The sequence below is a fragment of the Hyperolius riggenbachi genome, chromosome 4, assembly GCF_040937935.1.
Source record: "Hyperolius riggenbachi isolate aHypRig1 chromosome 4, aHypRig1.pri, whole genome shotgun sequence".
NCBI classification, from domain to species: Eukaryota; Metazoa; Chordata; class Amphibia; order Anura; family Hyperoliidae; genus Hyperolius; species Hyperolius riggenbachi.
This window is the reverse complement of record NC_090649.1, coordinates 120,881,604-121,025,782: the sequence shown is the minus strand read 5'-3', so window position 1 is coordinate 121,025,782 and position 144,179 is coordinate 120,881,604. Positions and strand designations below refer to the sequence as shown.

Here is a 144,179-nt window from a genome sequence, read left to right as displayed (position 1 = left end):
ATCTCCTCTATTGGGAACATACAGAGGATCCCTATCATCGTCATCATCGTAATCATCCTGCCCAGCTTCGCTTGCCTCAGACAAATCCAAACATGCACCATCAGTAGGTCCTTCATCCTCCTTACACGTTACATCCATAGTGTTGCCGGGTAACTCAAATATATGAGCTAGTGAAAATTCATCTGGCTGTAACAACAATGGCTGTGCATCAGTGATTTCAACACTAAATAATTCTTGCGAAGTGTCAAATGCAGCGGAAGTGGTGCTAGTAGTAGCGCTGGTGGCTGAGCAAGATGAGGTGTTCTGTGTCGCTAAATACTCAACCACGTCCTGACAATCTTGGGAGGTGATGGGACGTGCCTTCTTCCGAGCACTGTACTGTGGGCCAGGTCCACACGAAATTACATTTACACGACCTCGCGCAGACCTGCCGGGTGGCCTTCCTCTGGCTCTGGCACTACCTCTTCCTCTACCTGTTTTGTCCATATCGGGTATGCACGGAGTGGTATATCACACTGCGTGCACTCACGTAGGTAGGTGGGTTCACTTAACTGCACAGGTATGCGCACTGATGCGGTGGGTTCACTGAACAGAACAGGTATACAGTGGCGGGTTCACAGAACAGGTATGCAGTGGCAGGTTCACTGAACACAACAGGTATGCAGTGGCGGGTTCACTGAACAGGTATACAGTGGCGGGTTCACTGAACAGAACAGGTATGCAGTGGCGGGTTCACTAAACAGAACAGGTATACAGTGGCGGGTTCACTAAACAGAACAGGTATACAGTGGCGGGTTCACAGAACAGGTATGCAGTGGCAGGTTCACTGAACACAACAGGTATGCAGTGGCGGGTTCACTGAACAGGTATACAGTGGCGGGTCCACTGAACAGAACAGGTATGCAGTGGCGGGTTCACTGAACAGGTATACAGTGGCGGGTCCACTGAACAGAACAGGTATGCAGTGGCGGGTTCACTAAACAGAACAGGTATACAGTGGCGGGTTCACTAAACAGAACAGGTATACAGTGGCGGGTTCACAGAACAGGTATGCAGTGGCAGGTTCACTGAACACAACAGGTATGCAGTGGTGGGTTCACAGAACAGGTATGCAGTGGTGGGTTCACAGCACAGGTATGCAGTGGTGGGTTCAATGAACAGGTATACAGTGGCGGGTCCACTGAACAGAACAGGTATGCAGTGGCAGGTTCACTGAACAGGTATGCAGTGGTGGGTTCACAGAACAGGTATGCAGTGGTAGGTTCACAGAACAGGTATGCAGTGGTGGGTTCACAGCACAGGTATGCAGTGGTGGGTTCAATGAACAGGTATACAGTGGCGGGTCCACTGAACAGAACAGGTATGCAGTGGCAGGTTCACTGAACAGGTATGCAGTGGTGGGTTCACAGCACAGGTATGCAGTGGTGGGTTCACTGAACAGGTATGCAGTGGTGGGTTCACAGCACAGGTATGCAGTGGTGGGTTCACAGCACAGGTATGCAGTGGTGGGTTCACAGAACAGGTATGCAGCCAGACAGGAACAAGTTAAGCCTAGCTAATCTTTCCCTGAGAGACAGTCTGCAGCAGCTCGCCCTACTCTCACTAACGCAGGCAGCACACGAGTGACCGTAATGGCCGCCGCTGCCTGCCTTATATAAGGGGGGGTGGGGCTCCAGGGGCTAGTGTAGCCTAATTGGCTACACTGGGCCTGCTGACTGTGATGTAGAGGGTCAAAGTTGACCCTCCATGTGCATTATGGGGCGAACCGAACTTCCGCAAAGGTTCGCCTGCGGGACGCGAACGCGAACCACTGAAGTTCGCATGGAACCGTTCGCAGACGAACCGTTCGGCCCAACTCTAAACTTAGCATGCCTAAACTTATCACAACTAAACTTATCACACCTAAACTCATCATGCCTGAACTGGCTTTTCACCAGCGTGGTGCAATCGTTATCACGCCTAAAGTCTCTAACTGGGTTAGCACCGCTTTGTGAATCGAGCCCCATGTCTTTAAATGTACACAGCTTACTGCATTGTCTGTTCACTTGGTGCCTCAAAAAAAGGAGTCTGTATCACCTCGAAACCTTTATTTTCTGGAATTGATTGTTTTTTTTTATTGCATTATGAACCTACCATTACAAAATACTGTACTCGAATACCTTCATCACTGGAAGAAATGAAAGCAGTGGTTGCTGTCACTATTCTCCATTTTCCCACTCATAGCTCCCAACTGTCCCTCTTTCGGAGGGACAGTCCCTTTTTGGGAGCCCTTTCCCTCTGTCCCTCTTTCCCCCTCATTCGTCCCTCTTTCAGGACTTTGTCCCGCTTTCTATATAAATATATATATTTCTATACTAAAAAAATGTGTTTGATTGACTCTAAACTTTATTTCCATCCTTTAAATTCATATATTACTAATTTTAAAATGTTACTACGAAGGAAAATGAACCAGGATAGAAAGGACCTGTGTGGTTTGAATCATAAAACAACATATTTTTCTTAGGACATCTTTATGGTATGCGCGACTAGGGTGTGGTGGGGGCGTGATCAGGGGTGTGGCTTAAGTGTCCCTTTTTCTCATCTCAAAAAGTTGGGAGGTATGCACTCTGTGTTTCGGTAACAGCAGGAGAGTGTGGAGCTGTCTCTGTTTTGTTACAAGCTGTTCTGTGCAGTGAAGGCATTACAATCAACAAGTCAGCATAATACCACATTCAGCGTCTCCACATCGCTTTATAATGTGCATGTTTATTATACTGCCTCTGCTCCCTCTGAATTCATCCATTAGGGCCCGTTTCCACTTGTGCGGCGCGATTGAGACGGGAAAATCGCGGCAACGAATCCGCATGCGGTTGCGGTTTCGTTGCCGTTTCTATGCGGATTTTCACGTGGAATCGCTCGCGGTTTGTGCAACGCGATTTTAACCATGTCAATGCCAGCAAGCATTGACATGTGTTTTTAAGCGGAAACGCATGCGGAATCGCCGGGAAAACCGCAAGACTAAAATACTTCCTACTTAGTTGCATCGCGTGCGGGTGTGCGGCATGCAAATTCTGCGGAGTCTACCGATTTTTTCTGCACAGAAAAACGCTCAGAAATCCTGACAAGTGGAAACAGTCCCATCCACTTGTATTGTCTATGCGAATCTGCATGCGGGAAACGCATGCAGATTCGCTCTAGTGGAAACAGGCCCTTAAGGTGGCCACTAACGGTCCAATTTCTAGCGAAAAATCGTTCGAGCGATCAGAAATTCTGATCGGATGAAAAATCGTTCACTACACCATCAACTAACCAATCATTGCTTCCTATCTATCACGACCGCCAAGAAAATCCAAATTTTCGTTCGACGAAAATTCATTCGGGCGACATTTTTTTCACTCGTCCATAATCGATTGTGTCCACCAATGGAGATTATTTACAACCAATCCGATCAGAATTTCTGATCGCTCGAACGATTTTTCGCTAGAAATTGGACCGTTAGTGGCCAGCTTTAGTCTGCCACAGTTTGGTTGAACGTCCAAGAAACATTAACCACTTCACCCCAAAGGGTTTTTACCCTAACGGACAAGAGCAATTTTCACCTGTCAGTAGCTCATCCCTTAAATTTGCCACTAACGTTATCACTACTCATCGCAACAAAATGTTCTATACATCGTTTTTTTCGCACCAATTAGGCTTTCTGAGGGAGAACTGTATGGCAACAGAGGCAGGGCAGTATATGCAGACCCGGCCTCTGTGTGCTAATAGGATTATTAAAACCCACCTCGGGTTCTCTTTAAATATAAAATAAAACTGTGGAATATCTTAAAAAGTCATTTTTAGGAGAAGAAGAAGGGTATATACAATTGTTTATTTCATTAGTTTATTTTTACCTCAGGTATCCTTTAATACTGAGGGCTCCTCTGGCCAGGGCTGTGGAGTCGTTACAAAAATCATCCCACTCCAACTCCTCAGTTTATGGATCCTCATACTCCAGGTATCCAAAAATTGCTCCAACTCCTCGAATCCACAGCCCAGCGTCTGGCTACCTAATACTAACTGGCACCTGTAGCGAGCTACACCAGGCAAGGGAAGTAAAGGAAGACTGACAGCTGGGCTAGCCAGCACACTTGCAGTAATTGCAGTACAGTTCGGTGGGGGTTTGTAGGTTCATGGAGGGAAAAATCTGGGGTAGCTGGACATCTGTGCCTATAGGCTCCTGTGTAGAAAATCCAGGACTACCAAGAGGTTAAGCCTTCAAGAAAATGAGATGTATGATAAGACAGTATGCTTTTTATGCATAAATACTGCTTCACCCTGCAGTGTCAGTACCCTTTCCTCTGTGTGCATTGCAAACAATGCATGTACAAGTGCACATCAAGTTGGTACCAGATCTGTTCTTGGCCTCTCCTACCATTCCTAATTGGTGATGATAATGTAAATAATCCCGCATTTTGTACAACCTTGATCACTTGTACAAATATTGACTAACTTAAGTGTCAGTCATTTACTCACTTGTTATTCATTTGGCACATGCGCCAAGTGTGAGGTTCCAACAAAGGTTCTGTTCTCTGATATGTTTGTGCATGAAGGTGTATTATTTCACCTAAGCTGTCTACGTCTGAAAATGTACTGTAATATCTTAAGACAAACACTGTAAAAAAAACAAGATCTATAAATGAACTAAAGTCATGACACAAGTAGAAAATTATCGCTGCTTCCAGTGGGTCAAATTAGGCAATTGCTGTGAGAATCCGCTCAGCTGCCTGCGCAGGCAGGCAGCCTTTTGACCATTGTTTAGGTTTGCATGCTGCAGGACTCTGGAACAGAGACCTGTCTTTCCATTGCAAGTTCTGGTCTGTTCTCTTGCTGGGGAATTTGCATACATTCGTTATGCAAATCCCCTACCTGCCTTCTTTGATGACTGGCACTATAAGAGCTTTATGTTTCCCAGAAGGTTTGGCTGGTCATTTCCCTTCCATGGTCTGTTCCTGATGGACACTGCTGGAGTGTCAGCCGTTGCTATCTAGTATAGTTAATTCCTGGGGGTTGCTTTAGGCTCCCCTTCTAGCCCAGTCAGGTTGTATTATCTGTTTGTTTGTTCTGTTGCCATTGTCCTGTCCCAACGGTGGTCGACAGGAAATGGTTCTGATCTCTGTTCTTGGAGTATAGCTGGTGCAGCGGTTGCTACCAGCTATCTCTTCTGTTCTGTCTCCTGGGATCGCGCTAGCTACTTTTCGCTAGCGCTGGGGATCCTTCTGTTCTGTCTTCTGGGATCGCGCTAGCCACTTTTCGCTAGCGCTGGGGATCCTTCTGTTCTGTCTCCTGGGATCGCGCTAGCTACTTTTCGCTAGCGCTGGGGATCCTTCTGTTCTGTCTTTTGGGATCGCGCTAGCCACTTTTCGCTAGCGCTGGGGATCCTTCTGTTCTGCTACTCTGTACCTGGATCACGCTAGCCACTTTTCGCTAGTGCTGTGGATCCTATCTCTCGCTTGTCCCTGTTTTCGTGTGTCTGTCTTGTCTGCTACGCTTGCTGGAGGCTCGGTGAGGTAACCGTTAAGCAAGCGTTCGCGTCCTCTGTTTCATGTTTGTCTGTTAATGGTTAGTTAGCGTGCTTGTCTCTATTGTGCTTATCACGTGGAGACCGCGCATAACCGCGTGCACTGTTGCGAATGAGTGCGGTGTTCGCGGTTAGCTAGCGTTTGTTATTTTCCGTATCTCCTTATTGTATTATTTGCTGTGCCTTTGCTACCCTCGTGCCCTGTTTTGCTCAGTCTTGTGTCTCTGTCTGCAATCGCCATTCTTGCGATTGCATTCCCACTTCGTTTCCGCCATTGTGCGTTCACCGTCGCTGGGTGGCGACTAGTTTGGTGGACACACATTGGTTCTGTCCCTTTGCTCTGTTTCTTGTGAGCTATCCAGCCCTGCCTGATCGTACCTTGTCCTGGATCTGTACAATTCCCGTCTGGCATCTGTGGCTGTGCAGCGACTGTGTTCACCTGCACTCCACAGCGCCATCTGCCGGAGGGAATTGCCCTCTGCGGGTGCATAGCACCTAGCCTGGGTGTCCTCAAATATACGCTTGTGGAGGAGATCCGCTGCGTCAGAGCACGTCTGGTGCGCTGACCGCGAATACGATTCCACAATCGTTACAATTGCCCAGTGCCCCATTTTCCTTGCCACAAATCAGGGACTGTGCAGGTCACAAGTAGAAAATGAAAGGGGCCCCAAATTTTGCCCAGGGACACATTTTCTCTAAAACCACCCCTGGCTGCAGTATACTTCACACCTTATGTAAATTAAATCCAAAAATGCAATAGAGTAAACTCACTTATCTGACACAGGCAGGGATTAGCTGATACCGGACAACTGTACTTTCTGGTTGCTTGAGAGTACATATAGTAGGAGCCTTGAGCAGCAGTGGGCAGTCAAACTGCCCTATGAGCAAAGTGAGCTCAGTCATCCCTTCCTGTCCTCACCTGAAAGTGTGGCAGCCCCTATGACAACTTTTTTTTCAAAGTGACCCCCTCAGACAGAGACCCCCTCCCTCGTTATGCAGAGCAGTGTGCAGCAGAGCAGACACATACCTCCCAACTTTTTGAGATAAAAAAGAGGGACACTTTAAGACACACCTCTAACCACGCCCCCACCACCCCTCACTATGCATACCACAAAGAATTCAGAATCAAAAGATGTAGTTTTATCATTCAAGCCACACTGATCCGTTATATAATTAATAGTTTTACTTCATTTAAACATTTGAAAATTGAAGAAAGATATCAATTTAATTGATAGAAATAAAGTTTAGAGTCTATAGAAAAATATATAATAGCAGAGATCTGTTCATCACTCTTGAAAGAGGGACAAATAAGGAAGGAAGTGGTACAGACGGATTTTACTCCCAAAGAGGGTCTGTCCCTCCAAAAGAGGGACAGTTGGGAGCTGTGTAGAAATACCACAGTACTGGGTGCTGTCCACTCCTTTCCGTACAGCTGCCAGCTGGGGGGACCTACACAATATTAAAGGACAACCGAGGTGAAATTTGAGATAGACATGTGTATGTACAGTCCCAAGCACACAAATACCTAGACTGTGTTCCTTTTTTCTTTCTCTGCCTGGAAGAATTAAAAATCAGGTATGCAAGTGGCAGTTTCTGTCTGGGTCGGGACCGGGTCGGACTGGGTCAGACTATAGCATAACCCTCGCTGATTAGTAATTACAGCCATAAAATACTTTCCTGTCAGTAAATGGCTTCTGAGAGCAGGAAAGAGATAAGAATTGTCAATATTTTATAGATTTGAGCTCTGGGATACTTCTATAAAGGTGTCATTGAGCAGAGACAATGAAACAGTAAAAACTTAAAAATAAGAGTTTCAAATATAAAATAAAAGTGTGGGATATCCAAAAAAAGTCATTTTTAGGAGAAGGAGGATGGATACAATTGTTTTTCTCATCAATTTATTTTTACCTCAGATGTCCTTTCAGCAGGTGCTTTTAATGTTAGTTGATATCACAATGAAACAGAGACTGTTGTTAGCAGTTCATATTAGTGCTTACTCATGGAATCATCTTGTTTGTCCTCCCAGGAAAGTTACCACGCTTGAAAATTAAAGTCACAGCCCAGATTTCCCCTATGACATTTAAAGGCATCCTGAAACAGAGCGGAAAACTCAAAGTCTCCAAAAAAAGGAAAAAAAAGGTAACAAATACAGTTGCAGCTGGTTTGTTGAGTATTACAGCTCATAATCTTTTAGCTCCCTTGATGTCCTCCGGGTCCCTTCTGTTGTGTTTCTGCCCCCTCTGACTGATCAGCGTCTAACGCTGGTGAGTTCGGGAATTGCATGGAGGCTAATATGTCCTTGGTCGCTGTGTAACCATTCAAATTCAATTTAAGGAAAATGGCCAAAAGGACTTTAAAAGGGAAACTAAATGGCAAAGGACATAAAGTACAAGAAATGTCAAATAAAATTAGTAAAAAGCTTAAAAAAAGCCAACTAGAAATATAACCTGCAGAAAAGCAAAAACAGAGGTAAAAAATGTTGTCATTTAGCCATATCCCCTTCATTGGGATTATATAATCACAGGATAAATTGAAGGAAAAGTTTATACTATAGTTAGGTTTCTCTAAAAAAATGAATGAATGGGATACAGCAATGGTGCCTTTACACAGCATCGGAGGAAGCAAGGTAAACATAACATATTTCACAGATCTAATGCTGGGAATACACGGCTCCATTCTGAGCCATTAAGATGGCTCGACAGATAATTTCCGACAGGTCCGATCTCCCACCCGATCGTTTCCGCGCTCGATTCTGCATGGAGGACAATGGGAAAAGAGACGAGAATTGAGCGGGAGATAAAAGAATCGCCTGCAGAATCGAGTGCAGAAAACGATCGGGCGTAGAATCGAGCGGCAAAATCGAGCCGTGTATGCCCAGCATAAGACTGCTTTGTCAGGAGAGCGCCATGATCATTAGTCGTTACTGCATCTTTTCTATAGACCACTGCTTATTCCCTGATACTCCTTGAAGGACATGTGAGCAAGGATGGATTAAGATGTATTGATGAAGCCCTAGGCCAGTGATGGCTAACCTTGGCACTCCAGCTGTGGTGGAACTACAAGTCCCATGAGGCATTGCAATACTCTGATAGCTCTAAGCGCATCTCGGGGAGGGAGAGGCATGATGGGTTTTGTAGTACTGTCACAGCTGGAGTGCTAAGGTTAGCCATCACTGCCCTAGGCAATATAGTAGATTTGGGGCCCCCTTGTGATCTTTTTGGTAAGTGGAGAGAGGTCAAAGAAGGTGGCGGGTGGGCCCCTTGACACCCACTAGGCCTCAAGCATCTGCCTGTGTTGCCTGGTGGATGATCCTGCTCTACATCCAAGACAAGAAAAGCCATGTTAAATGTAGTACATACTTCTGTTTGTAATGGCAGTGTGTCCTCCATTTGTATTGGCAGTGTGTCCTCTGTTCGCCATCGTCCCTCCGCTATATACTCCGTTTGCAGCAGGCCCCGCCAGGAAAAATAGTGAGGACCTTTGACCCGGAATTAAAGTGGAATAAAACTCTGACATAACATTCAATAACAATGTGTTTTCCTGCTTTGTATTACCCATACAATTATTATATTTGCTTTTGTGCACAAGTAATATTGCCTGTTTACAAATTACAAGGTCCCAAAGTACAGTTTATCTGATCTGAAAACTGCCATTATATTTTATTAATAGATTTTAATATATAAATCAGCAGCTATCTAGTGATAACTTCTCATCTGTCTCTTCTTGTTAGCTCCAGAGCAGTTCCATTTCTGCACATGGCTGGCTGTAACTAACTGTATCAACTGAGGAATGTAAACAAAAGATAATATTATCTCCTCTTGGATGCGGATCATAAGCCAAAGGGGTTTTCCCACTGTAAAACAAATTGCTGTGTTTAACTGTTTGAATGCTGTTCTGTTGTAAAAAAAAATCTGGTAGTAGGGTTAAGGCTGTAAATAATCTTTTAGAGCAAAGAAGAAATGCTGAGCTTCAGACCACTTTAATGGCCCTCGTGCATGTTCAGTAGCCTCCTTTCACACATGAAGATGCTGCATGTCTGAAAGGAGGCTACTGCACATGCGGGAGGGCCATTCATTCCAGGTCACAGGTCCTGACTATTACTAGCCGGGTCCTGTTAATGGTGTATAGCAGAGGAACCTTTGAGAAAATGCGGTGGAGGACACAAAATGACAAAGGGGGCCATTACTAACAAAAGTATGGACTACATTTAACATAGCCTCTACACCCGCATTATACAGTATGAACAAATACAGCTTCCACTGAATATCAAGTGAATAAATATGTCCTCGGTATTCCCGGTATTCTCCTAATGAAGCAAAATTGAATCTGTGATAGTTATGGTTTTAGTGGAATATATGACACCCCAAGGCCATTGCTAAATGGTTTTAACAGAGCAGAGAAAGTTTTAATTGACTTCTTTTTTGCTGTTTATGCATGGAGTACTCTCTTGCAAGGCCTCCGGTTACCAATGTAAAATTATCATTAATACTTCATGGATTATTAAGTAGAGAGATTATTTCTTGCAAAGTCCCAGATACTTGTGTTTTTTGTTTCTACATTGAAACACATGAGTCATTCCTTGATGTTCTTACATCCAGCTACACTGCCAACTCAAATATTCTTCAGAAAGTATTTCCCAACTCTGTCGCAGAAGTTTCCAGAAATATGTGGGCTGTTTTACTTTTGCTCTTCTGTCCATTTTATCTCAAACCAGCTCAATGGGGTTTAAGTCTGGAGAAAGACCTGGTCACGCCATGTTTACAAGCTTACCATTGTGTTCTTTTTTTCCTAAGGTAGTTCTGGCACAGCTTGAACTTGTGTTTTGGGTCATCACCTTGCTGTAGGGTGAAGGCCTGACCAACTAAGTGTACACCAAAGGTTACTGCATGGTTTAGGCTCTCACTCTGTACAAGTCACTGACCTTGGATCCATCTTAACAACTCCAGACCAGGACACTTCCACTTCAGTGTTTGACAGTTTATGCACACACTGAAGAACCATCTTTTCACTTACTCAACAGCATTCAAAAATCTTGCATGATGAGCTAAAGATGTCAAATTTCAATGTATCTGTCCATAACACCTTCTTCTAGTCTTCAGCAGTCATGGGAGTGATGGATGGCCCAGGCAAGTTCTTTTTTCTTATTCTGACACCTTAGCACGAGTTTTCTTGCTGCAACTCAACCTGTCAAACCTACATCTTGAAATATTCTCTTTACAGTTAAAATTGAGACTTGCTTCCTGCGACAACTATTAGGCTGTGCTTGAAGCTCTGTTCCCATGAGCCACCGATCACGCAAGCTGTTGACTTTCAGAAACATGTCTACTGATGCTGTTGTGGCTTTAGCTTTGCCAAGACCAAGACATCTTCTTTTTAGAGGATAACTTATGTTGATGGTTCCTGTGGTTATAACAACCCCCAGGCTTATTTAGAAGACATAGGGAGACCAGGAGCCCAATCGAGCAGAATTGTGTAAGATTTGGGAAAGCATGTATACACTCACAAATGTGGGTTGCAAATCAATCAGAGGAGGCGGGAAATTAACCGTCCCTGCTCAGTTATCCAGGTCTGTAAATGGGAACTGGTCGGTCCCACTCCCTGTGTTCTTTAGGGCAATACTAAAAAAAACTATCACCTCTGAAGAGGTATGGCAAAATGAACTAAAATGGGGTGGAGGCATCCAATGCATAAAAAGATAGGTTAATAAAGCTATTGATCTTATAAACAGTGAGGTAGTATATATAATCTTACTTCTCTTGGTGAATTTGGACCAGTCTATTGAAAAATGTCTTATTGGTGCACATAAAATGGTCAAAAGACATTTTTCAATAGACTGGTCCGAATTTTTCAAGAAAGGTAGTATTACACTACCTCTCCTATCCTCATGCATTGGGTACCTCCACCCCTGTTTTAGTTTATCTTGTTGTCAGAGGTTCCTCAGTTTCTGAGTGCCTTTTGATTATAAAGAAGACTATACTCACTGATACCTTGATTTTCTACACAATTTTTCTACAGGAAAGACCTACAATTAAACACCTAATGTTATGATGGTCTGTTTTTCTACCATTGTTAACTGCCTTTTTCACACCATTTTTATAGCAGCAAGCCCATAGCCCTATACTTTTCAAATAAAGCTCATGAAGTAGATATGCTACCTGTAGAAATCGGTAGCAACAACTTTTAGTGCAGAACAGCTGTAAATGTTATACTGGGTGGGGGGAGGCTCCCCAATGTTGGTGTTAGTAAGGAACAATCTTACCTCAGTGTGGATTTTAAAGAGTACATTTATTGGACACCAATTAGTCTAGCTCCCCTCTTAGGGGTCATCCCTGCAGCCACTAGTCAGTGGTTCTAGTGCACATTTTTCAATTGGGGTGCGGCCCAAGTCCGGAAGAGGACCTTCCATAACATTTGAGTGGAGACGGATTTCTCCACAAGCTCAAAACAGTGGTTGCCTAATAGTAACCCATGTTTGTAAGTAGTATTTTTTGGAGGAATAATTTCCCTTATGTGTGAAAATACTACACTATGAGCGCTCCTGGTCTGTTTTCTCTGTCTTTTTCCGGTCAGTGGTGTTCCATCTTGATCCTGTCAGACCAGACACCCCCATACAGCTGTAAATGTTAACCCATCTCTTCCCTGTATAAGACCACAATCTGATCAAAAAATAACCCGTGACCTTCAGTTTAATTTCAGATATATAAGTTTCAATTTTACTGGCAATTACTGTAATTTAATATTTAATCCTCAATTCATTTGACTTATTTTTCAGTAATCCTTTACATTAAAGCAACAGATTACACAGAATAGTTGAAGGACACAATATAAGTCACACTATGTAACTCGCTGCAGTGATCCATGTGCCTTGGCTCGCAGTCCGATGAACTCGGTGCAAAGATGGCCATGTGTCGTAAAGAACAGCTTTTTCAGGTCTTGTCAGGTCTTAGCGCTTGGCTGTTATAGTACAAATAGCCCCCAACCCACCCCCAAAATCCTTTGCTAGGTCATTACTGATACATAAGCGTGATTAGACTGTAAGTAGAGCCGTGTTCCTCGTATTAATGTACACTGATGAACTGCATTTCATATTCTCTTGGGGAAATTAAAAACTGTTTGTTTATTCCCAAAGCCGTTAATTGCATAGTTCTAGGATAGCTCGGAGTACTTGCCTTCCTGTTAATCCCCTCTGAGTAAATGCACGGAACAGCGTGTGCGCAATGAGGGACCTTTACTTTATTAGTAAACAGCATATTGCTGGGAACAAGGGATGGACATCTGGCTGACCTTCTCTGCAACGAAAGCAAAACTCTCTTGGACAAAAATAATTGTTTCCATTGTCCTATGTAAGTAGGTTTCTTAAGGTTCCCATAGATATGTGATGGGGTTGAAAGAGAGTTCATGAACTGATTGTCCACGATGTCAAATGCAAAGAGCAAGTTGTGGCCTAGTGTAAAAGTCTAAGACCAAGTGTACATGTTTCCTCATGTGCAGATACTTTAACATTTCAAGAAATGATATGAATAATGAGCAAGTGCTAAACTCCAGGCACAGGTGTTATTTTGCCTGCTAAAGGTGGTTATTATATATAAGAACAATATTACCCCCCTGCTATGTTTTTGCATTGCTGGGCACAGAGATATGTGCTGGAACCGATTGTCAGTGATGACCCTATCCACTTGAGAGACCCCTCTTTATTATTATTATTTAGTATTTATATAGCGCCGACATCTTACGCAGCACTGTACAGAGAATATAGTCTTGTCACTAACTGTCCCTCAGAGGAGCTCACAATCTATTCCCTACCATAGTCCTATGTCTATATCGTGTAGTGTATGTAGCATAGTCTAGGGCCAATTTTAGGGGGAAGCCAATTAACTTATCTGTATGTTTTTGGGCTGTGGGAGGAAACCGGAGTACCCAGAGAAAACCCACGCAGACACGGGGAGAACATACAAACTCCTTGCAGATGTTGACCTGGCTGGGATTCGAACCAGGGACCCAGCGCTGCAAGGCGAGAGCGCTAACCACTACGCCACCGTGCTGCCCTCTTTGGTGGTTAATTGGTGGTTAATATACACAATATATGTATTTTAGCCTCCTACCCCAGATTTTGGCTTTAACGATTTCTCTTGTACCATTTGTGCATCCCACAAAATCCAGATGACAATGGATAAAGTTATGTATGGGTCAACTGAATGAAATCCCTATCTTCCTTTTCATTGCCTGGATCCTGGCAGAAGCATGTGTATGAGCTTGGACAGGACAGTGACTTTTATACAGTGGCTCTCCTCAGGACCTATTCAGTAAGGAGACTTTGGGCAGGACTCCCTACCACTACTGCCACTGAGAAAAAGGTTGTGGGCCCCATAAAATGTAGCTATGTGCCCCTTGGATTTCTAGATTGCTCCTACTCACATAACCAATTTAACTAATTATGTAATTGCTTTTTTAATACAAAATAAAGAGCTACATTTCATTTTCTCCATAGAAACGCTAAGGAATAAGAATCAACATCTCTGGAAAAAGTTCTCCATATCAATATTTTATACAATCAACAATGAATAAATGAGTGAATGTAATGATGCTTGACCGATGCAAGGATGTTCAAAATAAGACCACTACGCTGGCTGGTGATTGGTGCACCCTGGTGATCGTTACAGCTGGGACAACGCCAAAGCAAATGGGGAACTGGCATATCAACATTATAACTCTACATTAATGTCTACTGTCTACCTAATGCTAACTGGTGATGGCAAGAGAACCGAAACAATTGTGAAGGACAATTTTGTCTAATTTACACGGGTACTGCAAGTTTGTCCACCACACAACATTTTAGACAGCTATTTATAAGCTGATTCGGAATTTAAAAAGATTTACTAGATACAGGGGGGGCCAAAATTGAACACTGGGACCAAGTAGCAGGTCACCCTTTATGTTTAGTGGCCACCTCGTTTATAAAGTTGCCTGGTGTCTAATGCCTCCATCCCTCCCATATACAGTTCCCTGGTGTTGAGTGGTCTTACCTCCCTAGCCTACACAGTTCCCTGGTGTTTAGTGGTCCTCCCTCCCTATACAGTTCCCTGGTGTCTAGTGACCTCCTCCCTCCTCTATACAGTTCACTGGTGTCTAGTAGCCTCCTTCTTCACGTATACAGTTTTCTGGTATTCCATTGGTCCCCCTCCTAAACAGTTCCCTGGTGTCTAGTGGCCCCAACGCTTTACATTAAAGTCATCTAGGTATTGATTACATATTTGCGCAGTCATATGAGTGGAGGGGGTCGAGTTACCAGACATCCAACCCCATCTGTGACCCCAGGTCACATAGGAATGGTGGGGGCAAAACTCAGTCCAGCAGAACCAACCACTTTTGTTACAACGGCAGCTTGAAGATGATTACTGCTATTTCTCTACAATTTCTTCCCACACTTGAAATGCCAGAGCCCCTAATATGAACAATATAAACACTGCATGCACAGTCCCACTGTAACTCCAGTAATAAAGCAAGAATCTCCTCCAACACACAACAAATTGGTATTTCTGGATTTCATATTTTCTTATTTTCAAAATTGCATTTTTTTTCTTGTTGCAGTGCCAACCCTAAAAATAAATATTACAAATTATAAATTGATATTTTCACTTTAGCAGTCCACCATGACGTAGTTTGAAGTAAACCTGAAGCGACCTAAAAAAAAAGTCTTAGATACTCACCTATGTAGCAGGAAAGCTCTGGATCCCATAGCGCCTTCCAGCTCCTCTCTCCATGCCCTAGTTTCACTCACTTCTCTTTGTTGAAGTTATTCAACCTGCAGGCCAAATAGCTCTTTGGGACTCCTCGAGCAGGCTTTGGAAGTACTTGTGTCCCCAAGTATTTCCAAAGATGAGCAGTTCCGTGCTGCGTCACTGAACAAACTGTACATGCAAATTTTAGCTGCAGAAAGCGCTTTTCACACAAAGAAGGTAACGTGAGCACTCCTGAGCTATTATTAGATATCGTTTTACGTTTCTGGAGATGAACTTAAAAGCCTCTGTCCAGCCAAAATGTTTTTTCTCTCCTGGTTCGCTACCCCTACCTTTTAATATGAGATTTGGAAGGTAAAAATCTCTGTGACAGCAGCTGCTACTTGTAGTCATCCGTAGACAGACAGGCTCTCCTTGCTAGACTATGGAGAGCTTGCAGTCCAAACTTAACCCACCACTGTCTTGCACCAACACAGCTCCATCAACCATTGCTTTAGCTTTTTATGTGTTACTCACGAGCTACCTCACATAGGATTGCATAGTGCAATGGCGCTGCCAATACATTTTTTTGAAATATAGCAATTCAAATGTTTGCCATAGGTGTTATATTACCCAGATACGCTCCTGAATATCACAGCAGTTTTTTGATGTGTTGCAATTTCGATCACGTTTGCATTTTCTGCAGGTAATTTTTCAAGCGATTTTTTCTTAAATTACAAAATACAATAGAATTAACAACTCGTGTTGTATGCAGAAAAAAAGTGAAAGTTGTTGGAATTTTTTAACGCAATTATCCTAATTGAAAGAGTTGGTTAAAGGCAGCTCGGACCAACTTTTCTTCCCAGAAGGCAGTGCAGCAAGGTGGACCCACAATTTCTGAACTGCAGAGCACAGCGGCAGTCATATAACCACTGATGCTTTTAGCTGAATTCAGGTCATTACAGAGATTTTTAACATATAAATATTTACTGAAAAACTGGGAGGAAAAAGTAGCCAGGAGAGTAATAACAATTTTGATTACACAAGGGCTAGAAGTGATATATCTTGACTGAACTATAACTATGATTAATCACAGTCCCCCCATTTATAGAGACTGACTGTAACAAACTTATCTGGTGTGGTCTCTGGAGGCTGTTCTGATAGTGTGGAGCAGCTGGAGAAAGCTTCCTCTTCCTCTTTGGTCAATGGCATCCCCGGCTCCCCTGTAGACGTGAATCAGAATGTTCACATCCCCGGCTCCCCTGTAGATGTGGGTCGGCGTGTTGTTTCTGGCAGGACGCGTGCAGCTCAGAGCTGCCTTTTTTAGGCTGAGGAGGCGTGTCTGATGGGGTGTCAGCTGTGATGTCATCAGCTGACACCTTATTGCAGAAGGTGCTGTCAATTCTGGGGCTGGGCTTTTGCTCTGCCTCTTGGGTATTTAAGGCCAGAGTATTCACTTGCTCGTTGGCCTTGATACTAATCAGTATGCTGGTTCTTGGTCCTTATCCTAGTGAGATAGTTGTTTGAGAGCTACATTTCATATATTGCGCATCAGCCCGATATATATGTGCTCCAGTCAGTTTAGAACTGTGTAATATATATATATTGTAATTATAGTAACTATTGTATTTCTGTGTATGATCCGGCAAGTCCACCACTCTGATTAACCATCTTAGCGGTATGGACGAGCTCAGCTCGTCCATCACCGCCGATGGCTGCCGCTCAGGCCCTGCTGGGCCGATTTTGCTCAAATAAAGAGCAGCACACGCCGCGAGCAGCGGCGAAAGAGGGTCCCCCCAGCCGCCTGAGCCCTGCGCAGCCGGAACAAATAGTTCTGGCCAGCGCTAAGGGCTGGATCGGAGGCGGCTGACGTCAGGACGTCGACTGACGTCCATGACGTCACTCCGCTCGTCGCCATGGCGACAGGAGAAGCCAAACACGGAAGGCTGCTCATTGCGGCCTTCCGTGTTACTTCTGGCTGCCGGAGGCGATCGGAAGAACGCCTCCGGAGCGCCATCTAGTGGGCTTTCATGCAGCCAACTTTCAGTTGGCTGCATGAAATAGCTTTTTTTTTATTTAAAAAAAAACCTCCCGCAGCCGCCCTGGCGATCTTAATAGAACGCCAGGGTGGTTAAAGTCTCATCCCCTTGTACCTCAGTCATCTGATACCCGTTATAGACTTTGCCTCTGTCTCATCCTTGTCTGTGCCTCGTATATCTGATCCTATGTGTATGACGTCTGCCTGAATATTGACCTAGCACCTGTCTCTATCCCTTGTACTATAGTCATCTGATTACCTGTGTAACGATCTTAGCCCGTTTTTGACCTAGCTCTACATTAGTCCTCCTGTACCGCGCATTTCTGACTTTTCGTGTATGGCCCGAGCTTCGACCTGACCTTGATTTATTGTATTTTCTGTGTGTACGTTAGACCCATTATTACACTGACGTTCCCAGCACTTAGAATGCAGAATTCCCAAGCTCATTGGAATTCAGCATAGCTTTCTTTTATCAAGAACTCTGCTAAGCACTATTTATATCCAAACCATTCCAATACATAAACTATGTTCAGTTCCAGAGAAACTACAACAAACCCTGGCCTTGATGTGTCTCATGATGCCAAATCCCAAAACCAGCTTTCCAAAGACAGCCACAGTGTGAGAGAGGTGGAAGTATAGGAAGGAGAAGAGTTTCTTTAAGTGAACCCGAACTGAGTACAAATAGTTAAAATTGTGCACTGTCTATTACCCTTATTTCCAGTGTGGTGAAAGTTTTTGCAACTTTATAGGTATTAGTATCAGAAAGTGAAACCTAACCATTGACTTAAAGAGACTCCGTAACCAAAATTGCATCCTGTTTTTTTATCATCCTACAAGTTCAAAAAGCTATTCTAATGTGTTCTGGCTTACTGCAGTACTTTATACTATCACTGTCTCTGTAATAAATCAACTTATATCTCTCTTGTCAGACTTGTCAGCCTGTGTCTGGAAGGCTGCCAAGTTCTTCAGTGTTGTGGTTCTGCTATGAACTCCCCCTTCCAGGCTCCTCTCTGCACACTGCATGTGTGTTATTTAGGATTAGAGCAGCTTCTCTCTTCTCTCTTATCTTTTACAAGCTGGATAAATCGTTCTCTGAGCTGGCTGGGCTTTCACATACTGAAGAATTACAGACAAGGGCAAAGCTGTTTGCAGGAAGAAACAAGCAGCCTGTCACTTCAGTGCATGAGAACAGGGGGAAAGAAACACACAAATGATCTCTTGAGATTCAAAAGGAAGGCTGTATACAGCCTGCTTGTGTATGGATGTATTTTCTATGTGTGGACATACTGTACATCAACCTACTTCCTGTTTTGGTGGCCATTTTGTTTGTTTATTAACAAACTCTTTAAAACTGTTTTTAACCACTTTTAATGCGGCGAGGAGCGGCGAAATTGTGTCAGAGGGTAATAGGAGATGTCCCCTAACGCACTGGTATGTTTACTTTTGTGCGATTTTAATAATACAGATTCTCTTTAAAGCCATTAGACTCAGAAAATGCAACCCAACCCTATTCTCACACACAACCCTCTTCTGTCGGGCAACTAATATAACCCCTCCTGGAGGGAACTAATAATATCCCCCTCCATTGGTGGGCAACTAATAACCCCCCCCCCCCATTGGGAACTAAAAACTGTGTAAATGTATGCTGCTTTTGGAACTCCGGGGGTTGCAAATAATTACATCTGGGAATTACTGAAAGAAGCCGCGCATGCACAGTTATGCACAGTTCGTACAGCGCACGTTGCATAATCTGTTGGGTCGCAATATCTTACACCACACCAGCAGCAAGTGCTGCAAATTACACTATTAACCACTTGCCGACCGCGTCACACTAATGGGCAAGGATGCGGCAGCAGCCCCAGGACCACGTAACGCTGATCGGCGGAAGGTCCTTGGGGTGTTGTTTGCAGGAGATTGCGCCCCCCGATGCGCACGCATCCCTGCTTGGATGGCGGAGCAGACTCCCAGCAGTGATCGCTGCTAGGAGACTGTTAGACAGCGAAACCGCTGTCTAATTACCCTGTACAACGCTGCTATCTAAGGCAGCGCTGTACTGGGGACAGGCGTGTGACATGGCTGTCCCCTCCAGAGGCAGGGAAGTGATCGGCTATTAAAGGCTGAAGCCTATGACAGCCGATCACGCTGATTGGCTGGCGGGGGAGGTAGGGAGGGGGGAATAAAAGAATAACAAAAAATGGCATATTTATTTAAAAATAATAATAAAAAATATTTATAAAAAAATTAAAAAAAAACATCTGGGGGGCGATCAGACCCCACCAACAGAGAGCTCTGTTGGTGAGGAGAAAAAGGGGGAATCACTTGTGTGCTGAGTTGTGTGGCCCGGCAGCGAGGTCTTAAAGATGCAGTGGCCCAATACAGAAAAATGTCCTGGTCTTTAGGGGGGTTTAACGCAGCGGTCCTCAAGAGGTTACCAAAACCCCAGTACTCGAGTAGTGCCACTGTTGCTACGGGTACGCACATTACTAATGAGCATTGCCATTAGTAAAGCACGTTCCCATAGCAATGTTTGCGCTACTCGAGCACCGCAGGTCGCACTAATAGCGTAAGTCACGGTACTTGCTGCCAGAAATAAGGGTAATACTACTGGGCTCTTTCTGTGCACAGCAATATTACCATGATATCCTGCATCAGGCCCATTGTAACCTATTGAGAACATATTTGTGAACTTGGAATCTGCATAATTCTGAATCATACAGTGCGAAATTTCACTAGATTCAGAATTCAGCAATTCTGACTATCGCTTGGCTCTAGGTGGCCTTCTGGTGTCATGGTTCAGCGTTGGTTGATCTCCCCTTTTCCAATGCTTGTTTCTCAGTTCATATAGTCTCGCCAAAATGTATTAAAGAGGATCAAGGATGTAACATTTATTAACGTTGAACAAGGTTAATGTATAGCTCTTTTCTAGCTCTATTACAATCACCAGGTGACTGGGGCAGAAACTCACCCATAAATCATTCCTCTTCTGAAACTCTGCCCCCTTCCTTGCCAATACTGCTGTGGCCATGTACAAAAGCTCGATGGCCACCTCCACTTGCGTTACTGCAGTCTGCCCCCAGCTCTGCAGCCACGTATTAGGCCATGGCTGCCAAGCTGGGGGAAGGCCAAGGGGGTGGTCACAGAGCTTCGGACCACTTTAGAAAAAAAAATGCCACAGCGGTTTTTCCGAGGAAAGGGCAGTCTCAAAACAGTAATGATTTACATTATTGCATTATTATAAAGAGTGGTGTAGGCGCTCCCCACTGCCTATTAAGGTTTTAATGTGGCAAACTGGTGGATCGCTATACACCTTTGGGGGTATCACCTTAAGTCTAATATGCAAAAATGTGTACAACGCTCACACCTTCACCGGTGAAACAAATACTTTTGACAGACCGAATACAGTTCTTTAAGCTTAAAAAGCAGAAAAAGAAAAAAGTCCTCAAAGACTAGCTACAACAATGGTTTTCAAACACCAGTCTATTAGAACCAGTCCATTCGACTCAGTCCAGCATTTAACAGGTAATAGCTCCTAGGTTATAGCAGTAAGTTCAGAATCAGAATCAGAATCAGAAACTTTATTTCGCCAAGCACGACTGGGTCGTGCCCGGAATTGGGCTTGGCACGTACAGGGTACTGATACACAATATAGTTACAGATACAGGACATGCAGTAGGAACAGAACTTACAGAATACAGAACATTATATAACCTTTATGCAGAGGGAGACAATGTGGCATAAGTTACAATACAAAAAAACAACCGAATGGTATGCTTGAGCTGGAGCGCCGTCTATGTGCAGAGTGCTACAGTGCGTCATGGTATTGTGGGGTGGTGATGGGCATTCCCATGGAGAGAGTTCAGGAGGTTGACAGCCGAGGGAAAGAAGCTGTTCTTGTGTCTTGTGGTCCTGGTGCAGATGGATCGGAACCGAAGCATCCGGCTCGAGGGGAGCTGATTAAAGAAGCGGTAGCCTGGGTGCGAGGGATCGTTTGCGATCTTTAATGCTCTGGTGTTCAGCCTGGAGTGGTAGAGGAGGTCCAGAGTGGGAAGTGATCTCCCGATGATCCTCTCCGCAGATCTGATGACCCCCTGCAGTTTGAGCCTGTCGCTGGCGGAGGAGCTGGCGTACCAGACCAGGATGGACGAGCATAGGACGGATTCGATTGTGGCTGAGTAGAAGTTTGTCAGAAGTTTTTGGGCCACACCGAACTTTTTCAGTTGCCGGAGAAAGAAAAGTCTCTGTTGGGCTTTCCTCTGTGTTGAGGCAGTGTTGGCGTTCCACCTCAGGTTGTTGGAGATAGTTGTGCCCAATAGGCACTTATGCCCAGTAGACACACGTTATACTCTCACCAATGTTCAATGGCTGATAATATAAATATCAGCAACAGCATTCAGCAACAGCGGTATATCCCAAGGCTTGTGCTTCTTCCTACATCCAGCTCACAAACAGGAGACAAGAGGATACATAGCGTAATCTGGTGTATACAGTTGCACACAGACTCCCTCACCACCTGTGTAATCCACCGTGTTCCACCTTAACACCAAGTGTCAGCAAAACACCACTAGTGCCAATTTAGATTGCGCTCACCAGAGGGCCAGGCTGACCCAAGATAGATCAGCTAAAGCGTTTGTTTACAATATGCACTCTTCTCTGCTGCACAAGTCACGGCACCTTTAAACTTAAAACACAGCTTCCATAGCGTAACTCCGTATTTATTCAATAAAAGTAACATAAATTTACACTCACAATGTTTTCTGTATAGATGCGCATTTAATAGAAAGGACGTCCTGGCTCTCCACAGTGTAGCGCGTCTCTGCTGCTGCCGCGCCTGAGGCCATGCCCTACCTGTTTCGTCACGTATGACTCATCAGGGGCCCCATATATGCCTCATGATAATTCATCAAGTAGTCAAATGGCAGCAGATTTTCCGACAAAATGCAATTAGATTGGTGGCAGATTTCCCCACAAAATACAGTTAGATTGGCAGCAGATTTCCCAACAAAATACAATCAGATTGGCGGCAGATATCCCCACAAAATGCAATTAGATTGGCGGCAGATATACCCACAAAATGAAAATAGATTGACGGCAGATATCCCCACAAGATGCAATCAGATTGGCGGCAGATATCCCCACAAAATATATTAGATTGGCGGCAGATATCCCAACAAAATACAATCAGATTGGCGGCAGATAGCCCAACAAAATACAATCAGATTGGCAGCAGATATCCCCACAAAATGCAATTAGATTGGCGGCAGATTTCCCCACAAAATACAATTAGATTGGCAGCAGATTTCCCAACAAAATACAATCAGATTGGCGGCAGATATCCCCACAAAATGCAATTAGATTGGCGGCAGATATCCCCCACAAAATGAAAATAGATTGACGGCAGATATCCCCACAAATTGCAATCAGATTGGCGGCAGATATCCCCACAAAATGCAATTAGATTGGTGGCAGATATCCCCAAAAAATGCAACTAGATTGGCGGCAGATTTCCCTACAAAGTGCAATTAGATTGGCGGCAGATATCCCCAGAAAATGCAATCAGATTGGCGGCACATTTCCCAACAAAATACAATCAGATTGGCAGCAGACATCCCCACAAAATGCAATTAGATTGGCGGCAGATATCCCCACAAAATGCAATTATATTTGCGGCAGATCTCCCCACAAAATGCAATTAGATTGGCGGCAGATATCCCCAGAAAATTCAATTAGATTGGCAGCAGATTTCCCCACAAAATACAATGCGATTGGCAGCATATATCCCCACAAAATGCAATTAGATTGGCGGCAGATTTCCCCACAAAATGCAATTAGATTGGCGGCAGATATCCCTAGAAAATGCAATCAGATTGGCGGCAGATTTCCCTACAAAATGCAATTAGATTGGCGGCAGATATCCCCACAAAATACAATTAGATTGGCAGCAGATATCCCCACAATATACAATTAGATTGGCAGCAGATATCCCTACAAAATGCAATTAGATTGGCGGTAGATATCCCCAGAAAATGCGATTAGATTGGCAGAAGATTTCCCCACAAAATACAATTAGATTGGCGGCAGCTATCCCCACTAATTGCAATTAGATTGGCAGCAGATATCCCCAAAAAGGCAGGCCCCCAGTTAGTGGGGGCCCCAGAGCTGAGAAGGAGGGGGGCACACCGCAGGAAGGGGGGAAATTGTGCACAGAGCAGCGGGGAGGAGTACTTCCTGCGAGAGCATGATTGGTCAGTGCAGGAGACGGAGACCAGCCCAGCCCAGCGGCACGCAGCGATATCGCTCTGATGCCGGTAAGCTGTTCCCCGCTTGCTGCCGCTGGCTGGCTGCAATTTGGAGGGGGGAGTGCAGAAGAGGCTTCCCCCCCTCCCCGCTGCTCTGTGCACAATTTCCCCCCTTCCTGCACACTGACCCCTGCCCCCTCCTTCTCAGTTCTGGGGCTCCCAGGAGGCGGGGCCTACCGATGGAAACATCGGCAGTTCGGTGGGTGAGTCCGAGCCGGACTGCGGACCATCGGAACAGACATAATGTCCGCTCCTGCTGGCCGCACATGATGCGTAAGTAAGTGGGAACACAGCCTAACACAGAAAAAAAACACAACATACTCTGTAAAAACAGAAACGCAATGGAACGAAAAAGTCGCACTGCTTGTTATGCTGCCTTTGCGTTACATACAGTAAAGCATGCAGTCAATAAAAAGTAGGGTTCAGTGCCATTGTTAATGCACACGATATGTGCTCACGTACCGCATGTTTTACCTTAGGAAAATGTTGTCTGTTGCAACACATCGCACCCACCGCATGTACTCTGAACGCTCCATAGACCTACTATTGCATTGCTTTTTTCTGCGTTAAAATAGCACTATAAAGACGCACCGCAATGCCCCGCTGTGAACAGGGCCTAAGGGTTTTTTGGTTTACAATCTTAGACGTCTTTAATACAGAGGTGACATGTTCATGCCAAGCCCACAAATAACTATGATGTGTTTCTTTTTTTTTCTTTCTCTGCCTGAAAGAGTTAAACATCAGGAATGTAAGTGATCGTTTCTGTCCGGGTCAGGACTGAGTCGGGCTCAGTGACGTAAGAAATCTGGGGCACTTTTGGGTACTCAAGCCAAAAAATGGGTGTGGCCACAGACTAGAATTCGGGTGTGGTCATAGGTGGAGCCAAATTTACATGAACTTAACAGCAGTCTAAGTAGGCCTGCCCAGCAAAATGTTAGATGAAGCCCTCTCTCCGTTAATACAAAAAAATGCATGCTGGGTGTTGTGCGGTGCCATGCTGGGTACTGTGGTGCCTCTAAGGGTCATACTGGGTGCTGTGGTGCCTCTATGGTGCATGCTGGGTGTTGTGGTAACATGCTGAAAGCTGTGGAGCCTTCATAGGGAGCATGCATTGTTGGGTGTGTCCTCACTGCTCCTCACCCCCCCCCCCCCCTTCCCAGCAGAGTAGCACAGCGGGAGATACTACTCATCTCCTCCATCCACTCTTCAAGTCTGGAGAGATCATCTGTAGCTGGTGATTCTCCCCCTAGTATCCGATAACCAGACGCTAGGAGCTCTATCTTCTGATTTCTTCTCAGACACGTTCACATCACAAACGCGGACGGGCACGCACGCGGAACGCAACGCGTACGAACGCACGCCATCCGCGTTTGTGTGCGTTGCGTGGCTGATCCCATCACTGAAAAGTGAATGGGACAGCCACGCGTTTTTACAAAAAATGCGTGCAGCATGCGTTCCCGGACCGCACAGGTCCGGAACGCATGCAGTGTGAACATCAGACATTGCACTCTATGCACTGTCTGATGTCGTGCGTGTCGGCCACCTGCACACGTTTCCAAAACGAGGCTGGAAACGCATGCAGCGTGAACGGGGCCTTAAGGGAGAAGCCCAGAAGAGACGTCTGCAGAATCTGGAGACCAAGTGGCTGGAGATGAGTACTGCCACTCGTTGCCTGACTCTGCCTGGGGGACATCCTGGGCACCCCAGAATAGATCCGAGGCTTGCGCCACTGATCTTTGGGGCTAGCAATGCCCCTGTTCAAACCATCTATAGAAGTGATTATTACAAGCACAGGACCGATAAAGATATAAATACTTTGGTAGAGGAAGGGCACCTCTGGCCTGGTGCAGTCACAACCTCTGCAACCTATTGCTTCACCACTGGTCGGACTAAAGCATAAACCTAACTGATAAGGAATTAAAGCCATAAACACTTTCATAGCAGAAAATGGCCTCTGACAGCAGGAAAGAGATAAAAAGGTTCAATAATTTATAGTTCTGGCATACCTGAGTCATTGAGCAGAGACAAGGAAAAAGTAAAAACTTAAAAAGTAGATGTAAAAATAAAACTGTGGGATATCTAAAAAGTCATTTTTAGGAGGAGGATACTGTAAATACAGTCTCATCAGATTATTTTCACCTCGTGTTTCCTTTAAAGTAAACCTAAACCAAAGTGAAAAAAAAAAGTTTCACTTACCTGGGGCTTCTACCAGCTGCACTGTGCCCGCACAGGAACAAGGCAGCTGCAGAGGGCTGGTAGAAGCCCCAGGTAAGTGAAACTTTTTTTTTTCACTTCAGTTTAGGTTCACTTTAAGTGAAAGATGTAGTTTTATAAGTCAAACCACACTGGTCCTTTCTATCAGCATTAGATTTTCTTCATATTAACATTTGAAAATAAGAAATATATCAATAAAGGATATGAATAAAGTTTAGAGTCAAACTCATTTTTAGTAGAAAAAAAACATATATTTTCATGGGTAACAGGAACCGTTTCCACAGTTTAATGCAAGAACCAGAATGCTACAGTATCCTCGCGTTCACAGCTACACATGTCTGTGCACACACTGCACAGCCAGCTCTGCACAGAGGATGAGATTATTGTACAGGACACGAGCTCCCCCTATTGTCTATAGTCAGTCATTGCATTCCCCTCTTAGGACACGTGCAGCCATCTCCCTATCATGGCATGGTTTCCGTACTCTTCCAGCGTTCTCCGCGATGATTGGCTAGTCTTACTGCTAGGTGGGCGGTCTCTTTGCTGAACCTTTCGATGATAGGCCGATGCTACAGACCTCGCAGCTCTATTGGCGAGAAAAAGCACTGCCCCTGCCGGTATGGCCGATCGGCGGGCGGAGCACAGTGGCAGACCGGGTGTCAAGATGTTTTCTCTGAAGAAATGGAACGCGGTGGCGATGTGGAGCTGGGACGTGGAGTGTGACACGTGCGCCATCTGCCGGGTGCAGGTCATGGGTGAGAGCCGCTGCCCGCCGGGGGGAGGGGTCTGTGACGGGATATGGGGGAGGGACAGTGGCCATATACAGTGTATAGCCCACCACAGATAGTCAGCAGTAACTAGTGCCACATATATGGTGTAAAAGTGGGATTGTTAGTGCAGCGGGCAGGGCCTTCTCTTGGTTGCTAGTATTACACACTTATATGCTGTGCACATTTTCCTCAGCTTACTGACAATGCTGCATAATGACATGACAGTATGGTCACCTTGGCCATACATCTATTGAATTGGTGGCCAATTGTTGACCATCGGATTCGATTATTATCAAATCTGACACAAATCGAGAGCCACCAAGAGCATGTTTGATCAACCGTGCAACCAATCTCGGGTGATTGGACATGCTGGAAGACGTCAGGCATTGTGGTCGATTGGGTCTGAGGCGGTAATGGTGAGCGATATCGTGACAAGCGACAAAACCCCTGGCACTGTCCTCCCTTATGTAAAATGTAACAAATCAACCCTGCCACCCCCAGTGCAGGATACTTTACCTGTCTGTGTCTGCTGCTGTCTCCTGACTGTCCGCAATCTGAGTACACGTGGTTGCCGAAGTAATCTGGGGGGGGGGGTGTGTGTGTGTGTGTGTGATGTCACACATACATCCACGTATACGCTAGCAACCAGGTGCGGCTCGTATATGCGGATTGTGGACAGATCCAGTGACAGACACGGTTGACATTCACTGCGGTAGCGGCGGTCATGCTCTCGTAGCCAGGACCGTTCTGTGCAAATGCAGTACTTCTGGGCCTGCGCTGAATGCTTCAGGCTAAGTGAGCGGTGCAGGCCCAGTAGATGCCGTCCTGCCAAGGTCGGCATCTGCAACGGAAGGGATTCGCAGACACCAAAGCTGCTGTGAGAGACAGGCTGCCAGGGGCTGGAGGAAGCCCTAGGTAAGTAGATCTTGTTGGTTTTTTTTTTTCCTCTCGGATGTATCCTTAGGGCCCGTTCACACTTACAATCGCAGAACTGCGGGAGTGATTTTCCTGCGATTAGCGCAGAAAAATCACTGGACAATGTGGCGGTTTTGGAGCGATCACGATTAGCGTGCTGTGCACACTAATCACGATCGCTAATCGCCGGCAAACCGCTGCATGCAGCGCGGTTGCGGTTATCGCTAACCGCAACCGCGGCAGTGAGAACACTGCCACTCGCTACATTGTGTAGTGGTTTTTGCAGAACCGCTAGTGGTTTGCCGTGAGCGGGAATCGCGCGATTCCCACTCAGGTGAGAACGGGCCCTTAGTGTGGAACATGCTGAGGCACTGTACATAGGCAGCCAACGAGATCAGTTTATGGCCTCAAAGCCATGCATACAGCATCTCTGAGGGCCCGTTTCCACTTGTGCGGTGCGAATCGCCACGGTAAAAATTCGCATGCGGATGCGAATTTCGCATGCGGGTGTATGCGAATTTTCATGCGAATTTGCATGGATGACGATGTATGCAAATTTAACCATGGCAGTGCCTTTGTGCTTTTCCATTGATTCCATGCGAATTCGCATGAAAATTTGCATACCAAACCCGCATGCGAATTCCCTATTGAATACATTGTATGCGAATCGCATAGCAGTATGCAAATTCTGATGGCTCTGCCGTGCAGATTTTTTCTGCACAGAAAAACGCTCAGAAATCCTGACAAGTGGAAACAGTCCCATCCACTTGTATTGGCTATGTGAATCTGCATGCAGGAAACGCATGCAAATTTGCACAAGTGGAAACAGGCCCTGACTGACCCACAACTGCGTCCATGGATAATGGGGTTTCCATTAGTTAAAGGAAAACTTAAGTCAAAAAAAAAAATGACATTTACTCACCTGGGGCATCCCTCAGCACCCCGAAGCTGGATGGTGCCCTCGCAGCCCCGCTCCGATCGTCCTGTCCCCGCCGGCGGCTACTTCCGGTTCGGCGACAGCCGCCGACAGGCTGGGAACGCGGCTGTTTTTCCGTGTTCCCAGCCGCTGCCATCACCCTCTATGCTGCTATAGCGTATATATATATATATATACGCTATAGCAGCATAGAGGGTGATAGCAGCGGCTGGGAACGCGGAAGAACAGCCGCGTTCCCAGCCTGTCGGCGGCTGTCGCCGAACCGGAAGTAGCCGCCGGCGGGGACAGGACGATCGGAGCGGGGCTGCGAGGGCACCATCCAGCTTCGGGGTGCTGAGGGATGCCCCAGGTGAGTAAATGTCATTTTTTTTTTTTGACTTAAGTTTTCCTTTAACACTGTGCATACAGTGGGTTGCAAAAGTATTCGGCCCCCTTGAAGTTTTCCACATTTTGTCATATTACTGCCACAAACATGAATCAATTTTATTGGAATTCCACATGAAAGACCAACACAAAGTGGTGTACACATAAGAAGTGGAACGAAAATCATACATGATTCCAAACATTTTTTACAAATAAATAACTGCAAAGTGGTGTGTGCGTAATTATTCGGCCCCCTTTGATCTGAGTGCAGTCAGTTGCCTATAGACATTGCCTGATGAGTGCTAATGACTAAATAGAGTGCACCTGTGTGTAATCTAATGTCAGTACAAATACAGCTGCTCTGTGAGGGCCTCAGAGGTTGTCTAAGGCCTGGTGCACACCAAAAAACGCTAGCAGATCCGCAAAATGCTAGCAGATTTTGAAACGCTTTTTCTTCTTTTTCTGTAGCGTCAGCTGTCAGCTAGCATTTTGCGGTTTTGGGAAGCATTTTTGGTCTTGTAGATTTCATGTATTGTTACAGTAAAGCTGTTACTGAACAGCTACTGTAACAAAAACCGCCTGGCAAACCGCTCTGAAGTGCCGTTTTTCAGAGCGGTTTGCATTTTTCCTATACTTAACATTGAGGCAGAAACGCAACCGCAATCCAAAATCTGCAGCAGCCCGGGAGTATGCGTTTCTGCAAAACGCCTCCCGCTCTGGTGTGCACCAGCCCATTGAAATACATTACCCTAGTGCAGGGGTAGGGAACCTATGGCTCGGGAGCCAGATGTGGCTCTTTTGATGGTTAAATCTGGCTCAGTTAGGGGTTGATTCACTAAGCAACACTGCTCAAGCAGCGCAGCTTTAGAGTGGCAGCACAAGTAACATTTTCAAAGTAGGCATGCTACTGCCGTAGCATGCGCTACTAACTTACTTACGCTCCCCCAAAACTAATGCTTACTTTGTTTCACCATGGATTCTGTCAGGTCCAGTGACTTTGTAGGATGAGATCCCTGCACTTTGATTGGCCCAATAGGCTGCCTGTCACTTGACAGGCAGCCTATTGGGCCAAAGTACAGGGATCTTGTGCTACAAAGTGAATCAACCCCTAAGTCAGCTAGCTAATTGTACAAGCTGTTAGTTAGTATTTCTCCTGGTTGGCTCTCGGGGAAATTGCTGATGTTGCTGAAACCCAAGAGAAGCTGAAGACGTGTCTGACATTTCCACTGCCTGGAGGATCAACTGTGTATACATCACCATGGCAACAGGGACGTGAGCCCTCTGCTGCGCTCGTGCACTGTGCTAGTTTGATACATATTGTATGGCTCTCACAGAATTACATTTTAAAATATGTGGCGTTTATGGCTCTCTAAGCCAAAAAGGTTTCTGACCCCTGCCCTAGCGGCTCCGCACCCGCAAGCGGATCGCAAACCGCAGCCGAAGCGCCCTGGTGTGCACTAGGCCTTAGAGAATATTGGGAGCAACAATACTGTGAAGTCCAAAGAACACACAAGACAGGTCAGGGATCAAGTTATTGAGAAATTTAAAGCAGGGTTGGGCTACAAAAAGATTTCCAAAGCCTTGAACATCCCACGGAGCACTGTTCAAGCGATCATTCAGAAATGGAAGGAGTATGGCACAACTGTAAACCTACCAAGACAAGGTCGTCCACCTAAACTCACAGGCTGAACAAGGAGAGCGCTGATCAGAAATGCAGCCAAGAGGTCCATGGTGACTCTGGACAAGCTGCAGAGATCTACAGCTCAGGTGGGAGACTCTGTCCATAGGACAACTATTAGTCATGCACTGTACCAAGTTGGCCTTTATGGAAGAGTAGCAAGAAGAAAGGCATTGTTAACAAAAAGCATAAGAAGTTCCATTTGCAGTTTGCCACAAGCCATGTGGGGGACACAGCAACCATGTGGAAGAAGGTGCTCTGGTCAGATGAGACCAAAATGGAACTTTTTGCCCAAAATGCAAAACGCTATGTGTGGCAGAAAACTAACACTGCACATCACTCTGAACACACCATCCCCACTGTCAAATATGGTGGTGGCAGCATCATGCTCGGGGGGTGCATCTCTTCAGCAGGGACAGGGAAGCTGGTCAGAGTTGATGGGAAGATGGATGGAGCCAAATACAGGGCAAACTTGGAAGAAAACCTCTTGGAGGCTGCAAAAGACTTGAGACTGGGGCGGAGGTTCACCTTCCAGTAGGACAATGACCCTAAACCTAAAGCCAGGGCAACAATGGAATGGTTAAAAACAAAACATATCTATGTGTTAGAATAGCCCAGTCAAAGTCCAGATCTAAATCCAATCAAGAATCTGTGGCAAGATCTGAAAACTGCTGTTCACAAACGCTGTCCATCTAATCTGACTGAGCTGGAGCTTTTTTGCAAAGAAGAATGGGCAAGGATTTCAGTCTCTAGATGTGCAAAGCTGGTAGAGACATTCCCTAAAAGACTGGCAGCTGTAATTGCAGCAAAAGGTGGTTCTACAAAGTATTGACTCAGGGGGCCGAATAATTACGCACACCCCACTTTGCCGTTATTTATTTGAAAAAAATATTTGGAATCATGTATGATTTTCATTCCACTTCTTACGTGTACACCACTTTGTATTGGTCGTTCACGTGGAATTCCAATAAAATTGATGCATGTTTGTGGCAGTAATGTGACAAAATGTGGAAAACTTCAAGGGGGCCGAATACTTTTGCAACCCAATGTATTAAAGGGGGTTAAAAAGCCAAATGGTTAAAGAATGGGGAAGAAAATAAAAGCATTGATGCTTGCATGTGGCTTGCACCAGCCCTTTCAGGCCAAGAGCTCCCTCGCTGTCCCCCTCGGAGCAGTGCTTTTCGGCACTGCTAGATTTGGGCGCAGCCGGCGCCACCATAGACTACAAAGGGAACCACAACTGAGCAGCGTTCAGTGAGTAACGTTGGCACCGTCAGAAGACGGAGCTGAGGTTGCTTAAAAAACACAATAATTCGGCCTCCAGCAATCGCTGGAAGCCGAATTATATCTTTCCCCCACTATCCATGGCAGCCTGGAGGGGGAATAGTAATTAATACGGCCGGGACTTGTGCAGCAGCAGGATCAGCCATATACCGGCTGTATCCTGCGCCCAAGTCTACCGGCGCCGATTTCAGATGTATGCGTCCCCCTGGGCCACCCTAATCCTTTGCTAGCCAGCCCAGTAACTTTGTCCAGTTGCGCATGCCTGGTTGCTCCCATGGCCCGGGAATGTACTGTGCGGGAGTGGCCCCGGGAGGCGGCGAGGTAGCCCATGGCCTGAAGGGGGCTGGAGGAAACCCCATGTAAGTATCAATGCTTTTATTTTCTTTGTCTCAAGATGCACATAAAGTGTACCTGAGATCAGGACGCTTGACTTATTTATACTTACCTGGGGAAGGCCCATGAGGTGTGATTGCATACTCCCTGGCCGCTCGGTTGTCCTGGAATCTGTCCCAGTAATCTGGCCAGTGGTAGGCTTCTGCGCATGCGCGGCTCGGCCCTTCCCCTACTGCGCTCCCTGTGATGGGAGCATGGCCGGCAGCTTGGATGGGGTTGATTCCAGGGCAATGGAGAGGACGGTGAGGGAGCAGTCGCACCTCATGGGGCTAGAGGAAGCCCCAGGTAAGTATAAGTATGCCCAGTTAGTTTATTTCAGGTTCACTTCAAATAGCATCTAAACCATCTATGTGAGCCAAGTCTAAAAATAGGGCTCTAGAGTGTTGAGTAATGATGTCATGAGTCAACTGTAACATGTCTGTACAGCAGTGATGTAATTCAAAAATGCACTTGGGCAACAGTTAGTTCTACTGCAACAATCCCTGAGGTTACTGGCACTGTGTATACGTACTGACAGGTGAAATGTATTGCTACTTTCCAGTGTGAGGACAAACTAAATGGAATTTGTGTCTATTTCCAGATGCTTGCCTGCGATGCCAAGCTGAGAATAAGCAGGAGGACTGTGTAGGTATGTTACTCTATACTGTAAATGCAGCACAACCCTAAAAATGACATTTGACTTGTCCCAGCCCTATCATACAAAAACAGTAATGTATTATGTCTCAGTAAACCTAATTATGTTTTTCATAGTGGTGCCTGTTCTGAAAACAAGTCCGTTTTTTTTTTTTTTAACTTTTTAGTATCTATTTTGTGGGCAAAGCCTCCTATTTGCCACAGTTGTAGAATAGTTAAAAGTAAATCTTCAATAAGTAGTAACACGCATGCATACAAACACTTGAAATGTAACATGCTCGTCCCTCCTTCCATCTGTAAGCTGTTCCTATAGGCTGATTCTGATTGTGCTGATCCGATAGATAGACACTGTCTAATCTCTGACCCACGACTACATGCTTGCTTGTTGTAGATGTAATGCTGGGAATACACAATGCGATTTCCCGTCCGATCAACAAACGGATCAATTTTGCGAAGTTATCACCGTAAAATCGATTCCTTTATCGATCGGGAGCCGTTTAGGTATCATCACATGTTCCCAACATTAGTCACAAACAACTGAAGCTAAGGCCCCATTCACACTTGTGTTTCTGTGCCAAACGGACCGGATGTCCGGATCCGATCCGGATCTGGTCCGGTTGCATCGGGTATGTATACGGCTGCGATCCGGATCCGTTTGGTAAAAGTTATAGATAAAACTATATAATTGTTGGGGTCTGGGAGGTCAGCAGAAGGTGCACCTGTAGAATCAGGTTCCTCCGCTGTAGGCCTCACCTCCACCTCCGACATTCTGCCAAACAGCTCCAGCACGTTAGTCACTGCTGCTTCACTCCAGACATGCTTGGCCCATGTGTCCCCATCCAAAATGGCTGCTAGAATACGCATAGGAAGTGGGGTAGAACGTCAGGTGTTTGTAGCCAGTGTGTTCTGTGTTTTCCGTTTCCCATTGGTTTCGTGGGCCGGATGATCCGGACCCGAAAAATAGCGCATGTTGGAAAAGTGTCCGGAGTCCGGATCCGATCCAGCTCCGTTCTGTACGGAATGGACGCATGTGAACGTCTGCATAGACTTTGCATTGCTATGCGGAACGTACGTTCCGTTTGTACAGTATACGGTCCGGATCCGATCAGGCGAATCCGGACAGCGAACGCTAATGTGAACCAGGCCTAAAACTTTTTTTAAACATAATGTACATGCTGTTTAACTACCCGGTTACCCCTGTGATGCACCAAAAGTACCCTCCACACGTGTGTTTTTTTGCTTCATTGAGCAGTTTTTGCTTCATTTTGAGGTCCCGTATAGCTGCTGCGGAATATGGAGGTCAGGATCTTTTACTAACAGGACATACGCTTGAGCTTTGAAGCAGGGCCTTTCACTAGAGATAATCAATGAGATGCCAATATCTACTTGCATTCACATATCATGTAAATGATATGCAGCTTGAACCTAGATAGAATAACTTTCTGACAGTTTTTATTGGTCCAAGTTCAAGCTGCATAATATTTACATGAAAGTTAAATGCACAGATAAATGATTTGCATCTCATGCATGATCCCTGCCTGTCGCCCGTATAGTCTAAACATAAGCTGCGTTCTGATACATGCTGTTAGGATACATCCTCAGGCCTAAAATCCTCATTATACAAAAGAATTCTTCTCTCACACCTCAAATATGTGAAGGTAATTTTAAGGCCATAATTTAAGAATGCTGTTAAATAAGAGGGTCCGTAATATGTTAATGTTTACCATCTATGGTTCTGCGTGTGTATTTTTATTTTTCCCCTGAACAGTGTTCACAGATTACAGATTGTACAATCAAATTGTAATGTGGAGTTACAAAATTTAGTGTATGTATGCTCTGGCTGCCACATATCAGTTAAAAAAAATTAAACCCAAACCAGCCTGCCCTCTTCCAGTACAAAAGGAACCTCAGTCGATCCCTTCAGCCACTAGATGGTGCTGAGCATATAGTAAGTGTATAGAGCACTAGTTTTATCAGACTAAGGCCCAGGGCCCACTAGAGCAACTTGCAGATACATTTGCAATTTTAGGGAAATGCAACTCCAAAAGCTTGACGGCTGGTTCACACGGAAGTTTAGCTGGCATTAAAAACGGCATTTTAAAAATAAAGTTTTTAGGGATCTACGGCTGGCCCATGCAAGTGAATGGTAGCGTTTAGTAATAGCTTTTGCAGGCTTTCATGAAAGCCTGTTAGTTGATCCCAGTGTCTTGTCTCAAAAGCAACATGCAGCTGCTAGAAGGCGTTTGAAAGCCAGCAAAAGCCGCTGAAAGCCCATAAAAGCGCAGCCTTTCTCTGTACTTCCTGCAAAAGCCCAGAAAACGCAACACACGTCTGAAAGCCATTAAAAGCCTTCAAATGCCATTCAAAGCTTAGCTGGGTAAATGCTGGCATTCTTGGGGAAAAAAACAGAGCGTTTTGAACGAGACGCTGAGCAGGTCAGCAGAAGCCCATGTGAACCAGCCTTTAGATTCCACTGCAATCGTAAATGCATAACTTGCAGCATTTTCGGATCATTACCTTTGAAGGAATGTACAGATGAAATGGCATTCCCTCAAAGTGCTGTAGATATTGTTCTGAAACTCGTTACAAATCACAATCGCTAGCGATCATGATTTGTAGTGAGTCCCAACCCTAGTGGGAATGCGGTAATTAACATCTATCTGTCCTTTCTTCCTCTTGGAGATTGTGTGACATAGGGTTGCAACGGTATGAATATTCACGGTATGATAATCGTCAAAAAAATACCATGGTATCACGGTATTACACAATTATTTGGATCTGGGCCTCCCCCTTACATTAAGTGCCCCCCACCCCAGGGTAGAGCTGTAAAATGTCTCACCCTACTTTTGCAAAAGTCCTGGCGGCGTTCAATACTTCTCCCCCTCCAGGTCGCTATGGAAAGTTGTGAAAGATGTAATTCGGCTTCCAGCTATTGCTGGCAGCTGAATTAGTGTTTTTATAGTAATTCGTGCCATGTCTTTTGACAGTGCCCAGATTATTCACTATGCACCGCTACAGCCGTAATTCCTATTACAACCTATAGCAGCGCCAGCTGCAGCCAAACCTCCGGCGCTGTTTTTACAGAGCTCCAGTTCCTCACCCCCCTTGTATGGTAGCCAGGTATAGGTGCCCCCAGTATAGATAGTTAGGTATAGGTGCCCCCAGTATAAGTAGCCAAGAATAGGTGTCCCAGTAATAGGTGCCCCCAGTATAGGTAGCCAGGAATAGGTGCCCTCAGTATAGGTAGTAAGGCATAAGTGCCCCCGGTATAGGTAGCGAATAGGTGCCCCCGTATGGTAGCCAGTAATAGGTGCCTCAGTATAGGTAGCCATTAATGGGTGCCAGCAGTATAGGTAGCCAGGAATAGGTGCACCAGCAGAGGTAGCCAGGAATGGGTGCAGCCAGTATACTTAGCCAGGAATAGTTGCCCCAGTATAGATAGCCAGGAATAGGTACAGGTAGTAATAGGTACCCGCAGTATAGGTAGCCAGGAGTAGGTGTAGCCAGGAGTAGGTAAAGCCAAGGATAGGTGCAGCCAGTATAGGTAGCCAGGAATAGATGCAGCGAGTATAGGTAGCCAGGAATAGGTGCAGCCTGCATAGGTAGCTAGAAATAGGTGCAGCCTGCATAGGTAGCTAGAAATAGGTGCAGCCTGCATAGGTAGCTAGAAATAGGTGCAGCCTGCATAGGTAGCTAGAAATAGGTGCAGCCTGCATAGGTAGCTAGAAATAGGTGCAGCCTGCATAGGTAGCTAGAAATAGGTGCAGCCTGCATAGGTAGCTAGAAATAGGTGCAGCCTGCATAGGTAGCTAGAAATAGGTGCAGCCTGCATAGGTAGCTAGAAATAGGTGCAGCCTGCATAGGTAGCTAGAAATAGGTGCAGCCTGCATAGGTAGCTAGAAATAGGTGCAGCCTGCATAGGTAGCTAGAAATAGGTGCAGCCTGCATAGGTAGCTAGAAATAGGTGCAGCCTGCATAGGTAGCTAGAAATAGGTGCAGCCTGCATAGGTAGCTAGAAATAGGTGCAGCCTGCATAGGTAGCTAGAAATAGGTGCAGCCTGCATAGGTAGCTAGAAATAGGTGCAGCCTGCATAGGTAGCTAGAAATAGGTGCAGCCTGCATAGGTAGCTAGAAATAGGTGCAGCCTGCATAGGTAGCTAGAAATAGGTGCAGCCTGCATAGGTAGCTAGAAATAGGTGCAGCCTGCATAGGTAGCTAGAAATAGGTGCAGCCTGCATAGGTAGCTAGAAATAGGTGCAGCCTGCATAGGTAGCTAGAAATAGGTGCAGCCTGCATAGGTAGCTAGAAATAGGTGCAGCCTGCATAGGTAGCTAGAAATAGGTGCAGCCTGCATAGGTAGCTAAGAATAGGTGCAACCTGCACAGGTAGCCAGGAATAGGTGCAGCCTGCACAGGTAGCCAGGAATAGGTGCAGCCTGCACAGGTAGCCAGGAATAGGTGCAGCCTGCATAGGTAGCCAGGAATAGGTGCAGCCTGCATAGGTAGCCAGGAATAGGTGCAGCCTGCATAGGTAGCCAGGAATAGGTGCAGCCTGCATAGGTAGCCAGGAATAGGTGCAGCCTGCATAGGTAGCCAGGAATAGGTGCAGCTGCATAGTTAGCCAGGAATAGGTGCAGCCAGCCTTTTCCTGTGTTCCAGATGGAATGCAAGAAGAGGATGAAGGAAGAAATAATAAGTAGACACGTGATACCGGCGCTGTTTATGCGCCTGCCGCTGTGTCCCACCCCCGTCGATGCTTATGTGTGTCTCTCCACCCCCCCTCCCAAAAAAAAGTAAAACAAGATTGTGCATGGTATGATTACCATGCACAATCAAACCGCGGTATACCGCAGCAACCCTAGAACTGTGACAGCTCATAGTTGTGGTTCATTTGCTAATTAGGAACTTAAAGGATACCCGAAGTGACGTGTGACATGATGCGATAGACATGTGTATGTACAGTGCCTAGCACACAAATAACTATGCTGTGTTCCTTTTTTCTTTCTCTGCCTGAACGAGTTAAATATCAGGTATGTAAGTGGCTGACTCAGTCCTGACTCAGAGACAGGAAGTGACTACAGTGTGACCCTCACTGATCAGAAATTCCCCTTTTTACCTCTTTCTTACTCTCAGAAGCCATTTTCTGCTAGGAAAGTGTTTTATAGTTGGAATTTCTTATCAGGCGTTGCGTTGTAATTTGCGTTGCGACTTTAACATCAAGACGTAACGTCCTACTGTGAAACAGGCTTTAGGGTTCCCTTTAAAAGCTTTGTTTGCACTTTTTTACAACGTCATGTAAATTCCGGGATTATTAAGAAATTAAAACCTATGTCACCTGGTTCTAATATTAGTGACATGGTTTAAAGTGATGAGAACCAAATATATTCTCCATATACACATAGCATTAGTAGTACCAGAGCTGCTCTGCCAGGTAGCGTCTGGAAGCCTGGCTATTTCATTATGAGGCAGCCCAGACATGAGGTAAATGTGCCTTCATCACCACAGTTCTGAGCCACGCTGAGACTACCAGGCCGTGTTCTCTCTCAAGGTAAATGCCCACCAAGCCAATCACGGCCAGATGGATAGAGGATCTCCGCCGACGAACGATCGATCCCCGATCTATCTGGCGGAATCGGAAAGTGTTGTTTATGGAAATTAACAATCGTTATGTGATTGCTTCAAAACCCATGCAAGTTAATAAGGATTGTTTTGATCCTTAAAGGAAACCCGAGGTGAGAGGGATATGGAGGCTACCATATGTATTTCCTTGTAAACCATGCCAGTTGCCTGGCAGCCCTGTTAATCATTTTGCATAAGTAGTGTCTGAGTCTAAACCTTGGAACAAGCATAATGCTAATCCAGTAAAACCTGAGTCAGCTGAGTCACAGTACCTGGTCTGCATCATGCTTGTTCAGGGTCTGTGGCTAAAAGTATTATGCCGGGCATATATTGATACAATTATGCGTCGGATCGAGCCAGTGGCTCCATGCCGGCCGCGCGGATCGATCACTGCTCGTCCCCGCCGGCGCTCCTTTACAGCCACTCGATTCCCCGCTATTGTCCGCCGGCGGGGTCATCGGACCTGTCGGATATTATCAATCGAGCCATCAGCGGCTCAATTGATGACTACAAATGCCGTGTATTCCCAGCATTAGAGACATATGATCAGGGGGACTGCCTGGCAGCTGGTATTGTGTAAAAGGAAATATATATCGCAGCCTCCATATTCCTCTCACCTTGGTTTCCCTTTAATGACTTAACTTGGCATGTCGGTCCAAAAACAAACAATTCTCGTGGGTTGCAATTTTTTGTTAAACGATGTTGTGCAATATCGCAAAAAAAATCCATTCACTGTGCAAAATCGCCCACTATAATTGTTTTGTGGCTATGGTCCTTCAGCGAAGTTGGGTGGCCTAAGAGTTGTCATAGAAATCTGCTGTAATATACAGTCTGATCTGTTTCTATAAAATAGATGATTCCCTATGACTTTAAAATGTCAATTTTTATTTATTTTTATTTTTTTTTAAAGCGGAATATAACCCTGCATTTCAACTTTGCTCTAAAACATTATTTACAGTATATTATATGCAACCAGCATTTTTTTTTTTTTTTACTAGACCAGCATTGGAAGGGTTACACAGAGCTTTAAAGCTTCTGGAGATTTCTGCAGACGCATCCGAAGCTGAAATAGATACATTTTGTTTACATAAATGTATCTAAGTGTTGAATGTGACTCACTCTCTCTGACTGAGAAGGAGCTGGAGGACAGCCAAAGAGTGTGTAACATTTCTCAATAGATACATATAACTAAATAGAATGTAACAATCTAACCTTCTGCATATCTCTCCACGGAACTTTAAACCTCTGTGTTTAACACTTCCAATGCTGGTCTAGTAAAAAAAAAAAATGCTTTTTGCATATAAAATGCTGTAAATAATGTTTTAGAGCAAAGTTGAAATGCAGGGTTATATTCCGCTTTAAGTTTATAGCTTAAAGTGGAATATAACCCTGCATTTCAACTTTGCTCTAAAACATTTACAGTATATTATATGCAACCAACATTTTTTTTTTTTCTTTTACTAGACCAGTATTGGAAGGGTTACACAGGGCTTTAAAGTTCCTGGAGAGAACTGCAGAAGCATCGGAAGCTGACATAGATACATTTTGTTTACATAAATGTATCTAAGTGTTGAATGTGACTCACTCTCTCTGACTGAGGAGCTGGAGGACAGCCAAAGAGTGTGGAACATTTCTTACTTGTTACATTCTATTTAGATAAATGTATCTATCTGAACTTCTGCATATCTCTCCATCGAACTTTAAACCTCTGTGTTTAACCCTTCCAATGCTGGTCTAGTAAAAAAAAATGCTGGTTGCATATAATATGCTGTAAATAATGTTTTAGAGCAAAGTTGAAATGCAGGGTTATATTCCGCTTTAATAAACAATAAGCGCTTTGCTATGTATTACACTAGAAGCTAACTTCAGATTTTTCCATCATAACTTGGCCATCATAACCTTTTTAAATGTAAGGGAGTCTTCTAAAAGTTTGAAAATGACCCCACAATTCCAAAAGTTGCTCAATGGCCATACAAATGTGGCCATACAAGCGAAGTTGTCTTATAAATATGATGGGGCCAGTTGAAGAGGAAAGTGAGTGTTGGATTACACCAGCATTGACTCGCAATGAGCTACACACTCCTTGTTGGCAGATTCCTGCAGCCTCTAAATTCCTTTCATGGAATTTTATTGTTGCCAAATTTTCTCCTTTCCAAAATTCTAACGTCTGGATTCCTTCTGCTGCCCAATTAAAATGATAGCCTGGCAGCATTCACTACATTTATAAACCAATGAATACTTGTATTATTCTTAGAGTGGAATTTGCTGGAAAAGAAAGATACCACAATGAGTGTCTCTTCCTAGTCACAATCTTTCTGTCAGTCCAGACACTCTACAGATCAGAGTCAGGCCACAAGCTTGGGGGACAACCCTCATAAGCCTCGCTCATACTTGCAAATGCAGATGGCTGTGCAGTCGGAATGTAACGCATACGATCGCACGGAATCTGTGTTGTGCTGCGGATCCCATTTACTACAGTTATTTGAGTCCGCGTTTTGTTATCCCAAAAATGTATATAGCAGTGTGATATTGCATCGTACTGCTGCACAGTGCATGTAGTCTGAACGTTAGACAGTGCAGTCTACGCACTTCTGATGTTCTTGCTGTTGCAAACCATACGCAGTGCCAAAATGCAACCGGCTTGGCATATAGTGTGACTGAGGCCTTATTCCTTCCATGAGATGCACTGGAAAAAGATAAATTAATGTTAATCTCCACTCTGCACGAGGGTCAGGTCACAAACTTCTTGGAATCCTCTCATATTATTACTACCAGGAGATGCATTGGAAAAACATACATCAGTGTGGAGTGCCGTCTATTGCCAGTCTCCATTTATCCCCAGCCTTTTGTAAGTTTGGACACTCCACATATGCGCAGTAAAGATGGTCAAAGAAATGCAAATAATTCCGGCTTGCTGTCAAACTTGATGCAAATTGTATTAATTTGATTGGTTGAGTTCTAAGCTGCATACAATTTGAATTCAAGAATTCTCTGCATCTCCTTTTCTATGTCTAATGTTCCGCTTAACTCCTGGCAATATGCTGTTCATTCTTAAAGGGATCCTTAAGCCATCTCAACTTGTAATCGGTGGGCCACTGCGCCTGTGCAGCCCAGGCCACACGTATCTTTGCACTCGTTCCCACCTGCAGGATGCTGTTGCCGGCGGCAACGCGAGCAAGGATTTTACTATTTGGCCACAAAATGTCCTCACTCATTAGCTTCCTGCACGTGCTTTGAAACTGCAGGCGTCTCATTCATGCAGCTATCATTGACACGGGGACCTAGGACAATGTGTTCCCTTTCATTGATCTCCAGGCTAAGGGGCGGCGGCGAGAACGAGTGTGGGAATGTGCACCCGAGTGAGCGGGAGCTCTCACAGCGGCTATCGTGGCGGAGTACGTATATCTACTCCCCTGAGGCTTAGATGACGTTTTTAGGGGAGTAGATATACTGTACTATAACTATTAAGTGGTTAAGATGGATCGGCCTGTATTGATGAATAGTCAATTGTTTTCCCAGGCCCCTGAGGCACTGGTTTTTAAATATATTTTCATTGCATTCATATTTTTTTTTTTTTCTTTTAGAGTATTATTTATTTTCTTTTTGTTTTGTTTTTTTCATCACCAAATAACAGTAGGGCATTCTCAAATACAGCAACAATACCGAGACAGATGATAACAAAAGATAGCAAAATCTAAAGGTAAAGGCAAATCCTAAGAAAAATAATTTGTTCTCCTTCAGCTTCATCAGTGAGCTAATATTGCCATAACAGTTACGTTGCATTCATTGTTTTTATTTAATCGGGTCTAACCCTAATCTACCAAAGTCTAAAAGTGTATGGCAGCTTTAGAAAGGTGTACATAATGTGCAGAGTGTATATTCCTTTAGAGTGCCAGTAAGTTAATAGAATGTTACTATATCTATATGCAGTTTGCAAGATATACGGCAGGGGGATGGGGTCAAGAATCTACAGGATTATTAAGGTCTTTACCTGTAATCTCTTTGGCCTGCTAAGCGGGAATTATCACTAGTAGGTAAGTCTCTTAAAAGAGCATGCTTTGTACAGACAGTGCTATGCAAGTGCTCATCCACACACACAATACACAGAAGCTGTTTTATTTTCTCTTCTAAAACTCCCTGTTGGACTTATTCTACGTAAAGGCTACCTGTGCAGTATTGAGCAACGTCATGTAAGCAAATAGAAGTGGCCTTTTAGTACTTTCTATTCAGTTAAAACATTGTAGGTACAAGTGACATTCCACATACATTTATCTCAGAATAAAAACATCCGCCTCTAGTGGAATTTGTCTTTACATACCATTCTAGAAAATGTTTGTCTATACCCCGTGCCCATGCATTAGTACTTTACCTGTCCGCCGCTGTCTCCGCACTCTTGTTCCTAATTTGTGCCCCATGTGGACAGGTAAAGTATTAATGCACGGGCACCAGGGGTACATGTACATTTTGGGGGAATGCAGCCAGGGGTTTCTTTCGTCCACAATTATCGCATGCTGTTACCACCATGCACCTGATTGGTCCTGTAGTCCAATGTTTTCGAGCATGTCCTCTCACTACATGGGACCAAATTGGCACCAACATTGGTTGAATTGTCAATTGGGCATGCTCCCTCCTCCCCCCCCCCCCCCTTATTTTTTTAAAAAAAATGTTCCCCTCTTGTCTCCAACCCCCCTCTCCCCCATTGGATTTGATAATTATTGAATGTGATGGTCGTTGGGCCGCCAAGTCTATAGTTGTACCACCCCCCCCCCTCCCCCCCCCCAAAAAAAATTATTCTATAGGTTAATTGCATCATGCATGCATTGCCAACAGTACTGCAGATACTTACTTGTATCAGTTGCTACAGATAACTGCTACTTTACCCTCTTTCTCTGAAATTTAGACATCCCCTGATAGTAAGCCCTAGCAGATATTTTGAGCATGCTACAAATATAACTCCTATCCAAAAAAGTAAGCCCTAGTGGTAGTAAGTGGAAAAAGTATGGCAACGTGTGCTATAACTGGAGCCCATGGTTTTGCAGGTGGGACCAAGGCTTTGTCATTGGGCCAATCACTGCACTCTCTGCTACTCAGCGAGTGCAGTGATTGGCCCAATAACTGAGCCATGGTCCCATCTATGATATTATCGGCTCCAGTTGAAACACAAGTTGCCATACTTCCTTCCCATAGGCTGAAACTCAGGCACACAGTGGCATGGAGCTGGGGGAAAGAAGAGGATGCAGGATACATCAGGGACATGGGGAACACCAGGAAAACATACGGGACATGGGAGGAAAGGAAATAGAAGATGACACGGGTACAGAGGGGGACACTAAAGGTACAAAGGGGACACACAAGAGGTGGATCCAGCAGAGGAAGAGGTGGCACAATGGGGAAGGCAGGACACACAGCACTGGAACTTGTTTGTTCACAGAAATATAAGACATCCCCTGCAAATAAACTCTAGCACACCTTTTGGTGCAAAAAATAATGACACTGGCCTCAATTCACGAAGATCATGCTGGAGATAAGGCAAGAGATAACTTGCCACCACACAGGGAGAGAGTTATCTTATCTCTTCATTCCTTAAAGCGGAATATAACCCTGCATTTCAACTTTGCTCTAAAACATTATTTACAGCATATTATATGCAAAAAGCATTTTTTTTTTTTTTACTAGACCAGCATTGGAAGGGTTAAACACAGAGGTTTAAGGTTCCGGGAGAGATATGCAGAAGTTCAGATTGTTACATTCTATTTAGTTATATGTATCTATTGAGAAATGTTACACACTCTTTGGCTGTCCTCCAGCTCCTGAGAGAGTGAGTCACATTCAACACTTAGATACATTTATGTAAACAAAATGTATCTTTGTCAGCTTCGGATGCGTCTGCAGAAATCTCCAGGAACTTTAAGGCTACTTGCTCACCAAGACGTTGCGTTAGGTGCCACGTTAAGGTCGCATAACGTGCACCTAACACAACGTATGGTGCTGCAAGATAGAACGGTAGAGTGAGCCGCGTTAGGCGGCTCTATCCCTATAAGGTCTCCCAGAGTGGCGCTGATTGGCCGGCGGGACCACGTGATGCGGAGCGAGACACTCCGCATCACGTGGTCCCGCCGGCCAATCAGCTGCCGCCAGTGCAGTGAATATTAAGTAGCCATGTGCGTGGGTACTGTAGCTGGCTCTCCCCGCCTCCTCTCTGCTCCCCACTGAGCATGTGCAAACAGTCTAACGCGGCTATAGCCGCTCTAACGCCGTAGCATGCTGCACTTTCGGGAGAACGTGCAGCGTTACATGTAACGCAATGTGGGCTGTGTGAACAGCCCACTTGTGTTACATTGCTGTGCGTTGGGGGAGCGTTACAGGCGCACTAACGTGCGCCTGTAACGTCCCTGTGTGTAAGCAGCCTAAAGCTGTGTGTAACCCTTCCAATGCTGGTCTAGTAAAAAAAAAAAATGCTGGTTGCATCTAATATACTGTAAATAATGTTTTAGAGCAAAGTTGAAATGCAGGGTTATATTCCGCTTTAAGTGACCTCCTCTGTAGTTATTTTCACACGTAGTTAATTAACAGCCTGTCTATAACTTTAGAATTCTGGAGTTTTTAAGGATTGAAGAGTTAACTTAAAGACAGAAGATTTATGTTTTGGTTTGCCTGAGGTAAAATGTTTTCTGAATACTACATGCCTCATCACCATGGTGATAACTCAAGAAACGTTATTAAAGGGGAACTTCAGCCTAAACATACTGTCATTAAAGAGAATCTGTATTGTTAAAATCGCACAGAAGTAAACATACCAGTGCGTTAGGGGACATCTCCTATTCCCCTCTGTCACAATTTCGCCGCTCCCCGCCGCATTAAAAGTGGTTAAAAACAGTTTTAAAAAGTTTGTTTATAAACAAACAAAATGGCCACCAAAACAGGAAGTAGGTTGATGTACAGTATGTCCACACAGAAAATACATCCATACACAAGCAGGCTGTATACAGCATTCCTTTTGAATCTCAAGAGATCATTTGTGTGTTTCTTTACCCCCTGAGGGGGGAGTGCATAGCAGAACCACAACACTGAAGAACTTGGCAGCCTTCCAGACACAGGCTGACAAGTCTGACAAGGGAAAGATACATTGATTTATTACAGAGACTGTGATAGTACAAAGTGCTGCAGTAAGCCAGAACACATTAGAATAGCTAATTAAGAAATATTGATACCTGCGCCTTTAAGGCTTAAAATAAAGCACTTTATTTAGAGCAATAAAACAATGGTTAATATACATAAAATTGCAAACAACCTTTCGTGCACACAAGCACACAGTTCACACCGCCATTCAGCGCCCACACGTCTCCTCCAATGGCAACCCTCTGTCTGTCAATAGTGCACTATTGAATTGTTTCCAGTTTTCTCACAAACGGAATTCCGTAAAGTGTTGGACAGATGAACTTGTAGTGCTCAATCAGCGTTTATCTTGCATCTAAAATATCTTAGCACATATAAAATGATCAACCTGATCCTTCATAGATAGCAACAATAAAACTCCAAACCACATGACGCGGTTCTAAGAATGTTTCCGTATTGCACGTATAGGCTTCTAACACATAGGCAGCGTTTCTTCTGCGTCTATAGACGCCTCTCTGGATGTAGAAGAGAAAGCTTAGTCCTCTAGAATAGCAGCTTAGTCCTCTAGAATAGCAGCACTAGTCACAATGATTATAGCAACAACAGGTTCCAGACAGCAATAATTAAATGGATTCTTTCCATAATCTAACAGTTCTTGTAGTCCGCCACAATAGCAAACATGTATTGGCAAATATTATAACTCACTCATGGATCCCCTTGAAGTGTTGGGAGGCGGGCAGTGATGTTCAAAAGTCCATGTGGTCTATAGCAGGGCAGCGAGTCCCGGCCGGTGACTCTCCAAGGTGTTCGTTTGCCTACTAGACCCAAGCGTATAACGGATCTCCGGCGTGGTCTGCCGGGGATTCTGGTGACGTCACCACAGGTTAACAGCCAATCCGCTGACTAGTTTCGGTGGGTCCGCCCACCTTCCTCAGAGCTGGCTAGCATTGGGTCTCACGTCCTTAAATTCTCTGCCTCCACTCCTCCCTTCCATTACGTAACACTCCAACCTCCACATCTCCACCAATCAGTCAAAGGCAAATAGTTCAACATCGGAATTTAGACCTCTTGGAACCAGGCAATCTAGTGTATATATCCAGTGCGTTTCCGCTCTGGACATCTTTTTAATGAAGTCTCCTCCTCTCCAATCTTTAATCACTCTCTGAATGGCATAAAAGCTGAATGTTTGTAAACTGTTCCCATGGTGATCCGCAAAGTGCTTGCTTAATGGATGTTTTGTACTTTTATTCTTGATATTGTTTACATGCTCTCCAATTCTCTCTAGTAATTTCCGCTTCGTCCTCCCCACATATTGCTTACGGCAACCGCATTCAATAATATAGATCACACCAGTAGTATTACAGTCCATTTTATCAATTATATCAAATTCCTCTCCTGTAGTGCAAGATTTAAATTTTTCAATTGGTGCCATATACTTGATATTTCTGCATGGTTTGCAAAAACTACATCTTTTAAAGGATCCCTTATCTTTTGTTTTGGACCCATATTGTGGTATTGTAGGTGCAATTTTGTTCTTAATATTAGGCGCCTTCCTAAAGACAAACTTTGGTTTTTCCATCAGGATCCCATTTAGAGTTTTGTCCTGCTGTAAGATGTGCCAATATTTTTCAACTGACTTCTTAACCCATTTAGATTGCTGATTGTATTGCAATTTAATACATATGGGAGGAACTTCCACCATTTTCTCCTTTACTACCAAAAGATCCTCTCTGTTACAATTCTTTACTGTTTCCACTGTCTTGTCTAATTCACAGACATCATATTTCTTCTCAATAAATCGTTGCTTTATTACTTCTACCTGATCATTGTAATCTGAAACCTTGGGTCTAGTAGGCAAACGAACACCTTGGAGAGTCACCGGCCGGGACTCGCTGCCCTGCTATAGACCACATGGACTTTTGAACATCACTGCCCGCCTCCCAACACTTCAAGGGGATCCATGAGTGAGTTATAATATTTGCCAATACATGTTTGCTATTGTGGCGGACTACAAGAACTGTTAGATTATGGAAAGAATCCATTTAATTATTGCTGTCTGGAACCTGTTGTTGCTATAATCATTGTGACTAGTGCTGCTATTCTAGAGGACTAAGCTGCTATTCTAGAGGACTAAGCTTTCTCTTCTACATCCAGAGAGGCGTCTATAGACGCAGAAGAAACGCTGCCTATGTGTTAGAAGCCTATACGTGCAATACGGAAACATTCTTAGAACCGCGTCATGTGGTTTGGAGTTTTATTGTTGCTATCTATGAAGGATCAGGTTGATCATTTTATATGTGCTAAGATATTTTAGATGCAAGATAAACGCTGATTGAGCACTACAAGTTCATCTGTCCAACACTTTACGGAATTCCGTTTGTGAGAAAACTGGAAACAATTCAATAGTGCACTATTGACAGACAGAGGGTTGCCATTGGAGGAGACGTGTGGGCGCTGAATGGCGGTGTGAACTGTGTGCTTGTGTGCACGAAAGGTTGTTTGCAATTTTATGTATATTAACCATTGTTTTATTGCTCTAAATAAAGTGCTTTATTTTAAGCCTTAAAGGCGCAGGTATCAATATTTCTTAATTTTTTTCCCTGTGTGGGGATGAGAGTGAACCCCTCGAATACTTTGCAGCCTGTTAAAAATTATAATTAAAACCAGCGCCAGAACTTTTTTTACTCTCACATTAGAATAGCTTTTGGAACTTGTAGGATGATAAAAAACAGGATGCAATTTTTGTTACGGAGTCTCTTTAAGTTACATTAGTTATGTTAATTAGAATAGATAGGTAACATTGTTTACCCATCCTGTTTTAAAAGAACAGGCAAATGTTTGTGATTCATGGGGGCTGCCATCTTTGTCATGGGGGCAGCCATCTTTTTGGTTGAAAGGAGGTGACAGGGAGCAGGAGACACAGTTCCAACTGTCCTGTGTCCTGATAACCCCTCCCAGCTGCACACGCTAGGCTTCAAATGTCAAATTCAAAATGTAAAAAAAAAAAAAATGCACCAAAACAGCAGAACGAGAGCAACAACATCAGAAATTCCATCGTGCTTTGCACAGCATCAGGGGAAAAAAGCCTGGGCAGTTTTCTTCTGTGCAGCTAAAAATGAGGCTTGGATAAGAGAAACAAAGTTCTGATGCTGTGAAACTGTTAAAGAAACACCAGGCCTTTTCAGTGCTGCTGAGTCGATTTTTTAGTCCGGAGGTTCACTTTAAAGACAGGAGATAAGCTTAGTGAATTGAGGCCACTGTTTTCTTTTTAGGGGAAACATGTCATAGCTGAAATGTGCTCAATTGTGAGGAAACCGCAAACTAGATACAGGAGCAGAGAAGTGATTTCTGTTTAGCATGGCTGCTGAATGTTTGACAGTTGCAACTCTTTTAGAATGCTGCAGATGGAAATAGTGTTGTGTTTTGTTTTTTTTTTGTTTTTTTTTTGTTTTTTTATTATGACTGCTGAGAAGTTTGCATTCCTCTTGAATATGTCATTTGTTTGACAATCCCATTGCAGAGTGTGGCTGTGTGTAACCCCCAGAAAATCTGGTGACTCTGTACAGGAGATTATCAGGAGTCTGCTCTTCCTCCCTTAATAGGGATTATTGGTTTAAGCCTGAGAATTTTACTCTAAAGATCTGCTACTGTGACTTGTCTTTTTAAAATCCCATTTAGTTTACATTTTTAAAGGGTGCACCGTTTCCTATATACACTATTTTATTGTGTTTAGACTTTGCAGCAGCGCCTGTAAAACACGGCTGGTAATAGGTTTGACGGTCCAGTAAAATGATCATGTTTATGCACCACACACCTTACCTATTTACACTGTGCTGGAGGCTGCTGCTCTAACAGAAACATGGCTGTGCTCTCTTGCAGTGGTATGGGGAGAATGTAATCATTCCTTTCACAACTGCTGCATGTCGCTGTGGGTGAAGCAGAACAACCGCTGCCCGTTGTGCCAACAAGACTGGGTGGTGCAGAGGATAGGCAAATAGTCCCCGCCGTGTCCATGGGAGAAGACTGCCCTTGCTCAGGAGAAGAAGCTCCCTCCTATGGCTGATCTGTCTGGCTCGGACAGCAGAGTGTGTATACAGCTTTCCTGCATGTGACTGAGCGATTCCTGCCACCAGAGGTCCACATGGGTGGACTTATTATTGAAGAGTGGCTACTGTTATGCTTTCTCTCTGTTCGTTACTGAAAGAAGAGACCTCTGCATAGATAAAGTATTGTCCTGATGTATCTGCCTGCAGGTACGGACTTCACCTTCTTGTGTGTTTTGAAAAGGAATAAAGTTAATTAACGTTTGTATTGCCTCTGTGTTGTGTTGAATCATGATATTCCTGTCGCCTTGGTTACACAGTTCTGATTGATGTGAGAAACTGTCTTATGAACTATGTAAGGATGCGAACTCACTCGTGTAAGGGCTTGTTTACCATTCCAAGTGCTCCTTGCATTTTGCCGACTGACAATTTCACAGCATAAGAGTTTGTACTATAGGCTTCAAGCCATACCAAAGGCATGCAGGTATTTACATTTATATGGATGGTTAGGTCCATAAATATTTGGACAGGGACAACTTTTGTTTCTAATTTTGGGCCTGTACATTACCACAATGAATTTTAAATGAAACCAATTACAGTTAAAGTGCAGACTTTCAACCTTAAAGAGACCCTGGATCAAAACAAAGTCCCCTGGGGGGGTACTTACCTTGGGAGGGGGGAAGTCTCAGGGTCCCAATAAGGCTGACCTCGTCCCTGTAGCTGCAGGCAGTCCAGCGCTGGCTCCCCGAAGCGTCCCGCTATCCTCCTTCTACAAGCCTGACAAGGCTTGATATATTTACCTTCCTGGCTCCAGCGGGTGGCGCTGTTGCGGCTCTCAGCACGGAAATAGACTGAAGTAGCTGATTCCAGTTAGGTCCGCTCTACTGCGCAGGCTTCTTACGCCTGCACAGTAGAGTTTCCCCGACTGGAATCCGCTACTTCCGTCTATTTCCGAGACCAGAGTGGCAACCGCGCTGGAGCCGGAAAAGTAAATATTTACATGATTGCCGTTCCAGGACCCGCAGCGAGACCACCGTGGGACAGAGGAGGACAGGGGAAGCTTCGATAGGATCCAGAGCCTTTCCCCCTCCTGAGTTAAGTACCCCCCAGGGGCATATTTTTGTTTGTTTTTTATACAGATTCGCTTTAATTCAGTGGGGTCAACAAATTCGATTGCATAAAAATGTGAGGCAACTAAAGCAATCCCTTCATTTCAAGGGGCTCAAACTTAATTGGACAAATGAAATAACTGGAAATAAAATGTTCATTTCTAATACTTGGTTGAAAACCCTTTACTGCCAATGACCGCCTGTAGTCTTGAACTCATGGACATTGCCAGATGCTGGGTTTCCTCCTTTTGAATGCTCTGCCAGGCCTTCACTTCAGTTGCTGATTGTTTGTGGGCCTTTCTGTCTGAAGTTTAGTCTTCAACAAGTGAAATGCATGCTTAATTGGGTTAAGATCAGGTGACTGATTTGGCCATTCAATAATTTTCCACTTCTTTGCTTTAATAAACTCCTAGGTTGCTTTTACTGAATATTTTGGGTGATTGTCGATCTGTATCATGAAATGCTGCCCAATCAATTTGCATTTAGCTGGATTTGAGCAGACAGTATGTCTCTCAACACCTCAGGATTAATTCAGCTGCTTCTTTCCTGTGTCACTTCATCAATAAACACTAGTGTCCCAGTGCACTGGCAGCCATGCATGCCCTAGCCGTCACACTACCCCCACCGTGGTTTACAGATGATGTGGTATGCTTTCCATAATGAGCTGTTCCACGCCTTCTTCATACATTTTTCATTTTATTATTATTTAGTCTTTATATAGGGCCGATATCTTCTGCAGCGCTGTACAGAGTATATATTGTCACTCGGAGGAGCTCACCACCTAATCTCTTTTCTTGCCATCATTGTGGTAGAGGTTGATCTTCGTTTCATCTGACCAAAGAATTTTTTTCCAAAACTGTTCTGGCTTTTTATGTTCTTAAGCAAAGTCTAATCTAGCCTTCCTATTCTTGAGGCTTGGACTTCCTCTGTATTTACTTTCATGCAGTCTTTGTTAGGTTAGGATATTTATACACCTATCCCTTGGAGAGTGTTGTTCATTTGGTTTCTCTTCATAATAGAAATTACTCTGTGATCATCCAACACCATTGTCTTCTGTGGGCGTCCAGGTCTTTTTGCATTGCTGAGTTCACCAGTGCTCGCTTTCTTTCAGGAGGCATCAAACAGTAGATTTTGCCAATAATAGTAATATTGTAGCAATTTCTAGAATGGGTATCTTCTGTTTTAGCAGCTTGAAGAGAACCTGAGTTGAGAGTGATATGGAGGCAGACATATTAATTTCCTTTTGCCCACTACCAGTTGCCTGGCTGTCCTGCTGAACCTCTGCCTCTAATACTTTCAGCCATAGACGCTGAACAAGCATGCAGCACATCAGGTGTTTCTGACAATATTGTGAGATCTGACAAGATTACCTGCGTGCTTGTTTCTGGTGTAATTCAGCCACTACTGCAGCCAAATAGATCAGCAGGGTTGCCAGGCAACTGGTATTGTTTAAAGCAGAGTTCCCCAACCCTGTCCTCAAGGCCCACCAACAGTACATGTTTTGCAGGAAACCACAAACATGCACAGGTGAGGTAATTGGTGTCTCAGCAGAGCTGATTAACTACCTCTGTGGATTTCCACATAACATGCACTGTTGGTGGGCCTTGAGGACAGGGTTGGGGAACACTGATTTAAAGGAAAGAAATACGACAGCCTCCATATTACTTTCACCTCGGGTTCACTTTAAAGTGGATTTGAGATAAACTTTTACTCATTGCATAATTGTGTGCCTTTCATATGGTTGATAGGGCATTCCTCAAGCCAAATACTTTTTTTTAGTTTTGTTTTAATACTACAAACTAAACAAGCCTCGCTCACAGGTTTTTAGGGTGCCTTGGCACTCCATGTAGCAAAGGCTTATGGCAACTCAGTCTGGGCAGGAGGAGTAGGTTACTAGCCAGAGATTTTAGAGGCAGGACGGAGGAGGAGAGGGGACTGAATTTGTCACATTACACACAGGAAAACTGATAGCATCTCCAGCCCTCAGCCTGTGACAAACAGAACATGGCTGCCCTTATTGTATCACAGGAATAAATAATCATAAACTAATGAAGCTGTTTGCAGCTGGATTTGCTGTGTAAACTATCTAAACTTGATAAGATATATAGACAAGTTACTTGTTATAGTTTTTCATGTCTGATCCGCTTTAAGGATGGCTTCTTTCACCTGCACAGAGAGCTCTTTTGACCACATGTTGTTTGTTCACAGCAAAATCTTCCGCGTGCAAGCACCACAACTCAAATCAACTGCATGCCTTGTTTCTGCTTAATTGATAATGATATAATGGACTTGCCCACACCTGCCCATGAAATAGCCTTTGAGTCAATTGCCCAATTACTTTTGAGCCCCTGAAATGAAGGGATTGTGTTAAATGCTTTAGTTGCCTCACATTTTTATCTAATCGTTTTGTTTACCCCACTGCATTAAAGCTGAAAGTTTGCACTTCAGCTGCATCGGAGTTTCATTTAAAAGTCATTGTAGTAATGTACAGAGCCAAAATTAGAAAAAAAAATTGACATTTCCTGCCTGTTCAGGCACAGCTAACACTCATCAGTGATTTAGAAATTCAGAGAGACAAGTCTTTCAACAATGCAACAGCAGAGAACATGAAATTCAAATGAAAATCATATTGTTTGAATGTTATCTGCAAAAAAAACCAAAACACAGAATACAGTGATAAATGTTGATCTGTCCTATTACTGCTTTTATAAGTGTAAAACCTCGTACACATACTAGATGGAACTCCACAGAGGTGTACAGGTGTCACCAAACATTGCTAAGAGACAGTGGCATAGAAATATAGAGAATGCAGGGGTTGCGACTGCATCAGGCCCGCAAACCAAAGGGGACGCCTACTCATTGTTGTTGTTTTTTTTACTGGTGCTTTAATGGTAATAAGCACTGTACACATGTTCTTAGAGTAGTGGTAACTTTTTTCCTCACAGGTTTTTATTCAAGTATTTATATAGCGCCAACATGTTATGCAGCGATGTACAGCATATATTGTCACTAACTGTCCCTCAGAGGTGCTCACAATCTAGTCCCTACCATAGTCATATGTCTATATCATGTAGTGCATGGATCATAGTCTAGGGCCAATTTAGGGAAAAGCCAATTAACTTATCTGTATGTTTTTGGGATGTGGGGGGAAACCAGCATGCCTAGAGGAAACCCACACAGACACGGGGAGAACATACAAACTCCTTGCAGATGTTGACCTGGCTGGGACTCGAACCGGAGACCCAGCGTTGCAAGCCAAGAGCGATATCCACTACGCCACCGTGCTGCCCACATTTGGGAATCTACTTACCTGGGTCTTCCTCCATGTCCTCAATGTCCCTCGCCACAGGTCCGGTGTCCCGGGATCCCCTCCGTTCCAGATGCCGACCTCACTACGTTGGCGTCTACTGCGCCTGCGTGGTCACGCCACTTGCGATTGCACACACTTCGCATAGAGTGTTCTGCGCAGGTGCAGAAGTATTGCGGCAGCGCAGAACGCTCCACACCACGTGAGCACAGAAGGTGCAGTAGATACCGACCTGGCGAGGGCAGCTTCTGGAACGGAGAGGATCCTGGGACACTGGAGCTGTGGCGAGGGACATATTGGCTGCCAGGGGCTGGAGGAAGCCCTGGGTAACTGGATCCCATTTTTATATTTTTCCTTGCACCTGTCCTCTAATGCTTGTACACATGCATGTTTGATATCGCCCGGCGGGCATCGGTACCAGATCCCTCAGGGGTGACATGACATTGCTGTGCAGAGGCAGATTCAGCCTACAGGCTCTTGATGCATTCTGTTTCAATGTAGGGGAGGGGGCATTGGGCCGACGGAGCGGTGCAGAGGTCCATATAATGAACACAAGTGAGAGCAAAGCTATCAGTGTGTGAAGTCACACTGATATTGACGCACTGAAGTCACACGCTGAAGTCACACGCTGGTAGCTTTGCTCTCACCCATCGCGTGGCTGAGTTGATCTGCCTGGCAAATTGCTGGCAGTTTGGGCTTCGGGCGGCTGCTAAACACATGCCAGATTATCAGCACCTCAGCCAACTTTAATCTTGTTTGTATACGGCTCTTTAAGGTACATACACAAGTCTGATTTTTCCAAACGTCCGGTCGTTTGGACGTCAAATCGGGCGTGTGTACGGTCGGTCGATCAGCTGATAAGACTGGATTTGAACGATGCGCTTGGTGGATCGTTCAAATCCAGTCTTATCACCTGAACGCCCGACCGTACACACACCCGATTTGACGTCCAAACGACCAGACGTTTGGAAAAATCCGACGTGTGTACGAGCCTTTAGAGAAATGGCATGTTATGCTATGTACACACCATACAATTTTCTGTTAGATTTGCTATTAAATTTACCTGCCAGATAGATTTTTTTTTTCTCCAAACATTTTGGAAAAGATCTATTTGGCGGATAAATCTAACAGAAAATTGAATGGTGTGTACCTAGCATTAGATCTCTAAGTGGCCATGACAAATGAGTGCATTGTTCTCACACCGTCCACCAGAAGCTGCATCGTTTGTACACCATGCTGTTGACCCTTCACCACTCTCTAGAGACACACCACTTGGAGGATATACACAAAGTAAGTGTATAGGGCCTTTTGCCTATAAGCTTGATGGTTATGGGTGACACGAATAGTGCATATGTACACACCTTTAGCTCAGAATAATAGTGAGGCATTTACCTCCCATCACCCACTCTTGTGCAGTGGCGTAGATAAGAAGCCTTGGGGCCCCCAAGCATGCTATAGATAACAATTGATACAACACACCAAAACCAATCAAGGACAACCACAGTGTCAGAGGTGCAAGAAGGGCATAGAAAACTGTGTTAATGATCACTACTATTCAAAACAACTATAGAAGTAAATATTTTTAGCACAGGACCAATAAAGAACCTATACTGTGTTTGAGGGGTGGGCCCCTCTACCCCAAGGGACCCAATGCGGTCGCTACCTCTGCACCACCTATTGCTACGCCACTGCTCTTGTGTGTGTGTTTTGGGGTGGCTGGAGGTGATGGTGCTTTCACAGTGCTGTGCTCAATTCAACATAATAAGCAAGTGCAACTACCCATCAAATGATGCATGATACAAGTTCTCAGCTGCAGTGTTATCCGCCACCCAGCAACCACTAACCAATCCGCTATGTGGATACCCCCAGCATTATTCATGTACAGTAACCTAAATATTATTATTATATTTATAATGTGCTAACATATCATGCAGCGCTAGACCATAAATACATACAATGATACAACAAGGTTATACAACATAGGACATAACTATACAAGGTAAACGGGGTACAAGATGCATGATCATGCGATTATGGGCTGCTTAGGTAGGTCCAGTAATATAAGGACGAGGCAGTCATAGGAAAGGAGAACACGATGATGTAGAATACACTTGGAAAGGGAGGACCCTGCCAAAGGCTTACAATCTAAGGGCCGTTCAGACTGCACGCGTTTCCAGTCGAGTTTTGGAAACGCGTGCAGGAGGCAGACACGCACGACATCAGACAGTGTATAGAGTGCACTGTCTGATGTTCACACTGCATGCGGTCCGGGAACGCATGCTGCACGCAGATTTTGTAAAAATGCGCGGCTGTCCCATTCACTTTTCAGTGATGGGATCAGCCACGCAACGCAGACAAACGCGGATGGCGTGCGTTCGTACACATTGCGTTCCGCACGCATGGCCATCCGCATTTGTGATCTGAACGGGCCCTAATGACAGTTGACTGATGGTTGCAGGTTTCTCATCTGAATTTATCCCTGAGTGAGGAATGCTGGGGTATATTTACTAAGATTGCCAGGATTTTTATTTTCTTTTTTCCTGTGGGTGCTTGACATGACTGTAACAGCATAACGGCTCATTTTCTAACCTTTCAGCAATCTTAATCTATGTTCTGATATTACCTAAGTTTTGCCACTTTTACCAATTGTTTTTTTGTTACAAACTCTTGTGTTGGATTGCTGGATCAGTCCTGTTCTCCAGGTCTCCAGTCTATTTCCTGTTTGACCTGCATGTTTGTAGAACAGTGTTTACAGAGGCTTCTGCATTTCCAGTACAGGTGACTGATGCTTTCTATGTATTGTATTTGTGTGCTGAACCACAGCAAGATCGCTTCTAGCTGTGCCCTGTACCAACTGCAGCACCCGGATATTGTATTGCAAGAACAAATTTCACTTAACGAGAGATCAGACTCTATATATGATGAATAAAATCTCAATTTGCACCCTGACAAATAAATGTATTATACCTGTAACTCCTTTTCCTTGGACTGAAGCCTGGCACCATGGTAAACACCTTTTTTTCCCTTTACATTCATCCTGGGTAAGCATCCATCTTGAGCTCAAAAACTGCGTTTGAACCTAAAATCACACCCCAAAATTCTACCCCAATCACAGGAAAAACATAGAAAAGCAAGAAAGGTATAAGTGGCTGCCAGCCCGCCCATGGCTCATGGGTCTCTGTCTGACATATTACGCATGTGCTTGCCTACTATCCACTATAACGGAAAATTGAATACTCACCTAACGGTAATTTTCCTTTCAGGGTAAAGTGGATTTGAACTTAGAACATCCCCTGTGCTCTAAAACCTAGTTTCTCAACGTGTGGTGCGCGTACCCCAGGGGGTACTTCTGATGGTTCCATGGGGTACTTGGGCTTGAAATACTTAACCAAGAATAACAAATTTAGAGTTTTAGAAAATTATAAATCTTATTTAAACACCAAATTTAGTATTTTAGCTAATTAAAAGCAATAGTAAATGCTTGGAAATTGTTTACAACCAATTATCGTATACTACGATTAAATATATATTTGTCAAGAGGTACTTGTGATAATGTTTACTATGCTAGGGGGTACTTGGTGAGTACAAGGTTTTAAATGGGGTACATACCAATAAAATGTTGAGAAACCCTGCTCTAAAAGATACAAAACGGCATAAAAACCTTTAAACAAAAAACATTTTTTTGTTACAGCTGATGCACATCCTAAAATAAATCTGCACTGTTTCTACTTCCTGATTCATGGAGGCAGACATTGTTAACATCCTGTGCTTTCAAATGAGCTTATCTGCCATCTCTTAGTGGCAGGCAGCTGGCACAGGGGAGAGATCAAATTACAACTTGTGATTAGACACAAATGAGGGGGAATTAGACTAAACTCTCTAAATACATACAGGGTGCATTTCTCTGTATTCCTTCTGTCCTGTGCAAGAGTTCAGGCCCACTTTAAAAGTAGAATGCTGAAGTAGGGCAGTTATTGAATGCTTGCTTTGCTTCTGTCTTCATACGAGAGACATCTTTGGTGCGTATTACAGATGCGGAAGGGTCCCAGTCTTCAAATTCAAAAATGAAATACTTAGGTCAAACAAAAATGGGTAAATTCTATCTAGCATGGCAAACCGATATCTCCAGTCTGACCCCTGAAGCTTGGACAGCGATACTAGGGTACTTTGTCACCACCAATGTGGCAGCGCAAGATAGACTAGTTGCATTAAAATTCCTCCACAGAAGTTATTTATCACCAAAGAGGCTACAAAAAAATTGACCCTACTCCCTCTGGGGTGTGTGGTAGATGTTAGCAGCCCGGGGCTGATTTCTTTCATATGGTTTGGCTTTGTCCACATATTTGCCCCTACTGGCATCAAGTTCATGCAGAACTCCAGCAGATATTTGGTATCACAATCGAACTAGCTCCAGAGCAGATGCTGTTGGGCAACCTAGCTGATGACTTATTATCAACTCATAAGATGTTCTCTTTTAGATCTCTCATATCTTACGCTCTGAAATGAATAGCCATTAAATGGAAACAACTCCTCAGTCCTAAAAATAAAGATTGGACTGCATATGTTCATAAAGAACTAGTTTTCCTCCAGAAAGTTTATCTTAAGCACAAATGCTCTAAGAAATTAAGAAAAGTCTGGTCTAGCTGGATATCACACTTCCAGCTCAAATTTGATGAATGACCATTGATAGTTACATGATTCCCGAGGTCTTGTATTCTTCGTGGGGAGATGCAATCGAAACAGGACTATTGTGTACTGTATACCTTATACTGTTTTATTATATGCTTTGATGCCACTCCGAGCTCATAGACACTATATAATGCACCTGTTACTGCTGTAATTACGGTCATTTGAGTTCGATACTGGGCACAGACAAGATACTTCAACTGTTTAATTGTGTATTGTGTTGTTGTAGTGTCAACAGTTTGATTGACAAGACAGAGATGTCCCGACCGGTTCGCCGGCGAACTTCGGTGGTTCGCGTTCACCTGCCAAAGGAGGACTTCCCCGGACGTTCGATTCGCCCCATAATGCTCTATTGAGCAAAACTTTGACCCTCTACATCACAGTCAGCAGGCACATTGTTGGCAATCAGACTGCACTCACTCTTGGAGCCCCACCCCCCCTTATACAAGGCAAGGTCCTTGTGCCATTTGACTCACTCGTCTGCCTACACTAATTAGTTAAGGGACAGCTGCTACACACACACTCTACTAGGGAGAGTTTAATTAGCCTCTTGTAGGCTTATCCCTCCTCCCTTCTACCCTTCTCCCTCCTACCAGAAGGAGGAGGGTCTCATCTGCCAGGGAATTACAGTATTTCAAAAGCCAGCTTACATACCATGGCTGGGAATTGAACCCAGGTCTCAGTGTATGGTAGGTAACTAACATATCCATTATACCACCAACACTACTAGCTGAAGCTAGCCTAGCATATACCATTTATGCTCAATCCAAAAGAAAAATTAGACAAGACAAATAACATTTATATCACGCTTTTCTCCTGGCAGACTCAAAGCGCCAGAGCTGCAGCCACTAGGGCACATCTATAGGCAGTAGCAGTGTTAGGAAGACTTGCCTAAGGTCTCCTACTGAATAGGTGCTGGCTTACTGAACAGACAGAGCCGAGATTCGAACCCTGGTCTCCTGTGTCAGAGGCAGAGACCTTAACCATTACACCATCCAGCCACTGCTTAAGGATTTGTAGCCAGGCATGGCCTTGTCTTTTGTGTTCAACAGTTGTCCAAAGAGAACCCCAGCCAGGTAGATTCATCTCTCTCTCTCTCTCTCTCTCTCGTAGCGATGGTCACCGCTTTCCGCGGAATTGTATTTTTGAGCATACAGTGGCACTGTACCACCAACACTACATGCTGAAGCCAGCCTAGCATGTACCATTTATGCTCAATCCACTTATGCTCAAAAATACAATTCCGCGGAAAGCGGTGACCATCCCTACTAGAGAGAGAGAGAGAGAGAGATAAATCTACCTGGCTGGGGTTCTCTTTGGACAACTGTTGAACACAAAAGGCAAGGCCATGCCTGGCTACAAATCCTTAAGCAGTGGCTGGATGGTGTAATGGTTAAGGGCTCCGCCTCTGACACAAGAGACCAGAGTTCAAATCTCGGCTCTGTCTGTTCAGTAAGCCAGCACCTATTCAGTAGGAGACCTTAGGCAAGTCTTCCTGCTACTGCCTATAGAGCGTGCCCTAGTGGCTGCAGCTCTGGCGCTTTGAGTCTGCCAGGAGAAAAGCGCAATATAAATGTTATTTGTCTTGTCTAATTTTTCTCTTGACAACTGTTGAACACAAAAGGCAAGGCCATGCCTGGCTACAAATCCTTAAGCAGTGGCTGGATGGTATAATGGTTAAGGGCTCTGCCACAGGAGACCAGGGTTCGAATCTCGGCTGTCTGTTCAGTAAGCCAGCACCTATTCAGTAGGAGACCTTAGGCAAGTCTTTCTAACACTGCCTATAGAGTGTGCCCTAGTGGCTACAGCTCTGGCGCTTTGAGTCCGCCAGGAGAAAAGTGTGATATAAATGTTATTTGTCTTGTCTAATTTTTCTCTTGGATTGAGCATAAATGGTACATGCTAGGCTAGCTTCAGCTAGTAGTGTTGGTGGTATAATGGATATGTTAGTTACCTACCATACACTGAGACCTGGGTTCAATTCCCAGCCACGGTATGGAAGCTGGCTTTTGAAATAATATAATTCCCTGGCAGATGAGAGGGAATAGGTAGAAGGGTGGAGGGACTCTTGAAATATGTTTTATATCATTTTTCCAGCCAGTAGAAATTTTTCTAAATTTTTAAATTCGCCTCCCCATTGAAGTCTATTGCGGTTCGCGAACTTTTTTGCGAACCAAACTTTCCGCGGAGGTTCGCGAACCGAAAATCGGAGGTTCGCGACATCACTATGACACTATTGTTGTTAAAAATTAACATTTTCTCACTAAAAAGTATTCTTTAAAAAAAATTAAATTCTTAGCGCAGGAAGGAGTGGAGGCAAGACTAAAAAAAATCAACACTGGTAAGGCACCGGGTTTAGATGGTATCCATATCCAGATGCTAAGTGAATTACGTTCAGTTATTGATAAACCCCTATATCTTATACTATTTGACTCTCTTTTAAGTGAGAGAGTTCCAGTGGACTGGCATACAGCTCTTGCTAAGGACAAAAACAGTTTGGGGAAATGATAGACCTGTATGTTTATCAATGGTATGCATACTATTTGAGGGTTTCCTAAAAAAAAATGCTGCACAAGACTTGATAGCAGAGAATCTAATTTCTCAGCATCAACATGGGTTTGCTAAGAACTGGTTTTACTTGACTAATATGCTCAGCTTTTATGAGGCTATGTGAATGCTAATGTGGATATTGAGAATGCTGTAGATGTGATATACTTGGACTTTGCAAAGGCTTTCAATACTGTTCCCCATAACAGCCTAGTGCAGAAGTTGAGGATGCAATTTATGGGGAAGAATCTGTGCGCATGGATAAGAAACTGGCTAGACAAAAATCAAAGAGTTGTCGTGTTCCAAATGGGTAGCTGTTAGCAGTGGGATCCCACATCGGTCAGTCCTGGGTCAGTAATCTTCAATATATTTATTAATGACCTAATAGATTGAGTAATGCTGCTATTTTTTTTCTGGAGACTAACGATCCAGCACTCTTTAAGTTCATGCCTGCGCTCCTGCCATGGACAAGCACAGCTGCACTGCGCAGGCACACGATGCCTTGCGTCTGTGAAGTAGCACAGATAAAAAAAATGCAAAGCCTACAGGCATGAGGCACCCTGCCCAGTGCGGTTGGGCTTGTTTGCAGCGTGGTGTCGTTGACATGCACACCGCTCAACAAAGGCCTTGTCAACGAGGTTCCAGAGGTCTCAGTCTTGGATCGGTGGAGGGGAGGAGGGCGGGAAGCATCTGGAGGATCATACTAACCGAGGTAAGTACCCATTTGGGCACTTTATTTCCTTCTGGTACACTTTTAAACAGGAAGTGCAGAGCCAAGATGCTTACAATTTTAATGTAAGCCGTACTAATTTACATCTCATTGACAATCTCTATTGCTGAAGTCATCCTACATATTCATCTGGTCAAACTGGCACTGAGTGCCACATTGCTATCCTCAAATAGAATGGCTACTGGCCCACATCCAGGGTCACAGTTCAAGTTTGAGTTGCAGCCATCCAGATGATTCCACCTTGAGAAATCAGACAAGCGGGAAGGGAATGGTGCACACCAACCTTCCTGTTTAGAGTCCACATGGAGAACACAGAGGTGGCTGGAGGACCAAATCATGACAGATCAGTGTATGGCCTGCTATGCAAAGGTAAGTCAGGGTATTCTTGCTCAATTGTTTCTACCTACAGACTGTTTTTGTTGTATTATAGCCACTGAAAGTTAATCTGTATACACTCCTTAGTGGTTATACCAGATTATCAGGTTTTTTTTTTCACCTCTGGCTTCAGTAAACTATAACATACAACTATATTAAATTCATTTTGCCTGTATGGAAAATCAAAGGGCCAGATTTACTAAGGCATCTTGAGTAGGGATGGTCAATGAATTTGACCTCAGCAGGGTTTTATTGGTTTAGGCACAAGCCTCTGTGGCTCAATAGGATAAGCAGTGATCCGAGCGAGCGGCAGTGCTCGGGCAACAGCGAACAGCCACATAAACAGCGGAGGAGACTGGATCCGGGGGGTGAGCGTAGGAACGCCGACTAGTTTCACCTAAAATATCTGTGTAGATCAGGCTTTCTCAACCAGGGTTCCTTGAGTACTCTGCAGGGGTTCCTTGGCATTTTCCCCCATCGTGGGGGAAGTATAATAGAGCACACTATAACAGGGGGTACTGTAACAAGAAGCACTAAATTGGGGGCTCAGGAGACAATAGAATGAGTGACAGTGTAATAGGGGTAGTGAAATAAACAGCCACACATACTTTCAAAGACCATGCCTCCTGCAAAATAAATGCAGGGGTTCCTCGACATCAAAAAAATGTTTGCAGGGGTTCCTTGAGATCCAAAAGTTATTTGCAAGGTTCCTCCAGGGTAGAAAGGTTGAGAAAGGCTGGTGTAGATAATAATATACTGTACTGTTTGCTGGATCGTTGGTGGATCTCTACTGGAGATATATCAAGCCCTTCACTAAGGAATGACACAGGTTTTTATACTTAGCCCTTAACATATGTACTAACATCAGATTATCTTCGATCAGCCTGGTCAGTCTCTCCTTCTAACTGCTTTGGGGAGGAAGCAAGTTGTCAGAGTGGATTTAGTCCACCAATCACAGTTGTTTTTTGCAAGACATACTGTTTCCATAGCAGCACAGGTGTCTACCTGGCTGAGCCTATATGCAGTTGCTTCAAATGTTAATTGTTCCAAGGTTCTTCCTTTGGCCTTTTCTGTATTTCAAGATGCTGCCCACGACTGTGCAAAGTTCTTATACACAGGCAGTACTTCCAGACTGTATTACGCAATTCTAGTGCGGGTCAACAGACCTCTCAACATTTCTGTAGATCTTATTAAGGCAAACTTTATCTTATAATACAAGTAAGTACACTATTCTGATTTGCAGTACACCCTAAATATGTGCATGTTACGCAATCCTATAAACTCGTGACAAAAATCCACCTTGGGATAACCTTTACTGAATGCTGTGTGCCAATATATATATATTGCTTTATGTTGGTATGTATCCCTGCCCTCCCATTGATGTTTAGAAAAACAAAAGTTTGCTTTCCTAAAACAGAAAGAATTTGCGATAATTCAGGTTGGAGTGAGCTCGAGATGTCTCCCAGGCACCACTGCTGAATATATGCAAATTAACCATTGTACCCTTAGAAGCTAATTGATGTTTAGCCTAGGCTGTTTAGCTGTGTGGAATTTTCCTCCCAGAGCATTCTGAGAGACCAGGTATTATTGTCACCGGCTTTTGAACTCTCAGTAAAAAAAAAAAAAATTCTAAAGAGATGCACCTGACAGGACTAAATATGTCACCACCTGTGATAAATTTTAGAATGTAAATCAGGGTAAGGAAAGATTTTACAATAGACAAACACTAAATCATTTGTAAAGTAGTATGTAAAAATTTTTTTAAGACTTTTGTTAATTACGTGTTTTTTTTCAGTCTAGTTCCCCTTTAAATATGTAGGGATGCCCCTAAGCTTTGGATGCCTTCTTTACATTTAATGTGATAGATTTCTACTGGATGTGGCAGCGCTCCTTGATGAATGTAATCGGCAGCTATAGATAGCAAGACAAAAGCTCCTTACACCAGAGAAACCTCTTACTAGTCACTTTCCACAAATGGTACATGTAAAGGGACTTAATGAAAATCCCTCTGTGGTATTTAACGCTAACTCTTGCTGGCCTCTGGTGTCACAGTGGCTGAGAGAGACGGGAGAAGAGAGGCAGAGAGGCTGGAAGTCCTATGACCTCTATCCCTGGACAGTTTATTGCTTGTCCTGCTTAATTCTCAGCAGCAGCCATGTGTGATATGGGAGGCCTAGATAATCTTATAGCCAACACAGCTTATTTGCAGGCCAGGAAAAGCAGCGAGGGAGACCTAAGAGAATTGCAGAAGAGGCGCAAGAGTCTTTCACTGCCTCCAACAGATGTCTGCCGCAAAGAAATAAAAGACACCATTCAGCTGGACTTCCATAGCCTGTGCATCGAGCAGCCCATTGGTCGACGACTGTTCAGAGACTTCTTGACCACTGTACCAGAGTACCTGCAGGTTCAGGACTTGCTGGATGAGATAAACGATTGGGAACTAGAGGAGGGCTCCCTCAAGGACCAACTACTGCAAAACCTGTTATTCAAGAGATTCAGAGAGGATTCTGAGGACCGCCTGCCTTGTATAAGTGCAGACCTTATTAAACGGCTCCAGCAGGCACCGAGTGCTGAGGTACCAGCGTTGCTTCAACTTGCCAAGGAGGAGGCAAATGCTTACCTCGGGAAAGAGCCATTCCAGGCCTACCAAAACAGCCTCTACTATGACCGATTCCTCCAGTGGAAAGCCTTCGAGAGGCAGCCGATCACCCATAAATACTTCTATGAATTCAGGGTGCTGGGGAAAGGTGGCTTTGGAGAGGTAGGATATTGCAATATCGCTAAGCACAAGTGTAGTTAAGAGTCCTAATATAGCAGGCTTCATTTATTAGCATAAGTAGTCCTGCAAACCTGGCCTGAAGTGATTCAATTATTCTGTAATTGCAGCATTTTCTTGGCCCATTTTTTAAGCAAACCTGAAGCAAAAATAAACTTATGAGATAATAAATTGTATGAGTAGTACAGCTAAGAAATATAACATTAGTAGCAAAGAAAATATTGTTTTCTAGTACAGTAGGAGTTAATGGACAACCGAAGTGAGAGGGATATGGAGGTTGCCATGTTTATTTCCTTTTAAACAATATCAGTTGCCTGGCAGCCCTGCTGATATATTTGGCTGCAATAGTGTCTGAATCACACCAGAAACAAGCATGCAGCTAATCTTGTAAGATCTGACAATAATGTCAGAAACACCTGTTATGCTGTATGCTTGTTCAGGGTCTATGGCTAAAAACATTAGAGAGAGAGAGGATCAGCACGACTGCCAGGCAACTGGTATTGCTTAAAAGGGAATACATATGGCAGCTTCCATATCCCTCTTGCCTCAGTTTTCCTTTAAAAAAAACTTCAGTTGTTATCTATGCAAAAGATCTTCTCTCAGCTCTCTGACCTAACTTGGGTCCAAGACAGTCCTGTTTTCTAAAGCACTTAAACAGCCAAGAATCAGTAAGAGACAGCTTGAGATTAGGATTTACTGCAGGAAATGCAAAGGGTCATTATTTCTGCTTTGTTTTAAAATACAGTGGTGTTTTAAAACGGCAACTTGGACAGTATGATGCAATGTTATAAAAAAAAAAAAAAGATGTATAACTGAAAATAAAAATATTCTTTGCTACTAATGTTCTATACATTATCCATACTAAACATACAATTCATTATCTCATACGTTTTTTTCGCTTCAGGTTTGCTGTAAGCTGCATACATTTGTGTCAAATCACCATAAAATTTGCATCAACTTAGAATTATTAGCACCTCCTTGACTATCCCCGTCCCTGCCTGGGACAGTGAATGTTGAAGAAGTACTAAATTGTGTAGTGTGGCCGGCCGTTCGTGAGAAGAGTGGACTACTGCTTTAAGTCTATGCAAGTTACACCGTGATCTATGTTGTTATGTGCTGTTTATAAGCTACTGAGAATACCTTTTGTGATGGTTACCACTGCAATACTGTTGCTAAATGTGAAAAACCCAATAAAACTGAAACCAAAAGGTGAGTGAAGCCACAGTCCTGCAATTGGGGTGGTGTGCACATGCCTGCAGGGTGAAATGTTTGCGGTAAATCCCAATTGTCGTGGACTTATAACAAATAATTTTCCCAGCAGGTGTGTGCAAATACCTGCAATCAGAGGATAACCGTTTCCCTCATTTTGCAACTATCAGATACCACCCGATTGAGGGCTGCAGTCTTTTGCTACTTAATGGGAGTCAATGGAGTTGATTCACTGAAGTTTGGTAAAGTTGCTGTGTGCACTTATACCAATACTTATATCACACGCATTGCACAAATAGCAATGTACGTTACACAAGTAGCGCCAAATGTGGAGTTTGGTAAAGTTGCTTTGCGTGGGAAGCACATGGCGATTTTACTGATACTTATTCTAAGTATGTATCGCTGATTGCGCAAATACCGTAGAGCAACTTGCATTACTTAGGTGACAAAGTTGTTGCTGGCATACAGCAACAACTTTGTCACCTAAGTAATGCAAGTTGCTCTACGGTATTTGCGCAATCAGCGTTACATACTTAGAATAAGTATCAGTAAAATCGCCATGTGCTTCCCACGCAAAGCAACTTTACCAAACTCTAGTGAAACAACCCCATTATTTCATAACTGCAGGTTTGCTGGATTACTTATATTCTGCAGCCTTGGAGAACCTCAGTAAACCTAACAGTACGTGTACCAATAAGCTGCATATACAAAGGACACATCCCTTTCTCAGGCACTGGTAGCCAGGTATACAGAAGCAGGGGCGTCACTAGAGTGGAGCAGCTCCTGTGATCCCAGGGGCCCCCAGAGCTGTGGGGGGACCCAACTACTAACCTTCCCTTCCTCTGATAACTATACTAGGGACTCTACTTCAGATCAGGAGGTTTTGTAGCTACACATGTTATGCGTGTGGAGATCATGATAGCCACATCTGTTTTTTGGCCCTCATGGAGTGGGCCCCACGCCTGTGAAGGGTAAAAAGCGTAAGCATGGGAAATGGTGTGAACATGGAGGGGGGGGGGGGAGAGGGGGAACGGGGGAAGGGTCCAGAAGTTTTGGGGGGGGGGTCTTATGAATGGAGTTACGCCACTGTACAGAAGGTTGACAGTGCACAGAGCTGACAAAATGTTTGGCACACTTGGAAAATTCAATATATTGTGCAGGAAGACAGACTGGGGAAGCCTTTAGACCATCTAGAGGCTTCCACCTTCTAAGGTAAGTATCTTTTTTTTTTTTTTTACAAATAAGTTTTATTGAAAATGTTTTTCGTATACAAACATACATTACATTGATAACATCAACACCACTCCCCCCACCCTATCCCAACCTGAAATTCCCCCCCCCCCCCCCGCCCAACCTTATTTCCTCTCGCAGTCCCCAACCACACAGAATAATTTGTGAGCTTACACATCAGTGTCATAGGCAACGCCATGTTTCTTAAGGTGTTCTAACCACGGAATTCCTCTAGGGTAGGTATATCTGTTTTCCAAGCCTGATAGGCCCTATCCACTCTAGGAGTCGACGTGCCTATCAGAGTTGCATGTATCGCTAATAAAGGAGAATCTAGGTGTTTCTGTAGCAGGAGTGACTCCAAATGAACAGACTTTAAAGTAATAGGATTGGGAAATTGAGCTTGTGCCGTGTGCCGAATTTGAATGTATCTGAAGAACATTTTATTATTCAAGGCAAAATCAGATTTAAGTGGATTAAATGTCGTCAAATGTCCGTCAGTAATTATGTGCTGCAGCCACTTAATACCATATGATGCCCATAAGATGGGATCAGGGATGTTAAAGAAGTGGAGTAATCGGGGGTTACACCACAATGGGGTAAAGGGGGAGTGGACATTCGCTTGTTTATACTTCTTCTTAGCTGTTTCCCAAACCTTAATAGTAAGGATCATTGGTGAGGGGAGTATGCTTTATGGCCTCGGAATGGTAGGAGGGAAAGTCCCTCATAAGATCCCACTACTGCAGCCTCAAGAGTGGAGGCTGTATTTCTGTCATCCTGGGCAAACCACCACCTCAGGGTAACAAGAGCTGAAGCCCAAAAGTAAATTTTGAAGTTAAGAAGCGCCATACCCCCCAATGTACCAGGAAGCTGGAGGGTAGAAAGAGCTATCCATGGAATTCCTCCTGCCCAGAGAAAGGTTGTCAGTATCTTATCAATTTTTTTAAAAACAGGCATAGAGATCCATATTGGAGTATGACGGAAGACGTAATTAAATCTTGGTAAGTACAGCATTTTTATAAGATTGGCTCTTCCAATCATTGTAAGGGGTAAGGTGGCCCATGTTTGGCAATGTTTTTCTAAAGTGGTTATGATGGGAGTAATATTGGTTTTAATGTATTGGTTAAGTGGGAATTCAATTACTATACCTAAATATTTAAATTTGGTTACCCATTGTAAGGGAGTGGGTACAGCATTAGATTTTGCAGCTTGATCTATAGGGAATAAGGAGGATTTGTCCCAATTTATTTTAAGACCTGAATGGCCTCCGAAAGTATCTATTAGAGAGAGCAGATTTAGCAAAGAGCCGTTGGTGTCCCCAAGAAAAAGAAGGAGATCATTCGTGTAAAGCGCGATTTTCTCCCTGAGTCTGCCTATCTGTAGTCCCCGCACCGAGTCATCGGATCTGATCCGGGGCGCTAAGGGCTCAATGGCCAAGGAGAAGAGAAAGGGAGACAGTGGACACCCCTATCTTGTGCCCCTCTGTAATTCGAAGGAAGCAGAAGTTACGCCATTAATAAGTACTTTGGCTCTGGGAGTTGAGTAGAGTAGTTGGATCCTTCTAAGAAATTTGGGACCAATACCGAAAGATTCCAATACTGTCCCTAAGGTAAGTATCTAATTTTCTTTCCATATCATGATTACAGGTAAGCTTTAAATAATAAATACCCATTTAGAACAGTGTGAAATATTTCAGATGTGTCTACCAGCGCAAGTCACTTTGTACAGAGAATCTCTAAAGTTATGTACCCACGTTGCGATTTTTTCCCGTGACGGCAATTTTTACGTGTGACAAGCAATGCACATCTTGCGATGTGGGTACATATGTGCGATTAGGTGAACAACGCTTTACGACACCCAGTGATTACAACCGTCACAGCGGATCACATATTTAAGAACCCCAATGACTCCCACGCAAAATCGTTTGAACTCTCGTTCGTTGTGTGCCATCATGTGACGTCAAGTTTTCCTGTGGGTAGGAAGATGGATTGGAGAACGCTCGTTCGTCGGGCCGCATCGCTGAGCATTCCCCGATCCATCTAGCAGTGAGTACGGTGCTTAATATGCCATCAGAACTGATCTAAACTGTAAGCCAAATGTGTGTACTAGTGAATGACTGCAGGGATCCAAACCTATTTCTAAAATAGTACAATTTCATAAAACTTGTGTAGCGAACCAAATTTCTGAATGTTTTTGAATACAGCACTGTAATGGCATTGAATGGGAGCAAATACCTTTTGCCTTTTCATGTCTTTTGGCACCCTCAGTACATCACCTACCTATGTTATTTTAAACAACTTGTGTAAAACTAGGCATACATTCAATGTAAAATTCAAAAACATCATCAAATCCAACATAAAATATATTAAAATCTAGATCACATCCAATCATATTTTCAAATGAAATACTAATTCATCCATGTCATTCGCCAGTTAGTATCAGCAAGAGTGGGGAAGTGCAAAACTAGCATCTACTGTAGTGCAATCATTATTATTATTATTATTATTATTAATAATAATAATAATATGTTAGACAAGATTTTTGATAACCTTTTTTTAATTACATTTTCTCTAATATATACTGGTAGATTTGGTGAATAAGAGATATTCAGTTTTCAGATTACTCTGGTACTTTCTTCAAATTAGCATTTGGAGATAAGCAACATAATAATTTAAAGAGGGATAAAAACATTCACCATTATAACATCACTTTTAATTCACACAATTTTTAAATTGAATATTTATCATAACATAACATTATACGGTACATATAAATACATGTGGATTCAAGCTACTCTTGGTTTATAACATAAATAAAAATAACTCGTATTAGAAATAACAAACAATGACTCATATCCTAGGTGGTTTTTTTTTCCAAACTTGTCAATAAAATCATCAGCAAGCAAGAAAATACTTAAAATAGTTTTGAATGTACTTTTCCACCTACTTTTTGGTACTTTTTCAATTTTAAAATGATGAAAAGTTATTCTAAATAGAGATTGAAATCTCCTTAAAGAAACTTAAAAGAAAAAGTAATTCTGTTTGGCCCAATAGTCCTTATTCAATTCAGTTTTTCTCCTGATTTTTGTTTTGGGAGATAATTTTCCCTCATTTGTTTAAAATGGCATTTGAACACTGTTCAATTGAAAAAAGCACCTTATTTGGTGAAAGTATTTTTTAAACGTTTAAAGGGCATTTTATTGATAAGGTGTGAAAATATCTCCTAGGAGAAAAGAGCCAATTTCTAATGGCTCTAATAAAGTCTGTTGTCCGATATCTTAATAATAGAAATAGCTCTCTTAAAATGGTGATAATAATTACATGAAGTGCATCTAAAACTTCAAACTTAATAAACCTCATACCAATGTGATAACACTGCAATCATTATATCTGCATCCAAGGATTAATGAATTTACCATAAGTAGAATTCAGCCAAGGTCTCCAGAAATAACAGCACGATTTTATTAGGTAAACACACTTATTTATAGAGATCTCAGAATCAGGTCAACAAAAAGGGCCATCAGGGGAAGAGAAGCTTTGAGGTATGCAATGTATACACGCTGAGCAAGCATGCAATCATATCTCTGGTATGTACCTAAACCCATCCAACGGCAGTGTGGATGCTACTTTAAATGTGGCAGCAGAGCTAATCCAGATAAGAGGATGACTGTTCATTTACGGCTTTAGTCTGGTCAAGTATGCTGTCGCCAAGAGTTCAAAAATCTCCCTTCAAAAAACTCCTTGCTGCCAGAATCAAAGCACAAAGCAAGCAGCATAGGAGTTATGAATGGCAATAAGGCAGTTCATTCAAAGCCAGTTTTTGATGGAAGACATGGGGCGCTGTGTTTCTTGCTGGTAGTTTGCTCCTGTAACTCCACATGCTATGCAGGGCAAGGGTGTAACTACTGTACAAATCATAGGGTCCTATAGCAAAACTTTCATGGACTCTCATAGCCAGGATGTGCTTCTGCCGGGGTCATACAACAAAAGTGTCCACTGTGACCCATCTGAATAACAGTACGGTAACCATGTCTCCACTCGCCTTTAACAAGCATGGGCAGAACATCTGCTCTAGAGGAGTAGCCCTACTGGGAGGGAGCATAAGAAGGGGGCTGTTCTATGTATTATCAGGGCCATATCACAACAAGACACTTGAGGGCTTGTGTCCCTAGTGGCACATTGGGGGTGGGGGGCAGCCTAGCAGCCGGGTTTTATTTATTTATGGTCACCGGAGGCAGGCGAGCCGGGGGGGGTTGTCGTGTTTAGGAGCGGTGATGTCGTGGGAATCTGCTGACCAAGAGCAGCAGGCAGGCCGGTGGGTGGTATTGAGGATGCTGATGCTGGTGCAAACCCAATCCCCCCCCCCCCCCCCTGCACACACACACACACACACACACACACAAACACACTCTACAACCCATTCACCATTTCCAGGCTTCGCCGTTGCAGTAGTATATGCCGATCTGCCAGCAGAAGGGCTATAGGAAAATGGTTTCCGAAGACCGGCACTTAAAGAGACACTGAAGCGAAAAAAAAAAAATATGATATAGTGAATTGGTTGTGTACTATGAATAATTACTAGAAGATTAGCAGCAAAGAAAATATTCTCATACTTTTATTTTCAGGTATATAGTATTTTTTCTAACATTGCATCATTCTATAATATATGCAGATTACACAACACTCAGCATTCAAAATGAGTCTTTCAGAGCAGTCTGTGAAGTAATGACCTCTCCTCTAGCAGAGAAAAAGTAAACAGTTCACTTACAGTTGAGATAATAAAAGTCAGATAACAGCCCTCTCCACGACAAATGCTGGATACACACGGTGCGTTCGCGCACTCGATTTTCCCGTCGATTCGTTTATTTCCAACATGTCCGATTTGGATTTCGATGAATCGTTAGGTCGATTCGGCATACTTTGCATGGAAATAAACGAATCGACGGGAATTGACGGGAAAATCGAGTGCGCGAACGCACCGTGTGTATTCAGCATAAGACTTAGTCGGAGAGTTAATGGCTTGTTTGCATAGAGATAACAACTGGAGTTTCTTAACTCTTCCTGTACTGGAAACAATTAGACTGATGTATCTGATCTTAATGTTTTATTTCTGAGCTGTACTACACATACAAATCATAATATCATAATTTTTTTTTCGCTTCAGTGTCTCTTTAAGTCTATTTGTGTCTCAAGTGCATTGCTCCAGCAGCCATTTTCCAGTAGCCCTGCTGTGCTCGGCATAGCACGGAAGATTTGCAACCAGTCTAACATCAGATAATGCTCCCTCCTCTGATAATGCTCCCTCTATCAGAAATCAGTGAAGTAAGTTGACTCAATGTCCTCTCATTTGCTCGCTGGCCTTCGGGCTCAGTCCTCGACAACTTTATGTTCTGACTCTATGTCCACTTGGATAGTGGACACTGCACACCAGGTCCGTGGCTTCTAGCTGGAAAGTCAGCTTGCACATGCATGGCAGCACTGACAGATAGGGAGTACTATCTGACTACACCGGACTTGCTGCAATGACGATCAAAGAGCGATGCTGAAGGCTGAGGGAGGAATCTTTTGCCAGATGACTACATTATTTTTACTTTCAGGCGCCACCACTGACATCATCACTGACACCAGGGATCTTAGGAGGGATTAACTAGAAAGGGGGAGGGAGCAGAAAACAAGGGGAACACTGCCTAGTATTTTATGGCAGAAACGCTACCTCATGTGTTTTTGTGTAAAAAAAACCAATTTTTTTTGGGGGGGGGGGGGGGGGGAATTATGCCAATTGTGTGTACGGTATATTGTGGGGAACACTGACACATTATGTGTATTTTATGGGGACCGCTGCTGCATTAGGTGTATTTTGTGTGAAACGCTGCTGCATTATGTGTATTTTTCGGGGCTTTACAGAGTACATAGTCATGTCACTGACATTCCTCTGAGGAGCTCACAGTCTAATCCTGTTATAGTATAAAGTGCTACCGTATTTTTTAGTATGTATTTATATAGCACTGACATCCTCTGCAGCACTCAAAAAAGTATATAGTCATGTCACTGACTGTCTCCAGAGGAACTCGCAATCTAATACCTACCATATTCATAGTCCACTCAGCCTCCGATCCAGGAAGTGACCTGATAATGATATCTGGCTTATTTATTCTTGTACAGGAGATAAGCTATTCAAAGCATCTTATGCACATTATTTTTGGGGGTTTGGCCTGTGAAGACTGAAGCTAAGCAGTTATGTTTCCAACCGGTCTCCCTTGAGTTTCTCTATGAAGAGGGCTGTAACGGCTCTATGAAGACGGGTGTACTTTAAGCCTAGTTTGAAAGTTATCCTTGTACTCCCACAATACAGTTCAAATAACTTTAGCCATTACTCAGTAAATATAGACATTTATGGTCTAAATGGAGATTTCTACATTTATGTGGGAATGTTATAGGCCTTAATCCTGTCCAATTTGCAGATCACACACATTCCCCTCAGCACTTACTTTAACATCTGCTGTGTGGTGGGGACGTGGGTGATCAGCCTGTGCTGCTACAGGATGGGCCAGTGGGGTCTCTATATCCTTGCACTAGTTCATGAGTGGGGGTGGGCACCAACTCACATGCTGTATCTCCGCCCCATAATGGGTAAATATGCAGTGCAGCATGGTGCCGATGAAGGGACGGACTTACTTCGACACTTTGATCAGAGGGGCCTGATGCCATGGCGGACTAGATCCAGTACAGGCATCGGGGAGCACACGTGCCCACATAATATTTGTATTACGGAGTGCAGTATGGGGCAGGCGGTTATCAAAGTGTTAGACACTTTGATGTAAAAGAGCTGACTGCACCTCCAGTGGCAGCCATAATGTTTCTTGTCTGACTTTGTCCTACATCATGAGCCAGGAGAGCAATCCACTATCAGGCCAAGTCAGTGGACTGGAAAGGGTTAATCTTTTCGTTTGCTTTGCTTCCTGTAATTATTATGGGTTTCTGACTGTGTTCCAGGCTGAGAATAGGACTCGAACTGGTCCACAAGGTGAGCTGTCTTTCCTTGAAGTTACTGTACATCAATACAATTAAACTAGACTGAAAAAGTTGTTGTCCTCCGTTCCCTTTTCTAATACCTACTAATCCACTGCATGTAGCGCAGATTCCCTGCTGTGTAAGAGAGCATTTCTGCTGGTAATTACCAGGGTTAGGAGGTGATGAAATCCACATTCAGGAACAACTACAATGACCCGTCAGAGTTCAGATGAGCCGACTGACAACTAACAGATTAATGGAGTCAGAAATCCACTGAAGGGTTTAAGTTCATTCTTAAAGAGACACTGAAGCGAAAAAAAATGATTATATTATGATTTGTATGTGTAGCACAGCTAAGAAATAAAACATTAAGATCAGATACATCAGTGTAATTGTTTCCAGTACAGGAAGAGTTGAGAAACTCCAGTTGTTATCTCTATGCAAACAAGCCATTAAGCTCCCCGACTAAGTTAGTCCTGGAGAGGGCTGTTATCTGACTTTTATTATCTCAACTGTTCCTGGACTATTTACTTTTCCTCTGCTAGAGGAGAGGTCATTACTTCACAGACTGCTCTGAAAGACTCATTTTGAATGCTGAGTGTTGTGTAATCTGCACATATTATAGAATGATGCAATGTTAGAAAAAACACTATATACCTGAAAATAAAAGTATGAGAATATTTTCTTTGCTGCTAATCTTCTAGTAATTATTCATAGTACACAACCAATTCACTATATCATTTTTTTTTTCGCTTCAGTGTCTCTTTAAACAGAATCTGCTGGAGACATGCTCTGCTATGGTGGCCTCACCCACCAACGTTATATGTAGGAAATGTGTGTATGTATAAGAATATCTACTGTATATAGCTCTTTGTGAACCAGAACTAACAAGGAAACATGACATTAAAGGACAACTATCAATAACCAAGTGTTCTAAATTTACAGTGTGCAAATTATGTCTATGTAGCTGTGTAAGCATTTGCCTACTTTTCATGTTAAATATCACAGGCAGGAGCTGGAATTCATTGTGTGAAGCTTTTAGCTGCATTGGAATGATTTAGTAGCAAAGGGGAGTCAGTGCTTTGTGAGAAAAATGACAATGCAGCCAGTGCTGGTCTCTGCATCTCTCAGAAGACTACAGAGCAGCAGAAATAAACTTTAGTATCCTGTCTTGGTATCAGGCTACACATACAAAAGATAATGTTTATGCTGCAGGTGGATACATTTCAGCCTGTTGGATCTGTACATGTTCTCCTCAGACAGCCAAGCCTCAAAGCCTGAGTTTTGTCTCTCTGAATGAGACAAAAACTATAGCTGCAGTTTAAGCTACTGAGACCTGTAATCTGCAAAATATATAAAGTACTCACAGGGTTAACAGATGTAGGGAGTGGAATTCTCCCCATGATTCCCTTTTTGGTCACTTTTAGTCCTTTATGCAATCCAGGTGGTTCTGAGTCACCATGAACTGTCTGGATATCTCTTAGTACTGGTCCAATCCCTATCCCATGATATCAATCCATGCCATGCACTGATGAGGAGCAGAAAATCCAAAATGCTGTTTGCATGTTGGGTTGGTGTGGCTCTGTAAAATGTATTAGCAGAGCCAGTTCTAGACTTTTTGCTTCCTGAGGCAAACTTGTGAGAATGCTTTACATGGGAAAATTTAAATTGCAGCCATTCTTACACTGCTAATGGCAGGGTTCTCAAACTCGGCAAAATTGGGACGGAGGGGCGGAGCCACAAGCAGCCAATCAGATTTGTTTGCTTGATTTCAAAGGGAAAATTAAAACTGCTTCTAATGTCACATTATTGATGCCAAGGACCCCAAAGCTCACAAATGTGGTCATTGACTGTCTGTCAAGGTTAGAAACAATGGCCGGACCCAACAACAACCAAATACATACCTGAGCAATGCCTAGACTTCAGATAATAGTAGATAATAAAAAATGACACATTAAAATACAAAAAAAGGTTAATCTGAATAAATCATGTGTCTTCAGGAACAATGTCCTTTGAACAGATGAGACCACTGTGAAGATAGATGTTAAGTCATCAGGCAAACCACCACATTTGTTGAAAACCTTTTACACTATTATCAGCACAATTAGAGAGACACTGAAGCCGGAAAAAATTATGATATAGTGAATTGTATGTGTAGTACGGATAATTACTAGAATATTAGTAGCAAAGGAAATTTTCCAATATTTTTATTTTCAGTTATATAGTTTGTTTTATAACATTGCATCATTCTCTAATATTTGCAGTTTACACACTACTCAGCATTCTAAATGATTTTACAGAGCAGCAAACCTAAGCTGTGCTGCCTTGTTCTTTTTGTTGCATCAGAAGTGACAGTGGCCAACTTTTGGCCATTACTATATGTACATCTCACCTGAAAAAGAGGCCTTTTTGATGTTTTAAGACAGGTACTGTCCTGTCAAATAGGGACAGCTGGAATTCAGGCTACGTTCACAGTGGGATGTTATGGAGCGACGTTAGGGAGGTATTGTGACGTGGAACAACGCCCTGTGATGATAAGTCTATGCAATGCTCACAGTGCAACATTAGCGTTGTGAAATAACGTGTTGTGTTATGGTAACACACTGCTGCAGCGAGTTACTGCTAAACACATTAACAGGTACAGGGAAGCATACTTTTCATTGTCTGTATTCTTCACTGTACCTCACTGCTAAAACAGGAACACAATGCAACGCCCCACTGTGAACCTAGCCTATGACTGGCTTGCAAGGCAAGATGCCTCACTTCCCTATTCTTCATTTGTAAAATATGTTTTATTTAGTTCCAGATGTTTCTAAAGTAAGACTTTAAGTTGACATTTCAGACACATTGTTAGTTTCAAGCATTTTTCCTGTAAGTAAAATATAACACACATCAATGAGAGATGAATTACTCGCTGTTCAGTTTTGGCATAAGAGCTATCTTTCCTCTGGGAAGTTTAAGAAATATGATAAATCTGCCTTTGTCAGATGTTCAAGATGTAATGCAGAAAAAAAACAGGTTTTATGCACATGATATGGTCAAAGGATAAGGCACACGTGTGTCGGTGACAGCAGGAATAATTCAGAAGGCAATAGATGGCAGAGTTCTGTTTTCGCCTATGGCAGTTATATTAGGGGTCATAAATGGAGTGCTTTCCAAGGAGAATTATGGCCCATTCTCACGGGCTACAAATGTCGCCGCAACACGCAGCGCGCGCGTGTTGCAGCGACAGGTCGCCCGTGAGTATGCGGCATTGCACGAGCGCGCACCCTGAACCGTCGCTCGTCGTTGATGTCGGCGGGCGATTGAACCGCTCAATCACCTGGCGACAGTCGACGCCGCAACTCCGCCGGAACTGTCGCTAGTCCGCGTGAGTACGCGGACTAGCGACAGCAACAAGATAAGAAATGTATTGGGCTACCGGCGGGGGGAGGCACAACAGCGACAGCTTCCGCCGCATCAGTTGCCAGGTCCCTCCGCCGTGTGTATGCGGAGGGACCTGGCGACGAGCTGTCGCCGGCCTGTCGCGCACATGCTCACGTGTGCTGGCGACAGGCCAAAAAGTTGCCCGTGAGTATGGGCCATTACTCTCCATCTTGTTGCCTGTGCTATAAAATAATAGTAAACAGAGGGAACAGAGAGGGGTTGGGTCAATTGTATCAACAATGGTCTTGTTCTGTACAACAATATTTATGTGAAAACAAAATGTGCCAGACGTTCTATAAGATATGGTCAAAATGGCCGAATCATTTTCAATTTCCATTAAAAGACATCAATGTGACTAATTATTGGTACAGCTAAATATTGTAATCCATGGTGGGGGTGGGGTGGTAGGGAGGCAAGTGCTGGGACCTGTGCTATATACAGACATGGACAAAATCTAGTTGTCCCGAGTAAACCTGAATACCTTTGATGATTCATTGAAGCAAACCTGAAGAGAAAATATGTGAATGAGATAAAGTACTGTATCTATATTCCTTTTTTTTTTTTGCAAACCGTCAGCAGTGATAATACGCCATATCCCAACCAAAGATTTGGCTTCATCAGCACCCTCCTACTGTTGGGAAGATAGTTGCATCGTAGCTTATTTTTCTCTGTTTTAAGGATCTTTATGCCAAAAAGGAAAAAGAAAAGAAAAAAAGAAACCAATGCCATCCACACTATAAAACACTTAGAATCAAACCACATGGAAACCACTTACATTCCCCCAAATTACTCAGACTCACTTGGGACCTCTCCTACCCTTCTCTCCCCTCCTCTTGTCATGGCCATAACGCGAATACCCTCTGCTCCCCCATATCACACGCTACATCAAGGTAAAAAAAACCTGACATTAACTAGTACACTTTTCCCAAATCTGTTACACAGCAATCCACTTTGTAGTGCCGGACAACTCCTTGTCATCGCTACCCTCCAACACTCTATTACTCAGAAACGTTGACATCTCCCCCCTCTACTCCCCAATTGAAAAATGTTCCAGATTTTTCCATTTTCTGATAATAATCTTCCTACCTAAACTTACCCTCAAATCCACCAATAACCCTTGTAGAGGACCCCCTCCAATTTTTCCTGTATCCCCAATACCAAAAATTGCTGATAAGGCATCAAAGGCCACCCCTGGGGTCAAATTTAAGGAACAGAATCTCTCCACATCCTTCCAGATGCCACCCACCATCGGGCACCCCCACATCATGTGCGCAAAAAAACCAGGACCCTGTTTACAAGACCCAGGGCCTTCCCTCTCCATTGGTGAGTACCTTTTTTTTTTTTAATCCGACTTAACATTCACTTTAACTGTGTGAAACAGAATGCTTACTCAGGTTGGCCAGGGACACCCGAGGAAGAGTCTTCAGCAAGTCTCCTGCCTTCTTCCCACTATTACTGCCAGAGGCGGCCATGCTTGCATCCTGAAGGACGGAGTGACAGTCAAAACCACGTGACCAACCATTACTCCAACCTGAATAATTGTAAATACCTTCTTTTTTAAGAAAACAAATTTCCGTTTGACATAGAATTTTAGTTAGAGAGATTTTTGGTCCTTTTTAGCCCCTTACACACTCCTAGAGGTTCTGGTTCACCATGAGCTTGCTGGGAAATCTGGGACTCTCAACTAGTGTTGGTGTTCGTGTTCAAATTTAGAATAGCTGATTCAAAACAACTGAAGACTTCCGTCTACAACTGTTAGCACTGAATGAGCAGACAGAGTCAGCGGAAGTTCAGTGCCCTGCGTGTCACGTTCCATTTCATGCGACTCCAATACTTCCCTCCTTCCGTTTTGAGTTACATGTTCTCACATAGATACCTTTGGACTAGAGGATTGTGGGTCCTATGCAATTTACTTTTTCTCCTGAGTTTTCTCCTACCGAGGAGATCATTTTTCATCTTCTCTTTAAAATAACTTCAGTTACTTTGAAATTGAAAAAGCACCATGGAAAAAAAAATACTGTTGAAATTATTCTGAGTATTTTCTGTCTTGCAGGTAGCTTAAAAGGTATTTCATTGACAAAGTGTGAAAATATCACTATGGAGAAAACTCAGGAGAATAAGTTAATTGAATAAGGGCTCATTCACACCGGGGCACTTTCAGACTGCATTTTGCACTTTGCCGATTGCAAACATCCCAATAGGCCATTGCGATCATGTTTTTGCATTGCCAAGTGTGAACAGGGCCTATAAAGTTCATCTTCGAGATGTGGAGCCTCATTGTATAAAGAATAAGGACAATTTGTGAATAAAATGCCTTCTACTAGCCGCTCAGTGGTCAATAGCCTTCAAATGGAAATCCGCAGATCTGGAGTTAACATTGGTTACTCAACGTCTGGACCTAATGATGACAATGGATCGGGTATATTTTTATAGTATTGAGAATATGACAAGATTTGATCTCATTTGGGAATCCTGGAAAACATATAGGCGTCTTTAATCTCCCCTGGATATTTGTGTTTATTAGTCATAGTATGATATATAAGATTTGAATTATCTAGGACTCTTGTAACCAGATGTTATATGCAGGATTTTATTTTAGTTTTTTATTTTTATGTGTGTGTTTTTTATTTTTATGTATATGTCAGAGAGAGCAATATAATCTCATATCAAGGACTTATAGGATGGACTGATTCCTGGGATCTCAGCTGGAGGTACCTGGTGCCCCATTTCCCAGGCCGGGCGGTCCGACTATCTATACTACGCTCTTTGGAAGCTCTCTCTTTTTCTTTGCTGTTTAGTTGGAATGTTAATACCTAGTGTTTTATCTGCTCAGCTTTCAAAAGCTTTGTATATCTGCTGATCTGCTCATTAAAGCTTTTTAATACAAAAAAAAATGCCTTCTAAGCCACCAGGAAGCATGAAAATACACAGAATAATTTTGACAGTACTTTTTTACCTACTTTTGGTATTTTTTTTCAGTTACAATGTGCTGAAACCTTGTTTTAAACAGATGATTAAAAATGATCTCTTAGGTGAAAACTTAGTATAAAAGGTGAATTGCAAACATGCCATTATTGGGCCCAGTCCAATTCACTTTTTCTCCTGGGAGATAATTTTTCATCTTGTTTTTATAATAACTATACTGCATTATATGAGTGCATAGGACAAGTTCACTGGCTCATGCATGAGCTTTATTCTTCAGATATACAAGTTTCTGTCTCAATGGCCTCAATTCACTAAGCTTATCTCCTGTTTTTAATAACTTTTCTGAGGTGTTATCACCATGGTCATGAGGCATGTAGTAAACGTAACTCTTCTGTCTTTAGGTTAAGGAGAGATCACTAAAGTTAACATTTCAATCGTTAAAATAACTACAAAAGTCTAAAGTTAAAGACTGGCTGTTAATTAACTGCATGTGAAAATAACTACAGAGGAGGTCACTTATGCTGGGAATACACCATGAGAAGTTTTGGCAGATAGATGGTTCGATAGATAATTTTCGTTTTTCTGATCGATTTCTCATAGAAGTGAATGGCATTGGATCAGAAAATCGATTGGAATCGATCAGAAACTCTGCTGAAAAATCTCATCGTGTGTTCACAGCATTAAGGACAAAAATGATAAGATATATCTCTCACTGTGAAAACTTATCTCTACACCTCAATAAGGCAAGCTTCTTTTGTGAATTAAAGAACAAGCGACACCCATGCTAACCTAGAAATAAAAAACACATATATAAGTAGATAAATACTACTTCTACTTATGTACCAGATGTATTGTGCTATCCACATAATGATTCCTGTGAATTTTATAAAGGAAATGCAGAAAATCCTATTCTAGGCAATGGCCATCTTGCCAAGCTAATGCTGACATCATATTCTCCCTGACTCTTGTTTCCCCCTCCCTTCTCTTGCTCATTGTGTATTCATTAGCTGCCCTCCTCCCAGAGTCTTCAGACACTCCCACTGAGGTGTATACTAACAACTGCACTGTCTATTTTTTATTTACACATCCAATCACTGAGTCACCTCAGCTTTGCTTGTAAACACAAGTAATCAGAGTGTGTTTCTGATAAGCAGCTAGATAGGGAAATAAATGAAGAGGAGGAATATATTATAGATAAAAAGAACTCCCAGCATTCAACTCTTTGGCACTGTTTGGCACTAGGGCCAGTGCTCCTTAAGTATGTGATAACTACAAACCATAACAGCAGAAAAAGTTTTGCAAGTTTTGAATGCAGGATTAGCATCTTTATCACTTAATACACTCAGACCAATTGCTGTTGAAATTTGATTTTTATGGTGACAATACCTCTTTAACACTGAATATACCATCGATGTGTGGTGGTAAATTTTCTCTTGCCTTATTCTCTTGCATGATCTTAGTGAATTGAGGCCATTGTGTTGCTGGGTTTAGAAAAAATATTTTTGCAATGCTTCCTAGAGATCCTGCTGAGTAGAGATGACCCGAACGGTTCGCCGGCGAACAGTTCCAGGCGAACTTCTGGGGTTCGCGATCGCGAAGAACAACAAACTTTTCCAAAAGTTCGGTTCACCCCCATAGTGCATCATGAGGGTCAACCTTCACCCTCTACATCACAATCAGCAGGCACATTATAGCCAATTAGGCTACACTCCCTCCTGAAGCCCCAGTGTCACTGTGCCTGTCCGGTACCTGTCTGTGTGTGACAGGTGCACACTGTAATACCCATCGCTGCATCACTGCCTACTACCTGTTGTTCACTTCAGTGCACGCACCTACCTATGTGAGCGCACGCAGTGTCACTGTGCCTGTCTGGGTACCTGTCTATGTGTGACAGGTGTACATTGTAATACCCATCACTGCATATACCTACTACCTGTTGTTCCCTTCAGTGCAACCACCTACCTACGTGAGTGCACGCAGTGTCACTGTGCCTGTCCGGTACCTGTCTGTGTGTGACAGGTGCACATTGTAATACCCATCACTGCATATACCTACTACCTGTTGTTCACTTCAGTGCACCCACCTAACCATGTGAGCGCACGCAGTGTGATATTTAATACCACCAGACACTGTACCTGTTCACGGTACGTGTGTGTGACAGGTGCACATTTGTAATAGCCATCACTGCATATACCTACCCGTTGTGTTCAGTGCACCCACCTAACTAGTGCATACCTGTTATCTGCACCTGTGTGACGGCACATTGTATTAGTCAAATCAGTGCATACCTTTCACTTCATCCCCCCCCCCCCCCCTTCAATATTAACAAAACAGGTAGAGGCAGAGGTAGAGGCAGACCCAAAGGAAGGCCACTCGGCAGGTCTGTGCAAGGTCGTGCTGTTGTGATTTTGTGCGGCCCTGGACCAAAGTACAGTGCTCAGAAGAAGGCACGTCCCACCAACTCCCAAGATTGTCAGGACGTGGTTGACTATTTAACACAGACCACCTCATCTTCCACAGCCACCAGCACTACTACTAGCACCACATCTGTTCCATTTGAAAATTCGTAGGAGTTATTTGGTGGGGAAATCACTGATTCACAGCCATTATTGTTACAACCCGATGAAGGCGCTAAGCAAGTTACACCACCTGATATGTCTGAGTTAGGTGACACTATAGACTTAACGTGTGAGGGAGGAAGATGATGAAGTACCTGCTGTTGGTGCAGTTTTGGAGGTGTCTGATGCAAGCGAAGCTGGGCGGGATGATTATGATGATGACAATGATACAGATGCCACTTATGTTCCCAATAGAGGAGACGAACAGGGGGACAGTTCAGAGGGGGAGTCAGAGAGGAGTAGGAGGAGATGAGTTCTTGAAAGAAGCAGGTAGAGCTCATCGTCAGAAACAGCTTGTGGCAGTGTCCGGCGCCATGTATTGCCACCTATGGACAGCCAGCCAACATGCCCTTCAACGTCAGTTGCTGAGGCCACCATAGTGCCATCTCCCCAGGGGGGCTTAGTGGTTTGGAAATGTTTTAGTATGTCTGCCGTAGATCAGAGCAATGCCATCTGTTCTCTCTGCCTCCAAAAATTGAGCCGTGAAAAGGCCAACACCCACGTAGTGGACAACTGCCTTACGAAGGCACATGGAGAAAAGGCACAAACTGCAATGGGAAGAGCACCAGAGGAAAAGCAGCACACAAAAGAAAAGCCACCCTCCTTCTCCTCTTCCTCGTTCAGGTGCAGCATCTTCAGCCGCTTTCTCCCTTGCACCTTCACAGCCACCCTTCTCCACTCCGCCTCTGACCTTGAGCGGTTCCTGCTCCTCTGCCCACAGCAGCCTGGTGTCTGTGAAGGAAATCTTTGAGTGGAAGAAGCCAATTTCTGCCAGTCACCCCCTTGCCTGGCATCTGACAGCTGGCTTGGCGGAACTGTTAGCTCACCAGCTGTTACCATACTAGCTGGTGGACTCTGAGGCCTTCCGTAAATTTGTGGGCATTTGGGACACCACAGTGGAAGATGCCAGGCCGCAATTATTTCTCTTAAAAGGCAATACCCAAACTGTACCGTGAAGTTGAGAGGCAAGTGGTGTCATCTCTGGCACACAGCATTGGGTCAAGGGTCCACCTGACCATGGATGCCTGGTCTGCCAAGTGAGGGCAGGTACATTACTTACACAGCCCATTGTGTCAACCTGGTGACCGATGGCAAGCAGGGAGTACGTGGCTGTGCAGCGGACCAACTTGTGACACCTCCATGGCTTGCAGGCAGGCCAACTGCCACCTCCTCTCCTCCTGCTACAGCCTCTTCGCTGTTGTCCTCCTCCTTGGCTGAGTGGCAGTTCAACTCTACTGGTGCTGCAATCTCCTCTCCAGCTACACAGCCCAGCTCCCTAGGGCCTATGATGCATGCCAGGTACGACGTTGTCACACCATCTTAGACATGTCTTGCCTCAAAGCGGAGAGTCACACTGGAGCAGCTCTCCTGGCTGCTCTTAACAAACAAGTGGATCAGTGGCTGACCCTGCACCAGCTGGAGATCGGCAACGTGGTGTGTGACAACGGCAGCAATCTCATTTCCACTTTGAATTTGGGAAAGCTGACACATGTACCCTGCATGGCACATGTGCTGAATCTAGTCATTCAAAGACTTGTGTCAAAGTACCCAGGCTTCGAGGACGTCCTGAAGCAGGCCAGGAAGTTGTGTGGGCATTTCAGGCGGTCTTACACGGCCATGGCATGCTTTGCGGACATTCAGCAGAAAAACAAGTTGCCGGTGAGATGCATAATTTGCGATAGCCCGACTTGCTGGAATTCAACCCTCCTTATGTTCTCTCGCCTGCTAGAACAGGAGAAAGCCATCACCCAGTACCTCTACAACTACAGTAGAAGGACACAGTCTGGGGAGATGGGGATGTTCTGGCCCAACAACTGGACACTCATGCGAAATGTATGCAGACTCATGCAGCCGTTTGAGGAGGTGACCAACCTGGTGAGTCGCAGTGAAGGCACCATCAGCGACTTCATTCCATAGTCTTGGAGCGTGCCGTGTGTAGAGTGGTGGATCAAACTGTGGAGGAGCGTGAACAGGAACAATTAAAGGAGGAAGCGTTATGGGATAAATTCTCACCAGAACCAAATGTTTCCTCAACACCTGCGGCAGCACAGAGGGGGGAGGAGGAAGAGTAGTGTGGGGAAGAGGAGTCAGACATGGATGATGAGGAAGGTGTTTCTTTGGAGGAGGAGGAGGAGGCGGCAGAAGAACAACCACAGCAGACGTCGCAGGGGGCTTGTGCTGCTCAACGTTCTCCTGGTATTGTTCGTGGCTGGGTAGAGGAGGAGGACTTACCTGACGTCACTGAGGAAGAGCAAGAGGAGATGGATAGTACGTCTGGATCCAACTTTGTGCGGATGGCGCCTTTCATGCTGTCCAGCCTGTTGAGGGACCCCCGTATAAAAAAACTCAAGGGGAATGAACTGGCGCAAAGTGCCGGACCTGTTACCAACTCACCTGAAGGCAGAAAGGATGCAGCACATGCAGAACAAGCTGGCAACTATGCTTTACAATGCTTTTAAGGGTAATGTCACAGCACAACACAATAAAGTTACCACTGCCAGTAATCCTTCTCCCATGTCCCTGGCATAATCACTCATCAAAACTTGCACGGAGCGAATTTGCTAGCTTTTTAAAGTTAATGTACACAGTAACACAATTAAAAATAATTGAAAGGACCAATCAGACTTTAAAATGCTAATTGCTACACAACCGCTGGCAAATTGATTACACTTTCTAAAATCGCTCCCTAAAATGCTCATGAAATCGCTTACAAACTGCTCATACAAAACACTAGCGATTCTGATTAGCGATAGCGTTTTGTAGTGGGTTCCAGGCCTCAGTTGTGATTTCTGCCCTTTGCATCAAATCCAGAGTTTTCCCTGGGACTTTTGGCGTCTATCCCACTCCGCCATGCCCCCCTCCAGGTGTTAGACCCCTTGAAACATCTTTTCCATCACTTTTGTGGCCAGCATAAATGTTTGCAATTTTCAAAGTTCGCTTCCCCATTGAAGTCTATTTCCACCTAAAATCGGAGGTTCAAGCCATCTCTACTTACAGTGAGAATTACTCCAAAGTATGCCTTTATTTCTTGCTTAGTAACATCAGTCCAGTTCCTCAAGATGGATCTGGGTGAAGGAGGTTTCATTTATAATTTCTTGTAATGGGGCGGTGTAAAAAAAACCCTCAAAAAACCTACCGACAATTTCTGGAACATTAGCTGCAGAAAGTTGTACCCCTACATTACACACAGTAAAGGGAAAATTATGCAGCAGTCACTGGTAGGGGACAAGCTTGCCCATTTTCTGTAATCACCATCACCCTCCCCACACCCTCAGCAGCCTCCTCACTTTCAGCAGCCTCCCCACCTTCATCAGCCTCCCCCCCCCCCCCTTGATCAGCCTCATCAATATCAGTGTCATCACTGTAGCAATCATCATCATCAGTGACAGTAAAGTCACTGTCATCACCAGAATCCTGCACATCTGATCCTGTGCTGCTGTCCTCCATAAGCAGCTGTGCCACCTCTGCAAGGATGAATCTGCAAGGACGAATCTGCAAAACTTTCAGCCTTATTTCTTCTATCCTATAAGTTCCTATACCTGTTCTAATGTGGTCTGGATTACTGCAGCCTTTTCTAGTTGCACTATCTCTCTAATATATCTAATCTTCTTTTCTTTGTCAAGCTTTGTCGATGGAGGGAGGAATGGGCTGCCTCTGTTGTAATGAATACAAGTTATGCACGCCCCCTGCAGGCTCTGTGTGCTTTGTTTACTCCTCACTCTCTGCTCTCAGTTTCAGCTTGTCTGTGATGCAGTTTGTGAGGCTGAGGGGGTAGGGAGCTGCCTGTCACATGCTGAGAAACCATGAGAATCTAAGACTGGAATGCAGATAATTCACTATGTAATAAAAACTTGTAGAATACCGTAACATGATCATTAGTGTATGTGTGTGTGTGTGTGTGTGTATATATATATATATATATATATATATATATATATACACACTCACCTAAAGGATTATTAGGAACACCATATTAATACAGTGTTTATCCCCCTTCGCCTTCAGAACTGCCTTAATTCTATGTGGCACTGAAAGCATTCTTTAGAAATGTTGGCCCATATTGATAGGATAGCATCTTGCAGTTGATGGAGATTTGTGGGATGCACATCCAGAGCATGAAGCTCCCATTCCATCACATCCCAAAAATGCTCTATTGGGTTGAGATCTGGTGACTGTGGGGGCCATTTTAGTACAGTGAATTCACTGTCATGTTCAAGAAACCAATTTGAAATGATTCGAGCTTTGTGACATGGTGCATTATCCTGCTGGAAGTAGCCATCAGAGGATGGGTACATGGTGGTCATGAAGGGATGGACATGGCCAGAAACAATGCTCAGGTAGCCTGTGGCATTTAAAGGACTTCCGAGACCAAATTAAAAAAAAAGTTAAATACCTGCATCATATTTGAAGGCACGGCGGGGACCCGGTGGACCGGTACGAAGGGCGCGGACAGCGTCCTCCGTGCCTTCAAATATGATGCATTTAACTTTTTTTTTAATTTGGCCTCGGAAGTCCTTTAAACGATGCCCAATTGGCACTAAGAGGCCTAAAGTGCTCCAAGAAAACACCCCCACACCATTACACCACCACCATTACACCACCAACAACAACAAGGCATGATGGATCCATGTTCTCATTCTGTTTACGAAAAATTCTGACTCTATCGAGACTCATCAGACCAGGCAACATTTTTTCACTCTTTGACTGTCCAAATTTGGTGAACTTGTGCAAATTGTAGCCTCTTTTTCCTATTTGTAGTGGAGATGAGTGGTACCCGGTGGGGTCTTCTGCTGTTGTAGCCCATCCGCCTCAAGGTTGTGCATGTTGTGGCTTCACAAATGCTTTGCTGCATACCTCGGTTGTAACGAGTGGTTATTTCAGTCAACGTCGCTCTTCTATCAGCTTGAATCAGTCAGCCCATTCTCCTCTGACCTCTAGCATCAACAAGGCATTTTCGCCCACAGGACTGCCGCATACTGGATGTTTTTCCCTTTTCACACCATTCTTTGTAAACCCTAGAAATGGTTGTGCGTGAAAATCCCAGTAACTGAACAGATTGTGAAATACTCAGACCGGCCCGTCTGGCACCAACAACCATGCCACGCTCAAAATTTCTTAAATCACCTTTCTTTCCCATTCTGACATTCAGTTTGGAATTCAGGAGATTGTCTTGACCAGGACCGCACCCCTAAATGCATGGAAGCAACTGCCATGTGATTGGTTGATTAGATAATTGCATTAATGAGAAATTGAACAGGTGTTCTTAATAATCCTTTAGGTGAGTGTATACACAAACATCACTTCCTGGTTAGCAGCCTGATTTTTTTGTTTGTAAACACTGCCTAAAACTGGCGATTAAAAGCCAGGATCGCGGCAGAAACGGCAAAGAGGGATCCAGGAGATCACAGCGACTTGATTGGTGTGTTTTTAATTGTACAAATCGGGCAGTACAGATTCTCTTTAAGAACAGTCAGAGTATGCAGGGAATCCCGTTGAGAACGGGATTTCCTGCAGGGCTTCCCCGGTCGCCATGGCGACCGGGCGGGATGACGTCACCGACGTCGTGGACGTCGTGACGTCAGAGGGAATCCCGATCCGCCCCTTAGCGCTGCCTGGCACTGATTGGCCAGGCTGCGCAGGGGTCTGGGGCGGGGGGGGGAGGGGGGGCTCGGCGCGGCGGGTAGCGGCGAATCGGCGGCGATCGCGTACTACACGCAGCTAGCAAAGTGCTAGCTGCATGTAGGAAAAAAAAATTATGCAAATCGGCCCAGCGGGGCCTGAGAAATCCTCCTGCGCAGGTTACCCCGAACTGTGTTCGGGATAACCGGCAAGGAGGTTAAATTAATGGTGGCATATACTCCTATATACATAGAGTGCAGTGCCCAATTGCACTTGCTGTTTTGGAATGCATTGGTATGACAACACATTTTAGCTAAGCATATGTGGCCATGTTACTGACCTATAAGGGGGAGGGGGGCACCGAGAGCCCAATTTATTGTAGTAAGTACTGGTACAGGATGAAGAATTTAGAGCAAATAAGTAATACTCACAAACCAGGGTTCCCTCGAAGGCAACCACTGCAAATGCAGGTGGGGAGATTAGACCTGTCCCCACTCAGGATTAAGAAGTCGCTCTCTGTAGATCAGAAGAAAAGGGGGAAAAACACCCCTCCACCCGGGGTGGACACTAGTGCAGTATATAGCAAACAGAGGCACCAAAAGGATAACATTTGCTAAAAAAAATTAAATTGCTAAGGAGTTAGTTTTGGACTTACCTCCTTGAGCAGGCACACAAACTGTCAATTTCAAGAAAGAGATATATTTATTGACATACTCTGAAAAACAAGCATGTTACTGACCTGTATGTCACACAACTGTGCCACCCGTTTCACCTGGAACTATTTATGTACCCCATATTTACTTGTGGCCACTGACAAAGCAGTTGTAGCCATCAACCAGTCACTCCAAAACCTACTAGTCCTGTCAGTTTGTCCATGTTCTTGTGATCCCTTGCTTTCTGTAGTTTTTTTGGGGGGGAGAATAACCACTCATAGTGGTGCATTATTATGTTTTTTATTTGCTAGTTAAATACTATTATTATGTAATTTGTTTGTAAACAAGCACTTGATATTGTTTGCAGGTCTCCTTAACAATGTAATAAAACTGTGTGATATTTCTTAGTGGATTCAGATTTTTTGGGGCAGTTTATATTGCACAGTGCTTTTTTTTGTGGGTTTAGTGTTTTTTAGTACTGTTTAGGGTAAGGAGGGAGGTTCTATACATGCGAGTTATTTTGTACAATAAATCAATTCTGCATAATAACTATACTGGTGTGGATATACACTTGTGTTTCTTTTTTTTTTAGACTTGTTTAGAAAGACAGTAACCCAAATGACAATTGATATTCTGTAGGGATGGGACGAATCCACAATTTCTTCGAATCCGAATCCGGATCCGAATCTAAAAAGGTTCTCGAATATCTCGAACCTTTTGATTCCCGAATCTAACGAATCCTGCACATAAGAATTGTGCGATCCGTGGTATAGTTGCCCGCAGTATAGGTACCCAGGCATAGGTAGCGAGGTAAAGGTGCCTTCAGTATAGCTAGCTAGGTATGGGTGCCTTCAATATTGGTAGCTTTCAGTATAGGTAGCAAGGTATAGGGGCCTGCAGTATAGGTAGCAAGGTATATGGGCCTTCAGTATAGGTAGCAGGGTATATGGGCCTTCAGTATAGGTAGCAGGGTATATGGGCCTTCAGTATAGGTAGCAGGGTATATGGGCCTTCAATATAGGTAGCAAGGTATATGGGCCTTCAGTATAGGTAGCAGGGTATATGGGCCTTCAGTATAGGTAGCAGGGTTTATGTGCCTTCAGTATAGGTAGCAGGGTATATGGGCCTTCAGTATAGGTAGCAGGGTATATGGGCCTTCAATATAGGTAGCAGGGTATAGAGGCCTTTCAGTATTGGTAGGTAACTAGGTATAGGGGCCTTCAGTATAGGTAGCAGGGTATATGTGCCTTCAGTATAGGTAGGTAGCTAGGTATGGGGGCCTTCAGTATAGGTAGTAAGGTACATGTGCCTTCAGTATAGGTAGGTAGGTAGGTAAAGGGACCTTCAGTAAAGGTAGCAGGGTATAGAGCCTTAAGTATAGGTAGGTATGTAGGTAGGTAGGTAGGTATAGGGGCCTTTAGGTAGGTAGGTATAGGGGCCTTTAGGTAGGTAGGTAAAGGGACCTTCAGTATAGGTAGCAGGGTATAGGGCCTTAAGTATAGGTAGGTATGTAGGTAGGTAGGTATAGGTGCCTTTAGGTAGGTAGGTATAGGGGCCTTTAGGTAGGCAGGCCGGTATAGGTGCCTTTAGGTAGGTAGGCACGTATAGGGGGCCTTTAGGTAGGTAGGTGGGTAGGTAGGTATAGAGGCCTGTAGGTAGGTATAGTGGCCTTTAGGTAGGTAGGTATAGGGGCCTTTAGGTAGGTGGGTAGGTACGTATAGGGGGCCTTAAGGTAGGTATAGGGGCCTTTAGGTAGGTAGGTAGGTATGTATAGGGGGCCTTTTGGTAGGTATAGGGACCTGTAGGTAGGTAGGTAGGTATAGTGGTCTGTAGGTAGGCAGGTAAGTGTAGTGGCAGGTAGGTAGGTATAGTGGCCTGTAGGTAGGTAGGTAGGTATAGTGGCCTGTAGGTAGGTAGGTATAGTGTCCTGTAGGTAGGTAGCCCGCCCCCCCCCCCCCCCCCCGTGCCTCCTCCGCTCACCGCTGCATAAGTATCTACTCACCTTTCCTGTGGAGTGCAGAGCGGCAGACCACTTCGTTACTTCAAAGGGTTCCTATTTGACACAGTGTATCAGTTTCACCATTTAAGTTGAATCACTGAAATAAGTAGACTTTTGCTCAATATTGCAATTTTTCAAGGTTTCACCTGCAATCATCCCTCAAGCTAGGCCGGATTTATACTTTTTCTCCGACCCCCCCCCCCCCCCCCCCAAGCCAGTTTACTTGTGGATTCCCTGCCATGTGCACCAGTTACCGCCCCATTCCATATGCTGCCCATCTTCCATGTGTAGCATCCATGTACAGCTGCCTTTCTTTCATGCACGACTTCCTTGCGCAGCAGCAACTCTCTTCCATTTTTAGCCTCCCTTTTCCATTTGCAGCCTCCTCTTTAATATGCAGCATCTCATCTTCCATGCCCAGCCATCCCCATGGGCAGCAGCCATCCAAGGCCCGAGCCTTTGCGGCCTTTCCAGAAATTCTATACCTGTCAAGTCAGATGGAAATTGCTTTTGCTTGTATTCTTAAAATGCTGGTTTTCTGTCTGTAATTGTAATACCTCCACTTTAGACGCATTTTTACAGTTGCAGAAACTTGTACTCAAAGTATACCTGTCATGTCTCCACATATGATAAAGTAAACTCAGAACAGTGATACTTCAGGTCAGAGTAGCTATGCCACGTTACTTTAGCACTGAATAAATACAGGGAGCTTTTGAATATGCAGATATTGTTTGTTTGTCTGAGGGTGAAACTCCCAATTGATGCATTAGCTTTCTCCTTTAAAGTGTAACTCCAGTGAAAATAATGTAATAAAAAAGTGCTTAATTTTTACAATCATTATCTGTAAATGATATAGTCAGTGTTTGCTCATTGTAAAATCTTTCCTCTCTCTGATTTACATTCTGACATTTACCACATGGTGACATTTCTACTGCTGGCACGTGATGTCACTGGAAAAAAGATGCTGCTTGCTTTTTTGGCAGTTGGAAACAGCTGTTATTTCCCACAATGCAAAAAGGCTCTTACATTGTGATGTCAGTACCTCAGTGCTGTGAGGTGCTGACATCACACTGTGGGAGGGGTTTCACCACAAAATCAGCCATAAAGAGCCCTCTGATGATCCTTTTGAGAAAAGGGAAAGATTTCTCATGGGAAAGGGGGTATCAGCTACTGATTGGGATGAAGTTCAATTCTTGGTTATGGTTTCTCTTTAAAGTTATCCTTCCCATCAAGAGAGGTAGTATCATTTTGTGAGTAATCTAAAATGAGAAGTTCAGTATTTTTCTACTGCACCCCCCCCCCCCCCTCTTCCCCCATGCCATGCTATCTGTCAGCTACTAAAATAATGCCAGGCAGGCAATAGGTAGGCTCAATGTGATGATGAAAAAAAAACATGTGTGGTGTAACGATCGGTGTCAGCACACAGAGAGAATCTGATCATTGATGATCTGCAGAATCAATAATACAGATGTATACTTGATTATGGATGATCTGCAGAATCACCAATAATACAAGTATGACTAACCTCTGGACACCTAATAAAGTGTAAATGTTTGGTGTAACTGTAGGCTATCTCCCGTGAGGTGGGAGATACAGACAGCTTGGCCGAGAACCACCTGAGGGGCAGGTGGCTCTGGGAAGTGCAGGGACTATCTCCTTGAGAGAGGGAATAGTGAGAACCTGGCAACGAGGGATATCTGGATATCAGATATAGACTGTACTGCAGCCAGGGGACTCCAAGGGAAGAGGCCACTGGCTGCTAACCGGCCGGACTCTCTGAGAAGCAGGAGTCCTAGTTGCAACTGACACTTGGTGGAATAGTGTCACAGCTAGTACAGGTAGACTGAGCACTCAAGGGGTGAGTGACAGCCTGGAAGGTCGGGCAGGCCAGGTCGGCAACACACGAGCAGATCAGGTACAGAGACAGAAGGCTGATTCGGTAACCGGGTACAGGCAGGGTCTGACAACAGGTAGGCAGATATGCAGAGGTACTGAATCAGAAAGCAATAGAGAGGTCGACAGAGCAAATAGTCATAACAGAAATAGAGCAGAGTCCTAGTCTGAGGTGTGAGGTCCGTGGTCTCGACACCCAGGAACTAGTGTAAAGTATAACACAGTAATGACACAGTAATCCTAAGCTTGGGTGTGAGGTCCTTGGTCACAACACCCCGGAACTGGTCTAAAGTATAACACAGCAATGACACAGTAATCCTAAGCTTGGGTGTGAGGTCCTTGGTCACAACACCCCGGAACTGGTCTAAAGTATAACACAGCAATGACACAGTAATCCTAAGCTTGGGTGTGAGGTCCTTGGTCACAACACCCCGGAACTGGTCTAAAGTATAACACAAGCGTGATCTGGCTAAGTGTGAATTCCCAGGCCCACCTGGTTCTAACACACTGTGGGATCTGACTGAGGTCTGAGTGCTCACACGTAAGTATTCGCAACGGCAGACAACCTGAGACTGACCAGCGAGATCTATATATAGTGCAACGCTCCTCAGCGCCGCCCAGCGCCACTCAGCCAATCAACAGCTGCGCTGGGATCAGCTGATCGACCTGATCAGCTGATCCCTCTCCTACTGGCATAAAGGTCCTGCCTCCCAGCGCGCGCGCGTAGCTCTCCATCTGTGTGCACTAGAAAGCTCAGAAAAACCAGACGCACGCTGCTGTGTGGAAACCGCCGGTCTCAACGCGGAGACAGCCGCCCCGCTGCCAGACCGCGCGGCGGCATCTCCGCAATCCATTACATGTGGCATATCAGTATTACACAAGCACTGTGTTATGTAAGGCTATTAAAATTACTTAATTTTTGCTTGTGTCAAAGCTGTACTTTTTCGAAAATTGCTAGGAACCACACATAGAGAGGAAATGTCTCGATTCTAATTGCTTCAAACAGCTGTGGAGGATTGGTTAGTGTGAGCAATTGAATGAACATCTGTTTTTCCTGTCGTATTATGGATTCATGGCAAGATGGCAACTTTTTAATGGTTGCTTAATAAAACTGTATGATTGAATCTCTGGTTATCTGGTTTGTTATTGTTTGGACTTGATTTACTTTTTTTTATCCATCTTTTACAAGTCGTTAGCTTACTGCAGACATTGTAGTTAATTTGTTGGTGTTGAGCCATCTCTGTTTTTGCATTTGTGCTGTTTAACAATTCCAACAGCAGACTTTAGCTTAGTTGGAGGGTAGTCACAATATGGCCACTAAAATAGCTTTATTTTTACAATGCTTGAGCATATTTGAGAATGTTTACAAAGGAAAAAGGGTGCCACAAATCCCTAATATTAGTTTTTCTAAGGGAATATAATAATGTAGTTGGGTAACTATATTCACTGAGGCCATTTGTTTCTTCCTCAAGAACAACTGGCTGAATGTCTCTGCTGCTCCTTACCAAAAAACAGTGGGTGCCGCATGCTTCTGCTGGGCTCCAATCTGCTTTGGACCGAGCGGCGGGTGCCAGCGTTGGCAGAACTGAATCCAATGGACAGGTGAGTCAGTGTTCTGCATGCGCCGATCATCCTAGTCATAGGCTTTAAATATGTCTGATTTGCAACGTTTGCAGCACTATTGTGATACAGTTGTGGAAAAAGCAGCAGGTTGGGAGTTTGCATTTGTGGTCCAGTCTGTGTGTGCTCATGTTCCAGTGACAGTGTTAATGCATCGTTTTAATAACATAGGATGTGTTCACCATTCAAGTTTACACTCTGCTGTGTTCCAGAAAACTCGTTTTTTCCTGCAGTGTGAATGGGACCTAAAGAGCCTGTACACACTGCTGTGCTTGCGCTTTTAAAATCGCATGCGTTTTTTAATCGCAAGGTCTTTTGAAAAATCATGAAAATCGTGAAGACCTGTACACACTGGTGCGATTTTTCTATTTTCATGAAGGCTTTGCGATTTGAAAATCGCATGCGATTTTAAAAGTGCAGCGCAAGCGCAGCAGTGCGTACAGGCCCAAAAGGGCATGTGTAATACTTCACTGCTATCACTTGTGATATCAGGAATGATGTGAGGGAATCTTCCATAAGATAGATAGATAGATAGATAGATAGATAGATAGATAGATAGATAGATAGATAGATAGATAGGGATCGAAAATAGAAATGATAGATTATGTATGACATCTAATAATAATAACGCAGGATTTTTCAAAAGCTGCCCCCACCCTCTGGAACGCCCGACCACCGCCCATCAGACTTGCCCACTCCTTCAACACATTCAAGCAAGCCCTCAAAACCCATGCGTTTTTTAATCGCAAGGTCTTTTGAAAAATCATGAAAATCGTGAAGACCTGTACACACTGGTGCGATTTTTCTATTTTCATGAAGGCTTTGCGATTTGAAAATCGCATGCGATTTTAAAAGTGCAGCGCAAGCGCAGCAGTGCGTACAGGCCCAAAAGGGCATGTGTAATACTTCACTGCTATCACTTGTGATATCAGGAATGATGTGAGGGAATCTTCCATAAGATAGATAGATAGATAGATAGATAGATAGATAGATAGATAGATAAGGATCGAAAATAGAAATGATAGATTATGTATGACATCTAATAATAATAACGCAGGATTTTTCAAAAGCTGCCCCCACCCTCTGGAACGCCCGACCACCGCCCATCAGACTTGCCCACTCCTTCAACACATTCAAGCAAGCCCTCAAAACCCACCTCTTTAACCTTCTGGGGACCACGTAACGCCAATGGGTGTGACCCAGGACCACGTAACGCCAATTGTTGTCAAGTCCTGGGGTAGGGATTTGCTGAAGCCTATGACAGCCGATCACGCTTATTGGCTGGCGGGGGGGGGGGGAATAAAAAAATAATAAAAAAATGGAAATGTATTAAAAAATAATTAAATAAATATTTGTATAAAAAATAAACACTGGGGGAGTGATCAGACCCACCAACAGAGAGCTCTGTTGGTGGGGAGAAAAGGGGGGGGGGGAATCACTTGTGTGCTGAGTTGTGCGGCCCTGCAGCGAGGCCTTAAAGCATTGTAAGCTGTTGACATGGTCCTCCCTTCCTAAGTGTATACTACATGATCGGGTGCCTCATCATTGTGCTCCTTTCCTATGACCGCCTCAAACTTGCCTTACTGGGCCTACCTTACCAGCTCAAAATCATACAACCATGTATTTTGTACCCTGTTTGCCTTGTACAGCTTTGTCCTATATTGTATAACTTTGTTATGTCTGTCATACCTTATATCATTGTATGTATTTATTGTCCAGCGCTGCGTAATATGTTGGTGTTTTATAAATGCAATAAATAATAATAATCTATCAAACACTGTTATTGTATGATTGCAGGTGTGCGCAATACAAGTGAAGAACACTGGTCAAATGTACGCTTGTAAAAAACTGGACAAGAAACATCTGAAGAAAAAGAACGGAGAGAAAATGGCCTTGCTGGAGAAAGAGATCCTAGAGAAAGTTCATAGCCCTTTCATTGTCTCTTTGGCCTATGCATACGAATCCAAAAGTCACCTGTGCCTAGTGATGACCCTCATGAATGGGGGAGACCTCAAGTTTCATATCTACAATGTAGGAGAAAAAGGACTGGATATAAAGAGAGTGATATTTTACTCAGCCCAGATCTGCTGTGGCATACTGCACCTTCACTCTCTGAAGATCCTCTACCGAGACATGAAGCCAGAAAATGTTCTTCTAGATGACAACGGCAACTGCCGCCTCTCTGACCTGGGACTTGCTGTTAAAGTGAAGGATGGACAACCTGTCTCACACAGGGTAGGTAACAAGCTGTTCTCTGGCTACTGACAAACCTTCTAGGAGGAAGACTGAGCTGTTATTCTTGTATTATAAGAGCAAGTCTTAATTCCCTGGGATTTGGCCTTTGCTAAGGACCTTATGTGGCTATTTAATTTTAAAGGCAGATGGTAAGCAGATTTTGCTAATTAACCATTTCAGAACTACTTAGTGGTGAGTTTACATAATATATAAGGCATGTACATTGACATGTGTCTATTCGTCTTGGTCTATAACTCTCAATCTTACTTTTGCATGATCTGGTCAAGGTGTGAGCTGACATAATTTATAGCATTGCTGAATTTTGTCATGTTGCTATGCCTTTCTTATTTTAGATGGGGGAAGATTATCACGTTTTTGTAGCTCCTAGGAACTCTGCTCACTACACAGGACTTTGCAAGCATGCCAGTTTGAACAATTTACAAACCAGTTCAAGGCACCTATAGGAATTTCTATGGCTTTTAGCTCACACAGTATCATGTACATATAGTTGAATTGGACAGTAGCTGTTGATTCATACAGACACAGGAAGATGTGACACTTCTTAGCTTTCTTCCCAGGGGCATTGCTAGCCCCAAAGATTATTGGCACATGCCCCGGATCTGTTCTGGGGTGCCTCAGATGTCCCCAGGCAAAGTCAGCTGTGGTGTCTCAATGGCGAGCATGCTGGGAGCTGTGGTGCATCAATTGGGGGTATGCTGGGTGCTGTGCTGCTTCTATGTGGGCATACTGGGTGGCCACACCCATTTTCTGGCTGGAGTGGCCAAAAGTGCAACGGGTCTCTTGGGATCCTAGCAACGCCCCGTTTTCTTCCCAAGATATTAAAAATAACCAATCTTGCACATGCTGCCTACATCTTTGGAAAGCTACCAGTCTTTTCAACCAAAGTGTTGATTCTTTATGCACTTATAGGGCTTGATTCACAAAGCAGTGATAACTGTTATCACGGCAGTGAAAAAGTGCTTTGGGAGCACTTTAGTGCTTTGAAAAAACGTTATCGCTCGCAATATTCGCGCGTTAACCTTCGCGTTTGCACGATAACGCGAATTTATTGCGCGAACGCGGAACGTTAACGCGCAAAGAATTTACGTCATCACGCGAATGCAAATTTTTGCACGCGATAACAGTTATCACTGCTTTGTGAATCAAGCCCATACTCTGATGGTTATATGGGTAGGTCCTATGGGCAGTAATTTAACTCCATGGGAATTTAGCTGCTTAGGGATCCTTATTATCACCATCATGCTTCACTATGTACTGGCATAACTGTGGCCACCACCACTGTGTTCACAACCTCCACCTTCAGGTCCTATTAAATCTCTCGCTTATCTACTTTATCATTTTTCTTAAGTTACAGTTTACCTATCTCAATATTAATGATCATACTGATAGTCATGAGATATCAGCGACAGGTCGGTAGCATGTCGTTAGAGGCAATCATTTTGGGGATGACCAACGCAGAGTATTGGAAGCAGAGCTACCACTCACCTGTCCACCGATGTAGCTCATCCAGTTTGTCTTCTCTCCATGTCACAGTGCCCCTCCCTGTGTCTTCTCTGCCAGGGCACCTATGTCATGTGACAAACACTAGAGGCCAAATGCTAGGGGCACCATAGCATACATGCAGATGCTCTAGTGTTTGGCTCTAGCATTTGTCACATGACACAGGTACCCCAGGAGAAAAGAAACATGGAGGAGCACTGCGGAATGGAGAGAAGGCACATGTAGGAGCGCTACGGTATGGAGTGAAGACACATGGAGGAGCACTGCGGCATGGAGAGAAGACACAGTACAAGGTGCTCTAGCAGACAGGGTAGAGTCCAATCACGACATCCGAGCGGAACATATTTGATCAGGGAGACCTGGGAGCCCAGCAGGCGGCAGCAGCAGAATCACAGATGTTCAATAGATGTGTTTCTGAATCTGTGTACAGTGTGTGGGCAGCTAATTGATCCCTCTCTGATCAGATTATATCACAGAGGGATCTACTGATGGTCAATTTGGTGGCCATCTATTAGTGTATGGCCACCTTTACAATCATTAGAAGACAAAAGATAGTAAATTCTGTTTCATTGTTATTGGTATGTTTGTCGATATATATTCTAATCTTAGGTAAATCTTAGGTAGATTCAAGCACTGTTTGAGATGTCTGGGAATAGATTAGAGCATGTAAAGATTCTGTAGTAGCAATAATGAACAATTACAAGCGCAGAAATGTTATTATTGTACACACGTTTTGTAAGTTATTGGGAAATCTGTCAGTCAGTGTGATCAATCCCCTTTCCATAAAGGAAAGTATACAAGTATTTTACCACAAGTGCATCAACATTTTCCCACCGGGAGAGAGGAAATCATTAAGCTGTTACAATGTATGAATGTAATTAAAGTTCCACTTTCAGCTAGCATGTTTCCCGAGATCTGTGTAGGCAATCTTTTTATCTGTCTATAAGCTCCTTGATTGGCTGATGTAAAACAAATTACTGGTAAAGCACCTGGTAAGGAGGCCAGACGTTGGCCAATTACTGCATGAAGGACTGCTTGGCGTTGCCTAGACGTTGGCCAATTACTGCATGAAGGACTGCCTAGGCTGCAGGCATATATAGAATAATATTCAGAAGATTTTGTAGCTATCTCACATCCGCTGTGAGACTTTTGTCTGTGTGAGGTTAACCCTACACCACTGTCTTCTACGGTTTTCCTTTTTTAATTCTCATGAAACTAAAACAAATGATAGATCAGCCTTCCCTGCCTTTATACTGTCTCTTATGGGAGCTATGATAAATATCATGAGAACCCTGGTTTAGTGCGCAGGTCTCTGGCTTTAATATATGTATAGTGGAATGTAGAGAACAGTGCTAGGATTATTGTATGCAGAAAGCAATAGATCATTGTAAGATATTGAGAATGAGGTCAGAACTCATCTGTTTCCTATAAATAAATACTCTCCTCATACTGATATTCTCCCTGTTTATACAATGACAACATTTTCTCAGGCCACAGTTTTCTCAGGAGGGGCGTGACATTTTTACCTCCCTTGCCTAATGAGATAGGAAACGAGAACAGGGAACCCATGAGGAGATCTCCAAAGGAGGCCAGGGTGGCCACTTGTTCAGTTATTGAGAAAGGCAGCAAACTCAAACTAATCAAGATGAGACGACTGCTGGAATCAGGATGCAGACAGTCACAAAGCAAGTGATCATGATGCTTTCATTTGGAATGTTCACAGTGATAGATTTCGGCAGCCATTTTGAAAGAGCATGCATTGTGTTCTCATCCAATACCTATTATCAGGCTCGGCCCTTTTGGCAAGGGGATTATACAAACGCGCTATCAGGACCTCTCAGGTAAGTTCTACTGACCTGCTCTACTTATGTAGTAATAATCACAGGAAGGCAAGAGAGGACAGGATACTAATCAGCAATATAATTATAGACTGTTGGATTTCAGCCTAACCACAGCGACTGCGCTACTGTACTGTCTAATTTCTGTGACCAGAGCTATTTTTTATACATGGATGAAGGGAAGACTGGCCTAGTTATTGGATTTTTTTTAAAGAGATTTTTCATTGAACATTTTGTAAATTACAAACAGTCAATCTTTACCCACCACCCTCCAACCCAACATACCCCAAGGGCCCATCATCATAAGAATAGCACATGAAAATAATATCAAGGGAAGTTCACAGTTATATAGAAATCAGATATAAAGGTCAATCCAAGTCTACAGTGTATGATGTCAAAAACCTAAGACCATGCATCACATACAAGAATTCAGAAAATTAGAGATATAAATCTGACATCTGCACATTAGTTGCGTGAGTTCCGGTATTAGTCATGGAGAGAATCTGAAGACATAACAACAAAAGTTGTTTTGGTGATACTTTTAGCGACTAACTGTACAAGATTTCTTTACAAGCTTTCGAAACTTTAAAGAGACTATAACAAAATGTTCAGCCTTATTTCCTCTATCCTATATGTTCCTATACCTGTTCTAATGTGGTCTGTCTTATGGCAGACTTTCCTAGTTGCACAGTGGCTGTATTATCTCTGTTATATCATCTAATCTTCTTTCCTTTGTCAGCTTAGTCGGCTCAAGCAGGAATGTGCTGCTCTGCTGTGATAGGTAGAAGCTATACACATCCTCTCCACGCCACCTCCACGCTCTGTATGAGTCACAGACTGAGCTTCTCTCAGCCTATCACATGCTGGTTAGCAGCCATGTTTTCTGTTTGTAATCACTGCCTAAAACTGACAATTACAAGCCAGGATTGCAGCAGGGAGTGGCAGAAACTGTAAAGAGGGGCCCAGGAGAACATGATAAATAGAACGGTATGCTTTTTATTGTAAGAATTTTAGAGTACAGATTCTCTTTAAGTTTCTTCAGGCATGTTTCAGAACTGGATCAGAACCATAGGTGTAGTATGGTTCTGATCTAGTTCTGAAACATGCCTGAAGAAGAAACTTAAAGTTTCGAAAGCTTGCATAGAAATCTTGTACAATTAGTCATTAAAGGTATCACCTAAAGAACTTTTGTTGTTCGCATAACCTGCACATTAATATCCAAATTTGGAATCACAGAGCTTTCATCAACCACCCATGTGCCCCATACCTTGTCAAGTTTAGAAGGATGACCCCTAACCTGATAAGTAAGTTTGTAGAGCGGAATGTTCTGATTCACTACGGACACATATTCATCTATTGTGGGAACTCCTCTTAACGTCCACTTAAGTAACAATCATTTCCTGGCATAGAAGAATGCCATTCTCGTTTACCTAAGTTTATTGAAAAAGTGTTTCATAAAAGTACAAACATTCAAACTGTTTGCCAACATGGCAGCAATTTAAAGATACATATAAAACAGGGATTTTTAGGTCAGGTATGGCATGCCACAATACAATATTTGAATACATTTACCGTAGAATAATGCAATCCTACTTTGGGAGAGCGCGATCCAGCGCCAGCACAGGAAGACGGACATTTTCCGCAGATGGACTATAAAGCATTGGCAAAGGAGATGGTGGAACTTCTTCGACCTGATCTGTCCTTGATGATAACAGAAGCAATAAGGTCACACCTGACGGATTTCAAAAAGGAGGTAACAGGGATTGTGAGGAGGGTAGCGGTGACTGAACAGCGAGTGAGTGACTTAGAGGATAAAGTGAAGGAAGCTGAGGGACTGGCACAAACAACTAGCAATAAGCAGGTGATCATATTTGATAAACTGGACGATCTTGAGAACCGTTCCAGACGGAACAATTTAAGATTTATTGGTATACCGGAAAATGTAAAACCATCAGATTTGGCGGACATTTGCTCCACTACATTCCCGAAGGCACTGGGCATAGACACAGTGCTCAAAGTAGAACGGGCACATCGGGTGGGGCCACTCCGCAATGATCGGAAACTGCCTAGGCCTGTAATTGCACGCTACTTGGATTACTCCGAAAAAGCTGCCTTGATGAGAGCCTATAGAAATCAACGGAAACTGGAATACCAAGGACGAAAAATTCTTATATTCGCAGACTATTCAGCAGAAGTGAACAAGACTCGAAAAGCGTTTAATCCAGTATGCCAGCAGTTAGTAAAGAATAAGATTCGCTTTGCATTGATCTACCCAGCTACCCTGCTTGTTTATGACGCAGATGGCAGTACCTCATCATTCATCTCCGTATCAGAGGCGGAGAAACATGTCAAAGCAATACTGGACGCTAACCCTCCTCTGCTCCAAGCTCAAACTTCTGAAGAATAATGCAATTCTCATGAACAATGACTTATATTTATTGCAAGATACATCATCAATGATATCCAACATTGAAGCCTTAAAGGAGACGTCTATATGCCGCTTCATAAGTTTAGCCAAGAATTTAGTAATCAATTTCTAATAAGCTCCTACTGCAGGACAACTCCACATACAGTGTAAGAAGTCAGCACTGGGACTAGCACACTTGAAACACTCTGACCTCACATTAGGACCCAATTTAGCCAAACGAGTCTGTGTAAAATAAGTCTGGTGGAACTATTTAATTTTATGTAGTTTGTGACATGCACATATAGGACTCGGATTCCAGCCAGTCTGAATCCTCTAGGGTGCATGACATTGTTGCCATTGTAATTTGACTCTATTGTATCTACTAAATCCCACTTTTTGTAACACTATAGCATAAAACCTAGAAACCTGCTTACTTTTGTCTTTATCAAGCATCAGGAGTTCAAGCTCAGAGGGTTCAACGCGGACGCCCGAAGTGCCAAACTGGGACCTAACAGCATCCCGCAGTTGAAAATAATGAAACAAAGAATGTCTAGGCAAAGCACATTCACTCCTAAGATGCCCAAACGTTTTAAAGTTGCCTGCCACAAAAATATGATTCACATATTTAATACCATGGAAAAAACATAACCAGATGTCCTCCATTTTCAAAAATTCTGCCAAACATGGGTTGAGCCACAGTGGGACATTAACAGACACGACACCTGCCAGCTGTGGAAATAATTTAGAAGCTTTCCGATGCACTTTGGCACATACCCTTCTCTACGAGGAGCTATCCCCCTGTAGATGACATTACTCAAGGCTCCATAAGAGGTAGCTATATCTACCTCCAGGTTCATAGATGCATCACTTCTCTCAGCACTCATCCATCTATAGACAGTTATTGGATATTAAGTATACACATCTGGTATATACAGTGGAGGCTAGGACACTTGTCTGCCCTGCAGACTGTGTTGGCAATCAGGCCTCCTCACCTGGCATAAAACTTTCTCCTTAGATAGATAATGATATGGAAGAGCACTCCCCTTTCTCTAAAGTTGAAGAGTACTTTTTAAGCAGTGTTTCTGAAGTAGTTGTCCTATAGTTTATTCATTTTCTCCCAGACAACTGTGTGCTTGCCTAGAAACCCCACAGGAACTCCAGGCCTTTGTAATTATTCACTGGCTTTTCATTGGCTTACACTTGAGAGCAACTGCTTCAAAAATACAAATGCATCTTTTTTTTTTAAACAATTGACACATAAAAAAAACATATTTGACTGTCCAAATTTAAATTAGTCTAGTAATAAAAGTGCAGTTTGCATATAATGAGAGTAAATTGCTACTTGGTCAACATGATCACATTGACAACACATTCCAGCGTACACACCCTCTGGTCTATTCACTGTAGCATACTAGCGTTTCACGAGGCGCACGAGAGAGAACGGCGCCGGAGACTTGGGCGCAGGACACAGCCAGTATATGGCTAATCCTGCTGCCGCACAAGTCTGGGCCGTGTTAATTACTATTCCCCCTCCAGGCCGACATGGATGGTGGGGAATGAAATAATTCGGCTTCCAGCAATTGCTGGAAGCCGAATTATTGTTTTAAAAGCAACTTCAGATCCGTCTTCTGACGGCGCTGAAGTTACTCCCTGTGCCTGCGATAGCCGTAGTTCCTATTACGGCCTATGGTGGCGCCGGCTGCGCCCAAGTCTCCTGCGCTGCTGCGCCCAAGTGTCCAGCGCTGGATTTACCGTGTTCGTTCACGAGACACTCCCTGCTTTAAAATCCTGTCAGTCATTACAGTTTCTGAGGTTTCCTGCTGCCTTTCAGAGGACTTCATCTTCCCGCCTATGAACCCAGGACTTCAGTAATATCCTGACATAGACCAGATCAAGTGTCACTGGAATCCTCTGCGACCATAATAACTAAATAACTACTGTATATGACAGCATTGGACTCATCTTAGTAATTCTAAGTTAGAACCAAAGCTCAGGTTCATTCATTCACATCACAGGCTTCAACGCAATTGTAACCTTTTTTTTTTAACCCTGCCTAGATGACAAAGCTTGTAACTCTGGCCAGTATGAGGAGGTCTGGTACCTTTCAAAGTTGTTGGGGGTTTATGTAAGTTTCTGTAATCTGTCCAAACTGTGTGAATGCTGTTTGAATAAAACAACAATGCTGAGCAGAGCAGGTACCAGTTCCATACTTGGATGACAGTACCTGTGCACCATGAGATCATTCAAAGCTTGGTCAGCTTGATTATGTCAAAGTCCTAAGCTGATGATGGTGGTTCTGACAGGGCTAAAAGAGAAAAACATACAGTAATTAAAAAGACATGTTTCTTAAGTATATAATGTATTAGTTGTCACTTATAGATATAACCACATCTATATGTAATGTAAAATAAGTAGTATTGTTCCATGCAGGATATTTTCCAGTTGTGTTCATAGTTGTATCATTGCTACTTTTTGAAATATTAAGTATATACTCCATTAGACGCCAGCACATTATGTGGGATCAATTATCAAGCTTTTTTCAGCAGTTACGTAAGTTTTAAATGTATGACACATTTTGGCCCAAACAAGGCACAACCTTGTTTCAACCCAGCAAATTGCATTGTATTGATCCCCAGTGTTCTTGCTTTCAATAATAACCTCTTTCTGAAACACTTACTAATTGCTATGACATTACTATTCTTGGCAGCAGAACATTGTGGAGTGGCTTTTTTTGCAGAGTTCTATCCAAGTAATGGTTTGCCAAGTATCAATAAGACCTTAATTATATAAGTATTGGACTTCGCCATTGTTTGAACCCCAAGGGTTGCTATGTTCAATAGTGAATTCCTTGTTAAAAATGCCATATTAAAAGTGCCTAAATTGACAGATGCTGAGGTGACGTCATAACACAGACACAGTCAAGGTTGTCTGACTAAACACTGCAGAAATATATTTTATGGTGTGTCAATGATAGTGCCATGATAGCACAGCCCACAGTAAGCAGTCAAAGTACATATTTTACTGGTCAGATTTTTGTAAAATGAAATCACAATCACTGTTGAGATGTGTACATACGCTCGATGCCTGCACGTGGCAATTGTACCAACCTTTCATGAATTACAACCTTTCTCTGAGCCTGTGGAGATTTTTTTTCCCATCACCACTTGGGTCCAATGGGCTTCTTCCTGGGTCAGCCTTTCAATAAGTTCTTTATGGCAACAGGAGAGGAAAACAGAATCTGGGCACCAGCTAAAATCCAAACATCACCTTTATTTCATCCTCAATAAATAGACAGAAGTTGCATAGTGTATGGCCTGACAGCCTGTTTCGCAGAGAGATCTGCTTCGTCAGAGGCAAAACATATATGCGAAAACATATATGCAAAACAGGCTGTCAGGCCATACATCTATATACAAGTCCTGTCTATTTATTGAGGATGAAATAAAGGTGATGTTTGGACTTTAGCTGGTGCCTGGATTCTGTTTTCCTCTCCTGTTGCCATATTAAATCTGCTTATCTGGAGGCACAGCTTACGCACCATTTGCCCTCAAGTGGTCAGTCCAGTTATCTTGTGCCAGTCCATATCTCTCCTTTCAAAGTACTTTATGGGCCTTTGGCTGGATAATGTACTGGTTAAAGGCTCTGACACAGAAGACCTGGATTCGAATCTCGGCCCTTTCTGTTTAGTAAGCCAGCACCTACTCAGTGATGAGACCTTGGGCGAGACTCCTTAACACTGCTACTGCCTATAGAGCACGTCCTAGTGGCTGCAGCTCTGGTGCTTTGAATCCGCCGGGAGAAAAGTGTAATATAAATGTTATTTGTCTTGCCTTGTCTTTGCCAAGAGGAAGAAAAACGTTTTTTTTTTTCCAATTGGAATACAAAACTATGTGAAGGGAATAGGAGATGCCCCAAAATAGGTTATAGGAGTGATCGCATAAGCTAAATACCTCCTAAAAATAACAAATAATATAAAAACCCATAAACACTTAGTTCCCAACACATAATAACATAATCATAAATAGCATATAGTTATTTGTTTACATCATATGTGAAATTAGTATTTATTTGTTTTATGTTTCACTGTTTCACCTAATTTCTAGACATCTGATACCTAAGTAAACACACACACGCACGCACGCACACACACACGCACACACGCGCACACACACACACACACACACACACACACACACACACACACACACACACACACACACACACACACACACACACACACACACACACACACACTTAGCCTATCTATTGTTAGAGGTAAATGGCTACTGGTGATCCAACATGATCAGTCCCTACAAAAGGGAGACACCGGAGACAGAAAACTGGTCACAGCCACAAAGTTGATAATTTCTTTATCATCACATCTGACAGTCATGCGGGGCTAGCAGTTTTGGATGGTTGGGGACTGATCAGGTCACATCCACTTTTGTAAATGGTGTTTCACACTCCCTTGAAAATTGTGTACAGAAGGGTCAGAAGTTTGAAGGCTATTTTGGGTAAAGCTGATTTGGAGATTAAAGGTTTGTGGTGCCAGAATTGTTTGGGGCTATTACAAGGTGACTCTGTGATCCTCCCTGCTAAAGCAAATAAAATCAATATCAAGAGTTATTTATTATGCGTGACCAGTAGTGTTGTGTATTTTCTGAGTGTCCATGTGGACTGGTCATGCCTGTCACACCTTGACATTCAGAGAAAGTGTGTTTAAATAAGCACAGGGGCAGCAATGGTGTTTGGTTAATCCGTAGTAACGTCCGTGGTTGAAACATTCTGCTTGTACATCTATGGTATACAGCCAAAAAATTCCTATGCGCTGCCTTAGGATATAAAAAGAATTGCAAACATGGTTCACTTCTCATTATTGCTGTGTTCACAATATCGTTACATACAGTTGGTGTGAAAAACTATTTGCCCCCTTCCTGATTTCTTATTCTTTTGCATGTTTGTCACAAATGTTTCTGCTCATCAAAAACCGTTAACTATTAGTCAAAGATAACATAATTGAACACAAAATGCAGTTTTAAATGATGGTTTTTATTATTTAGTGAGAAAAAAACCCTCAAAACCTACATGGCCCTGTGTGAAAAAGAAATTGCCCCCTGAACCTAATAACTGGTTGGGCCACCCTTAGCAGCAATAACTGCAATCAAGCATTTGCAATAACTTGCAACAAGTCTTTTACAGCGCTCTGGAGGAATTTTGGCCCACTCATCTTTGCAGAATTGTTGTAATTCAGCTTTATTTGAGGGTTTTCTAGCATGAACCGCCTTTTTAAAGAGAATCTGTATTGTTAAAATCACACAAAAGTAAACATGCCAGTGCGTTAGGGGCCATCTCCTATTACCCTCTGTCACAATTTCGCCGCTCCCCGCCGCATTAAAAGTGGTTAAAAACAGTTTTAAAAAGTTTGTTTATAAACAAACAAAATGGCCACCAAAACAGGAAGTAGGTTGATGTACAGTATGTCCACACATAGAAAATACATCCATACACAAGCAGGCTGTATACAGCCTTCCTTTTGAATCTCAAGAGATCATTTGTGTGTTTCTTTCCCCCTGAATCTCTCATGCACTGCAGTTTCAGGCTGCTCTTTTCTTCCTGCAAACAGCTTTGCCCTTGTCTGTAATTCCTCACTATGTGAAAGCCCAGCCAGCTCAGAGGACGATTTATCCAGCTTGTAAAAGATAAGAGAGAAGAGAGAAGCTGCTCTAATCTAAATAATACACAGGCAGTGTGCATAGAGGGTCCTGGATGGGGGAGTTCATAGCAGAACCACAACACTGAAGAACTTGGCAGCCTTCCAGACACAGGCTGACAAGTCTGACAAGAGAGAGATAAGTTGATTTATTACAGAGACTGTGATAGTACAAAGTGCTGCAGTAAGCCAGAACACATTAGAATAGCTTTTGGAACTTGTAGGATGATAAAAAACAGGATGCAATTTTTGTTACGGAGTCTCTTTAAGGTCATGCCACAACATCTCAATAGGATTCAGGTCAGGACTTTGACTAGGCCACTCCAAAGTCTTCATTTTGTTTTTCTTCAGCCATTCAGAGGTGGATTTCCTGGTGTGTTTTGTCATTGTCCTGCTACAGTACCCAAGATCGCTTCAGCTTGAGTTGACGAACAGATGGCCGGACATTCTCCTTCAGGATTTTTTGGTACACAGTAGAATTCATGGTTCCATCTATCACAGCAATCCTTCCAGGTCCTGAAGCAGCAAAACAACCCCAGACCATCACACTACCACCACCATATTTTACTGTTGGTATGATGTTCTTTTGCTGAAATGCTGTGTTACTTCTACGCCAGATGTAACGGGACACGCACCTTCTAAAAAGTTCAACTTTTGTCTCGTCGGTCCACAAGGTGTTTTCCCAAAAGTCTTGGCAATCATTGAGATGTTTTTTTAGCAAAATTGAGACGAGCCTTAATGTTCTTTTTGCTTAAAAGTGGTTTGCGCCTTGGATATCTGCCATGCAGGCCGTTTTTGCTCAGTCTCTTTCTTATGGTGGAGTCGTGAACACTGACCTTAATTGAGGCAAGTGAGGCCTGCAGTTCTTTAGATGTTGTCCTGGGGATATTTGTGGCCTCTCGGATGAGTTTTCTCTGCGCTCTTGGGTTAATTTTGGTCGGCCGGCCACTCCTGGGAAGGTTCGTCACTGTTTCATGTTTTTGCCATTTGTGGATAATGGCTCTCACTGTGGTTCGCTGAAGTCCCAAAGCTTTAGAAATGGCTTTATAACCTTTTCCAGACTGATAGATCTCAATTACAGTACTTTTGTTCTCATTTGTTCCTGAATTTCTTTGGCTCTTGGCATGATGTCTAGCTTTTGAGGTGCTTTTGGTCTACTTCTCTGTGTCAGATAGCTCCTATTTAAGTGATTTCTTGATTGAAACAGGTGTGGCAGTAATCAGGCCTTTCGGTGACTACAGAAATTGAACTCCGGTGTGATAAACCACAGTTAAGTTATGTTTTAACAAGGGGGGCAATCACTTTTTCACACAGGGCCATGTAGATTTGGAGTTTTTTTTCTCACTAAATAATAAAAACCATCATTTAAAACTGCATTTTGTGTTCAATTATGTTATCTTTGACTAATAGCTAACGGTTTTTGATGAGCAGAAACATTTAAGTATGACAAACATGCAAAAGAATAAGAAATCAGGAAGGGGGCAAATAGTTTTTTACACCACTGTATATATCAAGAAAAGTCTGCGCTCATAATCATAAGCTAGATACAAAAAGTCTCACTGTCCTTATACAGGTTGTCCACAGACCATCCCGATCAGGATTCACACCACATGTGTCTTTTCACTCCAGAATGTATCAGCCAAAATTATCGTCATAGGCAAAAAAGAGAGACAACGCAAATATAGTGTATAACTGCATTAAACTGGGGAATCTTCCAACACCTCTCCAAAGTGTCATGTTCCGTCACCTCGCACACTACACCAACTGTGCCAGGACACCTCCCAATGTGCCCGCACTCACCAAAATACCCTCCAAAGTATCCGGAGGTGGGAATGAAAGCTTTGGGGGTTAGAGATAATCCGCAGTTCAAGATATCCACTAGAGTTCCGATATCAGCACTGTAACTAAAACATACTATAATAGTGTAAAACCAACAAGTTTAATAAATAGTAAAAGTAATGCACTCACAAGCGGTGGGTATTTCACAAGCATATATTATACAGATGCAGTCCCCGGGCGACTGTCCCGATCAAAGCCGTCTCAGACCCACGCTCTCTCGCTTGCCGCTCCGTGCGCTTCCGTATACTCTCAGTCTTGACTGCTGGTCACGTGTGCTGAAGCTCCGCCCACATCTATGGTGTTCAGGCAATAAGTTCAAGGTTTCATTTTTTTTCTCTTCTAAAGTCCAAATGGAGTCCTGGGTTTTTTTCTATCATTAGTGCAATTCAGTACCTTTATATGTCAAAAAGGTGCATTGCAAGAGGTAAGCTCACTTATAAGTGGCCACAGCCATGATAACAAAGATACTGATTGGCCGCTAAAGTCTGACCAGTCAGCACCTTTGCCATCTTCATGGTGACCAGTCAGAGGTGTGTATACCTCTGATAGACCACCATTATGACACATGGAGCTTCTTTTACAGTAGATGCTGCTGCATCAGTACAGTATATGCTATGCCTTGTCAACGGTGAGGCAGCTTCTCTCTCATGCCTCCTGTGCCTCCCCACCCCTCATGTACCAAGTACTCCAGATCACAGCTCCGAAAATGGGAAAAAAGTGCAGACCTGCACCCAGTAGACAGGCTCCTGTTCGAATCTGTCTGGAGCCATGTCCAAAAAATCACTGCGTCAGGGCCCCGCAATAGCCAGCGAAGGAGAAGCTGTAGGGCTGGTGCCCGTGTGAGGCTGAGGAGGAAGGGACTGCGATTAGCCATCCCTGCGGTCCTCCTCACAAATGTCTGCTCCCTCCCTAATAAGCTAAATGAACTGCGGCTCCTCAGCAACAAGAGAGAACTTGGCAGCAACACCCCAGTCTTCTGCTTCACGGAAACGTGGCTACAGGAAGATATCCCTGATAGCGCCCTACATCTCCCAGGTTACAGCCTCGTCCGAGCAGACTGACAGCACGCTCTCTGGTAAAAAGAAAGGAGGCGACATCTACTTCTACATCTGCTCCGCCTGGTGCTCGAACACCTCTGTACTAGCCAAGAAATGCTCCCCGGAACTTGAAATCCTTATTGACCTTGTCGTGGTGTACATCCCACCCGATGCCGACATCAAAACTGCTCTGAGTGACCTAAGCAACACTGTCATGCAGTGGGAGACATCCCTTCCAGACTCTGTTCTTCATCTTGGGCAATTCTTGTGTAAGTCAACCTTGGAAAAGAGCTCCCATGCTTCCATCAGCACATTACCTGCCCCACTAGGCACGCCAACACCCTAGATCACTGCTACACAGCCTTGAGAGACGCATACAAGGCCGTCCCGTGGGCAGCACTAGGCTTATCTTATCACTGCCTCATCCACCTAATACCCACCTACAGGAGGCGCCTGGAGACTGGTCCTAAAATCCAGCAAAGTATGGTCAGATGATGCTAAACTACAACTTCAAGCCTGCTTTGACTGCACGGACTGGAAGGCCCTGGAAGCACCAGATTTGGACAAGTGAGCAAACAACATATCCTCGTTCATCAGCTTCTGCGAGGACTATTGTATACCAATGAAGACTCACAAGCACTACCCGAACAACAAACCGTTGTTCTGTAACAAACTACGGCACCTGAGGAGGAGCAAGGAACTGGCGTACAAGGCTGGCAACCAGGAAGACTATAAGAGGGCAAGAAACACCCTAAACAGGAAACTGAGGGCCACAAAAAAAAACTATGCAGCAAAACTAGAACAGAACCTCTCCTCGAGAGACTCACGAGCCGTCTGGAAGGGGCTTAAGGCCGCCACAAACTATAAGCCCCCCTCTCAGCATGCAACTCCCAGCTTAGTGACTTCTATTGCAGATTTAAGAACCTGGCGGCACCAGCAGTGCCCCCAGAGCCTCCTGCCCACTTCTCTGACTTAGAGGTCCTGCAGCCAAGCCTACCTCCCCTGGCTGTGAACGAGGACGACATCCTGCAGCACCTGTCAAGGTTAAATATGAGGAAAGCCACAGGCCCAGACGGTGTGTCACCAGCTTGTCTGAAAACTTATGCACAGCAGCTAGCTCCTGTTCACTCTTCCATCTTCAACAAATCCATCCGGGAAGGCAAAGTTCCAGCGTGCTTCAAGAGGTCCACCATCATCCCTGTCGCCAAAAAACAGGGGGTCTCTGACCTCAACAGCTTTAGGCCGGTGGCTCTCACATCTGTCATCATGAAAACTTTTGAAAGCATGGTTCTGCCCCTCCTAAAACGCTCGACCGAGCACTGCTGGACCCCTTCCAGTTTGAGTACAGAGCGAACAGATCCACTGATGATGCCATAAACATTTTCCTGGAGCTTGTCAACGAACACCTAGATAGACCACATTCTTACGTCAGGATCCTCCTACTTGACTTCAGCTCGGCGTTTAACACCATTAGCCCCCAAATACTACAAGAGAACCTCACTGCCCTCAGGGTTCACCCCACCCTACGCCAGTGGATCACGGACTTCCTAAGCAACAGATCCCAGGCTGTCAAGCTGGACACTATTAGCTCGCAATCAGGGTCTACCAACACTGGGGCCCCTCAAGGTTGTGTTCTGTCACCATTCTTATTCTCCTTATATACCAACAATTGCAGGTCCACGACGAGCTCAGTCAAAGTCATCAAGTTTGCTGATGACACCACCATAGTTGGCTTCATCTCCGGCAATGATGAACGGGAATACCGAAACCAGGTTGACAGAATTTGCCACTGGTGCAGAGAGAACACCACAAAAACAGTAGAGATGATTGTTGATTTTAGAAGACACGCTCCCACCCCACCTCCAATCTGCATTGACGGCACTGTGGTGTAACGCGTGCCCTGAGCACGCCTCCTAGGCACCACAATCTCCAAGGACCTAACTTCGAAGACCAACACAACATCTACCGAGAAGAAAGCCCAGCAGAGGCTAATTTTCCTACGCCAACTGAAGAAGTTTGGGATGGCCCAGGAGCTTCTCACGATTTTCTACACAGTCACAATTGAATCTGTCCTCTGCTCCTCCATCCTGGTCTGGTATGCTGGCTCCTCCACCAGAGACAGACACAAACTACAGAGGGTCATAAGATCAGCTGAGAAAATCATTGGAAAACCACTACCCTCACTGGAGCAACTCTACAACTCCAGACTACGTTCCAGAGCTCTGGGGATCGTCAATGATCCATCTCACCCAGGATTCCACTTCTTCAGTCGGCTCTCCTTAAGTGGGCGATTCCGGTCCATCTACACCCGGACCACAAGACACAGGAACAGCTTTTCCCCCTCTGCTGTCAAATCTCTGAACTCTATGAACTCTCTCTCTTCATGCGCCCCATACAAGTAGCATTCGGTAGCACATGACTACACTCTGCATACGTGAGCTCGAACTCTGTGTTAATGTTAGTGTTGGGCGAACATCTAGATGTTCGGGTTCGGGCCGAACAGGCCGAACATGGCCGCGATGTTCGGGTGTTCGACCCGAACTCCGAACATAATGGAAGTCAATGGGGACCCGAACTTTTGTGGTTTGTAAAGCCCCCTTACATGCTACATACCCCAAATTTACAGGGTATGTGCACCTTGGGAGTGGGTACAAGAGGAAAAAAAAATTTAGCAAAAAGAGCTTATAGTTTTTGAGAAAATCGATTTTAAAGTTTCAAAGGGAAAACTGTCTTTTAAATGCGGGAAATGTCTGTTTTCTTTGCACAGGTAACATGTTTTTTGTCGGCATGCAGTCATAAATGTAATACATATAAGAGGTTCCAGGAAAAGGGACCGGTAACGCTAACCCAGCAGCAGCACACGTGATGGAACAGGAGGAGGCGCAGGAGGAGAAGGCCACGCTTTGTGAGACACAACAACCCAGGCCTTGCATGAGGGCAAGAAGCGTGCGGATAGCATGCTTTGTACCGCCATGCAGTCATAAATGTAATAAAGATAAGTGGTTCAATAAACAGGGACCACGCGGCAACGCTAACCCAGCAGCAGCAGACGTGATGGAACAGGAGGAGGCGCAGGAGGAGAAGGCCACGCTTTGTGAGACACAACAACCCAGGCCTTGCATGAGGGCAAGAAGCGTGCGGATAGCATGCTTTGTACCGCCATGCAGTCATAAATGTAATAAAGATAAGTGGTTCAATAAACAGGGACCACGCGGCAACGCTAACCCAGCAGCAGCAGACGTGATGGAACAGGAGGAGGCGCAGGAGGAGAAGGCCACGCTTTGTGAGACACAACAACCCAGGCCTTGCATGAGGGCAAGAAGCGTGCGGATAGCATGCTTTGTACCGCCATGCAGTCATAAATGTAATAAAGATAAGTGGTTCAATAAACAGGGACCACGCGGCAACGCTAACCCAGCAGCAGCAGACGTGATGGAACAGGAGGAGGCGCAGGAGGAGAAGGCCACGCTTTGTAAGACACAACAACCCAGGCCTTGCATGAGGGCAAGAAGCGTGCGGATATAGCAGCAATGCTTTTTGCCGCCATGCAGTCATAAATGTAATACAGATGAGAGGTTCAATAAACAGGGACCGGAAACGCTACACCATCCCAGATGTTCATTGGTCATGTTACTTGGTTGGGGTCCTGGAGTGTTGCGTAGTCATTTCCAATCCAGGATTGATTCATTTTAATTTGAGTCAGACGGTCTGCATTTTCTGTGGAGAGGCGGATACGCCGATCTGTGACGATGCCTCCGGCAGCACTGAAACAGCGTTCCGACATAACGCTGGCTGCCGGGCAAGCCAGCACCTCTATTGCGTACATTGCCAGTTCGTGCCAGGTGTCTAGCTTCGATACCCAATAGTTGAAGGGTGCAGATGGATTGTTCGACACAGCTACGTCATCTGACATGTAGTCCTTGACCATCTTCTCCAGGCGATCGGTGTTGGAGGTGGATCTGCATGCTTGCTGTTCAGTGGGCTGCTGCTGCATGGGTGTCAGAAAATTTTCCCACTCCAAGGACACTGCCGATACCGTTCCCTTTTGGGTACTAGCTGCGGCTTGCGTTGTTTGCTGCCCTCCTGGTCGTCCTGGGTTTGCGGAAGTCAGTCTGTCTGCGTACAACTGGCTAGAGGAGGGGGAGGATGTCAATCTCCTCTCTAAAGTCTCCACAAGGGCCTGCTGGTATTCTTCCATTTTGACCTGTCTGACTCTTTCTTCACGCAGTTTTGGAACATTGTGTTTGTACCGTGGATCCAGAAGGGTATAAACCCAGTAATTGGTGTTGTCCAGAATGCGCACAATGCGTGGGTCACGTTCAATGCAGTCTAGCATGAATTGAGCCATGTGTGCCAGAGTCCTACCAGAATCCTCATCATCCTCTTGTGAGCGTTGTGATAGTTGTTGTGATGCATCATAGTCGTCACCTTCCTCCTGGTCTGCTTCTGCTGACCATTCGCGTTGAATTGTGGAAGTCCAACGTGCACCGCTCTGGCCCTCGTCAGTGGTGGCATGAAATTCCTGCTCCAACTCCAGCTGTTCCTCCTCCTCTTCTTCGTCATAGCTGCTGGGGCCAGCGTTCCCTGAGGCGGATGGCCTGATGTTGGTACCATCACGCTGATCGTTTTCTCCTTCAGATTCCCCCAGTTGCATCATGACAGCTGTTTCCTTGATTTTTAACATCGACCTCTTCAGTAAACACAGCAGTGGTATGGTAATGCTGACTGAAGAGTTGTTACTGCTCACAAGCAACGTGGATTGCTCAAAATTTTGGAGGACTTGGCAGAGGTCCAACATGTTGGCCCAATCGGATCCACAGAAGCTTGGCAGCTGGCCGGATGCGCCTCGGTACTGCGCCGTCATGTACTGGACCACTGCACTCTTCTGCTCGCAAAAGCGGGCTAGCATGTGCAGCGTAGAATTCCAGCGCGTAGGGACATCACACAGCAAGCGATGGTGGGGGAGATTGAAGCGCTCCTGCATCTTGGCGAGTGCCCCCGAAGCAGTACTGGAATTTCTACAATGTTTGGCCACTCGACGCACCTTCAACAGAAGATCGGCCACGCCTGGGTATGTCCTCAGGAACCGCTGAACTACTAGGTTCATCACGTGCGCCAGGCAAGGGATGTGTGTCAGCTTAGCCAACCTTAAAGCGCGAATGAGATTACTCCCATTATCACACACAACCATGCCCGGTTTCAGGTCCAGCGGTGCCAGCCACAAATCCGTCTGTTCCTTTATTCCCCTCCAAATTTCCTCCCCTGTGTGCTGCTTATCCCCAAGGCAGATCAGCTTCAGCAACGCTTGCTGACGCATGCCAACAGCTGTGCTGCACTGCTTCCACGATCCTACTGCTGCTGGGTTAGCGTTTCCGGATGAGGTACAGCTTTGAGATGCGTTGGAGGAGAAGGAGTCAGAGAGGTAGCTGCTGCTGTTGTTATCCAGTGGGAGGGACGGCGGTGCAGCTGTTTGCGGCGTGGGCAACACCCGCGCCGTAGCAGGTGAGGAATCGCTGCCAGGCTCCACAAGGTTCACCCAGTGCGCGGTAAGGGAGATGTATCGACCCTGGCCGAACGCACTCGTCCAGGTGTCAGTGGTGAGGTGAACCTTGCAGGCAACGGCATTCTTCAAGCTTCGGGTTATTTTGCTGACCACGTGCTCATGCAACTCAGGCACTGCAGAGCGCGCAAAGTGGTAGCGGCTGGGAACCACGTAACGTGGGATGGCCACTGACATCATGCACTTGAAGCTGTTTGTCTCCACCACTCGATATGGCAGCATTTCGCAGGCCAGAAGCTTGGCTATGCTGGCTGTTACTGCCACGGCCCGGGGGTCATTTGCTGGCAATTTCCTCTTGCCCTCAAACATCTCTGACACAGACAACTGAACCGTAGCGCTGCACACGGAAGGGCTGTTGGTTGTTGTGTTTGATGAACACTGGGAGACCTCAAGAGCACTACTCCGGAAAGTGACAGTGTCAGCGTCGTCTGATGTTTGTGAATGTTGTGAACCACGCAATGGCTGGGCTACTGCTGCTGCTGAGGCGGGTCTGGTGGTGAGTCTGGTGAACCCAAGGGAGGCAGTGTTGTTGCTGGTACCCTGTCCTGACGCGTTTGCCCACAGAGTGGGATGTTTGGATAGCATGTGACGGCTCATGCTGGTGGTGGAGAGGTTGTTAATACTTTTCCCCCTGCTCAGGCGGGTCTTGCACACCTTGCAAATCGCCATGGTAACATCCTCAGTGCAGTCTTCAAAGAAAGCCCAGACTTTGGAGCACCTGCCTCCTTGCTGGCGATTTCTGTTTGCTCCTCTTTTGCCTCTCACTTGAACTTCCACGCTTGTGGTGCCTGAAATTGCGCGCCGCCTACCTTGTGGCACAAGGCGAACTCGTGCAGCAGTGGGTTCTTCAACAGACTCATCTGTGCTGTTGCTACGACGGCGATGTTCTCGTTCACAAACAAAATCTGGGTCTCTGTCCACATTGTCCATACCCTCCTCTTCCATCTCCTCAAACTCGTCATATGTCATTGTGGGGGGCCGCCGCCGTGGAGTAGAGCTCCCCACAACAACCTCTGCGCAGCACACTCCAACGTCGTCTTCCAGATCTTGTCGGCCGACCTCCTGCAATTGCAACCCCTCCTGCCCAACTTGCTCTGGGATTTGGGTTTCCGAGTCCTCCTCGGACTCGCCTTGTATTTCAGTGCGCGGTGCATTTCCCACAGTTAACGGTTGTGAATCCAGGCACAACATTTCTGGCTGTTCCTCCATTGACCTTTGAAAGGTGGAAGTTTGTTGGGCTGGGAATAGCTCCTGCGAATCCCCCATTGTGTCCTGAGGTAATTCATCGGACTGGTTATCTGGCAGTTGTGTGCGTGGTGTCGCTGCCGGTTGTGTCAGCTTTGTGCCCACTGGCTCCTTGTAACTGGCTGAGGACTCGGACCTCGTGTGTGATGTGCTGGTGCTGCTTAACCCACTGCTGGACGCTTGAGAGGTCATCCAAGTAATTATCTGGTCCTGTTCTTTTGGATTTGTGAGGGTTGTTGTCCTGGACAACATGGGCGGTATTGAGTGGGTTTTCTTGGGTGCTCCCCTGTGGCCTGTACGTGAACCGTCAGAGGAAACACCTCTTCCCTTGCCCCTCCCTCTTTCACCGGATTTCTTCCTCATTTCACTTATCCTTACAGTACACGCTGACTGGCAGCAGTACAGTGGCAGTACAGAAATGCTATACAGTACCACTATTCCCAGCAGCGACACAGAGCACAATGCTATACAGTGACGGGTGAGCGGTGTACCACTATTCCCAGCAGCGACACAGAGCACAATGCTATACAGTGGCGGGTGAGCGGTGTACTACTATTCCCAGCAGACACAGAACAGTAAACAGAATGCTATATAGTGTGGCTGAGCGAGCGGTGTACCACTATTCCCAGCAGACACAGAACAGTAAACAGAATGCTATATAGTGTGGCTGAGCGAGCGGTGTACCACTATTCCCAGCAGACACAGAACAGTAAACAGAATGCTATATAATGTGGCTGAGCGAGGTACACAGAGTGGCAGTAAACAGAATGCTATATAGTGTGGCTGAGCGAGCGGTGTACTACTATTCCCAGCAGACACAGAACAGTAAACAGAATGCTATATAGTGTGGCTGAGCGAGCGGTGTACTACTATTCCCAGCAGACACAGAACAGTAAACAGAATGCTATATAGTGTGGCTGAGCGAGCGGTGTACCACTATTCCCAGCAGACACAGAACAGTAAACAGAATGCTATATAATGTGGCTGAGCGAGGTACACAGAGTGGCAGTAAACAGAATGCTATATAGTGTGGCTGAGCGAGCGGTGTACTACTATTCCCAGCAGACACAGAACAGTAAACAGAATGCTATATAGTGTGGCTGAGCGAGCGGTGTACTACTATTCCCAGCAGACACAGAACAGTAAACAGAATGCTATATAGTGTGGCTGAGCGAGCGGTGTACTACTATTCCCAGCAGACACAGAACAGTAAACAGAATGCTATATAGTGTGGCTGAGCGAGCGGTGTACCACTATTCCCAGCAGACACAGAACAGTAAACAGAATGCTATATAATGTGGCTGAGCGAGGTACACAGAGTGGCAGTAAACAGAATGCTATATAGTGTGGCTGAGCGAGCGGTGTACTACTATTCCCAGCAGACACAGAACAGTAAACAGAATGCTATATAGTGTGGCTGAGCGAGCAGGGTACTACTATTCCCAGCAGACACAGAACAGTAAACAGAATGCTATATAGTGTGGCTGAGCGAGCGGTGTACCACTATTCCCAGCAGACACAGAACAGTAAACAGAATGCTATATAATGTGGCTGAGCGAGGTACACAGAGTGGCAGTAAACAGAATGCTATATAGTGTGGCTGAGCGAGCGGTGTACTACTATTCCCAGCAGACACAGAACAGTAAACAGAATGCTATATAGTGTGGCTGAGCGAGCGGTGTACTACTATTCCCAGCAGACACAGAACAGTAAACAGAATGCTATATAGTGTGGCTGAGCGAGCGGTGTACCACTATTCCCAGCAGACACAATACAGTAAACAGAATGCTATATAATGTGGCTGAGCGAGGTACACAGAGTGGCAGTAAACAGAATGCTATATAGTGTGGCTGAGCGAGCGGTGTACTACTATTCCCAGCAGACACAGAACAGTAAACAGAATGCTATATAGTGTGGCTGAGCGAGCGGTGTACCACTATTCCCAGCAGACACAGAACAGTAAACAGAATGCTATATAGTGTGGCTGAGCGAGCGGTGTACCACTATTCCCAGCAGACACAGAACAGTAAACAGAATGCTATATAATGTGGCTGAGCGAGGTACACAGAGTGGCAGTAAACAGAATGCTATATAGTGTGGCTGAGCGAGCGGTGTACTACTATTCCCAGCAGACACAGAACAGTAAACAGAATGCTATATAGTGTGGCTGAGCGAGCGGTGTACTACTATTCCCAGCAGACACAGAACAGTAAACAGAATGCTATATAGTGTGGCTGAGTGAGGTACACAGAGTGGCAGTAAACAGAATGCTGAGCGAGCGGTGTACTACTATTCCCAGCAGCGACACAATGACAGGGGGGACCCTGGCTAGCGTGGCTGGAGCGCGAACTACCCTGCCTGCCTACCCAAAGCTAAACCCACAGACAAATGGCGGAGATATGACGTGGTTCGGGTATTTATTTACCCGAAACACGTGACAGTTCAGGCAATCAGAGCGCGTTCGGGTCCGAACCACGTGACCCGTTCGGCCAATCACAGCGCTAGCCGAACGTTCGGGGAACGTTCGGCCATGCGCTCTTAGTTCGGCCATGTGGCCGAACGGTTTGGCCGAACACCATTAGGTGTTCGGCCGAACTCGAACATCACCCGAACAGGGTGATGTTCTGCAGAACCCGAACAGTGGCGAACACTGTTCGCCCAACACTAGTTAATGTTTATGTTTTGTACTCTTATTGTATTGTATGTCCTGTTCCACACTAGCCCTGTACATGCCAAACCCAATTCCGAGCACAACCCAGTCGTTCTTGGCAAAATAAAGTTTCTTGATTCTTGCATCATAAGGAGAATAAAAGGTTGTGGCATGCAGTAGTATGTGTGTGCCCCCCACACCCAACACACACACACCAAAATATCAGTTAGAGTAGGATTTCTGTCATTTGTTCTGCATGGTGGAATCTGTGCTTGTTTTTTTGGAATATTCAAGAGAAGAAGGAACACCAGTTTTTAAGTATTTTAGTAAATTCACCACAACTATCCCTACTCAACATAGGGGCATAACCATGACCATGGTAGACTAAAATACTGTTCTATAAATCAGGAGAAGGAGAGGTCCGCTATGTATATAATGTTTTCTAAAAGTAAAATCTGGTAAATGATTTAGGATACAATGGCCCATATGCAATTCACTTTTTCTCCTGGGTTTTCTCCTGGGTGATATTTTTAAACTTGTCAATTAAATGCCTTTTATGCCACCAGAAAGCAAGAAAATACTCCTAAAAAAAATGATTGTATTTTTTCATTTACTTTTTGGTACTTTTTCATTTGAAAAGTGCTGGAAAGTTATTTTAAATAGAAGATGAAAAATTATCTTCTTGGAGAAAGCTCAGGTGAAAAAGTTAATTGCATATGGCCCAATGAATGAAGTGTACATAACTACCTACAGCAGATTGTCAGATAAGTGTGCTGCAATTAAAAAGGAATGAGTCTGCTTGTTTCTTGTAATGGAAAATTTCTCTGGAAAAATAAAAAAAGGAATGAGTCTTGTTCTCACTGCTGTCCTCCTGTTTCTATGTTTCAGGCTGGAACTAATGGCTACATGGCCCCAGAAATGTTGAAAGATGAGAAATACTCCTACCCCGTTGACTGGTTTTCTCTAGGCTGTAGTGTGTATGAAATGATTGCAGGACTAACACCATTCAAAGACATAAAGGAAAAAGTAACCAAGGAAGAGGTGAGACGAAGGACGCTGGAGGACGAGGTTGTTTTTCACCATCCAGGCTTCCCTGAGGAGTTGAAGGATTTCTGCAGACTTCTACTAGCCAAGAAACCTGAGGAGCGACTGGGCAATAGGTAATAAGATCACCTACACCACATATGCAGATAATGTTCAGGTGCAATGCAGAGGAATATGCTGGTGGTTAATCTGGGTGCCAGGCATCTAATTTGGATACTGGCACTTGGCTGTTGTATAGCCAATTGTCAGCTATTGGCTACAGTACATCAGTTGGGCAACATAGTTTGGCTTTTCTAATGCCAAGTGCAATCATCTATAGGAATACCCCATAACCTTCTTGAGTACAAAGCACTAAGAGTGGTGGGGTGGGAATCTCAACATAATAGGGGGACTATGGATCATCACAGAGTATACCAGCACTTTGCATACAGAGTTAAGTGGAAAGAACAAATGCAACAGGAAGCAGGACATTGCTGACAACATTTGAAATAAAGAACCTAGCCAGAGCCATAGATTCTTCAATGTAGTCTTCTAGGGTACCTAACCTGACCCCCTCCTCCTTTGATCTACCTACTTGTTGGCATATTGATTGCAGGGTGAAATCTAAAAAGAACAGATGCAGGTACCAGTCTTCAGTTTTGGGTTCTTTATTTTGTAGATGTTCATAGATCATAGATGCCATTCAACTCCTATTAGAATTATTTTGCTATGAAAGCATAAGGAAAGTTCGTGTTAAAAGCTATTAAAGCCTGAAGCGGAGGTCTTACAACTCTCTGAAAAGACGGTCAGCACTTGTGAAATGTATGGCCACCCCTCGCCACTCTGGCAAGAACCAATCCATGGAACTTCTCTGCAGCCGACACACCTCAAGATAAGCCAGGGTTCCTCAGTAGCATATAAACCTTAAAACACAACAAGAGAATCCAATCACGTAAAACGTATCAATTTATTGTTTAAAATCTATGTTTACACATCAATTTAGATGTAACAATAAAACAGATGACAGCTGAGTTAGGAGCCACTGGCTTACAGGCTGCCTAATCACGTATTGTTGGGGCCATCTTAAGCACACTAATGCTGGGAATACACGTTTCGTTTTTGCCTTCGTTTAAACCTTCGTTTCGATTGTGCCTTTTGTCCTTTTCGATCCCGAAATAATCGACCGTACGGTTAATATCACCACCCACGGTTTCGTTTTTTTTTTTTCGATTCTGATGGTTTCGTTTTTCCAATGATCGAAGGCTGAAAAGAAACGAAACGTAGTACAGGGACGGACGGCATAAACGAATATATAATCGATCTGAATTCTGAACAGCCATCAAGCCTACCAATGGCTCGATTAGATGGATAAAGAGAGATAATATCAAACATGTTCGATCACTAGTCGTTCGTTTTTGGGGTCTATTAATCGAAACTATAATGAGATTATGACTATTTTCACATACGTTTTCAACACTCGATTCGTTTACCGAACGAATCGAAGGCTAAAACGAAGGCAAAAACGAAACGTGTATTCCCAGCATAAGTCCTGTGCTTGGTAAATATTGTTTAGATTCCATGGTAAATAGGCAAACAACCTCTACAACCCTTCTGGAAAGGCAAATGCTGCAGATGAACACCGGTACATGGAGAGGATTAATAACCTAACAGTGTGCCCAATACAAATGAAATGAATGTACAACTACATGTTTTAAAATATGGAAGAGTAGATGTATAGAGATCTGTGCAAAAGTATAGAGCTGACAAGAGATTGGTAGATACTTCCCCAGCACAGAGCCAATACTTGACCCACTTTCACTTCCTCCCTCTGCTACCTCATGTTACACTCAGGGCATATTCATAGTGGGACGTTGCTTTTTTAATGCGACGTTAAAGTCGCAATGAGTCTGGGTTTAGAGGTAACGCACTGCAAACAGTAAGTTACCACAACGCAACATTTTTCAACACGATGTTAAAGTTGCACTGTGATCGGCCCATAGGATTATCATTGCACTGCGGTAAACTGCGTTATAAGACTTTATAACGCAACTCTGCAACGTGTCACTGTGAATGCGACCTGAATCCAAGGTTCCAATCAGGATGAGTTTGCGTAGTTTCCCCATTTTTCTTTGCCTGGTTTTCCTGTAGAACACTATTGCCTGTGTCTTCTAACCTAGCATTCTCTCTTATAGATCCAAAGATGATGACCCAAGAAAACATAAATTTTTCAGTTCAATAAACTTCCCTAGACTGGAGGCTGGAATGATTGACCCTCCGTTTGTCCCAGACCCATCTGTGGTCTATGCCAAAGACATTGCTGATATCGCTGATTTCTCTGAGGTCAAAGGGATTGAGTTTGATGAGAAAGATGCCAAATTCTTCAAGAAGTTTGCAACGGGTGCCGTGCCAGTCAGCTGGCAGCAAGAGATCATTGATACAGGACTCTTTGATGAGCTCAATGACCCAAACAGGCAAAGCACTGGCAGATACATGTATGGCGGGGGTGAGAGAAAGTCAGGAGTATGCTCAATAATATAATCAATGTTCAGTGTACAATAGTGGTGAAATGGGACATATTTTAAGCAGTTTCCTACAGTTTGAAGATTTCACTAGCTATCTGCAGGTTGCCTTTGCATCAAGCTGTGATGTCTACAAAGCAAAGCTAAAGTTATCACTGGAATGTTCCATTGTACTTTTTAAGGGTTTCATTGACTAGTTGTCTGCAATAACTAACAAGTTAAAGTGGACCTGAACTCAGAACGCCCTCTCTGCTCTAAAAAAATTGCAACAGCTTAATAACCTTTAAATAACAGTAATTACAATATTACAATAAATCTTCAGTGTGTCTACTTCCTGCTTTCATGGAAGCAGACATAGGGTTAACATCCTGAGTTTACAAATTAGCTGCTCTGCAGAGACAGTCAGCTGACACAGCTGAAAGATCAAATTACACTTGTGATTAGTTGCAGGGCTGGCCTTAGGTTTCACAGCGCCCTGAGCGAAACCTGATTTTTGTGCCCCCCCTTCATCCTCTTCACGCATGCGCGCTCACACATGCACTCATACAGGCCCATATGCAATTCATCTTTTCTCCCGAGACATCTCCTAGGACAGTGGTTAGCAACCTTTTTGACGTCGTGACACATCACGCCAAATGCTCAGATCTCTGTAACACATCACATATGTATTATAGAAAACATACTATTAATAACCACGAATGGATGGAAAGAGTGCATTATCCTGAATATACTTAAAAATGAAGGCTAGAACCTTTCAGGAATATTAATAAAAACAATCAGTGGGATAGTTAGCCGCCCCCCCCCCCCCCCCGTTTGAATGATAGCACAGCACCGACAATTTGCACCACGCGTTATAGCAGCAGTACGCCCCCCCTTTAAAAAAACAAACCCCGATCTCATGTGTAGGTGCCCTCAGTATAGGTTGCCAGGCATAGGTGCCCCCAGTATAGGAAGTCAGTTGAAGGTCTCCATCCCCCCATAGGTAGCCAGGCGTAGGTGCTTCCAGTATAGGTAGCCATGTGTTGGTGCCCTCAGTAAAGGTAGCCAGCTATAGGTGCCCCCAGTATAGGAAATCAGGTGTAGGTGCCCTCAGTATAGGTAACCAGCTATTAGGCGCCCCCTTGGAAGCCGGCGCCCTGAGCGACCTCTCTGGTCGCACAGGTCAAAGGCCGGCTATGATTAGTTGCAGATAAGGGGTAATTGAACTGGCTAAACTCTCTTAATACATGCAGGGTGCATTTGTCTATGTTTTCCTTCTGTCCTGTGCAAGAGTTCAGGTCCACTTTAATTAGCTAGCTGTCAGGCAACTGAGCCTACCAGTGACAGTGCAGATGGGGAATTTTATGTCACTTTAGTGGCTACAGAAAATAACAAAAATCGTGTCCATGCACAATTTAGAAAAATATTACTTTCAAAACAAAAATATGACAGTATATAAAGTATATGTCTACAAACAATATTAACAAGTCAACAAGTAAAAGTAAAAAAAAAAAATTGCAAAACTGTAGTATTGAGTATTTGTATAACTTTACAGCAAAATCCTAAAAACCTTTGAGAAAGAATGATACCATTTATTGGCTTACCCAGTAGATTGAAAAAAGTAAGCTTTTGAAACCCTTTCAATTTGTTCCTCTGGTCTGGTGGAGAAACCTGGCTTTGAAAAGTTTGGTTTTGCAGTGTATTGAGTTACCCGCAACACACACAATTTGCTCACTCCCAGCTAAAGCACTTTTCTACCTTTATCTGGTCAGCAGGCGCCAGTCAGCCAATCGGGTGTACTATCATACACTCTTTGCCTGCCATACTAAATCTAGCAGGAATTGCAAAATTAGCATTCAGGTGGGAGGCTTCAGTGTTGGACGTAATCGTAGATTACATCTTTTACAGGGGCGCCCCGTGTAGGCATCTCTCACACGGCCCCCTCCCTAACCACTCACCTGTCAACCGCAACCTGGAAGCTGCAAAAAAAACCTTAAAATCACAAACACTGGTTCGCCCGACAACCAGGGGTCCCAGTCTCTCTCACTGGCTGGGGCCCCCAAACCACCATGCGATACCCAGAGGGAAGTCCAGGGCTCGTTCGCACTTCCCTCTGGGTATCGCATGGTGGTTTGGGGGCCCCAGCCAGTGAGAGAGACTGGGGCCCCCGACTGTTGTGCGAACCAGTGTTTGTGGTATTGAGTTACCCCAAAGCTTTTGCTTTAATTGATGCAGGCCTGGTCCGCCCATGATGCCAAGTGAGGCGACTTCCTCAGGCGGCAGAAGTCTGGGGGCAGCACCAGGCAGAAACAGGAAGTGAAGAGAGTGCCTGGCCAACCTATACTGGGCTTGATTTACTAAAAGCTTTGCACGTGCAAACTAGGGTGTTAAGTGGTTTGCACGGCAAAGCTGTTTCTGATTGTGTGCTATTTTAGCGTGCGTAAAAGTTTGCACGCGTAAAGTTTTGCGCACACCACTTTGCGTACAAAATCAGCCGCTTCACGTGCAAAATATGCTTACCATGCTACTTACCACGTGAAGCGGCTGATTTTGCACGAGAAGCGGTGCGCGCAAAAACTTTGCTCGCGAAGCGCGAAACTTAAGGCACGCAAACTTTGCGCGCATATTAGCGCATGCAAAGCCAGTTTTCACGTGCTAAGTGGCTTTTCACTGGCGTGCTAACACTTAGCACGCTTTAGAGAATCAAGCCCACTGGGGGCAACTGTACCTGGCTAACCTAAACTGGGCTTGATTCACTAAAGCGTGCTAAGTGTTAGCACGCCAGTGAAAAGCCACTTAGCACATGCAAACTGGCTTTGCACGCACTAATATGCATGCACAAGTTTGCAGCGTAAAGTTTTGCGATTTGCACACAAAGTTTTGCACGCACCGCTTCGCATGCAAAATCAGCCACTTTGCGTGCTAAGTAGCGTGATAAGCATACATTGCACACGAAGCGGCTGATTTTGCACACGAATCGCAAACTTTTACGCAAACCTTTACACGCGCTAAAATAGCACGCAATCAGAAACAGCTTTGCCGTGCAAACTACTTAGCACCCTAGTGCAAAGCTTTTAGGCCTGCTAACTGTGTTAGCACGGTTTAGTAAATCAAGCCCACTAGGGGCGAATGTACCTAGGCACCAATACTGGGGTCACCTATAGCTGGCTACTTACCTATACTGAGGGTGTTTTTTGGAGGGCTCACCTCAGTTTAAGACTCAGTCGGTATCCCCCAGGGTCCACCTCCTCCCACCTCAGCTATCAGTAATGTTACTCCCATTGGTTTGTGGACAAAGAAGTGGTGCAGGGCTTTAGACAGACAAGTTACAGTCAACTCATTGTAGACAGAGGATTATAGCATCCCTGATCACGCAAGAAATAATCTGCCGTATGGCAATGGTACAAGAGAGTCACCTCGTGGTACTTGGACTTAAGTGTCACTTTACAAATGCTATGTAGGTTTGTTTTAGGAGTTATTTTCTCAGGCTCTTTTGAAGTATAAATATAAAAAAAAAGAAAAATAAATATAAATAATTTCTATGCTTATCCATATATTTTATTTACATTTCTTACAGATACAGTATATGTACATTGTATTTAAATACTTGTAGAGTTCTGTGCCGTAGCCTTTCTAAGCATCCTTACCCATAAAATGCCCATAAGGTGAGAACTACTAGCATGACAGGTTGAGCTGCAGAAGTGCTTAGCAGTGCCTGAAGTAGTATTGAGATTGTTGCTCTCCTGACCCCCACCATAAGCCACCTCCCCTAAAAGAAGTAGCAGTGCATTATGATAGTATGGATATAAATAGCACATGCAATCAGCTCTTGTATTTCTCTGCCTTCACAGAGTACACAATATATACCATAATTAAAAGGCAATGACAAAAAAAGTAAGAACCCAGTATCTTGCCATTTGTAGCTGGCTGAGTACGAGCTGCTTCCCGGTTTTCTCCTGAAAACAAATGACCTCTTCCGAACCCCTGTACAAGTACTTTAGGTTGGCATCAGGCTGCGTAGCATAGCCCCACATGTTGCTGGTAGACAGGCATATCATTTCAAACTCGTGGAAGGTTCAGTGCTGCTGACTTTTCTATCACATCTACATCCAGCCCAACTCGGCCACAGTCAGCTACCAATAGTGGTCCTTCACTCATCTAAGCTAAAGTGGCAAAACAGAAGTCATATTAGTTTCCTACTTGCTTACCCTTTAGTGGTGTCAGTTTATAAAGATACCTCCTCTGTGAGTCTCAATGGGTCCCCATTATGGCCCACACTTTCGGGTAGTAGAAGTGCAGACAGGCCACTCTCTAGTGTCATCTTTTGGCCTCTAGTGGTGCAAAGGCCAATCGGTGGTCATTTGGGGAGAACTGGAGCAGGATCTCCCCCTTCTACTATAGGATTCACAGGTGAACTATTTTTTAGCAGGAATATAAGGGTAAGTAAGGGCTGCAAAAATTCCAATCCAATTTGATCCAGTTACTGAATGTTAGTATCCAGATACGTGGACCGAATTGAGTTGAACTTACTGAAGTACAGTATAAATATGCAGAGTCACTGGAGATAACGAAAGTCCAGCACATCACCATAAAGAGTCTTAAATCTGCTTAACTAACTCCTCACTTGCACCAATAGCTGCATAAACTATCCCTCATCCAGTTGGTTAAGTGGTACTCACAGTTACATGGTTTATGTTATGAGGAGAGAGGCTGAATACGACCCTCATTGCAGCCCCACCTCTCTTGCAGCTAAGAGCCTATCCTTTGACACCCAGTTACTAGGTAGGCGTGGCTGAAGTGAGATTCGCTGTCAGACCCATAACATGGACAATGTCTCCTAGGGTCTGATATGTTCCAGGAGCCTGAGGTGCGGGGAATGTTAGGTGGCTGCAAGCTGTTGGCATTGAGAGGTATGTGACCATCAACAGATTTCAATAAATTTCATTTTGAAGATGAACTAGAGCTTTAAAGTGTACCGGTAGGAAAAAGGTGCCCCAACTTGGTACCCAGCTAAACAAAGCAAAGTCTCTGGATAATCCCTTCCTCCTCCACCAGCCTGTTCCAGGGCTGTTCCCTCCCCAAAACCCTTGTCAAGGGGTTGTCCATTGCTTGCGCATGTGCAGTAGCACGGATCCGGGAAAAAGCTGAGCCCAATTGGGTCCGTCGTACTGTGCAAGACACCTGCACAGTACCACGGACCTGATTGAGCTTGGTTTTCCGCCAAAGTCTAATGCTTCATACACACTTGAGATAAAAGTCTTTGGAAAAGGCAAGATCACAGACCAATTTTACCCCTTTTCATGTAGTATGAGAGCAACACTCTACACAGTTTATTCTATGGAGCTGCACTCCCCATCAAATAAAATCTTTGCAGGATGCTGCACACAAAGATGCCCGTACACACTCAAAAGATCATTATCTGCAAAAGATCTGTTCCTGCAAAAGATCCATTCCTGCAAAATGCATTCATAGTCTATGATATCTGCAGATCCTCATACACACTTGGTTTAACAGACAATCATCTGCAGATCAGATCCACCAGGATGGATTTTCAGATCTGCAGATGATTGCCAGATATGCAGATGAAGTCTGTTAAACCAAGTGTGTATGAGGATCTGCAGATGTCATAGACTATGAATGCATTTTGCAGGAATGGATATTTTGCAGGAACAGATCTTTTGCAGATAATGATATTTTGTGTCTGTACAGCATCTTTGTGTGCAGCATCTTGCAAAGATTTTATCTGATGGGGAGTTCAGCTCCATAGAATAGACTGTGTAGAGTGTTGCTCTCATACTACATGGAATGGGGTAAAATTGCTCTGTGATCTTGCCTTTTCCAAAGACTTTTATCTCAAGTGTGTATGAAGCATAAGCGTGTCCGTGCTACTGTGCAGGCGTCACTCGGCACCTGAGAGCTTGGGTGTCTCAGTGCTGGAACGGTCTGCAGAGGAGGATGGGGGAAGCCTATGGAGGATCCAGGAGGCTTCCCTCTCCTGAGGTATCTATCTTTTTAGTGTGCGTGGCCATCTTTAAAGCACAGACAGGGCTAGAACTTTGCATGCCTGTCAGAGTCCAGCTTCAGCAGCAGATATTTAAAGGCAGAAATTATAAAAAGGCAGAGGGTTGCAGACGTAAAAAAACAAATCAAAAAGGCAAATCATACCTAATGTCTTCTTTTTGAAGTATACAATGCTGTAATCTGGTCTTATTAAGAGATGACTGGCAACTGCTGATAAAATATGGTCCCATGTACAAGAGATAGATTATTACCAAAATAACCCTATGCTTGTCAGTCCAATTGGACATGTGTTTGTGACAAACTTTTATAAAGCCTCTTGTGTCTCAGTGTCTTGGATTATTATGGCGTGTTACACCTTAATGCCTGGACTTATACATTTACACACACAAAAGTGTATTTGTTTTTTTTATTAAAAGAAGATTGAGAACAAGGCTTGTTGTGGCACCTTAGTTTTTATCTATTGCTTGGAATTTCTTTTTAAAGGAATACCGAGGTGAAAATAAACTGATAAACAATTGTATCTATCCACCTACTCCTAAAAATGACTTTTTGAGATACTCCACAGTTTTATTTTATGTTTATAGCTATTCTTTAAGTTTTAATGTTTCATTGTCTCTGCTCAATTACATAGTCTTTGAAGTATGAGAGAGATAAAATCTATGAACTAATGACCCTTTTTATCTCTTCCCTGCTCTCAGAAACTCTTCTTAGTTTGGAAAAAGTTTGAGCTACGCTATAGTCCAACTAGGTCCCGTCTGGAGAGAAACTGTCATTAGCATACCTTAAAGGAAAACTTAAGTCAAATAAAAAAATGACATTTACTCACCTGGGGCATCCCTCAGCACCCCGAAGCTGGATGGTGCCCTCGCAGCCCCGCTCCGATCGTCCTGTCCCCGCCGGCGGCTACTTCCGGTTCGGCGACAGCCGCCGACAGGCTGGGAGCGCGGCTGATTTTCCGCGTTCCCAGCCGCTGCTATCACCCTCTATGCTGCTATAGCGTCTATATATACGCTATAGCAGCATAGAGGGTGATAGCAGCCTGTCGGCGGCTGTCGCCGAACCGGAAGTAGCCGCCGGCGGGGACAGGACGATCGGAGCGGGGCTGCGAGGGCACCATCCAGCTTCGGGGTGCTGAGGGATGCCCCAGGTGAGTAAATGTCATTTTTTTTATTTGACTTAAGTTTTCCTTTAAAGGAATACTGTAGGGGGGTCAGGGGAAAATGAGTTGAAGTTACCCAGGGCTTCTAATGGTCCCCCGCAGACATCCTGTACCCACGCAGCCACTCACCGATGCTCCAGCCCCGCCTCTGGTTCACTTCTGGAATTTCAGACTTTAAAGTCTGAAAACCACTGCGCCTGCGTTGCCGTGTCCTAGCTCCCGCTGATGTCACGAGAAGCGTACTGCACAGGCCCAGTATGGTTTGGGCCTGCGCAGTACGCTCCTGATGACATCAGGGGAAGCGAAGACACGGCAACGCAGGCACAGCTGGAATTTCAGACTTTAAAGTCTGAAATTCCAGAAGTGACCCGGAGGCGGGGCCGGAGCATCGGTGAGTGGCTGCGCAGGTACAGGATGTCTGCGGGAGACCATTAGAAGCCACGGGTAAGTTCAACTCGTTTTCCCCCAACCCCCCTACAGTATCCCTTTAATGCTATCAGGCAGAAAAAGGAAAAAAACAAACGCAGCCTAGTTATTTAAATGCTCTTATCGCTCTGTAGTTGTTTTTTTCCTAGAATATTTTACTAAGGCAAATTAAGCAAAAAAGGCTTTCAAACAGATTGTGCAACAATGTTGGAACAAAATCAGGTTTGCATCAAATTATCCAGTACTAGAAATAAGCCCTTCTCCCACCTTACCCATGCCGCAACCACCGCGCACCCACAAGGACGCGCTCCCCGATGTATGTGCGCACGGATGCACTCCTCGCACAGTCAGCCGCCCCCTGCACCCATCCTCCTGGTGTCCCAAATCCGCCCGCATGCCACGCATGTGCACTGGCCCAAACGCACGGACACGGGTTTTAATATATAGGATATGTCTCTTCTGTTTGCCTGGAATTATACTGATGACTGACCCTCTAGAAGGGAACCAACCTCCAGCATGATGTCTTCTGCAGCATCAATCACACTCATACCACAAATCAGAGTCAGGATGTTGCAGTAGATAAGACCGCTCAACCTCTATTACCTAAGGCAAGGTGCTGGAAGCCAATGCGGCAAATCAGGATACAGGAAAGATGAACTCCGCACACCCGCAGGTAAAGTCCAAGGGTTTTTATTGATTCCAACTCACAAAAGCAGTAAAATGGCTGACATGTTTCGGATCATATCCTTACTCATAGCCTAAACATACTGACATCTTGGTGGGTCATATATACTCCCACAGCCCCGCCCCTAAGGGTGTACACTCCTGGGACCAAAGGGACTTAAAGGTGCAGGACTGAAAACCTGCTGGGGTGTATATATGGAAAGGACCACCATTACAATATTCCTATGTACAAAATAACACAGAGTATAATAGCTAAAATACAAAAATACAAAACTGCAAAGTACAAAAATATTATCAAAGGTTAAAACGATATCAATATATAAAATTAATATCCCACCTTGCATTTAAACCATTAGGTTCCCTGGTGCCCATCTGTAAAATCCAATATGCCTCCCGTGTTCTCAATTTCTTATATAGGTCACCCCGTCTAGGAGAAGCAGTGACCCTCTCGATCCCCTGAAATACAAAACCACCCATGTCGCCATCATGTTTCTCCCTGTAGTGTCTCGCCACATTGCTAATATTGTCTGTCTTCCAGGAGGCCCCATTAAAATGCTCAGAGATCCTTTGTCTCAAGCAACGTGTAGTGCAGCCCACATATTGTAAGCTGCAGATTGTACATGTGACCACATAGACGACAGATTTTGTGTTACAATTAATAAATTGTCGTATAGGAAAAGTTTTTTGGTTAGCAACCGAGGAGACACCACGCGAGGAACGATGGTGGATGCAATAGTTACAGGAGGAAACTCCACATCTATGCGACCCCACAAAGGACAACCATGTAGAACGCTGGGGTGCAATGGTGGACCGGAACAAACTGGGAGAGAGAGTAGATGACAGGGATGGAGCCCTTTTATAGGCAAACCTACATCCCGACTCAAGTACTTGTTGTAACTTGTCATCTGCATACAACACAGGGATATATTTCTTAACTATCCCTATAACCTGATTATATTGTTGGCTATAGGTGGTTATGAAGTTTAGAGGGACAGCATTGGAGTTCTGTGTCAATGCAGTATCCGGGCTGTTTTTTAGGAGCTTATCCCTGTCCCTGGAAACGGCAATTCTCTGGGCCCTATCCAAATCAGAGTCGGAGTAACCCCTGGACCTAAAGCGTGATCTGAGGACAGAAAATTCCTGTAAAGTAGATTCATCCGTGGAACAGTTCCTCCTAGCCCTAATATACTCCCCAACGGGAACCCCTCTAAGAGTGTGTCTCGGGTGGCAGGAGGTGGCTTGCAATAAAGAGTTCCCAGCGCAAGGCTTCCTATAGGTCCTAGTCTCAATCCTACCAAATTCCCCAGAGCCAAGAAGAGTGATATCGAGAAAATCTATTTGTGTGTCATTGGACGTGCATGTGAAAGAAAGATTGAAGTTGTTGGAATTGAGATATAACAGAAACTGTCGCAGACTTTCCTCAGTACCTTGCCATATTAGGAGAAGGTCGTCAATGAAACGACCATACCAGATAATAGAGTCCAGGAAGGGGTTCGACTCTCCAAAAATGCGGAGCTCCTCCCACCACCCCATATAGAGGTTCGCGAGAGAGGGCGAAAATTTCGCCCCCATAGAAGCTCCGCACTTCTGGAGGTAGAACCCCCCATCAAAAGAAAAATAATTATGTGAAAGGAGGAACTCCGTTACTACCAGTCAGGATGTTGTAGTAATCTTTCAAAGTATAATACAAAAAAGATTGCGGTATATTCACAAAAGTCTGATAATGTTGCTATGCTCAGGAAATGTTACCCTTAATTATGCTGACAAGGTAGAGCGTAGGTGTTGTTGAACTAGCGCGACCCATGTCACCTAGATGATGCAAGCGGTGCTAGTGTGATGCACGTTACACCACCTTCAGCATAATTAACAGTAATAGTTCTGTGTACTCCCTGCACACAACTTTACCGTACTTTTGTGAATGTCCCCCTTTGTGTGGTACATTTAATTAATGCATAGTGGAGTGTTATACATTTTTGAAAAGCAGGGTATGCTAAAAACCACATCCAGAATAGTCTGTGCATTCCGAACATGGAACACTCTGTACAAATAAATTGATGATTTGTATATTCGGGAGTGATGAATCATGGAAACTTAAGTTACCTGAGGTGGAACACCGCAAGGATTTATACTTACCTGGTGTCAGGAATATACTGGGGTGCTTATGATATAAGGATAACAGGAACATATTCTTTCATTTTTCTGCCTGTGTTCCATGTAGGTCTGCTAGAAGGGAGCTGTTGCCTTTGATTGCTTGGGGCCAGGAAATGGGGTATTGTCTTGACCATATGAAGTCCTTTGAGTTTCTGTATGCAGTTCCTCTAAGAGTGGTTCCCTGCTAATGGGATTATCTGCCTGGCTTTTTGAACTCAGGAGACGGCCCATTGTCTCAATACACAAAACAAGACTACCCCAGTCTGGAGACTACTAGGAATGGGTGAAGGGGTGAAGTCCTTTTGATACCATTTTCTACCTGTGGAAATTAAATTATTGGTGGAGGTGCAAACTATATCTTTGTCTTTGATCAGCTAGGAAATACTGTAAACAATGGGGTTGTCACCTGTAACTTGGACTAGGGAAATCTTTTCATGTATGTGGATGTTAGATCTCTGGAAATCCAATTATGACTGAGGATGTAATTAAACCTAGGTTCCCCCCCCCCCCCCGGTCCACACAGGCTTACAGCCTCAAGGCCAATATTTCATTATAAAAACCAGGGGACAGATACCTCAAATCAGTTCTCTTCTGACGGTAGCAGCAGCTGGACTCCCAGCCCAAGCTAAGGGGCTCCTGGTCAAAGCCAGAACTGTGTCCGTCCACAAAAGTCTAAGATTCTTCTATCTGGATCCCTGTATTTGGTAAGCAAATCGCTTTTGTGTGTATCTTTGTAACTCTTAATTTGGTAACTTTTTTATTTTGTTTTTTGTAATCTTTGTATATATTCTGTTCTGCATTGTTCCATTTTTTCCTGGAATATTAAATTATTAGTTAATAAGCTTGACTTCTGCTATACTAAACTAACCCTCATAGCCTAGAAGAGACTGCAGTGTAGCTGTGTATAAGTCCGTGCCTAATTGTATGCTTGAGCAACACTACCATATGAAATTGTAATTGCATTGTGTGTATGGGGCACTTCAGCGCTCGACAGCCGAGTGGGAAGTCTAACAGTATCGTTCGGAACGACTGTTAGTGGTTTTGCTGCACGACAGTGTAACTTGCATTACAAATCATTGTCTGATTGTGCTGTGTTACTGTACAACTGTACTGTGTGTGTGGGTGCGTGGCGTTCTCGTATTCGGCATAAGCGCAAAGCTGACCCAAATACGAAAACGCAGATTGCGTGTTTAGCCCTCGACAGCTGAGGGGACGTGTCTAGCAACGCTAGTGGTGGCAGTGGGAAGTGTTTGAGGGGTTCCAGCCTTGTTTGTAGCTTAAATAAGGCTGTTCCCCGCTTAATCTGGTCAAACCCGCAGTCGGGAACCGTATACGCAGGCGTGCCGCGGGCCGGTTCCTGACACCTGGGGCCTCCTCCAGCCCATGTAGTCCTTTGTCTCCTTGGTGTCTGTCCGATTCTGTCCATTCCACCGCTGGCAGCCTAGATAAATTGCACGAGTCGGAGATTATTGCGCATGTGTGGCTCTGGCCGTGCACCTCCTTGGTCGTGGACCATTCTACCCCTGTGCAGTTAGTTAAGGCTTGTAACTGCGCAGGTCGCAGAATGCTCCTGTCAGTGGGAGCGGGACCAAGGAGCTGCGGGGCGAGGGCTACACATGCACAGTAGTCCCCGACAACTGGGACTGACAGCGGAAAAAGGACAGGACCGAGTGGACACAGAAGGAGCCCACAGACTACAGGGGGCTGGAAGAAGCCCCAGGTAAGTATAAATCATTGGGTTGTTTTCATTTCAGGTTTATTTTAACCTCCCTGTCGGTAAGCCCGTGCTGAGCACGGGCTAAGCCACCGCGGAGGATTGCTCTGGCCCTGGTGGGCTGATTTGCACACTTTTTTTGTTGCATGCATCTAGCACTTTGCTAGCTGCGTGCATAACTCGATCACCGCCGATTTGCCACTACCCGCCGCGTTAGAGGGCCCCCCCCCAGACCCCGTGCGCAGCCTAGCCAATCAGTGCCAGGCAGCGCTGAGGGGTGGATCGGGACGACGTCGGTGACATCATCCTGATCGTCGCCATGGCGACGGGGAAGCCAAACAGGAAATCCCGTTCTGAACGGGATTTCCTGTTTGCGCTGATCGCCGGAGCCGATCGGAGGGGGTGGGGGATGCCGCTGCACAGCAGCTATCATGTAGCTAGTGCTAGGCTAGCTACATGATTTAAAAAAAATAATTAAAGTGCTGCGCTGCCCCCTGGTGGTTTTAATAGACCGCCAGGGAGGTTAAAGCTGAATTATTGCAAAAACGTATTAGTTTAAGAAGACTAGCTTACATTCAGTGTTGCTTTTTAGTAAGAGGGCTTTTCAGTCTCTTTTAGCCCATAATACTTTCCTAGTGGTCCTGGGTCACCATGAGCTGTCTGAGTATTCAATAGAACTTAGACCCTGTACAAAGTGATGCATAACTAGATTTTTGCATGGCCACAAAAGTATTGGCAAATGAATGCAACATTTTTGAAAGTGCCATTTGATCATGCCTCGTGACTAGTTACTTATTCAGGAACAGTGTTGCTGGTTGCATAGATTACAAACTCCATATAATCATGAAAAATGTACTGCATGTGATGCAAGTGGTGCCAGTCAGCCCCTTTCAAACTCTTACAACAAGACACAGTTCCTTCTCAGTGTCTTCAGGTCTGTCCCTGGAACAGGATCTGGCCGGTCCCCAACCTAACAGTGAACCTTTTCATTAGGTGCCTGGCTCTTCTTACTATTCCTTGCCAGTCCCCTGCACAAGGCCAGGAAGCGTCTTTGTGCGAGATGATTAGCCAGCTCCTGCTATTTACCCGCCATAAGAGCCCTGCGATGTCCCATCCGTCACAGAGTGTTCCTCACTTGTGCTGCTATGATTCATCTGTCACCGTGAGCACCTGATCTGGGTCTAGGAACACTGAGCTGATTGTAATAGTCCTACTAACACTGCTGGTATTGTGATGTGCGGAGACTGCGGTGTTCATCTATTCAGAGGGATGACTGGAGTGGAGAGTACATTTTATCACACTTTTGAATGTAACAATCATATTCACCTTTGCTCCACTAATTCTGGTGTGGCTGAATAGTGATGAAACATGCAATCATATTTAATGTCCAAAAATCTATCCGCAGACAATACACTACAGCCAACCAGACAAATATCAACCAGTGTAGTAAATAAGTTGGCAGCTAGCACTGCTCCACCTGACAATGTTGGTTGGTAACCAGGCCTGGATTTACCTCACAGGAGCCTATAGGCACAGATGTCCTGGTGCCTTAGACTTCTCCCTCTATGAACCTACAAACCCCCACTGAACCGGACCACTAGTGTGCTGGCTGTCCCATCTGCCACTTCTGCCTTACTTCTCTTGCCCGCCATAGGTAGCTACAGGTGCGCCTTAGTTTTAGGCAGCCAGAAGTACCTTCAATATTAAGTAGCTAGAGGTGCCCCAAGTATTAGGTAGCTAGAGGAACCTCAGTATTAAGTAGCTACAGGTGCCCCTGACTGAAGGGAGATTTCGTCAGTGGAATGCTGAGAGCTGGCTGAGTAACCTCTCATCTACACTCACATCAGGACTCTGCATAGGGAAGAAGGGAGGGAGGCACTCAGGGTGGGGAGTGAGCCGCCTTTTCATCATCAATGCCGTATGGTAAATTCAGCCCTGTTGGTAACAAAAGCAGCCAAGCAGGTCACAAAACACCAGCAGTAACTGTGGTTTCTTCACTGGTGGGTTCTGCACTGTGCACAGCTCTCTACTTGCCATGATCCCAGAAGGAACAGCAACAATCAGTTGACTGCTGTGAGCCAATCTGCTTTCCTACCAGCTAAATGTCACATCTGCAGCTATTCCACCCAATGTGCTACGTCTTAATGCATAGGTAGCACCTTCCAACCACAGCCAACTCAGCTCATGTCACTGGCAGGGCCACCAAAAGTCAGGCATGTCTTAAACGCCCTCAAGGCAAGTCATGTCAATCAAAAGAGTTCAGTAGACAACTCTAGTATCCTGACAGGCAGCGCATCCTAAAACCAGGCCGCATCTGAAATGACTACCATTATAGGCGTGCAGAGCCTTGTAGAGGCAAATACACACCTTGTATTCAAAACAGATACTAAACTATGCACTAAAGACCTAACATCTGAATAAAATCATAATGCAAACATGAAATAGCAAATGGGCGCAACTAGCTATAAGGTAAACTTACATTTCTTAGACAGCATTGAGAGGTGGCAGCACTTCCCAAGACAGGCTGCATCTGAATGACTAAGAAGCATTGGTGTGCAGAGCCTAATTATAGGCAGGATACACATCTTGTATTCAAAACAGATGCACCAAATTAACATGAATAGAGGATGTTAGCTTCCACAAACAGTTTGCATACAGAGTGTTCCATACAGGACCCTTCCGCTGTGCTCCTACTGGAAGGGACCCTAACCTCTAGGGTCCCTTCTAGTGCATAATTTAGCATTTGTTATGAATGCAAGGCTTGTATTTACCTTTAGGGGGTTCGGAACACCTGTGTTAGTAGTAATTACAGATGCGGCCTGGTTTTTGGTTGCGTTGCCATCTCTCATCTGTTGCCCCAAAAAAATGTGTAAAGGCAGCTGCTCCCAGGTTCACACTATGCTTGTTTGGTAATTACAAGAAGTTTTAAATCAGGATGATACCAATTGGTAATTAGTTAGAGGTTAGAGTCCCTTCCAGAAGGATAGCCTCATCGCGGTGGAAGGGTCCAGTACAGAACACTCTACTTGCAAACTGTTTGTGGAAGCTAACATCCTCCATTAATGTTAATTTGGTGCATCTGATTTAAATGCAAGATGTGTATCCTGCCTATAATTAGGCTCTGCACACCTATGCCGTTAGACATTCAGATGCAGCCTGTCTTGGGAAGTGCTGCCAGCTTTCTATGCTGTCTAACTCTAGTATTCTGCAAGAAAGAACTCTAAGCAGCAATCCTGCTGCTGTCACTCCTTGCACTGATTGTGAATCAGACTACTCATCCTTATACAATTTAACCTTACTGATGACCACAAAAGCATAAATCTAATTGAGATCCTTTGGGCAAACCAGAGCAAAGCTATTGGAGTCTTCAGATTTAAGAACAGGAGGAGCTCCTTACTTCAATATCAGTACCTATGCCTCAGTCTCTTCCACATGCTTCACCCTACTTGGGGGATGACCAGTGTGTCATCCCAACACTTGATTACACCTAGGCCTTTAAATGTGTAAGATACAGACACTGATGACTAAAAGGCAGAAGTACCACCAAATCAAACCAGACACACATGATGAGGCAAGGCCTATTTGCTCCCATGAAATTTTACTCAAAAACACCAATACAATCTCCTCTGCAACCAACAACCCACCCAACATTGAAGGACACACAGGACACAAATTACGTGGTGTAAAAAAGGCCAGAGCAGCCTTATTCGTTTATTGGTTAACGATTAACAATAGTGCAAAATAACATCTCAAAGAGAAGGATCCCGAGGTCCACTTATACAACCAGCAAGCAGCTACGTAACGGCCCCCAGATGCAAGTACTGGCTCAGGGTCAGGACAGCTGCATGCCAAACAGTTGGCACTCATTGAAGACGCTGACCTTCCGAGGGGATATCCACACCGAGGTGAAACACCTCCCCTCACCTTTTTCAGACCTCCTCTGGGTACTCTTCCCCTCCGGCTGCAATGACAAGAAAAGAAAACACAGAAAGACAGACAACAAATAAAACAACCTAAAAGGGAGGGAGGGAGGGAGCATCCTTCTAGAAGAATCCTGCTGGGAAGGGAAAACTCCACCCCCCCTTAAATACCCCCCTCCTACACCAGCCCACTAACCAGTTTCTGATTGGGCTCCTGCCCATTCCCAGCCAGCCTACACTGGGGACCTTCCCCTCTGGGTGCCAAGGCCCGCCCTATCATGGGAGCCCTCCCCAGGGTCTTCGTTCCCCCAGTACGGGCTCTGCTGGAAAAAGTAATAGACAGTCCAGGGTTATACACAGAGAGATAAGTTACCAAACCAGGGGATATCAGAAGAGTCGCCAATCTAGGCAAGATGCAGGCCCGGACCTCACAGGAGCCTAGAGGCACAGATATCTAGTGATGATCGTAATCAACAAATTACGATTTTGCTAAATTTTGCGTACATTTTCGTGTAGTCATTCATAATTTTGCATAATTTCTTGCCGGTGTTAGTAGTGAATAGCAAAGCCCCCATACATGCTATTAACACCAAAATTGCTACATATGTTAAGTTATGTTGAGAATCGTGGGTACAAGTAAAAAAAAAGAATTTTGCAAAAAGACCATATCGTTTTTTGAGAAACTCGATTTTAAAAATGCAAGTAAAAAATGTTTTTTAAACTTAGAAAAATTACAATTTAAAAAACATTTTTCTTTGCATCTTTAAAATCGAGTTTCTCAAAAACGACAAGGTCTTTTTGAGAAATTCTTTTTGTGACTTAGACCCACTATTCTGCTTAACCTCCTTGCCGATTTCCCAGAGCTGAGCTCGGGGTAACTCGCGCAGGAGGATTGCTCTGGCCCTGCTGGGCCGATTTTCAAATTTTTTTTTCCTACATGCAGCTAGCACTTTGCTAGCTGCGTGTGGTACGCGATCGCCGCCGCTACCCGCCGATTCGCCGCTACCCACCACGCTGAGCCGTCCACCCCAGACCCCTGCGCAGCCTGGCCAATCCGTGCCAGGCAGCGCTGAGGGGTGAATCGGGATTCCCTCTGACGTCGGTGACGTCATCCCGTCCCGTCGCCATGGCGACCGGGGAAGCCCAGTACGAAATCCCATTCTGAACGGGATTTCCTGCTTACTCTGATCGCCGGAGGCGATCAGAGTGGGTGGGGGGATGCCGCTGCTCAGCGGCTATCATGTAGCTAGCGCTAGACTAGCTACATGATTTAAATTTAAAAAAAAAAGTGCTGCGCTGCCCACTTGCCGCAAGAATTGGACCGGCAAGGGGGTTAACATATGTAGCAATTTTGGTAGCAATAGCATGTATGGGGGCTTTTCTATTAACCTCTACATTCGGCACAAAATTATGCGAAATTTCGTGAAAATGACACAAAATTTTGAAATGCTACTATTACATATGAAATTAATTACGATTTTCTCTGAAATTTTACATTACAATGCGTAATTGCAAATTTCGATGCAAAATTTCGGCCCACCCTGCGAGATATCCTGGCACCTCAGCAGGGCCGGATTACCGACCAGGCAAATGAAGAATTAGCTTGGGGCACCAGTAAGAGTCTAAGGGCCCCATCAGCCAACCGAGGAGCCAGCATCTCACATTCCATTAGCCGCTCCCTGGCTGGAGCCCCTCTGTGCCGCAACTCCTCTCTGCACTCTGTTGACTCTGCATCAGCATGTAATCCAGCCCAGATGAACGAGCGAGCAGCGGCCATTTCTATGGTGATGGGGCCGCGTGCCAGCTCTGCTCACTCCAGCCCAGCCTGTGCAGTAAGCGTGCATCACGTCAGTGTCCGCAACGTGGCTGACGCTGCTGACATCATCAGTCTATGTCTGATTGCACAGGCTGGGCTGGAGAGAGCGGGGCTCGCATGTGGCCCCATCACCATAGCAATGGCCGCTGCTTGCTCGCTCGTTCGTCTGGGCTGGATGACGTGCTGCTACAGAGTCAGCAGAGTTCAGAAAGGAGTTGCAGCACAGAGGGGCTCCAGCCAGGGAGCGGCTGATAGTAGGTAAGATGCTTACTCCTTGGTTGGCTGCATGTCGGGGAAAGGGGCTCAATCTGTAAGTCCACTTAGGGCCCCATTCAGTCTTAATCCGGTTCTGCATCTTAGACTTCACTCTCCATGAACCTACAAACCTCCACCAAACTGTACCGCAAGTGTTCAGGCTGTCCCAGCTGTCACTTCTCCCTTACCTCTCTTGTCCGTCATAGATAGCTACAGGTGCCTCTTAGTATTCAGTAGCCAGAAGTACCCTCAATAATAAGAAGCTAGAATTGCCCCCAAGTATTAGGTAGCTAGAGGGACCTCAGCATTAAGTAGCTAAAGGTGCCCCTGACCTGACTGAAGGGAGATCTCATCAGGGAAATGCAGAGAGCAGGGTGAGTTACCTCTCATTTACACTCTCATCAGGACTCTGCATAGGGAAGGAGGGAGAGAGGCACTCAGAGAGGGGACTGAGCCTCCTTTCTATCATCAGGCGCCTGTAGGCACGTGCCTACAGTGCCTTATGGTAAATCCGGCCCTGGTTCAGGCAAATGGTCAGTCATATACTTGTATATACCTAGATTCCAACTAATATGATCAAGAACAATCTTTTTAACCCAGGAAAATATCAAGTGTAAACTGTATATAGCTTAAAGATGCTCTTAATCTGTTCCGAACAATATACAGTGCAGCTCTCTCATTGGCCATGTTGGGATGAGAGATCCAAATGTTTGCTTGGTAACATAACAGTGTGTGTAAAATGTATAGAGAGGAGAAAATGGCAAGCGCCCTGAAAGCAAGCGAGTGTGACCAGCATAAACATCTCCCTTGATATGGATGTGACGTGCTTGCTTCTCCACGACAACATTTGTCCTCCAAGTATAGCACATTATATCCCATTCATCATAGTGTGAGCAGCAGCCAAGCAGGGAATGCTAGAGGCATTGTAAGGCATAAAGCATTTCATTCCCCACTGAAACACAGATGACTGAAAAGGAAGCCCTATTACAGAGCAATATAGCCCTGTATGTTCCTGAACCAAGAATTCCTGATCTGATGATGACTCCTCATAGCTCATTTTAAACTAATTCCATTGTAAGTGCATCTTGTCCACCTATCTTAGATCAGTCAATGATGACTGGATGGAATATACCACATTCCGCTACAAAGAAAAACGTTTACTTGTTCACTTTCCAAAAATATCACAAAACC

At 44.4% G+C, this 144,179-nt stretch overlaps 3 protein-coding genes across 3 annotated transcripts in view; all 3 read left to right on the top strand.

The window, feature by feature from the left end:
- The window catches only part of LOC137570492 (uncharacterized), a 47,463-nt gene extending 32,304 nt beyond the window's left edge, over window positions 1–15,159 (top strand). Inside the window, exons 10-11 of the mRNA XM_068279165.1 lie at window positions 7,563–7,675; window positions 14,025–15,159. Coding sequence (XP_068135266.1) covers window positions 7,563–7,675; window positions 14,025–14,033 — 122 coding nt within the window. The 3' untranslated portion in view covers window positions 14,034–15,159. The remainder of the gene's footprint in view (window positions 1–7,562; window positions 7,676–14,024) is intronic.
- Window positions 15,160–26,354: 11,195 nt separating this feature from the next.
- RNF7 (ring finger protein 7) lies at window positions 26,355–49,818 on the top strand. The gene is made up of 3 exons (XM_068280482.1): window positions 26,355–26,555; window positions 32,721–32,768; window positions 49,387–49,818. The coding sequence occupies exons 1-3, from the start codon at window positions 26,420–26,422 to the stop codon at window positions 49,503–49,505; spliced, it is 303 nt and encodes a 100-aa protein (XP_068136583.1). The 5' UTR covers window positions 26,355–26,419; the 3' UTR covers window positions 49,506–49,818.
- A 14,549-nt stretch (window positions 49,819–64,367) lies between these two features.
- On the top strand, window positions 64,368–126,365 carry GRK7 (G protein-coupled receptor kinase 7). The gene is made up of 4 exons (XM_068280480.1): window positions 64,368–65,065; window positions 97,077–97,514; window positions 122,210–122,481; window positions 124,537–126,365. Exons 1-4 carry the CDS (start codon window positions 64,460–64,462, stop codon window positions 124,880–124,882), a joined length of 1,662 nt encoding a protein of 553 aa, XP_068136581.1. The 5' UTR covers window positions 64,368–64,459; the 3' UTR covers window positions 124,883–126,365.
- Window positions 126,366–144,179: the final 17,814 nt, after the last annotated feature.

Excerpts from the sequence above, each read along its gene's own strand:
- GRK7 (XM_068280480.1), top strand. The coding sequence starts at position 64,460 with ATGTGTGATATGGGAGGCCTAGATAATCTTATAGCCAACACAGCTTAT. Across the intron at positions 65,066-97,076 it reads GGAAAGGTGGCTTTGGAGAG|GTGTGCGCAATACAAGTGAA; the intron begins GTAGGATATTGC and ends GTATGATTGCAG. Across the intron at positions 97,515-122,209 it reads GACAACCTGTCTCACACAGG|GCTGGAACTAATGGCTACAT; the intron begins GTAGGTAACAAG and ends TCTATGTTTCAG.
- RNF7 (XM_068280482.1), top strand. The coding sequence starts at position 26,420 with ATGGCCGATCGGCGGGCGGAGCACAGTGGCAGACCGGGTGTCAAGATG. Across the intron at positions 26,556-32,720 it reads CTGCCGGGTGCAGGTCATGG|ATGCTTGCCTGCGATGCCAA; the intron begins GTGAGAGCCGCT and ends GTCTATTTCCAG. Across the intron at positions 32,769-49,386 it reads TAAGCAGGAGGACTGTGTAG|TGGTATGGGGAGAATGTAAT; the intron begins GTATGTTACTCT and ends GCTCTCTTGCAG.